General features: G+C 44.9%; 8 protein-coding genes across 10 annotated transcripts in view; 4 read left to right on the forward strand and 4 right to left on the reverse strand.

The window, feature by feature from the left end:
• The first annotated feature begins 7,058 nt into the window (after nt 1–7,058).
• slc38a2 (solute carrier family 38 member 2) lies at nt 7,059–15,519 on the forward strand. Its single transcript, XM_070853505.1, has 16 exons — nt 7,059–7,124; nt 8,319–8,447; nt 8,538–8,619; nt 8,720–8,835; nt 10,446–10,519; nt 10,612–10,704; nt 11,045–11,120; nt 12,563–12,645; nt 12,891–12,949; nt 13,179–13,334; nt 13,427–13,506; nt 13,635–13,735; nt 14,241–14,365; nt 14,460–14,604; nt 14,695–14,792; nt 15,108–15,519. The coding sequence occupies exons 2-16, from the start codon at nt 8,320–8,322 to the stop codon at nt 15,210–15,212; spliced, it is 1,521 nt and encodes a 506-aa protein (XP_070709606.1). The 5' UTR covers nt 7,059–7,124; nt 8,319; the 3' UTR covers nt 15,213–15,519.
• Nucleotides 15,520–20,224: 4,705 nt separating this feature from the next.
• Nucleotides 20,225–32,208, reverse strand: scaf11 (SR-related CTD-associated factor 11). 3 transcript variants are annotated; one of them, XM_070853499.1, is made up of 15 exons: nt 32,038–32,208; nt 29,283–29,328; nt 28,973–29,118; nt 27,904–27,987; nt 27,523–27,602; nt 27,349–27,428; nt 27,224–27,261; nt 27,064–27,137; nt 25,890–26,015; nt 25,693–25,793; nt 22,416–24,680; nt 21,777–22,099; nt 21,513–21,686; nt 21,301–21,420; nt 20,225–20,513 (listed from the first exon to the last, which is right to left on the reverse strand). In XM_070853499.1, exons 2-15 carry the CDS (start codon nt 29,299–29,301, stop codon nt 20,418–20,420), a joined length of 3,726 nt encoding a protein of 1,241 aa, XP_070709600.1. In that variant the 5' UTR covers nt 29,302–29,328; nt 32,038–32,208; the 3' UTR covers nt 20,225–20,417. The 3 variants fall into 3 exon arrangements, with proteins under 3 accessions (XP_070709600.1, XP_070709601.1, XP_070709602.1); XM_070853500.1 differs by lacking the exon at nt 32,038–32,208 and adding an exon at nt 29,433–29,520; XM_070853501.1 differs by lacking the exon at nt 21,513–21,686.
• Nucleotides 32,209–35,943: 3,735 nt separating this feature from the next.
• arid2 (AT-rich interactive domain 2) lies at nt 35,944–72,185 on the reverse strand. The gene is made up of 21 exons (XM_070853629.1): nt 72,038–72,185; nt 71,821–71,914; nt 70,790–70,887; nt 58,248–58,381; nt 53,956–54,174; nt 53,571–53,638; nt 53,087–53,156; nt 52,385–52,635; nt 50,698–50,794; nt 49,724–49,933; nt 49,209–49,373; nt 46,866–46,944; nt 46,614–46,748; nt 45,667–45,881; nt 42,194–44,628; nt 39,800–39,948; nt 39,581–39,719; nt 39,405–39,490; nt 38,388–38,511; nt 36,548–36,639; nt 35,944–36,452 (listed from the first exon to the last, which is right to left on the reverse strand). Exons 1-21 carry the CDS (start codon nt 72,127–72,129, stop codon nt 36,341–36,343), a joined length of 5,064 nt encoding a protein of 1,687 aa, XP_070709730.1. The 5' UTR covers nt 72,130–72,185; the 3' UTR covers nt 35,944–36,340.
• A 19,327-nt stretch (nt 72,186–91,512) lies between these two features.
• On the forward strand, nt 91,513–109,180 carry gas2l3 (growth arrest-specific 2 like 3). The gene is made up of 9 exons (XM_070853713.1): nt 91,513–91,652; nt 93,567–93,622; nt 100,574–100,772; nt 102,062–102,180; nt 102,469–102,610; nt 103,910–103,973; nt 104,297–104,438; nt 105,520–105,624; nt 106,734–109,180. The coding sequence occupies exons 2-9, from the start codon at nt 93,599–93,601 to the stop codon at nt 108,078–108,080; spliced, it is 2,142 nt and encodes a 713-aa protein (XP_070709814.1). The 5' UTR covers nt 91,513–91,652; nt 93,567–93,598; the 3' UTR covers nt 108,081–109,180.
• Nucleotides 109,181–110,694: 1,514 nt separating this feature from the next.
• tm7sf3 (transmembrane 7 superfamily member 3) lies at nt 110,695–124,157 on the reverse strand. The gene is made up of 12 exons (XM_070854176.1): nt 123,900–124,157; nt 120,900–121,054; nt 118,866–119,016; nt 118,420–118,540; nt 116,927–117,098; nt 116,212–116,389; nt 116,019–116,105; nt 114,880–114,960; nt 114,400–114,552; nt 113,276–113,376; nt 112,856–113,018; nt 110,695–112,764 (listed from the first exon to the last, which is right to left on the reverse strand). Exons 1-12 carry the CDS (start codon nt 123,964–123,966, stop codon nt 112,511–112,513), a joined length of 1,683 nt encoding a protein of 560 aa, XP_070710277.1. The 5' UTR covers nt 123,967–124,157; the 3' UTR covers nt 110,695–112,510.
• A 1,014-nt stretch (nt 124,158–125,171) lies between these two features.
• fgfr1op2 (FGFR1 oncogene partner 2) lies at nt 125,172–128,317 on the reverse strand. The gene is given in 7 exon segments (XM_070853814.1): nt 125,172–125,597; nt 126,184–126,297; nt 126,400–126,542; nt 126,821–126,938; nt 127,077–127,213; nt 128,056–128,086; nt 128,088–128,317. Coding segments are annotated over 7 exon segments (723 nt in total). The 5' UTR covers nt 128,130–128,317; the 3' UTR covers nt 125,172–125,459.
• A 97-nt stretch (nt 128,318–128,414) lies between these two features.
• Nucleotides 128,415–131,418, forward strand: med21 (mediator complex subunit 21). Its single transcript, XM_070854032.1, has 4 exons — nt 128,415–128,457; nt 128,815–128,929; nt 129,868–129,968; nt 130,786–131,418. Exons 1-4 carry the CDS (start codon nt 128,416–128,418, stop codon nt 130,963–130,965), a joined length of 438 nt encoding a protein of 145 aa, XP_070710133.1. The 5' UTR covers nt 128,415; the 3' UTR covers nt 130,966–131,418.
• Nucleotides 131,419–134,193: 2,775 nt separating this feature from the next.
• LOC139221779 (serine/threonine-protein kinase 38-like) overlaps nt 134,194–141,960 on the forward strand; it is a 14,031-nt gene continuing 6,264 nt past the window's right edge. The window contains exons 1-3 of the mRNA XM_070853715.1: nt 134,194–134,492; nt 140,203–140,342; nt 141,937–141,960. The exon at nt 141,937–141,960 is cut by the window's right edge and continues 28 nt beyond it. Coding sequence (XP_070709816.1) covers nt 140,209–140,342; nt 141,937–141,960 — 158 coding nt within the window. The 5' untranslated portion in view covers nt 134,194–134,492; nt 140,203–140,208. The remainder of the gene's footprint in view (nt 134,493–140,202; nt 140,343–141,936) is intronic.

The following is a 141,960-nucleotide window of genomic DNA, read 5'->3' on the forward strand; positions in this document are numbered from 1 at the left end:
GCCAGCAGCCTCCTTTGTGTCGCCAGCGTCAAATGGCGGTTGCATTCACGCACCCAAAACCCATCAAAAAAAGACGCACACACACACACACACACACACACACACACACACTTAGACATATGCAAACACACCTACAAAGTAAGGAATGTAAGAGGATACTGACAAGAACAAAAGTCATGTTGAACAAAGTGTGAGCTTGGAAACACAGATATTTTATATTTTAGTAAAATCACCACTGATAAGGACCAAAATGCTCCTAACTGTTGGATCCACACGAACAAATGTATGTAAATTCATCTCATTATGAACCAGGACATCATCTGGACTCCATCATTGTCTCCATCTCAGTTGTGCTGACTCCTCTGTATTGTTGGAAACAACCCAGCTGTCTCTCTCACGTTTGACCCCTACAGATCTTTGCCTTAATGTTTTGTTCACACCGAGATCCAGAGGAGAAAAACCCAACGACCTTTATTATTTTGCTCATAAAGCGTTTACTGATCGTGAGATCTCCTCCTTTAGAAAGGAAAAAGTTGGTCCATCCATGCTGTAATAAAGATCCTCCTTAGAGGTTAGCATTTCCAAGAACACTCAGTGGGGATGGGGTGAGCAAGGTTGAGGAGCAAGAAAATCCCCGGTGCAAAGTCAGGGAAAATGAAAAGTTAATAAGTATAGGCTGGGGGGAGAGGGGCGGGTGGGGAGCGGTGGTGTTAGCGATCTGGTTCGGACGCAGGAGGGGGGCTTGGTGGGAGACTGGCACAGTTGAATATGATGTCCTGAGAGGTATTTATTTGGTCGGTGGGCAGTGGATTTACAGGAGAAAAATCAGCTTCCAAGGAGGTTGTTAGCTTTGCGGTCGAGGTGATCGAGTTCAGTCATCTTTAGGTGAGCGTCACGTCCAGAGAGACGGGATTAATATATATGTAAACGTCAAATGCATCCACAGAGGGACAGAAAAATGGATATTCTGGCTTTTAAAGCTAAGTAACATGTCAGTTTACCAATTTCCACATTCGTTCAGCATCATGTTTCTGACCACAACATCAATACTCACAGTCCTTTTAGCTCTGGTTTGGTCTCCACTAAAAAAGGAAAATGTCACTGTTGATATCCCACTAAGTTCACCAGGTAGCTACAAACCACGTCTGTTTGCTGTTTGGTGCCGAGCAGTAAGCAGTAAGCGTGTAGTGGGTCAGACTTCACCAAACCAAAACAATGAGCTGAAAGATGCTAACATGCTCCGTAGATGTCGACCCCCCCTCGTTCCCAGAGCGCCATACACCACCATTTTGTCACCCCCTTGTTCCCAATATTGGAATAATAATAATAATGGATTAATCAGTTTGTAAAATACTGACACCCATAACTGTCATGTATTGCTGCCGGCGTCGTGGAAACAATAAACCTTGTGGTAAATGTTCTGAAAGTATCACAGATTGGTTAGGTTTAGGCAGTGAAACTACTCGGTTGGGTTCAAGGAAAGGATAATGGTTTATTAGAAGGTAAATAAAACTTACCCAGGACGCCAAAGGTGGTGACAAAGCTCAGGTATGTGATGTTAGATAATGTGGATTCAACACTACAAGCATCAACCTTTTTACATGACACACTGTTAGTAAAAGATATTAATCACTGCAGCTTTAACTAAAGAAATGCATCATGAACAAAAGAATATCTTTACTGCATGAAAGGCTGTTGTGTTGTGCAACAATCATCTCATTCATCCTTATCTTCCAGCTCCCACTGATGAAAATACAAAGAGGAGAAGCCAGCAGGACCGATGCAACAGAAACCCTGAAGGCCGTCCACAGCATCGTCAGCATCATCAGGGACTTCTTTTAAAACCTTCTACTCCTCTGTATTTCAAAATATTCAATTAACCTTATCCTGCAAGTCCAAACTGGCCTGAGCCTCAAACATTTCACATTTTTCTCACCCTGTTCTCAAAGGTCTAAACTTTCTCTGTAGCCTTCTGGATATAAAATATTACAACTGCTCTACATGCTCTCCTGTCCTTGAAAACTACAGGCTCCCACAGAAACACTGCAAACGTGTTCAGTTTGCTGTCTTTGGCTCGTAATTATTCACATTTCCTGAATATGCAACTGAATGCTTAAAGGATTAGGTCCTTTTAGAGGCCCTGTTAGATGAGATACCGCTTCCATGTCTCTGTGCTAGCTAAATATGAACTTAGCAGGAGATTAGCTTAGCATAAAGACGTAAAGAAGCAAGAGAAGCTAGCTAACCTGGCTCTGTCTAAAAGAGCAATCACAGATCAACATATACCTCATTAGTTTCATCTGTGCTAAAGAAAAATCAGTGTAAAAGTCCTTTTATGTGTCCGATCTTTGTGCTAAGCTAAGCTAATGTCTCCACGCTAACTTTTATGTTCATTGATTCTCACTGATTATGATTCTCGCCAAAGAAAACATCTCTCCCAAAATGTCAAACTCTTCATTTTTAAAAAAAACAAACAAACAAAGGAGTCATTGTGTGATCGGCGTGTTAGGTAACCTGATGTCTCTTCCAAAATAAATGTACTAGTTTAACTTGGAAGAGACGTCAGGTTGTCACTTGTTATGCAACCATCACTTCAGCTGAGCTCTCAAAGCATGAGGAAGTACTCTCTGTTACATATATCATCAGTCTCTCCGCTGTGAGAAACCTTTTGTGCTCGCTGTTGTTTCCTTGACTTGGTTCTGGTGACATTTTCTGAGAGGAAACTGCGATTCAAAGAATATTAAGATATTAATTTTAAGATCAGATGTTTTTCCGTGTTTAAAAAGACAAAAAAGACGCAGCTCTCGCTTTTAATTTCCTTGATAGTGTTTCAAAATGTTTTGTTTTTAATGAAGCCTCTTTGGTTTTCTTTTTACCGATAGTGTAACAGGATGTGTCTTAATTGCCAAAAACAAAGCTGCCAGTCCTGTGATTGATTGGCGATCAGTCCAGAGTGTCCAACCCCCCGGTGACCTTTGAGCATAAGCATTATAGATTAATGGATGGATGGAAAATGGACAGGCACTGACACCTATTCTGCACTAGGCTGCAAACCGGATATCATTTTAGTGGTCTTGAGCCGGACGGTAAAATTAGATGCAACATCACCATGGCAACACATCATTATGCATGTTTTGTCGGACTCGTATCGTACGAACTGGATACCGAAGGCAAAGATGGCACCCGTACAACTGTGGTGACGCCATTCAGCAAAAAAAAAAAAAACGTTTCTGGGGTTTGGAGAAGTTTTACAAAGGTTAAACCCCCATTGCTGGAAAATAAACAATACAAAGAGTAATAATTTGCCATGTTTGTGGCTGCCAATAGTTTTACAGACGTCTCTTTTCTTAGTCGAGGTCGATGTGGGAAAAGCTTTTTACGCTGCAGTGGATTTTTTTTGTTGCAATACCGCCAGTGGCCACCGGGACAAATTGGAAGCAACACTGAGCAACATCCACTATCCACTTCCTATAATATATATATATATATATATACACACACACACACACTCTCCCGTATGAATGAGTGTGCTGAGCGGTGTTGTTGTGGGCCGGCAGACAGAGCCGTCTCATTAACGCCACAGCACAAGAGCCTCAGTACAGACGGCGTTACAGTGAAAGCCTTGTTTCTGTAACTTCTCAGAATTGGCTCTCAATGTACTTGTGAGCCGCCACATGACAAAGTCAGTAGTATTTGTTGCAGCATCAGCAGCAGCAGCAGAGTTTTTCTAAACGGGCTGCAAGTATAGGAGTCCACATCTCGCTCCACTGCGCCATACGTGCCTTTTCGTCCGTCTACATGTGTGGATCGGGGGGAACCGAGGCGCCCGGCGTTCAGTCCACGTCCACCTCCCGCTGCACCCCTTTTGCCCCATGCTCCAGTTTCCTGATCCGTCTTAGATCTGCAGGGTCGAGCTAAAGCCTCAAACAAAGGCTCGTACACAGAGAGCCGCACACAAGCGTACTCATGTGTGACTGAGGGCCGAGGAATGCACAATGTGTGTGTTTGTGTGTGTGTGACAGAGAGATTATGAGGAATAGTGAGCGAGAGAATCAACACAAGTGTCCTTTCACTCATGAATGTGTCGCCTTTTGAATTATTCATTTCTTTGCGCCACATTTGTGGATATCTGTGTGTGTGTGTGTGTGTGTGTTCTTGTACTTGCTACATAGTGAGGACCAGGACATGCATTTCAGTGAGGACTTTTTTGGGGAAGTGAGGACATTTTGGCTGCTTTAAGGTTAAGACTTTGTTTTTAAGGTTGAGGTTAGCATTAGGTTTAGGGTGAGGCATTTAGTTGTGATAGATAATGATCCGGTATGGGACTGGGGAATGTAGTATGCCATTTATGGTCCTCGCAGAGATGGTATGTGAACATGTGTGTGTGTGTGTGTGTGTGTGTGTGTTTCCCCAACTGGGTTACAGGTCACATCGAAGCAACAATACCTGCATTCACCTGCACACCGAGGGGACAACGTGGACGTGTGCTTGTGAACGTAATGAGGTGACGCAGCTCCAGTTCTGGTTCTGCGTCTTCATCAGCGACGAAGACTGAATGGACAAAATGTCTGACTTCACGTGCATCGTGACAACATGACAACGGAGCAGCTCGGGGAAAGTACAAGTACAAGCTGGATTACTAGAAGTGGTAGTCGTACGATTGGTAGTAGAAGCTGTAGCTGTTGAAGCAGTTTTAGTAGAAGAAAGGTTACTAGAAGTACCACAAATAGTACTACAAGTGAGTTAAACACACAGAAGAAGGAGTAATAGTACTAGTAATGGTAGTAATAGTACTAGTAATGGTAGTACAAGTACTAGACAATTGGTATACAAGACAGTGGTACTAGTAGTAATATGTTGCTGTTGTGGTAGTAAGTTGCAGTGGTACTAGCAGTAACTTATAGTTGCTATAAGTTGTAATAGTAATGGTAGTAGTACACTGAAGTAGTAGTAGTAGTAGTAAACTGTAGTAGTAGTAGTAGTAGTAGTAGTAGTAGTATTAGTTGTAAACTGTAGTAGTAGTAGTATTAGTAGTAAGCTGTAGTAGTAGTAGTATTAGTAGTAGAATTATTAGTAGTAAACTGTAGTAGTAGTAGTAGTAGTAGTATTAGTTGTAAACTGTAGTAGTAGTAGGAGTAGTAGTAGTAGTAAACTGTAGTAGTAGTAGGAGTAGTAGTAGTAGTAGTAGTAAGCTGTAGTAGTAGTAGTATTATTAGTAGTAAACTGTAGTAGTAGTAGTAGTAGTAAGCTGTAGTAGTAGTAGTAGTAGTATTAGTAGTATTAGTAGCAGTTGCGTCAGATATCCATCAGATCAGAGGAAACAAAGGTCAGAACATAAACCAGCTCCCAGTCATCCATCATTAATAATCAACTGGAGGCCAGATTTCACACACACACACACACACACACACACACACACACACAGCTGACCCGGCTGCAGAGCCAAGTGTCCTGATGAGGCTCAGGATGGCCGCTGTCACATGACGGCGTTTGTGTGTAATCTCCTTGAGACGGGGAGGTCTGCTTTGAAGCTCCCCTCACACACTGATGTGGAGCGACACACATCCAGGACACCTGAGGTCCACACCGGCCTCACAAGGGCTCCACGGGCTCCACGGCGGAGCTCTGCCAGGGAGCACACACCCCCACCTGCCTCAGGGGAGACACACCGCAGGCTTCATCAGGCACCGTCCGGCTCAGAGTAACACACTAGTGGACAGAAAACACCCAGAATGCACATTTAGGTGTTTATTTTCCTCCTCTTTGTCTATTTGCATCTGTAGATGTCTCATAACTTCCTATATTCAAAGGCTGTTTTCTCAAAATGAGCTTTGTCTGTCACTCTGAGCCAGAAGCCTCTCTTTATTCTGAGGGTTTTTACACAGGGGTTTGGTCACATCTCGCTCACAGCCTGACTCAGACCCACAAAACAAGGCGAAAATAGCTTTTTTTATGGGTGTGTCTGTATTTTCTGATTTGTAGTGATGTAGAAAAAGATTCCCTTTGTAAAAACCTTTGGTTTTAATATGTCAACAACTTTGAACTTGGCTTTATCCAACGTTCAGATCTCAGTTGTGGAACTGAATTGAAATTAGAGTACATTTAATTAGTAGCACCTCATTTGCGTATTTACACACAAAATCTCAGATAACTTGCAATACAAAAAATAATCATCTTAATGTAAATGATAAATCGGGAAGGCTTTCATGGTCAACAACCTTGAACTTGGCTTCATCCAAAGTTCAGATCTCAGTTCTGGAACTGAATTGAAATTGGCGTAAATTTAATTAGTATCGCCTCATTTGCGTATTTACACACAAAATCTCAGAAAACTTGCAATACAAAAAATGATTATCTTAATGTAAATAACAAATCGGGGAGGCTTTCGTTGTGATTTCTATTAAGTTTAATTTTGCACCCTAGAAAATCCATAAACGATGCACAGACGAACGTGTCAGGTGTGTGTGTGTGTGTGTGTGGTGTCATGTGGTGACTTTCCCCGTAATAATCACAGATGAATCCTGACAGGTAGGTCTGTCAGCCCCCTCTCTGCCCTCTCGCAGTGTTTCTGTGGTGCTGGTGCTCGGTGGAGCTCCTGGGCATCACCTCGGAGGGCTCCAGCGCTCTCTGGGTCATCGCTCTGTTTGTATACAAAGACCCACGTCACGGCCGCTTTGCCTACTAAAGTTTCCACCGCTTCTTTCCATCCAAACCCGACAGGCTCCTCCTCTCTCACCCCGGGCTGATGCAATGCTCTTCTTTATAAAGGGTGAGTCCCCACCCCTCCTCCAGCAGAACAGGGTCTCCTCTCCGAGCGCAGCGCATCTCTGGGAATTTTACATTAAGAAATAAAAATAATCTCAAATCGGTTTTATTTTTTCTTCTTCTTCTTCCTTTTTTTCGCTCCGTTTGGTTCATTCTCAGAGGTTTTGTCACCTGAAGTGTCTTCTGCCTCAGACCCCGTGTAGCGCACAGGCCTCATCCATTCATTCGTCAGTTTATCCATTTTAGCTCCAAACGCGCTCCTCGGATCAGTCGGCTTCCGTCAACACGTCCGGACTCTTTTCTCTTTCTTCATTTTTGCCTGAGAGGATTTTAGGGGCGTCCTGCCGCATCTCCACCAGGTAAGAGCACCGGCATCAGTCCGCCAAGCACCTTCCGGATGTAGGCGGCGAGGTGTGTGACAGCTGCGTCTGAGCCTTTTCATGGTTTAGTGAGGTCTGGTTTGGCTTATGTGGACAGAAAAACCTCTTTAAATGATTTTATTTGTATCTACAGTCTCATTTCTTCAGTCCTGCGGCCCATCTGTGGGTAATAAAGCTATTCCCTGCCACATTAGAGGCGCAGTTCTGTCTCCAAGGAGGCAGAAATGTGCTCTCCGTGAGGCCAGAGGCGTTATTTCCCACCCAGGTCAGCCCTGGTGCGAAGGAACAAACACTGAGACAGACAGACAGATAGATAAATAAATAAATAAATAACTGGGCGGTGTGACAGTGATGCTGCAGTGCCGGGCTCGTGTCTGGATGTGGCACTAGTTTAATTGCAGGGATCATTACGCACACAAGCAGAGAGGAAAGGAAGAAGTGTGAACCCTCCTGTGTGTGTGTGTGTGTGTGTGTGTGTGTGTGTGTGTGGAGAGAGAGAGAGACAAATGAAAGCTGTGTGTGTGAATCAGCCTCTGCGCAAAATGGAGAGCCATGCCCATAAAGGGACAACACGTGCCTTTGTTTCCATCGGAGCCGGTCGGTCTTAGAAACAATGTCATTAAGCGGACGTGTGTTTGCGGGTCTGTGCGGGTCTGTGCGGGTCTCCAGCTCGGCCAGGACCGGGGCAGTCACATTAGGTTCAAGTGTCAGGTGTCCACATGAGGCTGGTCTTTAATGTCGCCTCATCCTGCTACAAAATGTGGAGATTAAAGAGAAAAAGAACCCTGACACACCCTGCGTGCTCTCCGCTTTTCGGCTGACTTCCAGGCGGATTGTGCGGCGGGTGACTGCGGGTTTTTTTTTTTTTTTTGTCATTCAGATTCATTCTGAGGTGATGTCGGGTGGACGGATGCCGGTCTGGTATTTTTCCACTGCTGGTGCGTCACCCCCCTCCCCTCTCCTCCCTCCCTCCCTCCCTCCTCCTTCCACAGAAAAGTCACGTGATCCGAGATTCAGATTCAGATGAGGAGCGCTGCGGTGCGCGCCCCCGGCTCACTATAATATTGATTATTCTAAAGGGAAGCGTGAGCGCGCACAGCTAGAAATAACAACAGAAAAGAAAAGAACGACTAACAGAGAATTAATCTGTTTTCTTTCCTTCCTGCTCCACAGTATGAAACAACCCGCTGCCAAAACTGAGATGAGCCGGTTCAACATCTCCCCTGAGGAGGACAGCAGCAGCACCAACAGCATGGAGTACACCTACCAGGACTGCCCCAAGAAGGTCCCCCTGAGCGGCGGGTGAGGCCAAAATCACGTCTGAAAATGTTAAATATTAAAGAGGAAGCAGCTGTTGGTGTCTAAGTTCCTCCTCTGCTCTCCCTTTTACAGGCCCTTCACTGACATAGACGCAGAGAGTCAGAACTTCCTCCCTGAACACAACCTGGGCAAGAAGAAGTATGAGACCGAATACGTAAGAGCTCCTTCTCCTCCTGCATCACCTCCATCCTCTCCCATCCTGTTGGTTTGGTTTGTTTTCTTGTCCTAACTGAGCCCCGTCATTCCTCCCACAGCACCAGGGCAATGCCTCCTTCGGCATGTCCGTCTTCAACCTGGGCAACGCCATCATGGGCAGCGGCATCCTGGGTCTGTCCTACGCCATGGCCAACACCGGCATCGCCCTGTTCGTGTGAGTGTCTCGCCCGCATGCTCTTGTGGAGGAGGTTCAGCCGTTAGGGGGGTTAAAAAGTGGTGATTTGGTGGCAAAAACAAACCGAGAAGGAGCCGGAGAGGCCGATCAGTGCCACTCAGAGCTGGTTTGGTTGTGTAATCTGGATCCAGCAGGTGTTGTCTTGTCTGTTGTGTCAAGGCTGCAGATCCTGATTTACTCAACTTCTGCAGTTTCTCCTGCCACTGGTGTGTGTGTTGGTGTGTGTGTGTGTGTTGGTGTGTGTGTGTTGGTGTGTGTGTGTGTGTGTGTGTGTGTGTGTGTGTGTGTGTGTTGGTGTGTGTGTGTCGACCCCGGGCTGCAGGTTGAAAGTTTACAAACGATCATGGCTCCAGCTGAAGTACTCGCTATCGTGTTTGCTGTAGATAAAGCTGTGGAGAGAGTGTTCGTTTTAGTGGGAAAGATGACAAGTTCTCTTCAGGGCAAATAATGGTTCCCATGTGAGCGCCCCCTGTTGGCCACCCAGTGAACTCTCCGCTCAAAGTGGCTTCTCTTGTCTTGTGGTTTCAACTCTCCTCACATGTTTCCTGAAGAGAAACCAAAGCCAGAGAGGTTTTCCCACCACACAGGCAGCACTGACCCCGCCGAAGAAACACCACACACGTGTCTTCTTCTTCCCGCTCGTAGTAGGTGACCGGGTGCTTCGGGTGCCACCAAATGGCGTCCGATCCGTTCATCTGTCAGTTTACAAACACGGGGAGTGGCAGGAGAAGCGGCTAAGCCGAGCTAATCCCACTGCATTTGGGTTATGTAAGCGGAGAGCCGTCAGAGATCATGAATGGAGCACAGAGGGGTTTGACTGTCAGCCAGCGGCCAATCGCATCTGCAGCTACTACTTACCTTGTGTGTTTGCATTGCGAAACGCTGTCTGGTGCTTTTCTCATCAGCAATTACCGCCCCGACAAACTCACTCCCCACAGGAGGTCATCCAAAGCACATATTTGTTGAGCCGCAGAGTACAAAGCGATAAGATAGAAACGCTCGTGATGTAAGAGGCGGCCATCAAATGGGTGATGCTGGGAGGAGGCAGCGGGGGGGCTCAAATGTCCTGGAGATTAATTTACACCTGGACTATTAATACAGTGCTGGCGCTGCAGCATCCCAAGGGTGCTAAAGAGGAGCCCGAACGGGAAAAACCTTTCGTCCTCTCCAGCCCTGCTGATGCTGCCCCGTCGCTCAGAGAACATGCAGACGGGTGCTGCCTTCAAGGTCTTTGCTGATCACGGCGACAAAATGTGAGAAAATCCATGTTTTTCGTCACATCTGACGATTTTCAAGTCAGCAGGGACAAAAAAAATCCCCAGATTGCTGACAGTGTTTTTGCAGAGCAGATAGTTTTGGGATGATCCTTCACTGAAGTGAACATCTCGACAATCGTAGATGTTTTTCTGCTCTGAAAAGAAGCAGAAATGAATGAAATCGTCTGTCCTGCTGGCAGATGTTTGTCATGTAAGGTGTAGTTTAGCTGCAGCAGAGGAGCGTCTGACCTTCACGCTGACCGTCGATGTGTTTGTTTATCACTGAACTGTCTTCTTTCTAATCCTAAAGACCCCTCTCTCATCTGTCTGCAGGATTCTCCTCGTGGCCGTCGCCATCTTCTCTTTGTATTCTGTCCACTTGCTGCTGAAGACGGCCAACGAAGGAGGTGAGTCCATCAGACGCTCGTCACGCATCCAAACGTCCCCACGGCTCCTCGACGTCTTTCTGAAAACTGACTAAACCTGTTGTTGTTCGCAGGCGCGCTGGTGTACGAGCAGCTGGGTTACAAAGCCTTCGGGATGCCGGGGAAACTGGCCGCCTCCTGCTCCATCACCATGCAGAACATCGGAGGTGAGAAACTTTCTTTTTATAGGTGCTCTTCTATATTTATCCACCGTGTGTTGATTCCACGTGCTGAAACACTGCCCCTGTGTGCCGACACTGGCTGCATGTGGAAAAGAGAAAAAAAGGGAAAACAGGAATTCTGGAAACCAGGAGAGTCGAGTAGCTTCCAGTAAAAACTTGAGTCATTCTGCAAGAATGTGCCAAACTTTGTTTCTCCCACTGGAACAGCTCAGCCCCTCTCCAAATGTTAGACATCACTACTTTGGGCGTGGAGTTCCCTTCATGGACACGACTCTGCTGATTTCACGGGGAAACAAACTAACTGCAGCTGTTCTTCTTTTCACAGCCATGTCAAGCTACCTCTTCATCGTCAAATACGAGCTGCCCATCGTCATCGAGTCCTTTATGGGAACCAGCAACGGGTGAGTCGCCAGATATGGTGTTTTGTGTCTGTGATGTGTCTTTAAAGGTGCATTTTCATTCTAACAAACGGCCACTAGCTTTTATTTTCAGCTTCCTAATGAGATTAATCTTTTATGGCTTTATGATAAAGGTGTTTCTAGATGTGCATATCACACTTTGATTCATTTTAAGTGGCAGAAATGGGAAACACGCATGTAAACATGCAGCATTTTGCAGCATTAAGAGGAGAAAATACACAGATAGAATAAAAAAACCATAGGTGGGTAGTTTGATAGGAACGAGAGTAAAACTAATAGAAGTATTGGTGGTTGTATCTTAATAAAAAATGGAGGGTAGTGATGCAGATGAGGCCGCGTTGCAGCCGTAACTATCAAGCAGATGTCAGGGGGTGTTTGCAGGATCGGGACTTAAAATACTGTGAGACTCTGGTGAAAGACGAACTGTGTTCTCGTGCAAAAAGTGGAAACATTTCCCACAGAAGGAGGATTGTTAAAAGAGGTGCAGGAGGGAGCGGGAGGCCCTCGAGGTGAAGTGGCACATCAAGCAAAATGGCTGCCGGTTGTTTTTCAAGTGTCTTAGAAGGGGAAGCACGCTGCACGTCTTTGTCCTCCTGCTGGAGTGGAGTGGTGGTGGTGGTGGTGGTGGTGGTGGTGGTGGTGGTGGTGGTGGAGGGGAGGCTGGGTGTCTGGACATTTTAGAGGGACGGGCAGTGCTCAGCGTGTCTCAGAGCGGCCCTTCAAAGAGCCCTTTTAGAAGATGCAGCCGGTGCCGCATCGTGACAGAGCGCGGGATGAGCTCACTGTGACCTCGCTCCTAGTTTAAAAAATTGATGTGGCTCGGCTCCTCAGTCGCTGCTTTGTTGAATCTATTTGTGCGAGCGATGCAGTCATCCTGCGCAGGCCGACGCTCCCCGACTGGACGGGACGTGTCGGAGCAGCAGCTGAGAGCCTCCAACGGGCCCAAAGCTGCACGTTAAATCAGAGAATCCTGCCAGAAGAGTGGATTTAACGGGATGTTTCCTGCACAGTGTTGCACGTTTAGTCTTAATTAGTTCGCTCTTCATGCAGTTTGTCTTCAGCTGGGAGGAAGATGACTGAATATGTGATCAAAGCTGCAGCAGTTATACATAATGCATAACCTGAACTAAGCCTGAAACAAAGACAAAATCTAGACGAGTATCCTGAAGACGATGACGAGAAATGATAATAAACTTCTCATATTTTTCTGAGGTTACATTAAAAGACTATTTAATTATTCAGAATTTACACACTGCAGCTCACAAACATTGCAAAATGCAGCTATTGTCAGAGTTTTTTGCGAAACTAAACCAAACTTGATGTGTAAAATTGGTGAATTGCCCCTTTAATATGACACATAGGTGTTTTTTTGTGAATTAAAATTTGCATCACTAACATGTTGGTCTGTCTGGTCTGTGTTTCAGAGAGTGGTACACTAACGGTGACTACCTGGTGCTGCTGGTGACGCTGGTTATCATCCTGCCGCTGTCACTGCTCAGGAACTTGGGTGAGCAGTGTGTGTGTGTGTGTGTGTGTGTGTGTGTGTGTGTGTGTGTGTGTGTGTGTGTGTGGTAAAACCGGATGTATTTCCACGTATGGGCTGGTTAGAGGTCGGTGACGCACTTGCATGCGTTTGTGACTTCAAAAAAAGGTTCACAGCTCTGACTGAAGTGATGAAAGCAAAAGAAAAGATTCCACCACAGAAAAAAAAAAAACAGCGGCTCATGTTTGTGTTTGGTTTTTCCTGCTCAGGTTACCTCGGTTACACCAGCGGCCTGTCCCTGCTCTGCATGGTCTTCTTCCTGATCGTGGTGAGTAAGACACACTCACGCTCACATGTATGTTTCCTACACATCGTCTGTTTGTAAACGAGCCGAGCCGGCTGTGCCAGATGGACAGCAGAGGAGCAGGAAGTCAAAACAATGAAGCATAACAAAATAAAATAGTGAGGCTGAAATCTGGCTGCAGCTTTGGTGTCTTTTAAGTCCCAAAGCGTTTCAGCTGATTTCGCCCTAAAGTCGTTGTCGTCTCGTCCGTCAGGTGATCATCAAGAAGTTCCAGATCCCGTGCCCGCTGCCTCTGGACGTCAACGCTACAATCAGCAAACTGAACACCTCCTTGTCCAGCGTGAACATCTCCGCCGTGGACTACAGCGAGGACGCTTGCACGCCAAAATACTTTGTTCTGAACTCTCAGGTAAGACCGTTAGAGATGTGCGAGGTGAAGCAAACATCGGATGTATAACTTGGGTGTGACTTCTGAACGTGTTGGTCTTTTTTTTTTTCTAGACCGTCTACGCTTTTCCCATCCTGACCTTCGCCTTCGTGTGCCACCCCGCCATCCTGCCCATGTACGAGGAGCTCAAAGAGTGAGTGCACGCCGTCTTCATTTCATCACGCTCCCCCCAAACTGCACCTGCTTTCTACAGCGTTTGAGCTTTTATTTTTTAAAAACTGCTCGTCTAAGTGAAACTTCCTTCTCCTCCCGCCCAAACAGTCGTTCCCGCAGAAAGATGCAGGGAGTTGCCAATGTGTCCTTCCTGGCCATGTTCATCATGTACCTGCTGGCCGCCCTCTTCGGATATCTGACCTTCAACGGTGAGTTATATACAGATAGATAGAGTGTGGTGGTAGGCAGCTGAGGCACGTCGCTGATTTCAGCAAAGTTCCTTTAGGCGAAGGCACCAAAAGACGACTGTAAAGCAACTAAGAGTTAATCATCCAGCGTTAAAGAGAGAAGCCTCCAGTTCCAAATTAAACAGTGAGCTTCTCTCCTGGAACAGGCCTGTTACGCAAGGCTGTGTTTGTCGTGGCAGGAACATTTGAGCGCTTGCAGAACTGTTCCAGTTACATCAAACTGGTTGTACAAGAACATGATAGCCAGCCCTGCCATGACGGGGCAAAACCCGGTGTGAGGTGTTGCATAGTTTTGACTCGTTGACAGTAAGAGATTGAGAAATCATCGTGACGTTGCACTTGCTTTGTGGAGTTTGTCAGCTTTAGGACGGACTAAATTCTCCCCGACATCGCTGAACGTGTCAGTGTCGTGTTTGTGGTTCGAGTTTTAAGCGCTTGAGGTCTAAAAAGGGGTTTTTCTTCACAGTGCACGTCGGGCCTGAGCTGCTGCAAACCTACTCCAAGGTCCACCAGAGCGATGTGATCCTGCTGATCGTCCGCCTGGCCGTGCTGACCGCCGTCACCCTCACCGTCCCCGTGGTGCTTTTCCCCGTAAGTGTGGAAAAAAAAGATGGATCTAATCTTGATTATCACTTGATTCTTACCTCATTCGTGTTGGATAACCTGCGTTTCCGTCCCTGCGTAGATTCGTACCTCCGTCAACCAGCTCCTGTGCGCCTCCAAGGACTTCAGCTGGATCCGCCACACCGTCATCACCGTGGTCCTGCTGGCCGGCACCAACTGTCTGGTGATCTTCGTCCCCACCATCAGGGACATTTTTGGCTTCATCGGTGGGTATCTGTGAGCGTTCACACGTCTATAAAGAGCATCTCAAACATGAAATGTGACGTAAAAATGCCGTATTTCTTCTCCTCACGCAGGCGCCTCTGCTGCCGCCATGCTCATCTTCATCCTGCCCTCGGCCTTCTACATCAAACTGGTCAAGAAGGAGTCCATGAAGTCCGTGCAAAAGATCGGGGTAAGCAGCTACTTCTTAGCGAGAATTAGCAGAATTCCCCAAAAAACACAATCAGATAGTCGTCTGTAAAAGACTATTTTAGAGGCAACAGTTTGGGATAAAAGACAGGAAGTACTTTCATATTTGTCTGTGCAACATGAAGCTGTAGCTAACAGCACGTTAGCTTAGCAAAACTCCCATTTGTAGCTTACACGATGGACTATTACTCATGCTAAGCTAAGCTAAGCTAACCAGCTCACCTTCTGGTCTGAGTCCTTCGAGCTCTTCCTAAAAGTCGATCACGTCGGCTAATTGTGAAATCCTTCTCCGCTCCAGGCCTCCGCCTTCCTGGTGTGCGGCATCCTGGTCATGACCGGCAGCATGAGCCTCATCATCCTGGACTGGATCCACAACGCCTCGACCAGCTCCGACGGACACTAAAAGCTCCACCTCTCCTGCGAGGAGGAGGAGGAAGAGGAGGAGGAGGAAGAGGAGGAAGAGGAGGCTCTCTGCGCAAACCAACGAAGATCAAAACTTATCGTAAAAGAAGAGAAACACAAGAACTCACTTGATGCTCAGCTTTGACTCTCTGAGCGACAAACCCAATGCCATTCCAAGAGAATGTATCCGAACTTTGTACAGTTTGCTGTTCTAGGCCACAAAGATGGTGTTTGACTCGTTTTGTTCTCTTTTTATTGCAACTTTATTTGTTTTTTTTTTTTTGCATTTGTTGCTCGTTTTTATTTTTTGTTTCGATGTTCTTTTGTAGTTACGGTACGGCTGAAAACAAATATTTGAAGGTGCCTCAAACGGTCGGAAGAGTTACGGCGTCTCTGACAAAGAGGCAACCGACTTGAAAGTTTATCCTCCTCAAGGACGATTAAGTTCCTTCCAACATTTGTTGTCGTTTATTTTATTTTTTCCTTTTATACTTTGCCAAAAAACGTATTTGTAAAGCATCTTTGTATATTGAAAAGCACTTACTGTTCAGCACACTCGTGGAGGAAAAAAACAAACAACAACAACCCAGATTTGTCCGTTTTCACCGGCGGTTCAGTATTCGTACTAAGGTTTTGTGACCTTGCTTCTAGTCTCAGCTTTCATTGTAAACATAGTATAAGTGAACAGAACCTGCCTTTTCAAACCCAACACTGGGAGCTGCAGAGCTCCTCACAAGAGGACTCTACCAAAACTGTATTTAGTCTTTATAACCTGCTGAGGATCTTGTTGGAACAGCGTGTGCAGCGACGACACTACTGCTTGGAGACCTGGACGGCCCCCGAGCCTCCGGTTCCACCTCCCCCGTTCAAAGGGGGGATGGAGGGAAACTTAAAAATGTTTTTCTTTATGGGAGAATACTTTGAATTTGACCACATGCAGTGGTTGTAATATACCTGTTAAACTTGCAAAAAAAAAAAACAAACTAAAACTATAGAAGTCGGACGTGCTCCGAAACGCCGCCGCCGACGACAACGACAAAGAAAGCCGAGGAGAACGTCTGTCACGATATCGTAAATGTGTTTTTACGTACGGTTGTGCAGTTTTTCTGTTTTGTTACACATTGAAGAACTTGATTGCTCGACGTGGACTCGTTCCCCCCCCGTCGAGTCGTGACCCGCTCGTCTGACGGTGCACTGTGCTTCCAACACTAACTTAACACGTCACCAAACCGTTATTGTCCAACATGTATTTATGGAAGACCATGAAATCAATGTAATTTAATCTATTTTACTATATTTATAAAATATTGTATGTATATATATATATGTATATATATCTATTGAGTTCAACTGTATATACGCTTTGTTTTATTTCAGCTTTTTCTTTTTTTTTTTTTACAACAATGCATTGGAGCTGTTGAACAAAACTGATAAAAACCCCAAGCTGGTGAATTTGTGAAACCGAATTGACTCCGAGCTTCAACTGGAGCTTCAACTGTTCATCTCGTCTTCGTTAAAACTGACTGATTTGTCCTGCTGTGTCGACTCTGTGAAAGCCGTGTTACATGTGGAAGCCACTGATTGAGTGGCAGCAGTCTTTTTTTATTTCCTTTCTTCGCCCCCCCTCCTTGGACACGAACCTGGATCTGCTAAATGTTCTTTACGTACCCTCTTGGTCCGAGCGTACGTCAGCCATCTCTTGACTTCAGGAGCAAAGAGGGCTTTGTCCACCAGTGTTACACTCTTGTTTCAATGAAACACTATGTAAATAATGTCCAATTAAAATCAAAGATAAATCTATGCTGTGGCCTCTTGGTGTTCTTTGTGTCCTGCGTCAGCTTGTTTGTCTGAGAAGAGTTTATGAATGTGGTTTATGAGGACACTGTTTGTCTCTGTAATGTTTGTAGAGCTGTGAGAGATAAAAACAGACCTGCAAGATCCTTTTTGTTTAACCAGAAACAGTTACGGTATCGTGCTGCTCAAATGCACCAGACTCCATTGACAAAAACAGTGATTTTACACCACTAGAGCACAGGAGCTGCTGGTCTTCCGCCACCTCCATCAGTTAGTTTGTTTGTGTTATTGTGCGTTAAACAGATATTGTGTCGGATACAAACCATCCCGTTAACACACCGAAGTCACACAGTGACACAAACAATCTTGCTGATCAAGGAAGCGACAGACCAGCAACCCCCATGTAAAATTACTGGTTTTGTCAATGGAGGTTTCTTCATGTTAAAGTTTTTCCATTGCCATCGTTTCCTGGTTCCTGCTCACGAGGGGATTCTTGAATCTTACGTCTTGTGATAATTCTTGTTATGAATTCTATTAGTAAAGTTTGTTTGATTTAAAATATGTAAAACAAAAGTTATCCTTCAGTAGCTAGAAGCAGAATTTGTATTTAAACTTGGAATAAAACACAAAAATAACAAATATTTCCCATTAATTAATTAATTAATTACCGTCTTGATGATATTTCTTCCTGATCACATTTAAAATGCTTTAACGATGAAATAGTGTTTTTTTTTTTTTAGCAAACAGGAACCTTTAAGAATTACAGCCAACCTAAACAGAGACTAAGATTATAAATTATAACAAACTTAAGCATTTAACTGTAAGTGATGTGATGCTGTGATTGTGTTCAATATAATATAAAACACATCATCTTGTCCTTTTTCTTCAAATGTATGAGACAAATATGATGCAGCTCCTCTGAGCCTGCCACAAATAGAGGCACCGTTTGTAATCCTGGGGTTAAAAATACTCCCAGAGTGCAGATTACCAGTGAATCTCATCGATCCTGACTGCAGAGCGGATTTAAGACGAAGCCTTTTCCTCTGAAATGAACATTTTCCTCTGGACGATGCTGCCTCCTGGTGGCTGAAGAAGGTGACTTCATTCCTAATCTGCACACAGGTGAGTTAAATATTTACACAGCTGTGATCAGATGGATTATCAACTGGATTATCAGCCTGATATAACACACAGTGTACTTTTACTGTGGAGGTCAACTACTCTCTGCTCTCTTCTTCTTCTTCTGTAACTGTTCTTTAAATCTTTAAACAGCTGACAGAACTTTCTCTCCACCAGGTCGCTCATGTAGTCGATCTGGAGCTTTTGACTATATTGCATGATCCTCATCCAGAGGTTTACTTCTCTGTGTTGGGAGTTTCTGTCCGAACATTTTTAATGACTTCTTCTCCACATCAAAATTAAACTTAAAAAGCTTAAAAATACATTCTTGGACGCCAAAACAAAAATCTCCATGAATAATAATAATAATAATCTCTAAATAATAAATTTAGATCTTATAATTCCTGTTAATTTGGCTCCATTGGACTCCCAAACTCTCACATTAGCTTTGTTGGGCAGGAGAAACGACACCTTTATCAAGGGGCCTTTTTTCAAATACTAATTTTATTATTTACATCTTATTTTCTTACTGACGTGACAAAAATGTCTTCAGTGCAAAAAATCCCTAACAAAGATTCAGCCACTTTCAGCCTACCTGAGGTCTAACAAACCAGATTAACTCGTGTGACCTGTAATCTTCACTGTGAACAGTCCGGTCTGTGACGCACGGCCACGAAGGACAGCGGATATCGGTCGAAAGCAGAAGCCGAGCAACTTCCCCGTTTTGGTTCAGTTAAAAGCTGTAAAAAAAAACAAAAACAAACAAAAACAAAAACACGACCTGCTCGGCTGCAAACAGCCGGAGACATTTTCCACCTCTCAAGAGGTGGTGGAGACCAAAAACGGAGCTAAAAAGAGAGAGAATATTGGACTTAAATTCAGCAGGTGGCTCCAAATGAACAACGATGTTCCTCCATAGCTGCAGGACGTATAAATAAGAGACTGTTTGGTGAATTATCCACCACGTCAACGCTGCATTTACCGATTATTGGGCGACCAAAACAAACAAATCTGTCACTACAGGTGTTTTTTTTTTGGAGGGTTTTCTCCTGACATCTGGGAGATCTTTCTTTAAAACCACTCACGTCATAAAAGAAGTGGATGTCGCCACCATTGACGTCACCCATTGGGAGTTTGGCTTTATGAGCGTCACCATCTTGACCTCCTCTGATTGGTTAGCGAGCAGGAAGCCCCGCCCTAAAGCCCCTCCCCTCCTCTTCCAGGTGTATCTTCCTCTAAATGGGGCCATAATTTACTAAACGAACATCCTGCTGTGCTGAAGAAGACTGTAAACTAGAGACTGATAAATCATTGTCCTCATAGACGTCCATCCAATCAGACAGCCAGCCACTGCTTCAAAAAACAAACAAAACAAAAAAACAGGTGATTTCTGGGAAGTGGTAGTTTGCAGAAACACCACAGCGACAAAGACGGAGACAGAGATGAAACGCCTCCATGTTTAAAATCCAAAATGGGAGGCGCTTCCTTCCTCTGACAAACACACAGCAGATCAGGAAGCAGCTAATTTATTTCACTACTCTCTGGATACTTTGCAACGTTCATGTTCACCCATTGACATTTATTACACATTCAGGCAGGGGGGTGGCATTGATCGTGACCCGCCCCACTCCTCCTCCTCCTCCTCCTCCTCCTCCTCCTCCTCCTCCGTTGGGACCTTGTGCCTCACGTTACACACTCGCTGCTGATTGGACGTCCCCATCCTCAACCAATCAGGGCCCTGATTACAATCACGCTCATCAGTTTCCAGCCCGTCGGGGGGCCACAGAGATTAATAAAGGCAATGCACCGTTTTTCTTAAACTAGGATTTCATCGGAAATATCATACAATATTTTAAAAAAAGAACATTGACAATATTCAGTTAATAAGCTATGCCGTCAGGATGCCGACCCCCCCAGGAGAGGCTCTCCACTACATGAACTGTCCACCGAGCGTTGCATCTTTAGTATCGACCCCCTTTCCCTCCCTCCCCCCCCAAAAAAGCCCCGACACTACCCTGCGCTCCTTACAGTAGTTCCCAAGTCACATGATCTATGCAAAATAAAGGGCTCTTGCATTACAATTTCTGATTGGGTAATTCTTTTTCTAACAAAATATGAAAATCTATAGAAAAAAATCTTCATCATTCAATAAAAGGTAGAGATATCAAAACAGAAAAACGCCGGCTCTCCGTTGTCTTTCAGTTTGGAGGCCAGATTCCAGCTAGAGGAAATTGCACTTGAGCAGCTGAATGGGTCTGTGAAGGCATCGCCACGCCAGCGGCAGGGTGGGGTTTCATTTCTTGCGGGCGTGCTTGTATTTGTCCACGTAGGCCTTCACCAGGTTGGCCACCTTACTGGAGTTCACCTCCCCACTCTTGCTGTGACACACCTGAGGGGGAAAAACACACACAGACGAGTCAAACATTTAGACAAATACGATTATGAAGCAGTCAAAGATTGCTCCAATATTTCCCCTCAGACCTGCTGTTCGAATCCACCAGACTCCATTGACAAAAACAGTGATTTTACACCACTAGAGCACAGGAGCTGCTGGTCTACCGCCGCCTCCATCAGTTAGTTTGTTTGTGTTATTGTGCGTTAAACGGATATTGTGTCGGATACAAACCATCCCGTTAACACACCGAAGTCACACAATGACACAAACAAACTTGCTGATCAAGGAAGCAACAGACCAGCAACTCCCATGTAAAATTACTAGTTTTGTCAATGGAGGTTTCTTCACGTTAGAGGGAGAGTTTTTCTTTGCCATTGGCGTTTGCCAATAACCAGTTAAGAACAACAATTAATCAGTTTAATGCTCAAATATTCATTACTTATAGCAGAAATTTGAATTAAGTTTGGATTAAAGTAGCTAAGGAGGCGTCCTTCCAGGCACCAGTAAAAATTATATACATCAAAACAAGACGACAGGAAACTATTAGATAATTTAACGGATATTTGAATATTCCAGCTCTAATCTACGGCAAACATTAGCTGCCAACTGGTCACTAAACGCCTCTCAAAACAGAAAATAAATAAAATAAATAAATGTAACTGCAGCAGCACCCCGTCAGGGTTTGGATTTCTCTCCACATTAAAGCAGAATCATACAAGAGCGTAAGTGTGAGGACGAGATTAAAGTAAAGTCTGAAGGAAGTAAAAGTCTACAAGTTTACCTTCTCCACCGCTTTCCGGACAATCTCCTTGTACTCCTCCTTGCTGATCTCCTTCCTTTGGTAAAAGGGTTTGATGGCTGTCTTCACTTCGTTTATCGCTTTCTCTTGGATCTGTTGTTTCTGAAGCACAAAGAGGAAAGTGGATGAAAACCAAACAACAGAAACAAACGGGACGCAGACGCCGAGCGGTCTGCGGCGGAGCAGCAGGTTACCTTTTCCTTCTTGGAGCTGTCGGCCTGAGCCTTGCTGTGCTGGCCAGGCTGAGTGGTGGAGGATGGCAGCACGTGGCTGGGCGCCAGCTGGCCCTGGGTCGCCACGGCAACACCAGCTTTGGTCGGGGTGGGAAGAAGTGCGGGTTTCCCGTAGCCCACCACCGTGCTCGCCATCTAGGGCAGACCGGGGGGGGGGGAAAGGATTGTGGGACGGCTGCTACGTTTGCAGGTCATTTGTGTGTGTGTCAGTTCACCGGTCATTACCTGAGTCATGTGGCCGTCAGGATGAACTGCCGCCGTCTGGCTGCCTTGCTGCATGGGTGGAGGCGGCGGGGGAGGGGGCGGGAGGCCCTGAGCGCCGACGGCGGGGACCTGAAGCAGCGGCACGGCGGGGTGCAGGTGCACGGGGACCTGAGGAGGCATGGCGTACGGCGCGGCGGGCTGCAGGCTGACCGGCAGCGCTCCTCGCTGGCCCTGCATGGGGTAGTGATGTTGAAGAACGCCGAGCTGAGGAGGAATCACGTTCATCACGGGCACCGGGGCGTTACCCGGCACTGCCGGCGGAGGAGGCTCGCTTTTGGTGGCGTCTGCAGAACAAGAAAAACAATAAGAAGAACTTGTAAATTAAAGCTAAATGTATTTTGGTTGATTTAAAGTCCTGTGATGACGGCGTTACTGACCGACACGATAAATAACTTCTTAAAATCTCTTTTTTTAAACAGATGCCTGTTTTGTGCCTGTTCAGTCGAGCTTCTGCCGCCAACAGCAGCATTAAGATTAATCTAATTAACGATAATCCCAAAACACTGTGACTACTTCAGAGGCACTTTGGGCTGATTTGTTCTCACAGTAGCAGAAGTTGTAAATTAATAAATGCACAGAGGAGGTGAGGAGGGTTCTGACCTGCCGCCGCCGCCGCCGTTGCCGGCTGCTCCTCCTCTTGTCGGTTCCAGCCTCCTGGTCCTCCCCTCTCCCTCTTGGAGTAATAATCCTGAACGTCTGCGGGCAGCGTCCTCCTGACCGCCCAGCTGGAGGCCGATGACCATCCTGAGCGGTCGACCATACAGTCCCCCGAGTCCGACTCTTTCCTCCGCCCGCCGCCCCGGTTTTCGTTGAAGCGGCTGTACGCGTCGTTCCCTGAATTGTTGCCTGTACCTGAGAAGTTGTTTCTGGGCCAGCGGTTGTCGGACGTTTCCTCCTGCTGGCTGTAGAAGCTGCGGTTGCCGCCGCCGCCTCGCCCTGCGCCCCGGCCACGTTCAAATCCTCCACGGCCCCCGCGGCCCCGGGACTCCCCTCTGCTTCCGCCGCTGTTGCCTTCCCAGCGCGAACCGCCGCTGAAGCCCGAGTCCCGGTTCCTGCCGTCGGTTTCACCGCGAGTCTTTTCTGTGACCCAGTCGGGATTGTCCGACCAGCCCTGGCGATCGGGGGAACTTTCAGCAGGAACACCGTTTTCAAAGCGCCCAGCGCCTCCGTGATACCTCCGTCCCTCCCCGCCAGAGCCGCTGCCCTGCCCGGACCTCCAGCCGCCCTTACGCTCCTTCCTCTGCGGAGACCGCTCGCCAGAAGCCGACCGCGCGGGGCTGGGTCCTCGTCTGTAGGATCTTGTTCTGGATCGTGATCTAGAGCGAGACCGGGATCTGGATCTGGATCTAGAGCGACTCCTGGATCGCCGCCGCCTCCTCTCACGACTTCGCTCCCTCCTAGAATAGTCCCTGTCGCCGTCTCGGTCCCGGTCCCTGTCTCTTTCTCTGCTGCGAGCTCGGGACGAGCGGCTAGAGGGCGGGCTGCCGTCACGCTCTCTGGACCGCGAGCGCGAACGCCTGGACGATTCTCGCTTGGATTCCCTCTTCGGCGACCAGGTGGAGGTCGGGGAGTGGAAGCGAGAGCGCCGCTGCCTGCCATTCTTCCTCTCTGGGCTGCGCTCTCTCTCCCGTTGGTCTTTGCCGCCGTCGTCCTTGGTGACGGGCCCCGTGTCGGCAGGGCGCTCTGCAGCTGGAGGGGCCGCGCTCTCCTTCAGCAGCTCGCCGGTGGGATCGTTAGCGTGCTCGCTGGCGGGCGAACTGCAGTCCATGGGGACGACTTTAGTGTCGTCCTTGGATGGACTGTCAGCCCTGGGCCCCTCGTCTGAGCTGTCAACTCCTGAAGGCTCTTCGGATCCCAGCGTTTTTGCATCGGCGCCCTCAGAAGCGTTGGATTCTGGGACGGCAAAATCATCGTCCAGCTGCTCAGCAGACGGGGAGGCCGGTTGTGGAGAATTCTCGTGTGATTCAACCTTCGCTTCCTTCGATTGAAATTCTTCGTTGTTAAATTCTTCCGACTCGGCACAAATGTCCATGTCGTCGTCCTGCTCGTCGCGGCGAGGAGACGGCACGCTCTGCGGAGGAGTGTTGTGGGAGTCAGACGGTGACGGCGAAGACCTTCTGTCCGAGTCCTTCTCTCCGGAGGGGACGGGGCTGACCGGCTCTTCCTCCTCTTCCTCTTCTTCTTCCCTCTGGTCCCCCTCAGAGGCTGAACCGGGGCTGTTAGGAGCCGCGTCTGAGGGGCAGGACGGGTCGTCGCCGCCCTCGTCTGGTTTCTGTTCTTCTTCGTTAGTCTGCTCCTCAGTCTCCTCGCTGTCCTGCCCCGCATCGTTACTCAGAGCTTCAGCTCCTCCTCTCTCGTCAGCAGAGTTGAAACCGTCCTGGTCTTCATCGAGGCTCCCGTCAGCGTCGGACTGCTGCTGCTGCTCCGAGTTGTTCAAATCCTGCTCCTCATCAGCTCTGACTTCCTCCTCTTCCTCCTTGACGTCCTCCTCCTCTTCCTCCTCCTCCTCACTCGCTGCCGGGCTGCTGGCGACTTCTGGGGATTGTTTTTTTCTCGCCGTGGCTTTCCTTTTCCCGCTGGCCTTTCGGTTTGTTACCTGCTTCCCCTTCCTCTTGGCCGGCGCCTGAGAGGCCCGGCCCGGCCTGGCGGGCTGACCCGTAGACGAGTCCGAGTCCGACGAGCTGGACTGCGGCGGCGGTGACGGTTCGGGCGCCGGAGCCTCTTCCTGGGTTTTACTGTTGCGTCCGGATCGCCTGGCCGGTCGGGACTCGGCCTCTTTGGTGGGAGCTTTGGAGGTTGAAGCTCGACCGCCTCTCTTCTCTCCTCCTTTGGGACATGTGATGGCGCAGACGACGCCCTGAAACACTGCGGGGGAGAAACGACGTGAGCGAAACCCAACAATCTTAACTTATACCTGATTTACAGATCAATACCTTTATCTTCTGTGTTCGACAGAAAGGTAGCGCCTGCACACCGGCTCCATGCCAGTTTATGTTCACATCCAAGACACGTTTGACAGTTTGACGTAGGAATTTTAATAATTAACAGCTAAAATATTGTTTATATAAAGTATAAACACAATAATGTAAATGAATTAATAAAGTAATAAAGTGTTAATTGGTTCGTTTTGCAATAACGGCGGCTGCTCGCTGTCTGTGATCACGCTTATTACACAGCTTCTTACTGAAGAAATCAATAATTTACCATAAAATTCTGTCTTAAAAATTGTTTTATTGATACAAAGGTTATTTTACTGCTCCTGCCATCAGTGCTGCGTCCACAGGAACGGCCTCTGATACAGAAATAACAGACTAAAACATCAGGGAATAACATCATACCTCCAGTAGACTAAAGCCACAGAGCAAAAACAGAGCTGTGACTTTAAATACAACAACGATAAACGTCCCGCATGTGGAAACATAAACCTCTTCTCATGGAAAAAACCAAAACATTTTCTGTATTATCTTATTAATTCTTTAACGGGTCTTTAACATATTTTAATCTTGTCGGTCGGCTATCACTCAGAAAAAAATATCTTAAATTAGGGTTTTTCTAAATGTGAGAGAAAACTGATCAGAAATAAACATTTGAGGCATGAAGGAAGTGTGCAGGCGCCACCCTCTCTTTCACTGACAAGAATATAATTATGTATAATTTATAGTACACATACTATAAATATAAATGTAAATGTTTAGCTGCCAACAGAACTAACACTGATTATTTATTATTTATGGTTTAGGAAAAGCATAATTTATACCGAACTCCACATTTAAAAACAGAAAGTCTACAAAAGATTTGTATTCTGGGTAATAAATCTGTAATCTTGTTTATTTATTTATTTAGAACCAAAATCACAACAAAAAGCCGTCAGACTCACCAAAATGGCCGGCGCCCGACAGTGAACTGGGGGTGAAGGGAGACGAGTAGAGTCCAAATGGAAACGGGTTGTGGTTCCAACCAGAGGGATGAAAATCCTGCCTGTTAAACCAACGACATGAAAAACACAAAGATCATCATTAAACATCCCCAACGAGCCCTGAGTGTGCCGCTACTGGTCGGTGAGGATCTGGTCACCTCGAGGTGCCGCTGGCGGGGATGGAGGCGGCAGGAGAAAGCCACGGACAGTCCTGCGTCTGGGGTTTGCACTGTTTGAGCCCGGCGTGACACCGTACGTCCTCCGCCATCCACACAGGCTCTGAACTGCAGGAGGAGGAACACAAGACGACACAAGATTAATTTAATTCTACGGCTAAAGTTTGAGTCCCTCGTCCCTCCTGAACAAGATGCAGCAGATTTAAATTAAAGGTCCCACATTCTGCTCGTCGTCAGGCTCACACTTGTATTTGGAGCCGGCACCAACGAGGAAGAAACAACGGCAGACAGCGGTCGGCCTGCTGAGGGGCTGGAGGAGGTCACATGACCAGCAGATCCACTTATGACATCAGAAAGGGAGCAAAGACTAAACAGCGTGTTTTCACACATTTACTGAAAAGGTAGCAGGTGGAACTAGTTTTAACTTTTTTTAAAATGACCCACTGCTCTCTGTAAACTCTCTGATTCTCTGTGACGAGGTAAAAGCCGAGCAAAGAGTGAGACAGAGTTTTTTTAGGGCGCTAAATAGTCTTAGATTCACCTGTCTGTGTAGCAGGGACGTGCGTTTCAAGCAAAAATAATGTTCGATATTTATTTAACGAGACTGCTGAAACACTTATTTGTGGCAGAATTACATATTTGAGTTAGTTTGGATTAAAGCATTGAATTGATTTGATTTGATCGCTGTCCTCTACATCCTCCCTCCACCCGGACCAAGAGACCGAGAGAGAGCCAGTCAGATCTGAGCTAAGCTAACGCAGCTAGCACCTCAGGCTGCTACTAGCTAAAGCCGGGTAGCGATCTGGATCAATCTGCTGCTCCTGACGGGAGAACTACGAGGCGCCGGTACAAACTGAGGGAAATATAAGTTTTAAAACAAGACGATAAACATCGAAAACACTATTCGATGTTTTTATGATCAACAAATACTCAAAAATTTGTTGTTATTGATCGGCAGAATTCCCAAATATGAAGAATCCTTTATATAGAAGAGACTGTGGATATTTTCCTTGTTCTCTTGTTGTTGCAAACTACTAAAGAACCCGTAAAAGTGGCGTCACCACGAGAGAAAAGCATCACTACAGATGATCCTCACACCAGAGCATCAAATGTCAGACTTTTAACATAATAATGAATCATCTAAAGTGAGACTTACACGTCCTGAGTGGACGCCGTCGTCAGGGAGACGCAGGGAGACGGCGACCAAGTGCAGCAGTCTGTTCCTCTCACCTGCAAACACACAAAAAAACAAAACACTTTACGCCTCCATTACAACCAAACACCGAAAAACAGGTGAACAAGAGGTGGAAACGTACCTTTTTCCTGCTCAGGGAGGAGGGGTCGTCGTCGTTACCTGGAAAAGACGTTTACAGACAGTGAGACGCCGGCTGACAAAAATACGAGCAGCTCGTGCGTAAATAAGCGAGATGAGCGCGCGTACATTTCCTCACAAGTCCTTTTGTTTTGCCGTCTGCCGTCCTCTCCACCTTCTGCCGCCTCGATCTTCTTGCAGGTTTATTCCTTAAAAAGAAAACAAACACCGACACTGTTGCAGAAGTACTGATGCACCACGTTCCCCTCATCACGCAGAATTAATAAGACCTCCGACACTCACTTGAGACAGACTTTTTGTTCGGGGTTTCTACAGCAGCAGCTCTCAGCTTCAGGTGGAGTCGCTCGTTTCCTCACAGGAACCTTTAAAAACAACAGTGACAGAAGCCCGTTTTTGATTTTGGTGAGAAAATGTACAAAAGTTTGGCGACAAAAAAAAGGTCAGACGGCGCTTTGAGTGTTTTACTGACAGCTAACGCGGCTGCTACAAACTTTAACTGCAAGCCGGCATCAAAACCACATTTTCAGGTACGTTTTAAGCTTTTTTAAAAGTGCAAACCTGTCAGCTAAAGATATTGTTTCTGTCTACAACCAGCCTGCAGACACATCCGCTTTATATTTTCAGCTAAACTTCAACAACTTCACGGCTTCACAGCAGACTGACCTGCACACAGCTGAGATTCCCGTCCCATCTGTAAACATTGGTGAAAGGTCTCCGGTCCACCGGGCAGGAAGGAGCCATCTGCAACTTCAGGGTGAATTCAACAAAACAGCATTAAGACTCTCTCAAAAAAAATAAAACAGAGGCACACGGCTTAAAGTGTATTTTCAAACATGAGCTTCACTTTTATATTATTTGGGTTTGAAATGACTCGTAGGTACAAAAACCTGCTGCCAGATGTTGAGAACAACAAACAAGCTACAATGGCTGCAGTTTAATCCTCAATTACGCCAGATCAAAGGTCATCCTCTTAAAGAGCCTGTTTGATCCACTGACAGGCTCAGAGTGTTATTCTAAGTGTGTGACAGCATCATGGAAAGGATCCCTACAGAGAGAGACCTGGAAGATCCTTTTGGTTTAACCACAAACAGCCGTTATATCGCTCTCTGCACACACACCAGACTACATTCATAAAAACAGGGATTTTACACAAGACCTGCTGTTCCATTGTTCTTCATCAGTTAGTTTATTTGTGTTATTGGTGTTTCAAATGGTTAGTTAGGATCCAACACAATGTTTGTCTAACATGCAATAACACAGATAAACTAAAAGATCGAAGCAGCAGTTGACCAGCAGCTCCTGTGCTCTGCGAGGTAAAATCACTGTTTTTGTCAATGGAGTCTGGTGTGCCTGAATAGCGTGATACAACAAGTGTTTGTGGTTAAACCAAAAGGATCTTCCAGGTCTCTCTCTGGGGATCCTTTCTGTAATGTTGTTGTGCATAAGGTTTTTGTACCTACCCGTCATTTAGACACCAAAATATGCAACAACAAGGCCTAAAAAAGTTTATCTTCTTAATACTGAACAGACTTTTACACTCTGAAACACTACATTTCAACAATGTTTCATCAGTAAAGACCTAAAAGAGCCTCCCACATTGATTTCATCCTAAAACAGAAACTTCAGACGATCACACCTGATTAGTTTCTACTTTTTAACCCAACATTGTTCCAACACCTGAACACAACCTCCCAACAGCGTTAGCGTAAACCACGTGAACATTGAGCGTCACCTCGGCCCACGTGAGGAGGCATCTGAGGCAGAAGACGTGGCAGCAGCTGTCGGGCATGGCCAGCTCGCCTCCAGCCAGGACGCCCAGGCAGATAGGACACTTCTCCGCCTCCTCGCCGTCCGCCCCGTCAGGCGGGCCCTGGCCGCCTAAACACACACAGGGGCGAGGACACACACATTAGCATATAGCAATTAGCATTATGCTACAAAATCCCTGGAGCTACGTCACATTGCATCGTCTTCATCAAATAAAGTACAGTAATGTAAAGTGGTGTGTGTGTGTGTGTGTGTGTGTGTGTGTGAGGTCTCACCGCTTCCAGCTCCGGTCATGTCCGCCCTGGGCTGTCCTGCTCACCGCTGCAGCACACAAGAGACGGAGAAGGAAAGCTCGTTATCACTGCGGCACGGCGCCAAAGAAGACACCGTAAAAAGTCGGGTCTGTCACCATCACAGCTACTTACTAAGAAGTTTTGGATCCAATTAGGAGTAGGGTAACATGTGTGATGTGATATTTCTCTGCGGTTTTGTATCGGCGGTGTTTCTGTCCATGATAATCCTAAAAACAAAACTCTGCCACTGACATGCACTTTAATTTCTGAGTCACAAAATTAAATCTACTGCTGAGAAAACTGAATTAGCTTGTGTCTGAAAGGTGCTATATAAAGACATTTGCATGTTAAAGTGCTTCACAGGGACATAAAACACATTAAATTGCATGTAAAAGATAATAAAAGCACAAGAACATAAAAAGTTGAAGCTTAAGCTAAAAGCTTGTGGATAATATAGTTATTATTGTACAGCCACAGTGAACACTGATGTTTTAAGGCCTGATTTAAACGTGCTGACAGTTTTAGCAGAGTTCAGGTGTTCAGGAAGCTTCTTCCACAGGTGGGAGCGCTGAGCAGACCTGCAGCAGGTGAGCTCAGGGGTCTGGACGCCTCGGACCTGAGAAGTAAGTCAGTTATATATATTTATTGGCCACTTATTGTAAGCAAGTAACAGGATTTTAAAGCCAGTGGAGGGATTTAAGAACCGGTGTGATGTGCTCCATTCTGGACACGCTGCAGTTTTCTAATTGATTTTTTAATTAAGACCCGTGAAGACACTAATGCAATAATCCAGCCTGCAGAAGTTAGACGTGTGAATACGTTTTTCTGTAATACCAAGTAATAATATAGTCCTGGTTCAGTCGGAGTCATTTCAGTCGCCTGTTTGGGGAAATCAGTTTTTCACCACAGCGACGACTGACGACAGCAGGTGGAACCGTTTCCAGCCGCCGGCTGTTCGTCGAACTCATTCGAGTCGTCATCACGCGAATGTGAACATCACTGGCACGAGGAAATAAACAGAAGGGGTGTGAACGCAGCTTATCGCCACCAAATCAGATGGGCCGAACAAAAACAAAACAGGCGGCGACTCACAGCTCCTGTACGCAGTTTCCTCCCATCAACAAGCTGCAGAACAGCCACAGGAGATACTTTCTGAGTGCTGCACCTTAATGGATATTTAATTTATGACAAATTTACTGCTGAATGAATCTGTTTCATTAGCAGGCTGCAGTCTGGTTGACAAACTTATTTAAAAACAGAAAGAGCCACAGTTTAATTTTAGAAAGGCACATTTATTGTTTGAGTTTCTTTTGTCCACGCTGTGACAAAAACACATCCAACTGGTATCTTCATGTGCCGTTACACCGCTATTATATGTTATATGTGACGGGCTAATCAGTCGGTTTCTGTTGTTGTGGGGATTATTCATAGATTACACAGATATTCAGACAACCAGGTCACATTATTTCAGTCGGATTCTCTCTGATGCCTTCAAGCCGACGTTAAAAAGGAGCCCTTAATATGAACTAATCAATAATCTGTGTCCTTTATCCCCTTCTGCCTTTAATTATGCTGCTGAACAGCACTTTATTATTATTTACTGCTTATTATTGTTGCTCTTATCTGCATACTTTAGTGTATTTTTATTGGAACGTGTCCCTCCGACTGGCCAATGTCCTTAATGTGCTTTCCTTGATTTAATTATTGCTCGTCTGTTATATAAGGATGTGTGAGGGAGTGCTAGAATAAAGAAAGTGTGAATCTGTAGATTAACAAACACAGGCAGCATAAAATCATCACAACACACACATTTAACAGACATAATGTTGAACTGTTGTTGGCTGAAGTCCTGATTTTAAACTTGTGATTACGCTGCTTTAACTCTGGAGGTGAAAATGAAATATTTTCCCATTTCTGAAGCCAAAACACACACACACACACACACACACACACACACACACCAGGTGTGTCTTGTGTTGTTCAGGCTTTTATTTATTTTATTTTCTAAGTCATGTTGATCAAACCTCCAGTAGGCCACAGGACCTCTGCAGCTGACTGACAGCAGCTTTAAAGCCTCTGGTAGCGGATCCACTGCACAGCCTGGCTCTCACTAAGACCATCTAAATGTGTGTCAGAGTGTTACCTGTCCAGCAGAGTCACACCTGGGCCTTTAACCCTTCATTTGGAACACAAACCAAGCCAAACACGGGCCACTACTCACTAGCTTGGTGCGCTAACTGTCACAACAGCTTACATTTAACACTTTAGCCTGGACCCTGAACGCCTCACGGTAACTCGCACTAAATGGGGCTTGACTGCTGTTGCTAATTTAGCTAAATACCCGTTGAGTTGGCAGGCAGATGCTGCTGTTTTGAGCCCACACGGCCTGGTTACCGGACACACACACAGTTAGCACCAACTTGGTCAACCAGTGCCAACACGACGGCGGTTGTTGTTGCTGCTGCTTAGCCCGGCAGCCATTGCTAGCTAAAAACACGGCTACCGAGCAGCTAGCTGCTTGTTGTTAGCACCGCGGTAAACACGGCTAAAATAGTGCGTTAATATTAGCCACGGTGGTTGCACTGAAGGTCACAAGTTAGCTGCAAGCTAGCTAGCTGGCAGCAGGAGAATTTAGCCTGAAGCTAACTAGCCGCTTCAAACAACAGCACCTGCTTACGTCGCTGTTAGCTTGCTAGCGGTTAGCTTGAGCTAGCTAGCGGCGAGTGTCGCAACTCACCTTTTAAGTGCTGCTCAGGCTGGTTAGCGCCTAGTCGACTGGTCTGAGCGTCCAAACTCCCGCTACGAGGCGCCGATGGGTCGCACAACAGTGTAGTTTTTGGCTAAACCTGGAGCGCAGCTTTCAGAAAGTCTCAGCCACATGTCTCGCCTCCTGGCTGGGAGTTGCTGCCGCTGGCGCCCCCTGCCGGAACCGCCGAGCACTGCAGGGCAGAGAGGATTTATCCCCCCCTTCCCTCCCTCCCTGGGGGGCTTTTACACCACTAACAGGGTGCAACAGGTGGCAAAAACTGCCTTCAGCTTCCTCTTTGTGCAACCACACACTCATATATAGCTCATGTAAATACACACACACTCATTTATATAAATATAAATGCACTCATCCACTCTTTGAAGATGGTGAGAAACCTGAATAAATGAGAGGAGACGCTTCTGCAGAGCTGCACTTCATGTTACAGTTAAGTTAACATCAAGTCGTGCACTGTGGCGTGCATAAAAATACTCAGCAGGCCTCTTTAAATCTGATTTAGGGTCCGAGAGGCTGCCTGAGCTCAAACAGGGACGTGTGCTTCAGTAAACAGGGTCAGAAAATGTGGTTGGCAGACATTTGATGCAAGCACACGTCAGATAAGTGTGAGCTCCACACACTTTAACACACCTGGCAAGGCAGGTATTGATGTTTTTTATTCTATAAGAGCTTCAATAATCACCTCTATATCAGGTAAAGATGGGCACAAAAACAAAAGCGCACTCTTCCTCCCTGTCAGCGTTAACTAAACGTGACACCACGCAGGCCTGTGATGGAGGCTGAAGTCCTGATGTAAGATTAAACACAGCGTGTTTTGGGAGCTGTGGGAAGTGGAGCGCTCAGCAAAGTCATTAACAATTCAATTACGTCTGAGGGGGAACGAGCCAAAGGAAAATGTCCAGTGGTTAAAGAGAACAAAAGGATGAGGTTGCCGGCAAATGGAGCTTGTTAGGTTGCATCAGGCAGGCGAGGATGTTTGAAGCCGCGGCTGCCAACCACCAGCAGTGAGTGCTGAATATCAAAAACACTGGCATCTGTTCAGACGCCTCTTATTTAGCACACAAGCCGGAGAGAGCAGGGATGAATCCAGGAACACTCACACACAGTTGGTGTTTTTCAACGCAGCAGTTCCCAAACTGTATCTGTTGATGAACTCAAAGGGAGTTTTTAAACTTTTTTAAAAGGTATTTTGGGTTCAAAATAACTAGCTGGTACATAAATGAGAGGAATCCCTGCGGAAAAAGACCTGCAAGATCATTTTTGTTCACTCAGAAACAGCCGTTATATCACTCTCTGCAAACACACCAGACTTCACTGACAAAAATACTGATTTTACACGGGAGCTGTTTGTCTAACCGCTGCCTCGATCAGTTAGTTTGTTTGTGTTATTGCGTGACTTTGGGGTTTTAAAGCATTAGGTTGGGTCCAACATAATACTTGTGTAACAAACAAGAACACAAATAAACTAACCAGGGGAGGCAGCAGGAGATCAGCAAAACCTGCACTCTGCAGTAAAATTCACGTTTTTGTCAATGGAGTCTGGTCAGAGCAAATATCACAATCCGACATCCAAAAGGATCTTCCAGGTCTCTCTCTGTAGGGATCCTTTCCATAATGCTGTCACACACTTTGAATAATAATCTGAGCCTGTCAGAGCCTTTTCATTTCATGCTATTGAGACCCACCAGACTCCATTGACAAAAACAGCAATTTTACCTCTCAGTGCATGGGAGTTCCTGGTCGACTGTAGCCTCTATCAGTTAGTTTGGATTCAACACAATATTTATTTAACGCAAATAAACTAACTCTTTGAGACAACTAAGTCAAACAATAACACAAATGAACAAAACGATCAAGACAGCAGTAGACCAACAACTCCTGAGTAAAATTGCCATTTTTGTCAATGAAGTCTGGTGTATTTGAACAGAGCATCATAGCAGCTGTTTGTGGTTAAACTAAAAGGATCTTCCAGGTCTCTCTCTGTAGGGATCCTCTCCATGATGCTGTCAGATACTGGACATTACAACTGTTCATCCATCCATTTGACTTGACTGCGTAGACGTCGCTGCTCGCTTTGGTCAATGTCCTTCACTCGGGGTTCGTACCACTTTATTTGAATAAAATCTAAGCACTTACAAGGTACCTAAACTAATTTCCGGACTCTCGCAGCCTTCATCACCACATCTACACTGTTAGTATAAACACAACTGCAAAAAATAAAGTTCACATACTTCCTTCATACCCACAGCAGTCACTCTAAGAAGCGTTTCTTTTACCAGCTGTTCATTTTGAGCTCAATTGTATGTTTTGATCAAAATTATTTAATGCAGATACAAAAGTAATAGTCAGGCGTCGGGTTTACACCAGAAGCTACGCCTCTTCAGCACGAGAGATGCCAGGAGACAAACAAACAAATGAGACATTTGGGACGGTTTCATTTTCAAATATTGACAGATTCTTGCTCTGCGTGAGCGCTCGTGTTGATTTAACACCAGATTACATTGAAAAATCACCCATTTTTAAAAGCAGCAATTTCAATTTCAAGAATATTCCAACACACTTAAAGTTAAGCATTGTATGAATGACGTGTGCACGGTGACAACACGTGTTCAGGAGCTCCCTCACTTTGATGAAACTGAACAAAAACAATAAATAAATAAAATAAAAGAAGAAACAAGCCTAAAACCAAAGCAAAATGTTCAGTGTTTTATTTAAAAACTATAAACAGTCACCAAAGTAAATAAAGCCAATCTCTAACAGACTGTTAGGTCTATGTATAGTCACACATCCTACTGACACCGCAGAAATGAGGATGGTTGGGTCGCCCCGGTCAGATGCTAATACGACAGGCAGTCATAAATGTTACACAACACACGGTAGAGAGGACAGTCTGAGGACGTGAGCCGGAATGTGGCATGGTATTAAGAATGAAAAAATAGTACAATAAAACTCCACACTATATTAAGATAGAAAAAAGTAGTGAAGAAAATATCATACCTGCACGTAAAGCAAAGAACACAGGAGAAAACCTGTATAAAAACTCCATGTATTTAAACCAATTTACAAATACAAAAAAATTTTGGTACGCGCACTGTGCCCGTACAATGACAAAACGCTTACAGTGGATATATGTTACTGTGTGTGTGTGTGTGTGTGTGTGTGTGTTGAAGGGGAGGGGAGGAGGGTGTGTGAGGGAACAGGAAGGAGGGGGGAGAGAATACCTTCAATATTTTTTTTTTTTCTTCTACAAAATGACATGAGATATATTATTCCATACTCTTTCAGCCAGCAAAATGAGTTCTACAAGGTATTATAATACAAAAAATGTCACAGTTCCACAAAAAACTGTTTTTTCCCCTCCCTAAGCTTTACAGCATCAGTACCTTTGCAGAATTATTTACAGGTTTTTAAGTACATTCATCCACTGCTGAGTATAGAATCACATTAGATACAAGTGACCAGGGATCATAAAAAAAGCAAAAAAAAAAACAAAAAACAAACAAACAAAAAAAAAAACATACTACTTTATTCAATCCTACCAAAGTAATGCTTCTATTACTCCACAGAGCAAGTTCTCCAGTGGCTGCATCGGCATGAAAGAGGATCTTCTTTATATATATTCACAACATATTTACAAGATTCTTTTTCATTAATTGTAATGGTATTCATTTCAATAATAAATAAGTGAAAATATATTGACTCAAGTAAGAAAAACCAAGCTACCAAGTTTCTAAAGAACAAAAACAAAAAAAAAGTTTTTTCTCCGCGCCAGTTGCCAGCCGAGTCGTCCTCCAACCTCCAGCCGAACCGTGTGGGACACCTTTTCGCTTGTAGCCCCGCCCACACACTGCCCCCTCCCCCCCTGCTGCTCCCACCTGTACTCGACCGCCGCTCACGCCAACGCACACGTTAAGTTCACGGGACGAAGAGAAGAATTAAAAAAAAAAAAAAAAAAAAAAAAAAATCATAATAAAAACAACAAAATGTGCTCATGTTTGGGGTTTCGTCGGTGGAGTCCCTCAGGGAAGCAGTCTTAAAGAGCTCCCCCTGGTGGGCAGCTGGTGGAAGACCCCCGTGGCAGTTTTTTTTTTTTTTTTTTTTTGTCTTTTTTCTGTTTTTGAGTGTGTGTGTGTGGTTGGGGAGGAGCGAAGGGAGGTGGAGGTGAAGGGGGAAGAAGGGGGTCACCGGTGGCTTCCTCCTCTCGTCTCAGGAGGCGGGTCGTGGTGGGGGAGGGAGGGAGGGAGGGAGGGAGGTCGTCGAGGTTGTCCTTTTGGCGTTAAGCCTGGAGCGAGCGCGTCAGTTCGTAAAGGCATTTGGCGAGCGTGGTGGAAACCTCCATGTTACTTAGCGCGAGCACGGAGAGGTGCGTCTCATGCCTCTTTACCAACCTGACAGACAAACAGGAGGGAAAAGAAAACACACTCAGGAAACATTTAATCTCAGAAGCATTAATCTGTCTGGTCAGAGGGGGGGGGGCACTTACATGCGACCACAGTCAGAGTGCTTGGCGATGTTCTTTAACGTTAAGGCAGCAGTTAGTCGTATGTGTTTGGTCACTGGTCCCTCCTTCTCATCCTGGGGGGGGAAACAACAACAACAAAAGATGTTCAGACTCTTTTTAAACATGACGGAGCTTGTTCGGACTTTTTTCGGACAGTGGGGGCACGTCGGTTTTCACAAAATTTAACTTTATGTGTTATGTTTGACCAAAGATGTCACATAAATATTCAGCCCATCAAATGATTCACTCCATATAAAGAGAAACAGATCAACAGGCTTTAAATCCCACAAATAACGATGCTCTCCTGGTCTACTTTGACAGGACAGGAAGTCAGGCAAACAAACAGTTTTCAAAATAAAAGCCCCCGTTCAGACTGTAATGGTGTATTCCTCCTCCACAGTCAGAGGGTTTTTAACAACGTGGACGACCAGAGGTTCGTCTTGGATGTGGAGAAAGTAGGAAATACATCCAAGAAACACATTTAAAGCCTGTTTGATCCTGTTAGCAGAACAAGAGACACAGAAAATGACCAAAGATGTGAACTAGTCAGTCGGGAAATGTTTCTGAAACACTCCTGGTGGTTTTTACAGCCTCAGCCCGAAGGTGACGGGGGGTCGGAGGGTTTTCAGCAGACAGGTGCTGTCGGCTGAGATGTAACTCAGGCCTGACTTTTGGCAGAAGTTGTTCTCTCAGCAGCTTTTCTGTAGGAGGTGGGTATCAGTGAGAGCCACATGGTCTGGACTGGCTCCACCTTCTTAACCTCCAAACACCTGAACCGTCCACACGGAGAGCGTGCAGCCTGCTGAGTTTATACTCGTCTGCTAAATAACTTTCAATCATACGTTTGCTAAATTTAACTTTATCACCGTGTTGGTCCTGGCTACAAACACTACACCGCCCTGGTGTGATGGTGGCATCAGCGCCGTGAGGAGCCACACAGGTGAAACCACATCAGGGAAGTAAATATTAGAATAACGTACTGATTCCAGTAACACACATAATCCCACTTAAACAACATGTGATCACTCCTAACTTGACTCGCTGCACAATATATTATTTGTATTTGTATTTTTGTGAGAGTTTCTGTCTTTAGTTACCTGCTGAGGAGCTACAGGTGTAAATTAGCATTCTCGCTAACTCCAGCACGTTTACATCTAGTGTTTTTAGACCGGTGTTTTTTTTCCCCATCAAATAAACAAATTAAATAAATAACATCTTTGTTTTTAGCGTCTGTCGGGTGTTAAAAAGCTCCTGAAGTTCAGTCCAGGAACTATTTCACTGGATAAAACCTGAAAACTAAACAAGCAGACAAACGGAGAGACGGAGTGAATCCTCCGTGGTCACCTGACCCGACTTTAGACACTGTAATGTTACACAGGACAGATGCTAACGTTAGCCCTGCTAGCCTCCGAGGCTAAAAACAAACACCGGCTATGTCACCTAGTGGTAAAATACGGCAGTACAGGACCCGTCTTAATATCTGCAGATCACATACAAACAAGGATTCTTTGCAGGAGCACCATTTGCTGAATGATCGTGTAAATGTATTAAACATTTTTCAGCCCAGTGAAGCCTTGAAATGACCAAATTACCCCCCCACACATTTCCAGTCAGTCCTAACTCTGTGTTTGAACTATGAAGAGGGAAACAGTAGGATTTAAAGGCCTCAGAGCAGCTTATGACCACCTCAGCCAACCAACAGCTTTATAAGTCATACAAAAGCCTGTGTGTGTGTGTGTGTGTGTGTGTGTGTGTGTGTGTGTGTGTGTGTGTGTGTGTGTGTTACAGGAAACGTGGTGATGGTCAGCCCTGTTCTACTCACAGTGAAGTCCCTGAAGACCAGGTTTCGAGAGCCTCTGCGTAGGGCCATGAGAGCTGCGCTCGGATGATTCACGATTGCTTTCGGTGCTCGAGGTGCCGGAGTACTGCCTGCTGCTGGCGGAGTCCTTCACAACACACACACACACACACACAAGACGTCAATGTCACTTGTCAAACACTAACATCTGCTCACAATGTTGGGCAAAATGACTTTCATCCAACATTTAAACTTCATTGTATTACATCAATCTTAAAAGATAATCTAAAAAAAAAAAAAATCTGGCATTTTATATATTCTGGGGCAGAAATGACTGATGGGTACAAAAAGTTTGGAAACTGGACCTGTAGAAGTTTTTGTTTTTACCACTGACAGGCTCAGAGTGTTATTCTAAGTGTGTGACAGCATCATGGAAAGGATCCCTACAGAGAGAGACCTGGAAGATCCTTTTGGTTTAACCAGTAACAGCTGCTATATTACTCAGTTTAAAACAACCAGACTCCATTGACAAAAATGGTAATTTTACTCAGGAGTTGTTGGTCTACTGCTGCCTCAGTTAGTTTGCTTCTGTGACTGTGTGACTTTGGGGTTTTACAGAATTAGTGCACAATATTTGTCTAACATGCAATAACACAAATAAACTAAAAGATCAAGGCAGCGGTAGACCAGCAGCTCCTGTGTTCTGCGCGGTAAATATACTGTTTTAGTGAATGTAGTCTGGTGTGTGTGCAGAGAGCGATATAACGGATGTTTGTGGTTAAACCAAAAGGATCTTCCAGGTCTCTCTCTGTAGGGATCCTTTCCATGATGCTGTCACACACTTAGAATAACACTCTGAGCCTGTCAGTGGATCAAACAAGCTCTTTCAGAGGCCGTCATCAGGTGCAGTTGCCCCAAAGGATCACATTACAGCCTACATGACTACATGTTTTTGGACCTACCACCACAATCGACCAGTCAGTGCTTTAGAGAATGAGTTCAATCATGAATCAAGATGAATAAAGAAAGGTGTATATGTACTGGGAAGAAGTCTGATTGGGACTTTGCGCCTGCTGCTCCTCGAGTTTGAGTCCAGCCAGCAAAGCTTCACGGGAACAGTGTTTATCCTGGGAAAGAAAGAGCGGACAAGTTAGAGACATCATCCTCCCACAGCCGTTATGATCTTCTGTCGAGGGAGAGGGTGGAGGGAGTCTCACCTGTAGATGCGTGATGAAGGACAGTCTCTGCCGGGGAAAAGGTTCGCACCCCTCCCACTGACACTGGCCTCCATACACTCCTTTCCCGCCGTGTTGCGTGGCCGCGTGGTAAAACACCTGAGACGGCGTTTCGAACCACCTGCGGAGGAAACGAAGGAGAAGGGGTCAGCGGCAGCTCGATAGGCGGCTCAGGAGGGAAGACGACCGGGGGACACGTACCGTTTACAGGACTGCCACAGACACTTGAAGTTCTGCCCCGCTTTCCTGCTTTGCTCCGGCGGAGCGGCGGGAGTTTGCTGTGCTGGGAGACGAGGGCTTCCCACCGGTGCAGGCTGGGATACCGGGGGCGGGGACGGGGTGACGGTAGGCTGTGGAAGAACCAGAGTCACATAAATATTCAGCCCATCAAATGATTCACTCCATATAAAGAGAAACAGATCAACAGGCTTTAAATCCCACAAATAACGACGCTCTCCTGGTCTACTTTGACAGGGCAGGAAGTCAGGCAAACAGTTTTCAAAATAAAAGCCCCTGTTCAGACTGTAATGGTGTATTCCTCCACAGTCAGAGGGTTTTTAACAACGTGGACGACCAGAGGTTCGTCTTGGATGTGGAGAAACAGTCAAAGTAGGAAATACATCCAAGAAACACATTTAAAGCCTGTTTGATCCTGTTAGCAGAACAAGAGACACAGAAAATGACCAAAGATGTGAACTAATCAGTCGGGAAACGTTTCTGAAACACTCCTGGTGGTTTTTAAAGCCTCAGCCCGAAGGTGACGGGGGGTCGGAGGGTTTTCAGCAGACAGGTGTTGTCGGCTGAGATGTAACTCAGGCCTGACTTTTGGCAGAAGTTGTTCTCTCAGCAGCTTTTCTGTAGGAGGTGGGTATCAGTGAGAGCCACATGGTCTGGACTGGCTCCACCTTCTTAACCTCCAAACACCTGAACTGTCCACACGGAGAGCGTGCAGCCTGCTGAGTTTATACTCGTCTGCTAAATAAGTTTCAATCATACGTTGTGACTCTAAGAGCAGAAACAGAATCCACAGATTCTTTCATGATCACAATGTTTTACATGAAACAGCTGAACTTTTTCTGACTTTGCCGTCTCCTGCACACATAAACAAGTCCTTTCCTCTAAAAGCACAACGCTTCTAACTCCAGCTTTATTGTCAGATTCCAGTTTGTGGCCACACGCTGAAACACTTCACATCATCCCGTCGCTTCACTTCAGCCACACGATTGTTTGTTTCACCATCAAATACTGGAACGGTATTTAAAAAGCATTTAAATTGGGTATTGGGCAATTTTATTGGGTATTTTGGCGCTTTTGTTTGCCATTTTGGATTATAATTAAAAAAACTAAACTAAACACTGACACTAGGAGTGTCAAGAGCCTAGAGATTAGACTACTGGATTAAAATTAGCCTCCTTCGCTAGTCGGCACCAGAAATACTCGTCTGTTAAAGTAATTATTCATATTTAACGTAAAACACTGATTAACTGTTCCATGTCACCACGTTCAGCTGCAGATGTTAGCACTGTTAGACACTCTGTTTCCCACTTTTAGACTAAATCTACATTGCTGTTTAATCAACAGGGACATCGGTCACTAGGAACAACCCCTACTGGAGGAGCTGCTCGGTACATTTCAGGCATCAGCGATGTAACTTTTGGAATAAATGCTTTGCTTGTTATGTGATCTTATTAATCAGCCGTCCAGCTTACAGGGAGACGCTCTTCTTAGTGAGACATCCTCCTTTTTGGCTGAATGACTCTGAAATACTTAAGTTTTAAGAAGAGAACTCTTTTATTGCAGATTTTCTCTGCTGAGGCAGAAAGAAAGCAGAATATTTTGTTCTTTTGTTGTTTAAGGCCGAGCTGTAAAATAACCTGTAACTTTCAACGAGGCAACTGTAATTCTGCTGTCTTATAAACCAGTGAGGGTCACATTGTATGCATGACATCACAATAACCAGCCATGTTCTTGGAATTAGCCTGGTCCCAAATACCAGATGTCCAGCAGTCCGCTGAGTCCGAACACAACGCGGAAAACTACGTCTAAAGTCACACACAACTTGTTTAAACAAACTTTTTTTGGTGAAAAAGGACTAAAAAACAAATAAATCAGTGTTTCCTGCAGAAATCGCTTAAACTTTAAATCTTTACATTAATCTGAGATTCTTTCTGAAAACTGATTATGACCACAGTGCACACAGAGAGGGAGCGGGGCAACTCTACAACTTTAACCAATTTTAGATGATTTAAAAAGAACAGCGGCTGGACACCACAGATAAATGAGTACGTGGGAAAGAGTCTACTTCAGCCCTTCAGCTGCTGTGTTTCAGTTTATGCCAAAAGCAGGGTTGAAAAATAAAAAACAAACAAAGCCTGAGCATATGTTTAGCTGCTCCCAACCTGCATTAAACACTTAAAGTGCTCTGGCGAATGTGAATTTGATGAAACCGGCCACAGCAAAGCGAACACTCACCCTGGTGTGACTGCGGCAGACATGCAAGACACATTTAGCGGCAGGTCGGATATCAAGTCACACGACTGGAAGCCGCCGTGGCTAAAAGCGGTTTACTGTGAGACTAACCCTACAGTGACTCACCGTCGAGCCAGCTGCCAGTGTGGGCGAGCAGTTCCTCTGCTGAGTGGCGTTCTCTATTGCTACTTTGGCTACTGTGCTTGGGTCTGTTCCTGCTGGCACCGCCACCATGGTGGCGCTGCTGCCGGCGTTGTTGGGGTCACTGATGGTGATGATCCGCACTCCTACTTTATTGGGGATGCCCGAGGACGCTGCCGCGGCGCCGCGGTCCTCGTTCTCAGCCGGTCTCTTGAGGCCTCGAGCGTCTGAGGCCACTCCGTTGGCGGGAGAGGCAGCAGGACTCTGGGAGGTAAGAGTGACAGTGGAGGGGAAGGTGGAGTTGGGGAGCAGTTGCTGTCTGAGCACAGGCACCGCGTGGCCCAGCCCCAAAGGTCCATTGGTTAATTCCGAGGGAGGCCGGCTGCCTGCTGCCTGGGGTCCGTTGGCCAGGCGCTCTGCCTGCTGGGCTTTGGCAGTGTCCTGCTGGGGGGGAGGAGGACTAGGGAGAAGGGGGTCTGACCCGTGACTCTTCTCAGAGGGTCCCACCTCCCCGTTCCCCAAGTACTGTTTGGAAGCAATGTGATTTGGAATGTTTTTGTTAAAGTTGCCACCACCGTCACACCGATCAAAGTCACACACCCCGTTGACCAGAGTCTTTTTGGGGTCGGGGTTGCCCTCCAGAGGGGCGCTCAGGCCGGGCGAGAGGGCCTGCTTCCCATTAGCGGGGTGACTCTCCGTGGCCGGGCCGTTGAGTGCCCCCTGGCTGTTCCCTGAGTGGTATGGAGGTAGATTAGACTCCATGCACTTCCGACCGTTTAGCAGCTTGGCACCTGCCGCGACGTCCCCGTTACTGGTTTTGCCGTTGGAGTCTCCCTCTGCCAAGGAGGAGTTCTCCATCACCTCGATCTTTCGCTCATGGATGTGCAGCCCCGTGGCGTCCTTGGCCTCCTCCTCCTTTTGACAAATGATCTTGTCTCCTCTGAGGGGGGCTGGCAGTGGTGGTGGCGGCGGCGGCGGCGGTGGCGTAGCTGCAGGGGCGTGGTGGGGCGCTGTTCCAGTAGAGAATGGAGGGGGACTGACCCCCGGAGCCACAGCACCCTGGCTGACAGCGGCTACAGCAGCAGTAGAGGTGGTGAAGCCAGTGTTTGGGACCACGGTGAATGTGACCTGTCCAGCTGCTGAGGGGCCCTGGATGATGGTAGCTGCCCCCGAGCTACTTGTGGAAATTAGCTGGCCTGGCAAGAGCTGGACCGTCTGGAGGGCGGGGGCTCCTGTAGCAGGAAGCTGACCAGGAACCAGCTGGACATTGAGCTGCTGGGGTTGAGGAGAGGGATTCTGGGTGCTGTAGCTTGTTTGGTAGATGACCTGTGGACTGGGGGCTATCGTGCTGTTGGGAGGGGGCACCTGTGGAGCGGGTAGGATTAGCTTTCCTCCCGGAGTTGAAGGCCCTCGCTTTGGAAGCAGTAGCTGTTTGATCAAGCTGGACTCAGTGGAGGTAGGCTGAGAGGGGGGAGTTTGGGAAATGATTTGGAGCGGTGGCTGCTGCTGATGCTGCTGCTGATGCCGCTTCATGGACAGTGTGTGGCTGACAGTTTGACTGGACTGGACCTGGGTACTGGAGTGAGAAGCAGGAGGCGGGCAGGGGCTGGAAGCAGCTCCAGGCTGCCCTGCTATCTGGATAGTCTGGGCACCGGGAATGGCGGAGGGGTTGGCAAGAACGATCTGGTGTATGGCAGGGGTGTAGGCCGGGCTCTGCTGGGGGTTGGGACTGACTATGACGACGCTCTGCGCCTGCTGCTGAGGCTGAGGCTGCTGGTTGGGTGTGGCTATCAAGGCTGCTGGTCCACCTGACTGGTTTGGCGCTGGTTTGGGGGCGATGTTCTGAAATGTGACGCGTGACCCCTGGGAATTGGGCACACCCGCGATACCCAGTGCCTGACCACCCCCCACCTGGATGGAAGAAGAGGGTGTCGATGTCGCAGCAACGCACTGAGGCTCGCCCTGGGGAGCTCCACCCTGAGGCCCACACAGGGGAGGGGTTTGAGGCAGAGGTGGGTGCTGGGCGATCGGAGGGCAGACACCTTGTACCCTGGCGGTGAGGATGTGGCCCTGTGGTACCTGCTGAAATAGCGTGACGGGCGTCCCCGTAGGGAGCATGGGAGAGTGTAGCTGAGCCGCAGGTGGAGTGGCGGGGTTCTGGGGGCTGTGGTTCAGGGCGGCCGGTGCCGACGTCGGAATCTGGATCGCTGGACCGGGTCGGACCTGCTGCAGCGCTGCCGCCAGAGGGTTTGGTGGTAACTGCACAGGGGGCACCGGGTGACGGGAAACAGTCGGGTGGCTTGCATGGGGAGGTTCCTGTGCAGTCAAGGCCATGGGTGGGGTGGCACCGCCGGCGCTGAGGCTGGGGGCCAGGGCCCGGACAAACGGGGGTCCAAGAGCGAGATGCCCGGGAGGTAAGCCTGGTCACACAGGAACACACAGACAGACAGACAGAGCGGTTACAGAGAGCTTTTTAATCCTTTCATACATAATTTACTGTGGACAAGCACTGATGTGGAGACGTGTATGATTACAGTCATTAAAATATCATTTAAGGTGTTAAAAGCTGCTGCCAGGATCAAAGAATTCATTCTGCTAATGTGCAGCTATGAACAGTTTGTGGCTTTAATCTGTATTAACAGATATCTGCATGTGAATATAAAATCTGTAGCTAAGGGGCGTTGTGGTTTCATGGTGCAGGCTGGATACGGTCTTACAGCAGAAACATGATCGACACAGGAGCCAAAACCTCAGAGACCGACTTGTGTTAAAATCAGGAACAGGCTGCAGACTCACTGCTGCACCGGTGACTCTTTATTAATGACAAGAGGGTAAACTGATTCACAGCGTCCACTTAATCAGCCCTAAATGAGCCACACCCCCACTGGTCGATCAATACAGGCCATAACGAGCATGACGATGACGTGATGTCTTATAATAAATGTAATCTAATATATTTGAAATGCAGCAAAGAGCAAATTCCATTCGAACAACTGAGTAAACAACACAGTCAAGTGCTGCCGTGCATCATTTCAATATAAAACACACACAGCAAGTGTTCTGTTTCACGTCACACAGCTCGGCTGCCTGTTCTTCACTTCCCCCATTAGCTGCTCCACGTTACTTCGTTCCCTGCAAACATTTCCTCAATATGTTTGCCTTTGTAATTAGTTCAGCCATGTTGGTCTCAGCGGTACCGGCTCTGCTGTCTCTGCAGCTTCTCTGCTCCTCCGTAGCTCTTTAGCTCCTGACCTTGTCTGTCTGGTTAACTTACTGGCTCTAGTGTAAAGCTCGTCAGAAGTGACCCAGAGGGAGACGCACGTAGGCTCAGCATCGTGGGTGGCTAAGAAAAACCTGATGCATGTGACTTTGTAGTTTTATGTGTAGCATTTTTAATCTTCTAGCGGCTGCTTTGGGTGTGAACCTTCCCCGCGAGGAGGATGAAGCGGTGGCTCTACCTGTAGGCGGGGCCTGAGGGTCTCCAGGAGCCTCGTGTCGGGCTGCCGGAGCTGGAGGAGCTGCTGCCGGACTCTGCTGCTGCTGAGGCTGCTGGTAGTACAGCTGTACGGGCAGCGGGATCGACCTTCGCCTCAGCCCCACCAGGAGGATCTGAACCTGACCGTTGGCCTTGGGCTCCTCTTGCCGCCGCATCGTGTGGTTGGGAAACACAGTCCTGTGGGGGCGGGAGGAGACAGTTTCACTGAGCCTGGCCAACATATCAGAGAAACATTTTTCCACCAAACTTCTTCTCTAGAATCCTGAATGGGACGCAGGTTTTCACAGGTGCCTCTTCACTAAACACCTGTGTGCAGCTTTTATTCAGGACGTAATAAGCACATTTCTCATATTTTCTACAGAAAACGTGGAGATAATGCTCTTCTTAAACATGTGCTGGTACCTTGCTAACGTTTACATGCACAATAATATAATAATATTCCTTTTGGATACTCTAAGATGAGGAATGTGCTGATATGCTTCTTTATATCTACACAGCACATTCAGAATATATGTCTCAGAGTTTGGGAGTTATTTTTGCCCTAAAAGGAAAAAAGACTTGAGTATCAACAGGTTTTTGGATCTGCCCAAATGTCGCAGTGCAGCCGTTTTCACAAAGGTGGCTGAAGGAAAGGAAAACAAAACAAAAATCCTGTTTTGATGCACAGATTGCACGGCTGCATGTAAACAGGAATATTAGTGGACTATTTATTTTCAGAGGCAACGCAAACAGCTTAGCAGGAATATTGTCTTCTTCAGACCAGCATGTAAACATAGTTCACTATTAAAGCTGCTCCATGAAGGCAAAGGGCTCCGTAGCAAATGGAGCAAATCAGTAAATAAGCTCGGCCGGGGCTCAGACATTAATCAGAGCATAAGTGCCTCAGATGGGGGGGGTGACGGGACTAACCGCAGACACTTGAGGAAGCCGGTGGAGTTCAGGATGTTGCTTCGTCCCATTTTACTGCACGTAGCCAGGTACTCGGAGTACATTTCTGATCGAGACACAGAGCCCTCGAGGTTGGTCTCAAAGTGTGCGTTGAGCCTGTCGGAGAAGCAGAGCGCAGGTGAAGTACAGGCAGGAGGGGGGGCAAGACAAATAAACTGTGGTTTTCCTCAGTGACAGTCAGAATTCACTACTATAGGGTTTAAGTCTTCTTACCACTGCAGTGTAAATTTCTCCCCATCTAGTTCGACGATGCCAGGCGGCGTCTGAGTGGACTGAACTGTGACCCTCGTTACTGAAAAGAAAAGACAGAGAAAAGAAACGGGTTTAACGAAGGTTAAAGCTGCCGTTTAAATGTAAAGCCTGAAGAGTAAAAGAGGAGCACAGCGATTCAGTGGACTCCTTGTTCACGGCCGTCCCCAGGCCGTCCACTAGGTGTCAGCAAACTAGCAGCTTTGGAACGACCACAGGAACGACTCCTCCAAGGTGAGGCGGGGCGCCTCGACACCCACCAGGGGTCACCTGTTAACTCACGCTCATAGTGCTGAGAGCAGTTAGGAAGGCTGCTTCTACACCTGCGTGAGTCCGTCTCAGCCCAACGTGACACAAGCAGCTGGAGGACGACACACACACACACACACTGCAGGAAGAGGTGCACGAACCTACAACTACATTAAACTAATGTTTATTTTCACGGTTGACTTGAATCAGCTCAGAGAAATATCATCAATAACTGCTCAGGGCCTTTTGTTGCTTTTTAACTTGAATCATTTTTATTTTCTACATCAGATGTTGTATTTTGAGCATCTGCAGCTTGTTTGAACATGTTTTTGTTAATATGGAACGTTTCTCCATCGGCCATCCTCATTATTTAGAGAAGAAGAACAAAGAGCCGAGTAAACCGCTGATCTTTGTGGTGAAATCTGACAATTTAACAGATTGTTCACCGTATAAACTCCATTCAAAAGCAAACATGATGTGATTACCAGGCAGGTATTTGTGCTACCAGCCCAGTTTTATCAGTCCTCACTCAGCAACAGGTGAGTTTCCAGCTGGCAGGAAGTGGTTCTTCATGTGTTACTCACATTCATTCAGCTCTAAGTGACATACAGCTTGTTTTTTGGATTATTTAAGGCTTTATTAGTCAGGACGGTTTGAGAGTGAAAGAGGGAAGACGCAGCAACAGACGGTGTGTATCTTTAAGCAGACGTGATATTAAATGTCTCTACAGACGGTGTTCAGACTTCTGTTGTGTTTTGCTGATTGGTCTGAACTGGCCGAGGCTTTAGTTTCTTGTTGGGTTTTATCGCGGTGAAGCTGCTCGGTGGTATTTCTGGTTCAGCTCGTGTGGCTCACATGTGCAGTTTATAGCAGTGGGATTCCTCTGCTACCTTCATTCTTTTGTTTTATTGGCCGAGAAACCAGAAATACAGTCAAACATTTAAAAAAAAAAAAAAACACGCAGACCAAAACATGCAGCAGCAACTCGTCTGGATCTGCCTGGAGGAGCCTCCAGACTTTTACTACGTTTTTAAATGTCTGAACGGGGATCAGCTCATCTGACTGCAGATCTGCCCTCTGGACGCCACGATCCACAAACCTCACGTGGGTTTGTTGTCGCCGTGTGCCACCTTAAGGCTGTCGGTATCATTTACATGGTCTTTGTAGCTTGATTTGCTTCTGTGAGCAAAGTCTGAATAAACAACATTTCTTGGTTCTACAAGAACGCCATGCTAGTAAACCTACTAATTTAAAGTAAACCCACTAACTCAAAGGAAACCTACTAACTCAAAGTAAACCTACTAACTCAAAGCAAACCTACTAACTCAAAGCAAACCTACTAACTCAGTAGCTTCATCCTAGAGGCCGATAAATAAAACCTCTGCCGATGTGTGTACCTGCAGTGATACACGTCTGTCACTCTGCTGCGTTTAGTCGTCAGACTTCAGACGAACTTCACAGCCGAAGGCGGTTTGAACGGCTGCCAGGTGATTAGAGGGAACAAACTCCTCACTTTTCTTAGCGTGTGCTGCCATGTTGACATTTTACCTACTTGTGTCTGAACAGAAGTGTCAGGAGTAACTCTCATGTTACTGTGGACGTCAGGGCTGAGGGGCTGAGTTTCCCTTTGTTACCACCATTACTATGTTCAAGTGAAAATCATTTTTCACTTTCAAACATTACAGAAACCATCAAATATTAATTAATTCAGAAAATCAACGCATCACTCCAAGTGGAATATATATTTTTTAACATCTATTTTTCTTTTAAAGATGATTTTTGGCATTTTTAAAGCTTTATTTGAAAAGGACCACGGCGCTGATGATGTGCAGCACACAGGCTGGATTCAAACCCGGTGAGGACGAAGCCTTAAGGTGCTCCTGTTTTTATCTTACAGTGTCTGTTTGTGGGGGCAGATAACGCTGCTTCACACTTCCAACACCTGTTTTATTTACTTAAACTAAGAGTAAACATGACGATTGACTTTTCTCTTTCGATCTGCATGGAGAGTAGATCAGTAGAGTGGGTTTCTGAGCGGAGAGGGTTAGAAACACTCACCAGGCGCCGACGCTCCCTGCGCGGCTGCAGGTATTTGCTCCACCAGCTGTGGTCGAACCTCAGCCGCCTGGTCGGCGTTGGCCTGATGCTCGATCAGCCGCACCGCCGTCAGGGCGTCGGGTCCAAACGTGTGGAGGTCGACCGACACTAACCGCACCAGCAGGTCTAACCGGGGAGGAGGAGGAGAGACGGAAACACAGGAGGTTCAGCACAGAGCGGCAATCACAACTCAGCCAGGTCAAAGAGGATGTTTGTTTCCTACTGTGGGAACGCAACCCAAACCAGACCATTAAAGACTTCATGGGTAGAAGAAAAGAGACATTGTCATTTGAGCCAGTTATTCATGAATGGAAAGAGAAGCGTGATAAAACTTGGCAGACAAACATGTCATCAAAAACTCTACTAAGCCCGTGTTATTAGATTTCAAGCCCTAGATTCACTCATTAAGGGAGATGAACCGGAACCAGAACGCATGTTAAAAGAAAAACCCAAACACAGTCGTAGAGGATTCATACCTATGCTGTGGTCGACCGAGGCGATCTTGCTGCAGGGAACCTCTCCGAGCTGAGCCAGCAGGTACAGCACCTCCAAAGAGGCCATGAGGAGCATGAGGTCAGGCAGGGTGAGGAGCATCATTACCTCCCTATACGAGTCCTGGTCCACGTACTCGCAGATCAGCACGCCGTTATCCTCTGCCTTGCTGAGGTTGCCCAGGATTTCCATGGCTGAAGGACACACAGCAGAGAAGTCAAATAGTTGGAGGTTATTCTGCCTCCTTCGCTTTAAAGGATAACTCCGTATCTTTAAACCTGAGCTCTATTATTACATATTCTGGGTTCAAAATGACTCGTAGGTTAAAAAAAAAATCTTTAATTGGTGGATGTAACACAATCCTTCAGGGCAAATTGTGCCTGATCAAAGCACGTCTCCTAAAAGAGCTTGTTTTTGGCACTGACTGAAAGGCTTGGGTTGTTTTTCAAAGTATCTGACAACATTACAGAAAGGATCCCTACAGAGATCCGTTTTTTGTTTAACCAGAAGCAGATGTAGCGTGTAATCCAAACCCACCAGACTCCATTGACAAAAATTGTGAATTTTACCCTGCAGAACACGGGAGATGCTGGTCTACTGCTGCGTCTATAAGTTAGTTTGTCTGTGTTAGTGTGTGTTACACAAATGCTGTGTTGGAGACGAACTAACCCTTTAAAACACCAATAGTCGCCCAATAACAAAAACAAACTAACTGATCGAGCCAGCAGTAGACCAGCAACTCCTGTGTAAAATGACTGTTTTTGTCAATGGAGTCTGGTGGCTTTGAACTGAACGATGCAACAGCTGTTACTGATTAAACAAAAAGGATCTTACAGGTCTGTCTCTGCCAGAGGAGGTGAGCTACTGGACTTTTGTACCCAAGAGTCATTCTGAACCTAAGACATTTAAAAACATTCATACAGGACACAGACACGAGGAGTCCAGCCAGAAAACTCACCTCTCATTTTGAGAAACCTGTCCCTGGACATCAAGCATTTGGTGATGGTGTGAAAGATCAGATGTGTCGTCCGAAAGTCAACAGGATCCAGCTGGAGCTGCAAGAAGTTCCACAAGATTTATTCAACTAGAAACAATGGTGAATATCAGAACCTCTTTCTCACATTTAAAACACCAAGCACGACTTGGATTTGTGTTCTCTAGTCTACTACTGTACAATATGTACTAGAGTAGATATCTAGAGTGGATATCGTACAGTATCATATCTGCTGAATGTGTTTAGGAGCTGAAACCCAACCATCCAATTAATGGCATCACAGGCTGAGCTGATTGTATCACCCTCTGCACACAGTTAAACATCTAAAAATAGACGTGCGCTCATCTACATGCATCTCATACCAATAAATGGGAAATCTAAATTAAAATCAAGTCCATGTTGATGTATTCACAGCCACCATTTCACCAGCATCACTTACTGTAGCTCTTCGTCGGACTATGTCTGTGTGTGAAATGTCATAATTCACCTTGACCAAATTAATATGTAAAACTTGTTCTGAAAACCAGACGGCAGGGATGTGACACAGCTCGCCATCTGGCAGCCGTTGTCCTCATTTCTTAGGAAGCCCTCGCCACAGCTGACTGTGTTTATAAACACGCCACTGGTCTGTTCCCAGCGCTGAAGTCGCGCTCAAGGACTGATTTTCCTCTTCGCCGGCAGCTTTCTGATACCAGCGACAAAAGCCAAAGATCAGAGGCAAACCGGTGGCTCCGTGACGATGCGTCAGCTGTTCAAAGACGCAATCAGAGAGCTCGCCGCCGCCTGAAAGATATCAAACAGGCTAAATATCTGGTCGTGTCAGGGAGCTATTTAACGAGCTATTGGCAGTTAGAGCAGAGAGAGCGTGGGAGCATCGGGGCAGCAGCCAGAAACGCACCGCTTTGTCCCTTTTCGCCGCGAATCATGGCACAAACAACTTGGGGCGCTCTTGTCTCGCACAGATCCAGACAGAAAAGTCTCCTGTCCGGCTCCTGGATTCACATCGTTCCTGCTGAGAGGATTCCTAACGTGTGAGCTCCTGTCGCTGATCAGTCAGACACGAGACAGGAAGCTGTAGCGTGAGCGGTCCGGCTCTCAGCGCTGTTACTGCAGAACTCCTAACATAGCTAGTAAAAGCGAGGTGGACCACATATGGGCTGTTAAGGTGGCAGGAAAACCTTTGATACTCAGCTGAACACACCGTTTAATCCATTCTTTATACTTTACTTTTAGGAAAAACTGGGGGGGACAAACACCGTCCTCCAAACTCCTCAAATGCTGAGCATCACTTTGATGCCTGGTGCACAAAAGTTAACAGACCTGCCGTGCCTAGTTACTGTTGCTGAGCCATGAGTGGACAATCGTTGTGCAGGGAAGGGGTTTGGCGAGAAGTCAATGAAATCTCCTCAGCGCTGAATAGTTTACTCCACACTTTACACAGTTTGTTCTCCTCGTCAGGCTGCAGTTCAGACCAGAGACGACGGCTAAAGACAGTTTACGGTGTCACAGTAACCTACATTAGGAAACAAACCTTCCTCAGACACGTCACTCTGCGCTGACCCACATCCATACCATCAGTTTTTTCTTTTAAATGCTTGTTGTATTTGGCAAAATGTTTTGTTTCCCGACCCACAGTGAGAGCCCGACCAACCTCGGCAGCCACGTTGCCCAGCGTGTCCAGTCCGAGCTGTCGGAGTGAGATGAGGTTACAGTGGGCACAGAGCAAAAGGAAGCGCAGGCACGTTCGGTTGGCCGCCAGCAGCTTGACGTTGGCCTCCTCGAAGGAGAGGTTTCGCAGGATAACGGCAATCTGCAGCACCCGCTGGGCCTCCATGTCGCTGATGCCCTGGGTCCGCGGCGGGTGGAAGAGGCTGTGCCAGCGCTCCTCGCACGACGTACCGTCTGCAAACAGAGCAACAGGTCAGAGCTCCAGGCGAGAGAGAGGTGAGCACAACGAGCGCAAGAAGAGAAAAATCACCACACTGAAGTCTGAATATATATGAACTGAAAATAGTGTATTGATTTGCTTCCTGAACCAACACCTTTATTTGGGTTCTTCTTATTTGTCTTTTTGTACAGTTTCTTTACTACTAGAGCAGGTGTAATATTTCTGGTGCATCAGTCTAAATATATTCAGCAAATGTGAGTTTCTAGCACCAGTGAGGGAGCGAGGGCTTAAAAACCCGCCCCACTTCTCCTTTACATGATAAAACCTGAAAAGGGAGTCGCTGTAAACAAAGTCTGCACACCTGAGCGTGCTGCAGCATTTTAGGTGTAAATAAACGCGCCCTGGGAGCTCGCTGGAGTGGACCCTTTATTGCTTTCTGTGGCTTTTGGCGCCGAGTGTGTTTACCTTGTGCTGGGCTGCTCTTGTCCCAGATCAGCTCCCTGACTTCGGTGTCCTCCACCACCTCTTTCCAGAACTGTGGAGGAACGGCAGCCGTTAGCAGCACATCTGAGCAGGTACGAGCCACAGGAGGTTAAACTGAAACTTCCCATGCCAAGAATCAAACCTGGTGGAGTCCCCCCTCGACCAGGAGAACTTGCACTGTGCTATTAAGACCCTGGATGAGACGGATCCAACCCTTTTGGATCAGATATCAAATGTCTACTGAAGGAGGCGTAGCTACGACACAGCGCCGTCGTGACGGAGAATAAATTAAATACTTCTTTACTACATAAACTGAATTGACCTTAATTCTGCGTCAGACCAAACTGCTCTATTTGGCACCGATCCTCATGCTGTGAGGTCTATCTATCTATAACAGCCATGTGTAGAAGTACTTATTTAGCAGACAAAACAAGTCACACAAATAAAGATTTCTTTTTTACTTTACCCTGACAAAGTCCCGAGAGGTTTTTTCCTTCCAGTCCGTCCCGAAGACCCCGGAGAAGCTGCCTAGCGCTACAGAGGCACAGAGGGAGGGTCAGAGCAGAGCATCAGCTTCAGTTCACTAGTGTTTGTCTCAACTGCCTTCCTCATTAACGCCCCCCCCCCATTGATAAATGACATTTAGGAGGTGCTGAGAACAGAGAACCTTTGATCCTACAACAAAGAGGTGAAGAAAAGGCTGCACAATTAAAATTACAGGTATTATAACTAATCAAACTGTCAGCTTATAGCAGAAATGTTCAATCTTTCACTTATTAAATGTGGAAAAATCAAGTGTGTAAAGTTACAGATGGAAGAAGGTTTGTACAGAGCACAGTCTGGGGACGTACAGTCGTCGAAGACGCCGGCGTGGGCCAGCAGCAACGTGACCAGTTTGGGGTCCTTGTCCAGCTGCATGGCGTGCTTGCTCTCGTTGGAAAGCAGAGTGCAAACGTTAACAGCAAAGTCCACTTCGTTGGGTAGGCCCGAGAGGAGGGAGAGCACCAGTTTGTTGTAGTCGCACGGCGGAACGAAATCCGAAGACAGTCCATAACTTTGGCGGAGATAGTCTGTGAAAAAAGAAGAGATATCTTTAACTCTGTGTTTGCTGCAGGTCTCCATACGATGGCAGACACCCGCTGACTGGAACGTGTCCAGCAGCAGCAGGACCGTTTTACTTACTATATGATAAAAATCTATATAACCCGGCTGGAGAACAGGCCCTCAAGAAACGTCTCATAACAGGGAAAATACACACAACACTCAGTGTTTAAAGCCAAGAGAAGCATTACAACGCTGACGACCAGAGCAAGAGGAAACACAAATGGCTTTAAGGTACACAGAGTCACGCTAATGATGTGAAATATAAACCGCTGTCATGGCGTTTGGCCCAAAACGTTTGTATCTGGAGGAGCCAGAGAGGAAACAAAGCAGGAGATGAACGGCAGCAAGGTTTTTATGTGAACACAGCGACGGAGGAAGACGCTGGCTCAACTCGGATTTATTTCTCCTTTAAGCAGAGTTTAAGCAAACCAAATGGGGCATCAACTTAGTCTGAAGAGCTTGGAACTGGTCTTGACTGAGCGACATGAATGTTCTCCAACTTTTAATTGTGTTTGTTTGTGGCTCAGTCAACCTCCACGATGGGCTTTTTATAATTAAAAGGCTTCTAATCTTAAATAGTGGGGGCCCTGCTGAATGTTAGTCAGCCGCTCTTAGCGACAGATGATCCAGGATGTGTGAGTGCGGTCATTTTGTCAACAAAGACCCCGTTTCCTCTCATCCCGGGGTTTGATTTTCTGCTATCAATCACTTTGCGTGCATGAGTGTCATTTTTCCACACAGTGAATATTTCAATTTGGTGCAGGATCTTTGTAGACCGCCGCCTCTGGAAACCAATCATAAAGCAGAGAGGAGTCCTGCTGAGTGAATTTGATTTCCATGCTGAAAAGGTTTGTGCCGGCGATGTAATTCAGCCGAGCTGCTATTATAGCAGCGACAGCTCCATTCAGGATGTGCCTGTGTGTGTTCGTCCTGCAGCACCTGCAGCGAGCCGCCACAGTGCAGAGGTGCAGAGGACGGATGTACCGCACCGACAGACGGGGGCTTTATGAGCTGAATTAAAGGCCGTCAACCAAAACACGAGCAGCTCTTCGAATGTGGGAACGAGATGCTTCTCCTTTATAATATTCAGAATAATCAACTGAGCCTCTTTGGGCTGCTGGGTGAATAAAAGCAGCCGCGTCACATTGGTTTTTTTCATTACTTTAATGTTTTCTAGACGCGATACACACAGCTCCAGCCCCAGTAAGTTCACCACTGACTGTAAATGAACTGCCCGACACCTAACGACAGGCACAGTCGGTTTAAAGCTTTATTGCTGAAAACAGGCTGCCTGTCTGAGAGCGAAAAAACCAAAACAATGAGCTGAAAGACGCTGTAAGCTGTCACATACAAGTTGTATTTGTAAAAGAAAAAATACATTGATTCTAGCAGCTTTAAGCCAGGTACCGATTAATACTGAGAGTTCATTAAAAAAAACGTATTAAATGTGTTTGTACAAAGTATGCAAACAAAATAAAGCAGCAGTACAGTGTTAATTAACACCAGTTCGATGAACCTATGAGATCTGTGCTCCTCTCCACAGTCCAGTGCTGAAAACAGGTCATCTGGCTGCAGCGTGAGAGAGCGCCGCCGGCTGGACCGCCACAGAGCGGTGAGAGGCGCTACCTTAGCGTGTTAGAAATGTACATATAAAGCTTCTCTTATGGAAGAAAAACGTGTGTTGGTCTTTTTTTTTAAAGTTGGTCACATGTATTCGTTCATTCATTATAACAGTGTGTTTGTTCTGCTGGACGTGTCTGCAAAGAAAAGGTCCACGCATGAGGCATCATCACTCAGAGCAGCCGAAAACTTACTATAACAAGCTTTCAGAGAACTGCAGAGTCAGCTGTTTGGAGAAAAATCACTGCGATCTTTATTGTCTGACTCATCTGGGTAGCGAGTGAGAAAAGCCGAGATGCAGCAGACAAAGTTCACCACTGTTCACCGAGCGGCCTCGGTCACGTTTCGGAGACAATTAGCGGGCGGTGGGCCGGCTGCTGGAGAGAAAGAGCCTGCAACTAAAAGGCCGGAGGCTCGAATCTAAACTGAGGTGGAGGGAAAAACCAACAAGAGCCTCCTCCTTCCCTTCGATAACTGCTGCCAGGACAGTCAATTAGCTGAGAGAGCGCTCAGCAGTCAGCGCTGCAGCACTGTGAGGCTAATGGGCAGCGTGTGTGTGAGCGGGCTGAGACAACACAGGCAGGAGCGTGGCCTTGGCCGAGTGCACAGAAACATTCAGTTTGACATATGATGTGGTTACTCAGAGGCCGCTCTTTCACCGTGACAGCGGCGGCACGCTCGGCTTTAACAGATTATTAGTCAGCGCTTAGGTGTGCGAGTGTGTGGGCAACGAAGACGAAATTAAAAATAATAATAATAAAAGGCATCACCGCCGACTGCAGACGAACGCTCCGCAGCCTTGATTCAAACACGGCAGCTCTTTGAATTAAATGAGTCACAGTGTAATAAAAGTGATGAATGTGATGTGCGGGAAGCAGAAGCAGGAGAGTGAGCCGGTCAGACGGCAGAAAGTCTCTTGTTCGACGCGTCACAGGTAAAAACATTTCTGCTAAACTCCGAGCTTCGCAGTAATTGTGCTCATGGTGTGAAGGAAAAGCAGGCGTTGCTGAGCCACAGTTAAAGAAAACAGCCAGATGAGACGATGGGGATGTTCAATAGTCGGTGTGACAGTTCAAGAGCACCTGCGTCAACAGATTTTGAATAAAAATCACCATGGAGATCATGTGCTTAAAACACCAGGTAAAAACAGACAAAAAAAAAGGACTTTCACTGTTGCTGTTCTCTCACCGAACAAAAAGCAACGTATCCCTGCAGTTTGACACCAATTCACATCCTATTTTTCAGAGTATTCCTGCGCACGCTCGGCACTAGATCTTCCTGAATTATGTGCAGGAATGCAGAAGTTCTACAGGTGAGAAAAGTTGTGTGATAACTCAACAATGATTTACCGTATTTACCGGACTATAAGCCGCTTCTTTTTTCCCACGCTTTGAACCCTGCGGCTTTTACAACGATGCAGCTAATCTATAGATTTTTCTTCGCTAACGTTTCAGTGACGGTTTCAGTGCACAGGAGGAGGATGAGTAAAAACATTAATGACTTTTCTGTTTTGTTCGATCAGCCGTTTTACAGGCACCGTTTGGAAACAATTAAGGTATGTAAATAAACATTTACAAAATCTTTCTGTGTAAATATCTCATTTCACAACGTATATATCTGCGGCTTATAGTCTGGTGCGGCTAATATATGTACAAATATTTTTCTCTTTTAAAATTTAGTGGGTGCGGCTTATATTCCGATGCTCTCTATAGTCCGGTATATATGGTATATTTCATGTATCATGCACCATATGCACTCCTGTAGCTTTCGCCTGAAATAGAATAAAGTAAAATCAAAAATGAAGTAATGCTCCAGTGGGCTCCACCAGAAAGCAAAAAATAAAATGTACCAACAGATGACAAAAAATGTCACTTTACAAAGAAACTATTTCACCTGTACTAGTTTGAACTGTATGAATCAGAACAATCTGAGGTGGTGAAGCTTTAACTAGTTAAAGTAACAGTTAGATATTTTGGGAAAAGTGCATCCTGTGCAGTAAATATACTGTATACAGCCCGTTAGCTTAGCTTAGCCACCACCAAATAACAAAATCCACCTCTGTATTTCACTGATTAAGATAAAATACTTTCAGAAATTAATGGACACAAAAACCCAAGTGGTGAAACGCCAAATGGACATTTTACGTGTCCGACACTCGAGCTTTGAGCTTTGGATGTGCTGGAAGTCGCAACAAACGTCTCACACACGTCTCTGATGACGTGACGCTTTGCCGCGTGAGGATTAAGTGTTTGGCTCGGCCACGGGGTCACAGAGAAAGACACGGGAAGAAGTTCAGACAGAAAAATGAGAAACTGAACAAAAGAAACTGAATCCAGACGTGAGCGAGAAGGGGACAGGAGGGAAAAGAACAAGACAACGTCTGAATACTGAGACCACAGGAAGCAGAGTCTCTGCCTACCTGATACAACATGTTGCTGGTAGTTATAAGAGCTGGGAATTGCACCGATTGGAAGAGAGGCTTTGGGGTTCCCCGGCTGCGCTTCTTCATCATCCTCGCCGAAGTGGTGGACTTTCTCATACTTCTCCAAGTATCTGCGGAGGAAGATAAAAAAAAGAAGAGGAGGAAAATGAGCCGAGAGTTGCTTGGTGTGAATTCTGCTGTGAATTTGTGCTCTACTCTCTTTCCAAGACTTGAGTGGCTGCAGAGTTGTCGTTGTTTTTTTGTTGTTGTTTTAACTCGGGCACATTTATGTTGCAGCGTTCTGTCCCTGTGATACCGAGTACAAACTCCCAGATAGCCACTGGCAGCCTCAGTGTATTCTGAAATCTAAGTGGGAAAAGCTTCAATCGACTAAACATCAAGACGAACAAATGTCCCCCGTTAATAAGCGACATTTTATTCCACCGTCTCCTCCTCTAGTTTAGCACGACATCACGAAACAGAACGTCAAACTACTCCAGGATGGTTAGATTTAAAAAACAAAACAAAACACACAGCTTTAAAATGCAGATCAAAGTAACAGAGTGCAAACAGCCGTTATATCGCTCTCTGCACACACACACCAGACTACATTCACAAAAACAGCAATTTAAGCAGGAGTTGCTGGTCTATCACCGTCTTTGTCAGTTAGTTTGTCTGTGATGTTGTGTGACTTTGGTGTTTTTAAAAGGGTTAGTTTGGATCAAACTCGACATTTGTGCAACACACAATAACACAAAACCTAACCGGTTCAGGCAGCGACTAACCAGCAACTCCTGTGTTCTGCAAAGCAAAATTACTGTTTTTATCAGTAAAGTCTGGCGGACGACTACAATGGCTATTTCTGGTTAAACAAAAACAATCTTACAGGTCTGTCCAGCTATTTTAAACCCAAAATATGTTTAAAAGAAAATATGGCTCAGCTTTGAAAATACCAGACTTATCCTTCAAGTAAAGCCTCTATAAAGTCACTTAAATCTTGTGCTGTGCTTGAAAATGAGCATCAATATGCAAAACTCCTTAATTTGGATTTTTAGATAATTTGCAAATACAAATTATTCATAGCAGAGATGTTAAAGAGAGGAAATATTAGATTAAATAAGATTTGGAGGGAAAACGACCTTGTTGTTGATGCCACATAGGAAATCTGAGTTTCACAGCTTTAAGGTAAATCAAAAAAATACACACATACAACCAAAGGAGACTACTTGTCTGATGCAGAAGAAGTCATGACAATGGAGGTTGATTCATGTGAGCGTACAGAGCAGCCTGATGTGACCTCAGCACAGCGAGTCAAACGTCCCTCCTACACTGCTTATGATTCGATGGAAGTTTTGGAACAACAGGCCACTGTTTTCTCAAGCTTATCAGCTGGAGGGATTTAAATGACTACGGCGTAACCCGGTCGAGCCAGAAACGACAAACGGATGAAGGAGGAATCAACAGATTTGGAGGGAAAAGGACCTCCAGTGCTGTCCGGCTGGTCTGGGAGTCACCACGGCAACGAGCACTCACACTCACACGCGCTGGAGAAAAGTCAAAAAATAAAAACCACCGTCCTTTTATTGCTCCGCACACTCAGAGTCAGCTGCACGGCTCAAAAGTTTCTTTCTAAAATGCAGTTTGACAGCCACCGCGGTGAGCTTTCACCTGCTCTGCCGGCTCAGGGAGGCGTTTTCTAGCTGTGGTCATCACTCCTACCAAGCCCACGGTGCTTTCAAAGACTCGCACGTGTTAGGTGATCCACTTTAGAAAGCGAGGCTAAAAATTAACCCAGCGTGGAGCACCATCAGTCAGCAATGTGACTGAGCTGGAGAGCACCAGAAAATGACTCCACAAACTGTCAGCAGGCACAAAAACAAACATTTTGGCAAATTTTTTCCAGACTCCTACCTGCTGGAAATCTAACTGGTCCATATGGTGTTTAAATCATTATATATTCTACAATTATTCCTCACAGCAACATATTCAAGAGCATAAGTGACCCAAAAACTTGTAAACTTCATCAATAAACACCAGATTGAACAACACTTCAGGAAATCAGGAAGGCTAATCAAACCACCTTTAACACAAACACACAAATGGGGTAATCTAAATAAAACCACTTCTCATCCGAGCAGTGAAACAGCATCAAACATTCTTCTTGAGAAGTTTGCACTCGACTTGGGGGGGAAAAAACAAAATAAAACTCTCCGCGAGCATGCAGCTGCCAGTTTAGGCTTTCTCGGATTTGTTAAAACGCCTCATAATGATGCTGAGAAATCCGCCAGACAAACAAAAACACACGCACGCAGCGAAATACCTCGGCAGTCATAGCGTGGTGAACCCTGCCTGTGTGGCAGTGAGTCACCCAGCGAGAGAGCGAGCGCCTGTTTCTGAATGAGGCCCCGCTTGTTCATCGTGGCCAAGGTAATCCCCCGTCCGCTGGCTGCCGGGTGACACGCCGGACTATAAATACACTCAGCCTTCATTTGTAGAGAGAGAGAGAGAGAGAGGGGGAGTGAGAGTGAGAGTGAGAGCGGGAGAGATAGGGCCCCAGTCCCGCCTGCAGCGTCATCAACCGCCGTCTGGGCACAAGCAAGAATAAGAGACGGGAGGGGGCTCGCTGCAGATGCTCATGTGTGTGACACTTCCCCTTTTCCATACATGCGTGAGGAGGGGAGTGCCAGGCCCCTCCCACTTCAGCTTCAGCAGCACGTGACCACCAACCGTTTAGGGAAATGTGTGTTTCATCCCTGCTGATACTGAGGTGTGTTTTCCCTCCAAACCACTACAACAGGTGCAGAAGTGACCCGGCACGCCTCGAGATGAGGAAACAGAAAGCTGCAGACCAGCCGCCATTACTTACTGTGTTATTTACAGTCACCTGGACCACACACACACTCTCCTGCTTCCATCATTCTCATCTGCCATGCTGGCCAAATGCCCTCAGTGTGTTTGGGTGTGGGAGTTTATTGCCCCCTGCTGGACGGACACACACACGGATGGACACACACACACACGGACGGACACACACACACACACACACACACACACACACACACACACACACACGCACACACACGCACACACACGCACACACACGCACACAGGGATTTAATAGAGCCTGCTGTCCAACGCAGGCCCAGGGTGCTTTGCTTTGTCAATAATCGTGGGACTGTGTGCTGAGCCAAATCAGAAAATACTGTATGTGTTGGATTGTTTCCAGAACTGACCGTTCTTTGTGGTTGTGAAGTGACGGCATCCATATGAACAACATGGCTCGTGAACGCCAACTTAAAGGATCGTTAAACATGTTAAAACATATTTTGGGTGCAAAATCACTGGCAGGTACAAGAACTTTTGGAACTGGTCCGGTTGATCTGCTGAGAGCAAGTGACCATTTCTTCAGGGTAACTGCGCTCCATCAAATCACGTCCACTAAAAGTGCTTGTTTTTGCCGCTAACAGGCTCAGATTGTTATTTTAAGTGTCTGTATGGATCCTTTCTATAATGTTGTCAGAGATAGACCTGGAAGATCCTTTTAGTTTGACCAGAAACAGCTGTTCCGTTACAGAGTTTAAAGCCACCAGACTCCATTGACAAAAACAGTAATTTTACAGGGTAGTTGCTGTTCTACTGCTCTCTCTGTCAGTTTGTTTGCGTTATTGTGTGACTTTGGTGTTTTAAAGGGTTCATTCGGATCCAACACAATGCTTGTGTAGCACACCATAACACAAACAAACCAACCAATGGAGGCGGCAGTCAACGAGCAACTGTACTGTAAAAATTTTGTTTTTGTCAATGGAGTCTTGTGGCTGTGAGCTGAGTGCTATAAAAGCATTTTGCAATTAAACCAAAAGGATCTTCCAGGTCTCTCTCTGTAGGGATCCTTTCCATGATGTTGTCAGACACTTAGAATAACACTCTGAGCCTGTCAGTGGTAAAAACAAGCACTTTTAGTGGACCTACTGTGATCTGGAGCAATTGTCCCAAAGGATCCAGTTGCAGCCATTGTAGCTCCTTCCCCTCCTGTTCTCTGCTGCAGATAGAGGCAAAGTTTTTGCACCTACCAGTCATTTTTAACCCAAAACATGTAAAAGTAGGGCCCAGGTTTAAAAATATAACACAAGAAATAGACTAACCTCTTATTATTTGACTGCAATACTGACACACGGTGCTCTAATGGTATTCCTTTGACTCATTAAAGTGCAAAGGAGGAATCACGGAAAGGTCAGCACAAAAAAAAAAAACATCCCTAACTAAAACAACTCTCTTATAAGTGCAAGCATTTCCATTTCTGCTATCAGCCTGGTTAATCTCAATGGTTAGCTGCATTTCCTGTGTTCACATTGGGGGTGAGGTGATACTTGTCAGGAAAAGATGCACTGGGTGTCACACGCCTGAGGTCTGAAACAGGTTGGGAGCTTCCAGCGACTCACTCTGCTTATTATCTGGTCACCTTTACAACATCAGACAATCGGCCCAGTGAATGCACCTGCTATCAGTTATTTTGATTATTTTTCCACACTGCAATTACCTCCATTTTATATTTTTACTTTATGTTTATGTTTCTTGATTATGCACCAAGGTACCAAAGCATAATTCCTCTTGCACGGCAACAAACCTCAGTGTGTCTACATGTACCAACCAAGTGAGATAAAAGACTTTTAAGACTTCTTAATCTATTGTTTAACTTAGCTTCAGACCAATTTTGGAATTAAAAATACATATACTGACAGTTTAAAGGAATAATTGAGGCAGTGAAAGTAACTGGTTCAGCTAATAGATTTATTAATGTGTAAAAAATATATTTGTCCTTAATGATATTAATCACTACAAATAGAGTCTCAGATGTTTTTTTTACATTTTGAAGACCTTCCCAAACAGAATTTTTGTTATTTTATAATTTTATATTATATTATTTATATTTTCTAGATTATATGTTTAAGGCTTCTTACTAGTAAATGTGAATTTAAGACATTTTAAGGACCTGCAGCCGCCCTGAAACCTGATTCTTTTAGTTTAAACCTGCATAATGATCACAGCTTATTGTTCACAGTCCTAAAAAAACATGTGCTTTTAATTTTGCTTTAGTTCTTCATGTTTTTTTGCAGTAAAATGATCATTTCTTTGCCCGTATCACACAACTCTACTCTAGTTTTTCATAATATTGTTAGGAACAGTGTGGAGAAAATAACACTTGTGTTAGCCTATGAATGGAGCATCACTGGTGATAATGCCCACCTTAAAATCAGCCTGCAAGGTTCACCGAATTGTTAAGAGACGCACGCCTGGGCCGGCTCAGACCAAAACACTGGTTCCTTTTCCTCGGGAAAGACTAAATGCAGAGAACAAACTCTGATTGTGTTAAATATGCACTTAGGAAGTACAGCGATTCTACTCCTGCTGAAGAGCTGCAGCCTCCAGAACAGCCAGAGCAAACATTTTAACCACATCACCGGTCTAATGAAGGGTAACGCCAGATTCAAGGTCCACTGTCAAGTACAAGGCAGATCGGTCCATCTGCTAGTTAGCGAGGAGACTGAGAGAAGGAGATTAGGCTATCAGTGGTGGCCAACGCTGCTGGAGGGCAGGTCAAATTACAGACGAGCCAAAAACAAAGTCTCGAGAGCCTTCAGATGTTATCTGTGATAGCAAGTTTGCTCTGCCGCTCTCATTTTGTTTGAGGTCTCTTGTTATGCTGAATAAAAAGGCACGCAGGTCCACACGGCCTCGTCTTTATCCATAACCGCTCGTCATCCGAGCATCTCTCAAGTCTGAGCGGCAGCCCGGGTGAGGCGGGGGAATACAAACACGGCTAATGCGAGCCAGATCAAAGGCCACTCCGTCCAGATGTTTCAGACGAGCGCGCCGAGCCTGTCGACGAACGCGGGGAGGCAGAGCAGGAGAGCAACGAGCGTGATGGTACCCAGAATAATCTCATGACCAGGTGTGAAAGTGAGCCCCCGCCAAGCAGAGCGAGGCAGTGAAATGTGTCTGTGGTGTGAGGCTGGGCGACACTTCAGTGTTTTCTGTTTTCCGTGTAAAAATACCACGTTTCTTTTACTTAATTAGACGACTAAATCAGCTGGAAAATGATTTAAGTGTGTTATCTGAAAAGCACGACTTTTGACACGACATGCAACATTACCCGGGCAGTTTGGCACCATTAGCTCACAGCGTTACTTTAGCTCATAAATAGATGAGTGGATACATTTATAGATGGAGGGGGGAGCCAAATATTTAATGTCTGTGAGACATTTTCATTGGTCAATTTCAACTTTTTCTACAGGACAACCTAAATGAAGGAAATGCCTGTTGTTTGATATGCAGACAGGAGATCTTCACGACAGATGAGTCTATTTATTTGACTTATTTTCAGTATAAAAAACAATTAAATAAGTTGGATTACTGTTGATTATAATCCACTTGCAGCTGGCTGGTAAATAGAGGAAAAAAAAAGCACGTCATGCTCAGATTCACATGACAACTAAAATGCTGTCTAATCGCCGGGGTCGTGAGAATTTCGGGGCCTAAACGTGGGGTCACGGGCTGCTAACGGCTGAGAAACACACAGGCAGCTACCGAGGATTAATATTAAAACGAGAAACACTCAGATATCCACCGATATGAGTGAACCTGTGACTGATCTGTTCAGGTGGCAGATAGAAGTGTGGTGGAATAATTTTGCTGTACAGCAGCATGTTCGGCTCTGAAGAAGACAGATTGCTTGGCGGTGGTTGATTCAGCAGAAATAAGTAGAGTCAGGAGCTGGTTTCTTTCTCTATCATCACTGTGGACAGTAAAGCAGTCCTTGGCAGGAGAGCTAAAAGCCTAACTTGCTTATTATATAGCGTGGGTCGAAAGGTGAAATCGGATTTGTACTCTACTACTGCAACCAAACACTGATGAATCAAAATAGCGTGAATAGACAGACAGCTACATGTGCTCTAGAAATCAAGGCTGGGTGTGAAAATGCCAAAAGCCGTCTGAGTGTCTATTACTCGTCACTATACGACAGGGCAACGTTCACCTCAACTTCTTTCTTTTCTCTTTCTTTCTTTTCCACCCATGTGTGCAGACCTCAGCGAGACGATGTTTATGGCAGATTTGCGGCAGCACAGAGAATTAAGTGAGCGGTTCCTTGATGTCAGCGCCTCCTGGGCCTGATTTCCTCCCGGTGGGGATGCAGCGGAGAGGGCAAACAAAGGTTGAACCGGGCTATCTGTCACCTGACTTGGCTTCTGCGTTCAGCGTGCTGCAGTTGGGAAAAGGAGCAGCGGCAGAGGCCTCGTTTCTAAACATCGCTCGCTCGCTCCGGAGCTGCGGCGTGCACCAAGACCAGCCGGCTGGTGTGAAGTGAAAAAAAAAGAAAATCAGGACTCCTCTGCCAAGTGAGGGTTGAGAGCTTAGTGCAAACCACTCCCAAATCACATGAAACTACTAATGGAGCAGGAAAACCAGGGAGATGTGAAATAGGACTGACTGAGAATCATCCAAATCAGTGTAGCCGCAGGAAAACTGGAAGCAGCCGATAGTAACCTTAACCCAATAATCCACAGAGGAGGAACAAGAACGTACAGCGAGTAGAAAACAAACACGTCTCCTCAGACAATTTTCATGTTACGTTGCCCTGTAGCCTGGAATTCAAATGCATTAAATCTATGCAGTTAATCTAATCTAGACACAACACAACACTTGACCACTTCAAGGTGAAAGAAAGAACTTTTCTAGAATTAGTTAGACGATAAATTAACAATTGAAATAACTTGATTTGGTAAGTATAAAGTATTGAAACACCACTTATCTCCTCTGCAAGAGTTTAAAGGAAATCAATGCAGGACACACTCTGCAAATAAAGATGGACGACGCGTCTCTCTTTCTCCTAAAATAAAGGCCAAATATCGTGGAAACAGGTGCTGCTGACGCCCGAGTCTGCCGCGTTATCAAGGTCCCGCCCACACGCCAATCGTAGGTTAGGATGAGCTGTCAATCATGACATCACTGTGACTTCTTATACAGCTTTACATAACTAATTGTAGCCAAACTGATCAGGTAAGTTAACAGGTGAACATACATCAGCGTGGTTAGTGCTCAAACCATCTTAAGGGAAAATGTTTCTCATGTACTACGATTTATTTTCAGTATCATCTGTACTTCAGCCAGCCACCAGGGGGCGATCAATGTGTTATGGCTTCAATTTTTTTTTTTTTTGGGGGGGGGGGCTGTCATGTCATCCATCTTTATGTATTCTCATTAATGTGGCATCACAGCACACAGGAGCAAAAACAGCAGCACAGCCTCTAAAGTCTCCTGAAATAAGTCAGAGGGAACGAGAACATCAGAGTTGGAAGATACCTGAAAACACCATCAGAGTTTTGACTGAGTGTACGAGTTTTATTTTGTTTGCTGAGAAGAGGAGCACCTTCAACAGCTACAGATGTCAAATTACGTTAAACAAAATGCTTCCAAACCAGATCTGCCTACTTTCTAATTCATTTTGGCGTGAGATTCGTTATCAATGAAGTCGCTGCACTTTATGAGCACACCCTCTGTGACATCAGGGGGTCGGGGTCGTCGCTCCTCAACCCCCGAGGCCACGACAATGATCCTGGTCAATGATGAGAAATTAGATCATTCTTATTGATCTACGGCAGAGGTGCTTTCACATACTAAAGGGCATTTCATCTTCTGACACCTTGGCAGCTAAATTAAGATATTAGCCAATGAGCTGAGCTTAGCACCCATGCATGATGCACTAAAGGAGCATAATACAGTCTGCTGGACTTTAAGCAGCCGTCAAATTCATGCCAGACACATTAAAGAACAAATTTGAAATCAATGGATTGTTGATTGAGTTGAACATAGTGTCGTGTATGCACACACGGACAGAAAGTACATCAACAGGATCAATAAAACAGGACGACACACTCCCCTCCATTCAAAGTGGGAGACCAAAATAGTTCAGTTCAAACACCGGACCGTTCTGAACACTTGTGTACGGAGCGGTTCAGGAAGTGAATCCCATTCTGGGTTTGTATGGGAGCTTGGAGACTCTCCTTGAGGGTGAGGCTTTGTTGTAACAACCTGTAGCAGAGACCGACTGACACGGACAGACAAGCCGAGCACTGGTGCAGAGCATCAGGACAGACGGCGTGGACCGACCGTCCAACCACTGACTAAAAACAACTGGTGAGTCGTGAAAGCAGTGAAGATTTTGTTGCTGCTAACTGCTTTTTCAAGCATCCAATAACCAATAACAGACTGCTGAACTGAACCTCTCACGTCCCTGGCTCCGTTTCCAGAAAAGAAGAAATGGAGAGATTATTGGATCTGGGGAGATTTTTCTAAAAGGTAGCTGCGCCGTTGTTGAATCCACTTAGAGGAAAGACTGCATCATGATTAAAAAGTGGATGACATTTGGCACCACTACCAAAAATCAGCCCCAACTAGACGACCAGGTGACGAGACATTAAGTCAGAGAAGCTAAGGGGACTCCAACAGCAACCTTGAAATACCTACAAGGTTTTCTGGCCAACAGAGGGCAACATCTGCATCACACAACAATAATCAGTCACTGCGCACATCTGGCCTGTTTGGGAGGCGGCAAGAAAAAGGCTGTTTCTGAAAAAAGGTGGAAGTCCGTTTAAAAAGTCTGCAAAGAGACACCTTGATGATGCAGCAACAAACTGGCAGAAGGTTTTGTGATATGATGAAACATCAGCCAAAAAACAAACAACACTGTCCATCACCAAAACTAAACCATCCAGACTGAAGCACAGATGGAGTTAAATACAGGGAGACTCTGGGGAGGAGCCTGAGGATGTCCCCAAAAAGACCAAAGATGGGTCATAAATCCACTCTCAAACAGGACAATGACCTAAAGCAGAAGGCCGGAGCTACTATAAAGTCACTTGCAAAGAAAAAAAGTGGACGTTCTGGAGCAGCGCCGACTTAAATCCAATAGAAAATCTGAGGAATGACATGAAGGTCGCAGTCCGTCAGCGGAAACACTTGTGAAATGTGCAGACTACAACACAAGTAGAAAACTTTGAAGGGGGTGTACTCGTCTATCTGTAGTGTAATACAGTTAGAAAACCCTTTAATTTTCTTTTTACTCAAATCGAACTTTTCAAGGCCTTCAAAGGAAGCTCTGGCCAAGGCATATTTGCCATGTTCATTATTGTATTTCACGCTTGCCTTTGATAAAGCAGCCACGTTTGGCAACATCTTACTGTATGTCCCGCTGATCAATAACTCTCGTTGAAATCTGTGCATTTTTGCTTCAATCTTGCGAACAAGGCGAGCCAAAAAACAGAAAACAGAGCTGTGTTTCAAATGTGCCCTTAGTGTGTCAGTGTGATTTGATGCCAACGCTTTGATCCACTGTGTGAATCCTCCCCCCCCACCACCACCACCACCACCACCACCACCTCCTCCTCCACCCAAGTTGAAATGAAATCAGCGCCATTGGTAGGACTGATGTCAAAGCAGCGCTTCAACAAGTTGAAAACGAGCCGGAAAAATGTTTCTGGCAAGCGTCGCTCACTTATTACCGAGCGACATTCAGATATCAAATAGACAGCAGCAGGAACTGGCACTGAACTCCAGCGCTGCTTATTTCTCTGCTCTGAGTGGGAAGTGCTGACCAGAGAGAAGACTTGGTGAACACACACACACCGTCCTGTATCAGAGAAGCCACATGTTTGATCCCTGCAGAAATGTAGTAACCTTAGAGTAGCTCGTTGGAGACCAAAAGATGCCAAATTCAAGATATCCAACCAACAGCTACAAAGCAGACATCTACACAGTCCTGTAGTTGTCCGTGCGTTCACAAGAGAGTCTGTTATAGTGGTTACGAAGGGGCATTCAACTGGATAATCAAGACCAACACCTGATATTAGCAAACATCCACCCAGCTTAAGTGTCCTTGAGCGAGTCACTGAATGTGAACCAGCTGCAGGGAGGACACATCCGCTGTGTCGCTGCCTGCGACCTCCGACCTGCCTGGATGAGGCCAAACCGAAGATTTCCACCCACCGGTTGATTAGATTATGAGGAAAAACTGGACAGAGAACAACTAATTTCTGTAACGTAATCTGTCCGTCTGACTGACATCCACTGCCTCAGATAAACTCTACAAGGTACAGGTCATTATTACAGTGACTTTCATACCTCTTCTGACAAAAACAGAAGAAAAAAAAGATCATTCTTCATTGTTGCAATGGCTTCATATGATCTTCTGCATCATCTTACCAGCAGACTGATACCAAATTATATTCACAAACCACTTTGTGACAGAGGATAACAGACACATGAGTGTTAGCCCAACTGTGTCTTGCTAAAAAAGCACAGCAGCAGCTCAACTAATCAGATCATCAGTTGACTTTCTGTGGCAGGTAGTCAAAATTAAAGCCTGCCAGACTGACGCAAAACCAGATTTGTGAACGTGAGCGTTTTAATCAGACTTTGGAGGATAAAGTTCCTACATGAATCAGACCAGAGTAAACTCAGCACCTTTGCACTACAGTTACCTCGACTCCAGAAGAACAACTATCCCAGCAGATCATCATGAGGAGGAAAACAAAGAGCTTTTTAAGGTTATTTGGTCACTCACACTAAACATGATGCTCGTTAACAGTGGTCTCTCGCCACTGTGGTGCTCCACCTCCACTAACTCCAGCGGCAACACAAGCCCACAGCTGCCTGAGGAGTTTCTGCTCTGCAGCCAACGCTGACGGTGATCTGTGAACTTCTGAGGAGCTACAAGTCTCATCCTTTATGTACGGCCGGCAATCAGACCGCTGCTCAACTTCCATCAAAAAGCCAACCCGGTAAAAACCAAAAAAGAAATGCTGATAATCATCCACGGCTCACAACATCAACTGGTGACCTGCCGTTGCCCCTAAAGTCTCCGCAGAGGTGCAGGTGCTGGTGATGGTGCTGGTGGTGGTGGTGGTGGGAGCGCTCGTTGCATGAGGTTGCGGGAGAAGAAAAGAAGCAGAGAAAAAGCGGCAGCACCAAAAACCACAAACGCCAGCTGTTGGGGAGAGCTGCATTTACACCAGACTCCCATCACTGGCAGCTGACTGTGTTAAGACTTGGAAGGCTGGATGCCACACACACACACACACACACACACGTAACAGCAATCATTAAAACCAAACGCCCCTGTGGCTACACCATTTTAGGAATAACCATCATTAGTTTGTGCTCTCCAAAACTATCCTCCAAACTTCACAAAATACACAACACACATTCGACCTGACAGTTTTCCCATAAAAGACACATCAGGGTGTTTTTTTTTTTCTTCTTCTTTCTTTCACATGCAGAAGAGGCGAGCGAGCATGAATCCACCATGCCATGACAAATGTGCACACAACATAGACCTGGCTTTGCCTGCCGCAGCATTGTTGTAGTGCTGCTTCCTTGCAGAGAGGAGCGGAGAGGCTGGATCCTGCTGACTGCATCTCAGCACTTGTAAACACTTCCCACATGCTACCTGAGAGGAAGAGGGCTGCATTGGCCGGGCTACTTACCGAAGGTAGTACTGTTTTAAAGCAAATGCAGCGTTGGAACAACTCCTGGGAAAGTTAAACTCCTCTCCAAGTTCAATCCACTGGTTTTTGTCGGACACCTGAAGAGGGGAGATGAGCTGGTTAGGAGATAAACACACAGGGGAGAAGAAAAAGAGCGGCTACTACTGCAGCCATCTGCTCTGCCACAGGTTCCCCCCCAATGAGGCAATATCACAATCACTGATCAATAACTTTCTCAAACTGCAAAAATAGCTTTTAAAATCTACTAATTTAGATTAATCTAGCAGGAGGTGTAGCATAACGTGGATTAATTAGCTGCTAATGTTTGCTAGCCGAGCATATTTACATTTGACACATCAGTAAGTACAACTGCCTGACTCCCTTTAGGATACAACCGTTACTGTGGAGGCTAGTTAGCACCGCAGCTAACAAGCTAACATGACTTCCCCCCGTTTTCGGGGGGTTAAAACCAAACGAGGCTGAACTCCGGCAAACTGTCTAAACCCCAAAACGGGGGGCTGGAGCCGGCGGAGAGCCGTTTGGCGGCGGAGCAGGCTCCGGTACCGTTCACCGTGCTGCCTTCACGGGCCTGTGAGGCCTACATTTTGTGGCACAGCCATGAAGCCGAAGAAAGATGGCTATGGCGAGAAAGAAAAAGCAAGCTTCCCCCCCCATTTGCGTGGAAACTAGCCGGCAAAAGCGGTAGGTCCTCCGCGAGGTGTTCCCCCCTGAAGGCCGGGCTCCGTGCCGATAATCGATGTTAAACGTGCCCGCTAATTTTGAGTCGCTCCAGCTGCACTCTGACTCCGAGCGGTCGGACTCCCTCGATTCAAACCGCACAACAACACAAGCCACCACATTGCATTGAGATACACGGCAAACTAGCACAAGGCCAACACCGACCCCACTAACCGTTTTTCCCACGCTGGTCCCGGGGAAACCCACTCCCGAGTTGTGGAGCCGTCCGCCGGGGGAAAGCCAACGGACGGCGGAGCGTGGAGAAAAAAATCCCACTTTTAGTTCCCACTCACCTTAGCAAATCCACCTAAGGAGACGACTCTGATGTAGAGAGCATTCAGGTCCAGCTCTTTCCCACCCACGAAAGGAATCTTCTTGAACGGCGACCTGAGGGGGAACCACCGGGAATAAAAGCACAAATGTTATTTAAACACCCCCGGCGCACTCGCGGCCGCATGCAAAGCCGATTTAAAGTTGCATTTCTCGGGCATAAAGACGCCCCAATCTCACCCTCTGCTTTGGTGAAATTGCCGCAGCTCGTCCAGGAAAGCCTGTCCTTTCCTCCGCTGATCTAGTAGATTTTTCCCCGTCGAATTTGCCATTGTTTTTGCGAGCAAAAACGGTTAAACCCCACTTCAGTCGCTTCTTAAGACGCCAAGGATCCCATACTCCGCCGGCGCTCAGTCATTCGCGAAGCTGAGTGTTTAAAAAGTTAAAGAAATAGCTGATAGCAAGAAGAGCGGCAGCCCGCTAATAAAGACTGATGCACACAGAAAAGCAAACCCGATTCAAGCCCGGACTAAGTTCCGACCAACTGTCACAAATACGACCGATTCAGCGGCGGGTCGGCGGCGCCATGGCGGGACGTGCAGAATAAATGCTTTTGGTCGCGGTTGTATTCGTTTGGAGTGGTTTGACAGTGTGTTACGGACGCAGCTCCGAGGCTATCGCGCACACTGTGGAGCGGCAGAGGGATCCAGTTCTCAGACAAAAAGACGTGAAGGCCGCGGAGCCCCCGGCCTGCCATGCGTGCAGCGCCCCCTGCGGCCACCGGCGGCAGCGCAGCGGCCAGAGCGGAGCGGAGCGGAGCCGCTGGAACAATAGAGACTGTTTTGTTTTTTAGGGACCGTCTGACAAGTCGTCTCTGCGCGGAAAACGGGGTCAGCAGGCACCGGGAAGTGTCCCGTGGGGGGAGGGGATAGCACTAATTAACATAGCTCCCCTTGTTAGCCCAACCAGGCTGGGGTGATGGGGGCAACAAAAAAAAAAAAAACAACCCTGGGTTTTATTGGTAAAAGGTGATTTTTTTTTTTTTTTTTTTTGGAGTGTTTGTAACTGGATTTGACTCATGAGGAAACAAATGCAGCACAGAAGAATGATAGACAATAACCTGAAACTGTAGTAAATCTAAAGTAAAATATATAAATATAATATGTCTGAGAAGTTAACTTATTAAGATAAAGTAAATATACGACTAATATATATAAAATGTAAACATACTATAGTAAATCTGAAAAATAAAGTAAATATACGACTAATATATATAAAATGTAAACATAATATAGTAAATCTGACATGAAATATAAACAAAATATGTCTGAGAAGTTAACTTATTAAAATAAAGTAAATATACAACTAATATATATATAAAATGTAAACATAATATAGTAAATCTAAAGTAAAATATAAATAAAATCTGTCTGAGAAGTTAACTTATTAAAATAAAGTAAATATACAACTAATATATATAAAATGTAAACATAATATAGTAAATCTAAAGTAAAATATAAATAAAATCTGTCTGAGAAGTTAACTTATTAAAATAAAGTAAGTATACGACTAATATATCTAAAATGTAAACATAGTAACATACATAATCATTCAACATACTAAATCTGACGTGAAATATAAATAAAATATGTAACTTATACGACTAATATATCTGAAATGTAAACATACTATAGTAAATCTGAAAAGTAAAGTAAATATACGGCTAATATATATAAAATGTAAACATACTATAGTAAATCTGACATGAAATATGAATAAAATATGTCTGAGAAGTTAACTTATATGACTAACATATATGAAATGTAAACATACTATAGTAAATCTAAAGTAAAATATAAATATTAGAATAAAAGATAAACATATATCTCAAAAGTTAACCCTACTTAAGTAATGTTAATATAAACTAAAAATATCTGAAATGTAAACATACAATATGTCTGAAAAGTTAACTCACTTAAGTAAAGTAGATATATGACTAACATACTATAGTAAATCTAAAGTAAAAAAACTAAATATATACAAATATAAACCAGCTATAGCTCAAAAGTTAACCCTACTTCAGTAATGTAAATATAAAACTAAAATATCTCACATGTAAACATACTCTATCTGAAATATACGCTAAAAAATGTCTATATATAGATATATATACTGATGCTGATGAAGACATAAGGTATTTCCATTTGAAGAGAGAGAGAGAAAAACACTCACCCTGTGACAAGATGATAATTAATCAAATTAATTAAACATTATTAATCCAATATCGGGGGAATTCACTTGTCACAGCAGCTAAACAGCACAGAGAAAAAAGACATAAACATATTAAAACATAACTATAAACACAAACACACTATCTTCCATATATACAAATATGTAGATATACGCATGGACTGTTCATAAATGAATTGCACATGATGTGAATATGAATAACTAAGGTGGGTGTAGATCATTACGTTAAGAATAAGTCATATTATTAATGATATGATGCTATACAATAATATGTATTATAATAAAACTCATTGGTTATCATCTAATTTACCACAAGTTCTACATTACCTCTGTGATTAGAGCTAATTCTCTACTGTCAGAGAAAAACTACACCCACTGTGCGACAAGCTCGTAATTATTCACATACCAAATATACAAGCCAAGATTAAATGTAGTGATGATGTTGAATAACATATTAAAGTCTATCTTTAACAGCTGACCCGGAACTGGAGTTCAGAAAAAATCATAATAAAAAAGTGTCTGTGTTATAAGTTATATATAATAATATTCAAAATCACTTTACAGCATCAGATACGTTTACTGACATTGACTTCACTTGTGTGCAACATATTAAAGTGCAAGGACACACTTTTTATTTCCTAAAATCATTATCAGTTTGCATTAACATCCATGCACATGCACTAATGTCCCTTTCACTTATAACCATCATATTCACCCTAAATGTCCTTATTGTGATAGTTCCTCTCATAATTTTGACATTAAATAAGCTTGTGCTGATCTTTTTTTTTGCAAACCTAGTTAATTCTGAAGATACTCTGTGCAATAAATAGATTAATTATGACGCCAATTTAAAATGCACTCATGCACAAGACTCTGCAGATGCTGTTAAATCAGTTTTTAAGCACTTTATGGTGACAACACTGTTTTTTTCCCCCCACATGCTGCAGTTTGTTGGTGCAAACTTGCAGGCGCTGTGGTGAGCGGCCCCTGTCCCCTGCTGACCGCCTCAAAACGACTTTTATGTGACGGGATGGTTGAAAATTACTCCTGATCCCTTCTCCCTGCAACTGCCAGGCGGATATCTTCTTGATGGGGTTACATTCAACCATTACACGTACCCCTTTGCTCAATGAAAAACCTGTCACAAAATGGCGGAGACGTACGTTAGCAGACCCCATTTTGAGGAATTGACACCAGACAGCGGGAAAGTGCGCGTCTTTGCGTGTGGTTTTTCAAAAAGGTGGCTTTTTAATGACAAACAAACTGCGGCACACCCGAGCTCACCTCACGCCCGTTTGGACTCCCCATCCGCCGACCGAACTCCGGGCTAACCAGTCGGTCGTGGCGCTAGCTTGTTAGCTTAGCCGACATGAGCTAACTTAGCATAAAACGACCACGAAAGCTGCGCCGAGCAGTTTTCTGTTAGCGTTAATCCAATTATCCCGCTGACGTATCACGTTAGCATAAAAAATATTTAGTGGTGATGGTTAATATCAGCCAGGTTGTTTTGAATAACTCCATGTTGGTGGGTTGCTAGCTAGCTAGCTAGCCGTAGCTTCGTCCTTCATTAGCGCGTCAAGCCCCTCATTAACATAGCTAGCTAATGATGCTAACTAGGCTATCTCCGGATGACAGCAGCTCACCTACAAGCTCCGAGAGCGAAACGCGGGGCTACAGGTGTCACCTTTGGGGTTATCTGCTGTGAAACGGGACCAAAAAAGGCAGAGAGTGTTCACCAGAAGAGACATTTAAACTACCTTAGCGATAGCCGCTCAAGGCACGCTGGTGTTGGAGCTAGCATGCTAGTTAGCTTGCGAACGTGCGCACACTTGCAGTTAATATTTGACATGTTTTCGGTTTTAAACGGTCACTGTTGTTGTCAGTGGAAATGTCTTGTTGTTTCTCATTTAAAGGGATGAAACATGGTGTGTTTTAGTCCTCCATCCTCCCTCTACTAGCCCGGTGTGTGAGGCACAGCTAGCTAAAGGTTAAGCCCGTCTTTGTATTAGCAGGCAGAGCACCGTTTACACTGACAGGTTCATAACAATCACAATAACAGTTTATTATAGAAAAAGTCGCTCATTTTAAGTGTTTATCTAAGATTATTTTGAAAGTCACATCTTCTTAATTGCCTTTATAATCGTCACAGATTCACTGCTGTCCAAATGATGCTATTTCTTGGAGGATTTTAAGCAGATTTAATGATGATAAATGTCAGTTTTGCAGTAGTTGAAGTAGTGAGGCAGTGCTGTATCGTGAGTGCTCGGCTAGAAAATGGCCCACATCACTCTGATGCACAAAGGCATCTCCTATAGCAGCCTTTAGGTGCGTTTGAGGATTATTAAATTATTTCTGTTATGCATCAAAAATGCAGCCGTTCATATCATAAAGATAAAGATTTACATCCATTTCTTTGGTGCTCGACATACTAATGATGCACAGAAAGTGATTGTTGAAATAAACACAGGATTTGAAGTGAAAATGTCAAAGTCTGCAGTGGATGCACTTTAATTTCTAACGTCTCATCGTGTACCTGTTGGCGTTTGGCACCTCAGGTGCATAACAACACATTAAACTGGCTTATTCCAGCTAGTGAGCTCAAACTTTTTGACGTATTCTAAGGATTTTCTGGTTGGATTCACTGTGAATGATCAATGAGATTAAGATGGATTATGATGTCGCCTGCAGCAAAACACTCGGCTCCAAAAACACACGACATAATGAAGATACTGTACGTTCGACATGATGTTGCAGCAGCGCTGTACGGCGAAACCATTTAAATGTCATCAGCAGTTCTGTTTTTCTCATGTCAAATATTGGATTTCAAGTTTTTGGTGAACGCCTTAACTCACAGCTGTCTGGTCCTTTGCTGTGAACAGGCTAACTCCATGAAGGTGCACATCAGGAGAAATGTGAGCTCCAAATCTGTAACCAAAAGGCCGATTTTTGCCATTCAAACTGCGTATAAAAGGCTGTGCGGTGACTGTAAATGTGCACTTGGGAGCAGCACGGTCAGTTATGCCATCACACCGAGGTCTTCATGTGATGTGACAGCCCGGCCTCTTGTGGCATATGGTGCAAATGGGGCCAGTAAGCCCAAGCTGCCTCCAAGCACCCAGACAAAAGAGCCCCAGTAGGACGCTAACTGCTCTTAACGTCCTTACACCTCCCCGCTCCCTGTGGCCTCCACGCCTGAGGTCTGCCTCCCTCTGAAGTCATTCGGTGGGACATGGCTCCATCTCCTGGCGGCCAGGCGTGGTGTCTGAGTGACGGGGTGGATTCACCTCGCCGCGTTAGGAACATATTGTACTTGGAGGGATCAGTTGAGAGATTTTAAACTGGATACAGTCACAGTTGGAGCAGGGTGCATGCTGGGAGAGCAGGGGAGGGAGCAGTGGGGGGTAGTGAGTGATCCTAATACAGCCGGAAGTTATGCAGCCCTGTACATTTCAAAGTTTTTGTGTCTTTTTTAGCATTTTTAAGTGAGTCACTATATTATTACTTGTGCATACGATTAAATATTGATGTATATAATAAATATATTTTTTTACAGGGACCATAATAATGGAATATTAACCAGTGGACCAAGCTACAGGCCTTTATATAAATACATAAAACTCAACAAGAATATATTTAGAAGACAGTAGAGAATAATCACAGCACACAACAACAAGCACCAGATCATTCATGGCCGTATGGCCGACCCCCAGGTCATTACAATCAATGATTAAAAGCCAAACCTGCCACATCAATGGTTTTAAATGACTACATTTGGTAATAACACTGTACAACACTGATCCCTTCTTTCAGCTGTAGAGGTTTTTTAGTTTGTTTCTACGTTGCTGCATAAGAATAAACATCACATCCTTTTTGTTGCAGGAAAATTGCAGTATTTTTAAACCTGGGCCCCATTTGGACATATTTTGCTCTCAAAATGATCCAAGAGATCAAATGAGCTCCAGTGGCTGTAATGTGACCCTTTAGGCAGATCAAAGTAGGCCTACTATGATTATATATAATTACATATTACAACTATACATCAGATTGTTATTCAAAGTGTCTGAGGACATTACAGAAAGGATCCCTTCAGAGATAGACCTGGAAGATTGTTTCTGTTTAGCCAGAAACAGCCGTTATATGGTTCTGTTCAAAGCCACCAGACTCCACTGACAAAAATAGTGATTTTGCACAGGAGTTGCTGATCTACCGCTGCTAGTTTGTTTGTGTTATTGTGTGACTCTGGTGAGTTAGAGGGTGTTTGAATGCAGCACAATGTACGTTTAACACACAAGAACACAAACCAACTAACCAATCATGGCAGCAGTAGACCAGCAGCTCCCATGTTCTGTAAGGTATAATTACTGTTTTTGTCAGTGGAGTCTGGTGGCTTTGAATAGAACAATGCACTTGGTGTTTCTGGTTTAAAAAAAAAAGGATCTTCCAGGTTTATCTCAGTAGGGATCCTCTCTATAATGTTGTCAGACACAATCTGAGCCTGTCAGTAACTAAAACAAGCATTTCAGTGGACATATACAGTCACTCCAAACCCAAAACATCCTCATCTTAGTTGTTCTTTAACTCCACAGGGCAGTTTAAAAACATCATCTTTCCAGATATTGAATGTATTTACTTGGTAAAGTTACAGTTTTGCTCCTTGTTCCATCCTGTTAGACACAAATTATTATTTAAATCAGCGTATTGTTGTAGTGTCTGTGATCCTCCTGTGCACAGGCTCTGCACGGCCTTTCTATGGGACAAAGTAGTGTTTTAGTCCAAGGTTTGTCTTTCCAACAGTCCCACCATTTAAGAAGAAGCTGTCCTTCATGTGAAGTTATTCCTGCTCTGATATGTCCTCATGTGTCTGGATTGATGTGAGTGTTTCATCACTAGGTGGCAGTTGTGTCCAAAGGTTTAGAGCTGCTGTGTGATGATACTCAGTGTTATTCCTGTTCCTTCTCTTATTATAACACAGTACGAACACTTCTGCTGTTCGTGTCACCTGTCGTGTGGTCACATGGCGCGCTAGCTGCAGATTTTGGTTTCAGTGCTCTGTAATCGATCATAGAAAATTCCCAGAATGCACTGTGAAACTTTTAAAGATCATGACATGGAAGTGATGTTGCCCACAGCCATGTTTTCAGACATCTCTGTCTCTGAGTTTCCCGCTCATGACTGACCTGGATGTGGAAGCAACTGTCCACTGACAGCCAAGAGAGACTTCTGGGAACGACAGCATCCATAAAAGTCCAAATAAATGCCCCGGCAACACTAAATGTCTGCTGGAGGACAAAAAGACATTCGCAAGTAAATAAAAAATCACCCAAACAGTTGAGTGCTGAGGGGAAAAGTTGCTATGTGAGATACTAAGTCTTGATTTTTGGATAGTTTCTCATTAATTTAAGATACTTAGTCGTTAGTTTGAGAAAGTTTTTCAATATTTTGAGATACTGAGTCATTAATTTACAGGTTTTATTGTTTTTTCCCCTCACGTTGAGAGTTTCTTGCAGTTTAAATCAGATTTTATTTGCATGTTTGCTGCCAAGAAGAAAACAACTGAATGTAGGAAGGAGGACTCAGGCTTTTGCCCTTTTTGTTTGGTTTTGAAAGAAGACTCCTTCCTAAATGTGCTGTTAAAGGACGACCATTTATCTGACCACTGTTACTGATTAGCTGATCAGCTCAGTGAAGCTGAACTCTGTGTTTGCAGAAGAGAACCTGCACTTCACCAAACTGTGGCAACAGGACAAATGTTTCATCTGCATGCCAGCACGGACCAGGAACATCGCCCGAGTTCACATTCTCCCCAGTAAAGTTAATCATCATCTGCTGCATTTGTGTCGTCCACGTTTCCTACAAGTCGGCAGCAGAACGACATCCAGCTCTGGGGAGGCTGAAGGGTCGGCCGACAGCCAGGCCGGCCGGCAGCTGGACGCCTGTTTCCTGAAGTATTTATGACAAAGAAGGCTGAAGTGGGGGCTGCCGTGGCTTCAGCTCACAATGGCGAGGGTGCGGCTGAAACTCTACACAAACCTGTCCTCCCTCCCCCTCACGAGACGAGACAGTGATGCTCATGTGGTTCATATTCTACATGCTGTGGATCATCGGCACGTCTCTGCCAGGCAGGGCTGCCACTCTCTGTGATCAGCTGTCACACTGTCTCCCACTTATTACAGACCTAAAAACACAACCACCGTTCCACAATAAAAGCTTTTTCTCTCTCAGTGTTTTAGAAATGGGGCACCTTTCAGGTACTGTGGTCCTGAGTGCTCCAGCTGATTACTGTGTGTGTGTGTGTTTGTATGGTGGCACCTTGTAGTGAATGTTGGATGTATATTTATTATTTATCTATTATTACCCATGATGCACTGTGGAAATAACCGTGAGGTCCCTCTGAAGCTCTGCAGTAAGATGACACTCAGGTGAGGCCGTGGCCCCGCCCCCAGCGGACCGAGCGCTCTGATTGGCTGATTCGAACAGCGCTGCCCACAAACAGCAGCGTGGATCCTCCCGGGGACCGGAGCGCACAAACGCAGCATTTCCACGAGGAAAAAACGCCTCAAACCAACGCAAACTGACCGGAACTTTCTGCTCGGACACCCTGGACCCTTCAGAGCTGCTGGTAAGAGCGAAACTTTGACTTTATCTCAGAGAGAAACTGACGGGATGAGTTGATGTGAAAGTTTTTGGGTTTGTTTTTTTCCGCCTGTGCAGAAGTTTCCTCCTGTTTTCTCCCCAAAATCCATGAGGGAGCCTCGTGGGGGCAAAAACACGGAACATACCGTCATGTTTTTTCACACAAGAAGAAGTTTGAATAGCGGCTTTCTATATAATCTATAAAAAGTATAATTGAAGTTAATGTGATTCTTTGCCTAGAATCTCCCCCCTGAAGGCTGTGGGTACGTTTACAGCTTAATTGTTGAAGAAAAGCCTCATAGGAGTCACATTTAGCTGAAAAGGGGGCAATTAAAATCAATTTCCAGCTGCAGCAGCACTCTGCAACCAAGCTGACACTGACAGGTCTGTGCACGCTGGTGCTGGTGGGAATAAAGGTGATGATGGTGAATATCTAACCTGAGGGGAGGTGGTGCATTTGGGTTCTTTGGGAAAAGCAGGAGAGGTGAGGTGCGGGGTGGCTGCTGTTTTTGGATCAAAGCAACAAAAAGGGATGTGTGTTAATTAGAAGTTGTGGAAATGTGACAGTCGTGGTTTCCTGCTGGAGGAAAAAGGATGGAGGAAAGGCTCGGCAGGTGCTTCCTGCTCTGAGAGCTACACGGGGTGTGTTCTGCTGTTGTCCTCACAGCATCAGTCTTTACTGGGCCTTAGTGATTTTAGCCTGATCATCCCTTGACTTCACTCTTAGATGATGCTGTTGACGCAACTCTAACTCATGAGTGGATTTGAAGGAAGAGGGTGAGTGAGAGCAGGTGTCTCATCATCATCATCATCATCATCATCCAGCCTCGTGAAAACTTAACTGCAGCTTTCTATTGATCCCCAATCAGCTGCTGGGCAGGACCACCCTGCTGCTGGGACCCGCTCAGCTGGTTTTATAAAGCTGCACTCAGATTAGAGTCAATAATCAGTTCAGATGTGACGTCACGTGAAGCTGCAGCAGAGAACGTGTCCTGTTATTGTTCTTGTCCAACCACAGAGAGTCTACGGTCATAATGAACCCAGTCCAGAGAATCTTACACCCACCAAATAACACGCTAAAGCTGCACTAATCCAATATTCTTAGATGAACTTTCACATTAAAGTGACAAATGTAGAAGATTCTCTCTATAATACTTTTATTGGCACTGACAGATATTACTTCAGGCCAATTTTCAACACCTGAAGAGTAAATCTTATCAGCGTCCGTGAGCCAATGAGCATGCAGCATGCTTGTACCGGGATCTAACGATGCCTGTGATTGGCTGTCTAATGTGACATGATGTGAATAAGTGACTCACTGTAGAGTTTTTAGCTCTATTAGCTCTGGTAGCTCTATTAGCCCTGTTAGCTCTGGTTGCTCTGTTAGCCTTATTGGCTCTGGTAGCTCTATTAGCACTGTTAGCTCTGTTAGCTTTATTAGCCCTGTTAGCTCTGGTTGCTCTGTTAGCCTTATTGGCTCTGGTAGCTCTATTAGCACTGTTAGCCTTGTAGCATGTTGGTGTTTTTGAGGCTCTGTCTCAGTCGTCCGGTAATATTATATAATATTATGTTAACAGACATCTTAGAGTCGTGGAAAATGGGTAAATTATGATGTTGTAAAAGTTGCTTGTCCAGCAGTGCTGGTACTGAACATTTTTGAATGTTACTCGGCTCTAATTGCCACCAAACTGCTACTCATTTTGGTTTTTCCGGCCTGAACCAGATATTTCTCCCGAGGAGCTTGTGGAGGGCAAACCGGAGCTTTTTCAGATGACCAGAAACACGACTGTGTTCTCAGTGGGAACAATATACAGTTAGAATACACCAGTCGTGCTGTTGTCCTCTCAGACTGGTTACACAATACACAATAATCGCTGCTCTGCTCTCAATGAATGAACACACACATGACGAGCAGCCCCCGTTTCCAACTATCTTCATAATCACCATCTGCTTGATCTTTGGCATCAGGCCTCACAGTTTGGGCCCCGCCAAGGCTCCCACAAGAAGTTAAGAGTGACACACACACACACACACACACACACACACACACACACACACACACACACACCAGATGAGACAAAGAAGGCTTAATGAGTTAAACATGCACGTGGGCACATATGGGCTGCGATGCTGCGTGTGTGGACACAATGGAGATGATAATGAAATCTTGGATTACCCCTCATTTATTTAGGGTACAGCTTACAGGAGGAGGGGGGGGGGCATGGTTAAGTGTGTGTGTGTTAAAGGGGGTTTGTTATTCTGTATTTGGATACGTGTAGAAACAGTTGGACTGACATGCAACATTACTTATTGATGGTGGTTTGTGGTTCTCTCACATCATGCACATGTTGCTGAACCAGACTGTGTAGAAGATGCTGAACTCCGCTGGCTCCAAACAGGAGTCTGATTGGATGGAAGTCAATGAGGAAAATGAGCCGACTTCTCACTTGAACATTTTCCTGATGAGTTTATGGTCTCAGTTGCTAGTTTACAGTCTTCTTCAACACATTTACATTTAGTAAATGATGCTTTTAGCTTTTGGGGCGGGGTCGGACCTTGTGATTAACCAATCGGAGGCGGCCTTCGTGGCTCCAAAAACCAAGATGTCGACGCCTGTAAAGCGAAACCCGGGACTTTAAAACCAGTGGGTGACGTCACTGTGGCTTCATCCACTTCTTGTATACAGTCAACGTGTCCACCATCTTTCCTGGTGGACACATTTCTACAGCGTCACAGTATATAATAGTAACTACAACAATAAACCACCACAACAATAAACAAACCGCTAAAAGTAAGAATAAAATGATGCATAAAACAAAGAGGCTACGTAAGAAAATAACTCTTGAGAGACAAGAAATGCCTAAAAAGCAAAAAAATAAAAAAAAATCAGAGGTGGGCTTCGTGGAGCAAACGTCACTTCTGGCTCCAAAGAAATCCAAGATGGTGACGCCCTTAAAGCCAAACTCAAGGCTTCAAAACAGCGGCCCACAAACCAATGGGTGACGCCATGGTGGCTACGTCCACCTCTTTTATACAGTCTGTGGAGAAAACTAGTATTTTTACCCCTCAAGTCATTATGTGAGCGCAGATTTACAGGTTTAGGATTGTGTTTTATTAGAATTTCCATTTATTTCCATTCTGGTGTTGCTTTTGTTAGAAAACATCCTTAAATCAGTGTTGACTGAAGGGATCTAAGGGATCACAGGTTTCTCCCACCAGGTTTTATCACCAGTGAGGCTGATTAGGGTGAAGGGTACTCCACTTCTTAACCCCCCCCCCACGCTAACTGGGATTATTATGTGGCAAACAAACGTGGCTAATTAGGCTCAGCTCGGCGTCACCTCCCCTCTCCCTCCTTGACCTTTCGCTTCTCCTTGGCCTGACCTTCTCTGAGGAGGTGGGGGTTGGATTGGGGTGGGGGTGGGGGGGTGACGTGGCTGTTATCTGAGCTGACCCTGATGAACCCTGTCACACGGCGATGCCGGGGCTGTGTGTTTGAGCGCTGGAGGCTCCGGTTTGTGGTGGGGGGGGAAACAATCAATCCATCATCATCAGAGCTCCGAGACACAGAATAACATTATTATGTGGTGTGAGTTTGAAATGACACATTAGAAGTGAAGGTCCTCGTGTTTAATCACAGTGCTCGTCTGGCGGTGGACGTCTGGCATGTCGTGGCTGCAGAACAGAAGCGTTGTTTGAAGTCAAAAGACTCGTGCAACCGTCAAATGTTTCACGTCCCAGTTTATTAATTTAACGAACGCATGATGTGAAGTTCCTCTGTTCGTTATGGGATGACTTCAGTTACAGTTACAGTCACAGTTTCCCTGCTCCACCAACAGCTGAGGGAAGATCAACGGTCAAGTATTTCAAACCGTCGGCAGGCTGCACGTCTGTGTGGCGACTGGAGCAATGATGTCACTGCAGTGTGTGTGTGTGTGTGTGTGTGTGTGTGTGAGGTCAGCAGAAACACCTCAGGGTGGGCACCTTGCCAGCCCTGCTGCAGCTTAAAGGTGTGTGTGTGTGTGCTGTGAACTGACTCAGCCGACTGACTGCTGACATCATGTTGGGAGGGGATTTAAGAATGAGGAAGTTAAGCCAGAATGATTATTCATCATTATAATTATTCATTTTAGGGATTAAATATCTTTATTAGATTACTTACTTAATGTTATTTCTGAGTGAGGAAGCAAGAAAATCCACTTTTAAGTCACAAATATTGTTGTTATTTATTATTAAGTCAGTATTCTGTGTCACAGTGTTGTAGTAAGAGGTATAATGTTCAGCAAGTATTGCAAAGTGAACTCCATCTGTTATTTTTGCAGTAATGATCCTAATTATCCTTTTTACTTATTGCACTTAAACAAACAGAGCACTGATTTCACCTCCATGTTGTGCTACATCGACTGGTCCTTTTTCTCCCAAACTGAATACAGAGTCTCTGTTATGGATCACGTGAGGTAACACTGGTGGTTTTAGTCTTCAGCTGTCTCTTCTATATGATTTGTTCCTGCTTAACATCCCTTGAAATGCTTCCAATCGATGCTGCTGATGCTGCTGCTGCTGATGATGATGATGATGCTGGTGTGTTTCTCAGAGCTCACTCTTCGCCTTCTGTTTCTGTTTTGTCTGTCTGCTCTCTGTTTGTTTGTTGCTGTTGGGTTCACATGCAGCTGCAGCACAGTTCAGCCAAAAGTGAAGCCAGAACATGTCGATCAGCTGCGACTGGGTGTTTGGGTCTGGAAGCTGATGTGCAGCTGAGCTTTGTTTGGGTGGAGAACACTTGAATATTTGATTTAATATTTACGGGGAGACTAACAACAACAACCGCTGGCTTTGTTTACTCCATCGATTATTGGATTTACTACGTTATGAGTGTTTAGTCAGACAACCTGATGGTTTGATATATTCTGTGTAAGGATACAGTCAGATTTTGGTTGACGGCTGTTTTGAAGCTTCAACTTTGGTTTTGTGGGCGCCGCCATCTTGTTTTTTTGATGCCAGAAGAGACTGTGTCCTGCTTTAGCGTCTATTTTCCTCTAAATGGGACCATAACTTACTAAATGAACGTCCTGCTGTGCTGAAGAAGACTGTAAACTACAGACTGAGAGCAGAAACTCATCAGGAAAATGTTTCCTGAGCTGATAAATCAGAGTGAATGGAAGTCTGTGAGGAAAATGAACAAACTTCTCACCGGACTTCTTTCTGGAAGCTACTTCTTTTATACAGTCTGAGTCAAACAGAGGATTCAATCTTGTGTGTTGGCAGACGGCCTCTAGTTTTACTGACCTGGAATCAGTTTGCTCCGCTGCCTCTGCCGGTCACCGCCATGGAAGGCCTGATCCTGAGTCAGCACTGAGGGGCTCTGAAGCCCTGGAGACGACCCGCTGGTGCGTAGCTGCGGATTAGCACCAACAAATCAAAATGGGATTGGCAGGTGGCTCCCACTCATTCAAGCCTTTAAGATGGACTTTACTCACAGCGCCTCACCTCTGAGCACAGAGCGCTCCACCACGACAAGAGGAAGGAGGCCAAGAAATGTTTTAATCCTGCTTGAAAAGGGGGAATTGTCCTTTTAACTGTGGAAAACCACGAGGAGCAGGCTTGTACAGGCCCGGGGGGGGGGGCCGCACTGAAGATGTCGTGCTCATTTTGACAACAAACCGTTGACGTTTATTTACTTTTTCATTCTCCTCAACTGAATGAATTTCCCTCTCGACACAGTGCAGCCGGGCCCCATCTGTAATGAAAGGGGGGGAGGCTGGGCTCTAAATGAAACGCTCCTCCGACAGGGTAATTAAGTCCAGACACAAAAGGCTCAGCAGGAAGGAGTTTAATAGAGAAGGAGTTGGTATTCTCCGGGGGGACGCTGGGTCCAGCAGAACCCCCTTTTTGGACGGCGGGGAAGGGGAAGAGCGCAGGAGGTTCACTGGCCTGCAGCCACTTCACACCACGGCTACTGAGGACACAAGATATTACTCATTTGTCTCTGTCTGCTCAAGCCATCAAATGAAATGGCTAAAAATAGGGCCCCTTTCAGAGAGACTGTGCCCAGCAGAATCTAAGCTGAGAAGCTTTAAGGTGTAAAATATGTGATGAAATGGAAGCAGAAGGCCGGAGCATGTTAGAAACAGACGTATGAGCTCCCGTCAAAGCAAACCTGAGGGCTGAAGTGTTTCTACCTGCGTGGATCTGCCCCAGTTGTAGGCAGGAAGTCACCGCAGGGAGGGAATAATGGAGGATGCACATTGTCAGACCTTGTGTTTCCTTGAAGGAACTCGAGGCGTTAAAGATATTCCTTTTATTAGTCCCACGATAGAGACATTTACATGTTGTACAACCAGAACATGACTGAAGTGACTGTGTGAGAAAAGAGAACAGGAGTAAGACCTGGCTGCTCCCTGAGTCAGCATGTGTCGTGCTGACGGAGCTTCATGTGCCACATTTAGATTACAGGTTTTAAAGTCAACAGGTACCAGCCTGATGTTGGTCAGTGAGAGTCCTCCTCCTCCTCCTCCTCCTCCTCCATGTTTGACCGTAATCACTTTACCTCGTTAGGCAGCTGGATTCACAAGATCACGCAAGAAAAGCTCAGCAAATACAGTTTCTACTGGCCGGCATGAAGCTCCCAGGAAGTGCAGCAGGCTTTGCAGCTGAACTGTGTGATAACAACCCAAAAATCCTGTTTTCCGTAGACTTGCATTGTGAAAGAGACTGTCTGTAAATCAGCAGATGCTTTTTTTCGAGAGTCAGATTATGATCTATTCAGTCTGATAACAGTCTTGAGGAGCTGCATGATTAAATCATTTTACCCCCATTCAACTTAGCGGAGGGCTAACAGGAAGTTAGCTGGCAATAATGAGGAAGATCCAGGTACTTTTACACTGTCAAACTTTTTTTGGCTTCATGCACCAATGAGAGACTTTGATCGGCATGAACAGAGCCTCCATCACTGTGTCCAGGTGTCTTTATACATCAGTGGTGGTTTCTTTTATCATAAAGAAGATAATAAGAAATAACTTTTATTTCAAAAAAACACAAGAGTCATCAAATCTCACACAAAAGCTGCACATAGCAACAAATGAACTGATCGAAATGAGGATAAACTGAAACGTAACAGCAGGTAAATAAAGAAAAGTCCGTTTCGAAGAGATGGCGTCATATTTTCCAAACATAGAACAATTTCTTCTTCTGAATGCCTCCAAAGCTCTGGGCTCATGTACAGATGAGGTGAACACACACAGCAGAACACGCTGTCTTTAACTCACGCTCTAATTAGGCTTCAACTTTAGGGGATTAAATAATGTAATAAAACATTACTTCTTCTGGAGTCCTCCAACCTCAAAGCCCCCTGGAGAGAAGACAGAACTGCACACTGCGGACTTTGGTGTTATATTTTATATATATATATTTGTTTTTTACCCATGAGCACTCTGCTTTTATTCCCCGGACACAAACACAAACACACAATGCCATGTTGTGGAAAATCAAAAGGACATCGCCGCCTGAACCTTCTACTTTTAACTCATTACATAATGTGTTCTCATTTCTTTTTTGCACTTATGCACGGGTGCTCATGCGCCGCCCGAGCGCCGCCGGCTGCATGCGTGTGCCACGTGTGTTATGTATGTGTGTGTGTGTGTGTTATGTGTGTGTGTGTAGTGATGACTGAGCGTGGAGGTGGAGGCGGATGCGCTCTGCTGTCTGGAATAGCCGCTGATCCTCTTAAATGATTACTGGCTGCGACCAGAGAGAGGCGACCTGCGTGGGGAACATGCGGACAGATGTCTCACCCCCCCCCCCACCCCTCAACAAAACACACACATACACAACATGTATGTTTACTTCAGGCCACACTAGATCCCTTTCCTTTAATAGACTCCAAGTCCATTATAGCGCTCGTTTGTAGGCAGACAAAAGCAAATTCCTTTAATTTATTCAGCACCTTTTCCTGGCAGGATGTGGATTATGTGCAGAGCGCTATAGGGAGAGAATAAGCCTCTTTAATGAGGGAAGTTGGCTAAATTAGTTATTTATATCGATACGTTCCTTCAAATCGGCCAGTTTGTAAGATTTAGTTGAAGATTCCTTCCATAGAATCTATTTCTGTGGGTGTAACAAGACAAACGGACATTGTGGAGCTTTAAATTCATTGTCTTCTTTCAGTTTCTCTTCAGTTCTTCAGTGGAAACGCAGAGAAATCACTATAGAATCTGGATATTACACAACCCCCTGAACTCCCGCATTTTCTGTTGGTGCACACATGTGTAACACTGCTGAGTAACATCTGGAAACGCCATCTGAAGTTTGATGCTTCAAAAGTGCATTCATTCTGGAAATAGCAGTTTTCCCCTGAGGGGGGGTGAAACCCACAACAAAGCTTTTATTCCACTCAAAACAAGAAATGCAGGTTAGTCAACCCAAACCTGATCAGGGTCTTCTGTGCCTCCTTTACTCCGTTAATCCCAATGTGGTTTTGGAAACACTGGAAAGGAGCTCACGTGCACCTGAACTCACCACCGCTCCGGTTATCTTAATGGAGAACTGGGATTCTTGGCCGAGCTGTGAATTTCCCACTCAATCGGGGCTGAAACAACATTGTTCATGTGAAGTACAGCTTGTTCACCGGGAGCTCGATTGGAAGTTGATCCGCAAAGAGGCTCAGCTGCATATTTTGGCCGCAAAGAAATCTAAGACCTTAATCTTAAAAACTGCAAAGTCTTCTGAGCGCAAAACGTCATGCTGACAGAAGCAGGGAGGTGATGGACGCCAGAACAGAGTGCCGGCATTGTCAGAGTGTTTTTTTTTTTTTTAATTCTCTCGGCAACCGTTGGAGAATGTGCGTGGTGGTGCTGAGCGTCGGCGGCGAGCCCTGCCCTTTGCAGCACGCCACTCCCAAGTTCACCACTACTATAAAACATGTTTTGTCTTCGCCTCCCTTTTTTCTTTTTGGCTTTTGGCTGTGACTCTCTCGGCCTCCTCGGCGCTTGACATTTGATTGTGTGTGGGTGCCTTTGGTCCCCGCGGGGAGTCGCGCTCTCAGGCTCCGCCGAGGCCCCAGATGCACACAACTGGAGTCCAGAGCCAAAGATCTGCCCTTTGTCCCGCGTTGTAGAGCGCAACCCTTCGCGAAACGCCCGCTCTCTGAAAAGAAGCAGAGCCATTCTGGGTTCTTTCCATCCTCAGATATCCTAAATGTCGTCGTGTGGTCTGTTTCTGCTCCGTCCGCCCCGAGGACACGGCTTTGAATGACTTCACTGACCCCTTTTGACTAATCAGGCTTTTCACTGCTGCTCTTTGGCCTCTCCGTCACTCAGTGACGAGTTATTCTCTTGAATTTCATGTCTGATCGACTTTAAAAAACAAATTCATTGAATATTTAACAGCACAATAAATCACTCAGAGCCTCGGAGCATGTTGTGGTTTAATTTGTTAATTTTAAGTGGTTTGATCTACTTTACAAAGTAAACCATGAAGGGAAGAGTTTGTGCAGCTGACAGCACGCGGAGGGCGCTTTGACTTCAGGCTAATTCAGGGATTTGCTTGTTGTTATGTTAAGTCTTAAGTATTTTCCACAATTTTAAGTCGTCAGGTTTTATCTCGTTAGCCAGAGCCAGAAATACAGCCATGCTAACAGAGCTAACAGTGCTAACAGTGCTAGGGAAGTAGCACAGACTGTATATAAGAAGTGGACGCTGCCGCTGTGACGTCACCCGCTGTTTTGAAGCCTTTACGGGCGTCGCCATCTTGGTTTCATGCAACAAGAAGTGATTCCACAAAGCCTTCTGACTGGTACATTGGTCACAACTTAGTCCCGCCCTAAAACACCATAACTTACTAAATGAACGTCCTGCTGACGGAGACCAGAAACGCACCAGGAAAATGTTCACTGAGCTGATGAATCAGGAGAGAAGTCAGCTCATTTTCTCATTGACTTCCATCCAATCAGACTTCTGTTTGGAGCCAGTGGAGTCGCCCCCTGCTGGACGTTAGAAAGTGACACTTAAACCTTTATTGGCTTCACTTTTCAGACCTGGAAGCTACGTTCACTTCTATATTCGGTCTGCGCCATAAAAGTTTTTACAGCCAGGGCTTTAAATGAGCGATGGAGCGATGGAGGGGAGGACGTATTGTTCAAACGGTGCACCTCCAGTCAAACACTGGTCGTTAGAGCAGAGGTGGCTGGAACATCTGTGGAAAACCAACATCTGTACATGTGTGCTGCTCTCTGCTGGCTGGGACTTTGTCCTCCCTGAGGCCGATCTGTCGCCAAACTCTCCACATGGACGCAGGGGTCACATGTCTCCCCATAACTCCACGACCGTTTAAGAAAACAACCGGAGAGTCGCCTGTTTCCGGCCCAAACTTTCTGCAGAGTTGCTGCTGTGGGAGGTTTGGGGGGAGGCAGGGGGGGTGGTGGTGGTGGGGGTGGTTGCTTTGGTGGGACTGGAGGGAGGTGGGGGATGAAGAGGAAGTGGAGGTAACCCCCCACCAGCACCACCTCACCTCCTCTGTCCCATCTCATTCCATTTCATCGCATCCTGGTTGGGGAGTTCCTGATTTGGCTGTTGGCTGAAGGTGTGTGTTTGTGTGTGTGTGTGTGTGTGTGTGTGCGATGGCAAGCTAACAAAACAATGGAGGCTTTGTGAGAGGGTCCCGCCGTGACAGGATTGTTGGAGGTGGGGAGAAGCAAGGGGGGCGATCAGGGCTTAGCGAAGCGTAGCCACTTCATTAGTCAGGGCTCTCCCTTTGCACCTCCTCCTCCTCCTCCTCCCATCCATCCTCCCTCCCTGTCATGCTCTCGCTGCCTCTCCCTCCCCGCTCACTCGTGGAACCACAGAGGCAGGAGCCGCTCTGGCTGGACGGCAGCAGCAGCAGCAGCAGCGAGCGCAGCGCCGGGGTTTGGCTCAGCGTCGGCGAGGACGAGCCTTTTGAGGCTGCTCGGAGTTGTTGGGTGCTGTTTTCTGGCTCTGAGGTAGGCTGTCTGGTGTTGTCATCCCTCCCGTCCCGTCCTCGGCTGCTCAGTTGCGTCTTCTCTCTCTTTCTCTCTCTTTAATGAGCTGCAGTTTTGGTGTCGGATGACTGGACGCAGCACTGATGAACATCTGAGGACGTGGTTTTAGTGTGTGGGTGTTTGTCATGACCTCCGTCTAAAAGCCCTCACATCCAGAAGTTTCACAAACCCATTCGGGTGTTAAGTTTTGGATTCCTGTGAGGTGATATTGGTGTGTTTGTCTGAGCCGGATGGGGGGAGGTGGTGGGGGACTATTGCCTCAGCTGTGCTGACCAAATTATCAGTGTTATTGGGATCTGCGTGCTCGTGATTGCTTTCTCCCCCCACCCACCGCCTCTCTTTGTCAAACACACCCTCGGGGACACTGGAGCGTCGGGGTAATCCTTCACATCCTGTGTGGGAAAGGCCAGAGAGGAGCCCTCGGACTATAACCCCCCCCTCCCCGTCACTTCCTCATGAGAAAGTCTGATCCACTAAAACTCACTGTGTGTCCAGCAAAAACAAACAACGTCCCGGCTGGGTTTTACCCAGAGGGCCGTCCTACCGCAGCATCCTGAGCGCCGGTTTTCAGCTTCTATCCTGTTAAACTGTTCATCAGCGTAAAATAACTGCATGGTGTCAACTTTCCCACATGACCCCCCAGGACAGGCTGCAGAACTGGGATTAGTTATTCCACAGTGAAATGATGATAAATGCTGACTGACTTCTGTGCTGATAACTGAATCACAACGACAGTGAGGGCTAATGAAAGAGCCGCATGTCTTGAATTAGATTGAAAAGGCTGAATGGACCTGATGAGATAATCGTCCTGAGTGAAGCTTAAACGCCTGCAGGTCATTCACAGGGTTTCCTCACCTCGCCGTGGCGTCCCGATAAACCAAACTCAGAGGAGCCACGGTCACCAGTGACGCCAAAACCAAACTCCAGCGTAGCTGCTGAGAAGTTTTAACTGATGGTGCACATGGAAAGAAAAGTATTATGTAATTGATTTGTCACTAAAATCAAAGCGATATAGATTATCAATCGTGTGCGACCGGATGTTTCTACATGTTAAGATGACGTTTTAAAGTGGAAACTTATTTTTCTCCCTTAAGATGCATTTTATAAAGTTTAGCAACCGATAAAACTACGAGGCCAAATTCTGTAGAAGATTTTTGCAGAATCACTTTGCAGCATTAAAATGTAGACGAGGAACCTGAACAAGTAGTTTTGTGTCTACAGCAAATAAAGAACTGAGCTCTAAATACTTTTTTCATGAAGGTAAAAACTATTGATGAGCAGTTTTATCCAGTTTACAGTATCGATCACCTTTTTTAAATCCTCATCCATCGTTCTGGTCGTCATATAAAGCAGCCCGAGTTCACTTGAAATGAAAACGTTCTTTCTTTTTAAAGGAATAGTTTGGTATTTTGGGGTCGGTGCTAATCAGCTTCCTCACTGAGGGTTAAAGGCAGATTAAGTGTAGACTGGAGGGTTACGTCTGCTCGGCAGGGAGAGGCTAAACCCGACTAAAGGACCAGTCTGTGGAGTTTCGTGGTGGAACTGTTTCTTGGTTTACGATCTGTTCAGGTTTCCGCTTGTTCTCCGGTACCTCCCTTTATTCTCTCTCCTCACTCTTTTGCATCCAATAGATGGTTTCAGTCGTCACAACCGACTCTAAGCTGCTTTCAAATGATCAAAACTTAGCACAGTTATACGTCGTTTTGTCGTCTCTTCTGCGGATGTCAGATTCAGCTGGTACCTTTTTTGTTTTTGAGGTCAACGTTGAAATAATGTAAACTGTGAGTGACGGTTTCAAGCACGTCTGAACAGCAGCGTTGGTCAAAGTGTGACGTCGTCTCTTCTTCACCCTCCGCTCTCTTTTTCTCTCCACAGAATGAAGAAGTGAATCGTCCGTGATCGCGGTCATGGCTGTCCAGACTGGCATCCAGGTAGGCTCATCACCTTCTAGACAGGATGAGGAGGATGAGGGGAAATGTGGTCCTTCAGTTTGTGGTGCAGCTCAGAGATCAAATAAGGATTTGGTGTGTAGTTAAATCTGTTGAATCTTGGCCGGACTGGTGACTTTGGTTGGTTTACAAACTTGGCTGCTCACTTCACTGTTTTGGATCTTAGTTATTTAACAAGTGTAGCTACACGTCTGCGCCAAGTTTTAAAATCTGCTCCGGACATCAGCTCCTGTTGTATCGGCCTCTTTAGGACGGTTTGTACCATCTTTGGCGCTCCAGCAGTTGGTCACAGAGACTATCTGAGTGCCAAATTGGGGGAAAAGTCCCCCCGACGATGCCAGAGTTATTCAGATTAGATAAAGAGCTGCAGACATCTGCCTCCCGCTCAACAGCTGCGGCGAGCCCACCTGTGTTACAGCATGCCGTCTTGTTGTTGTTCTGCATGTCTGGCGTTCCACTGCTGGGACCCTGAGGAGTTTCTCCGCACATTTTTTCGAGGGAGTGGGTGGAACGTGCAACACTTTTTCCTTTCCCCTCCCAGCGACGGAGCCTCAGCCATCCCAAAACCCAGAACAACAAACGTGTCTGGTTACAGATTTGTCACATGGCAGCACCTCTCCGAGACGGGGCCTCCCTCTGTCATCTGGTTCGGAAAGCCCTGGCTCTCCCCACCCGTCTTTGGACCGCGGATGCGAGCGAAAATATGCGTCCCTGTGCTGTGCTTTGAGGCATGTGGCAGGAAACCTCTCAGGGGGAGGCTGTCAGGAGCCTCCCTGAAGTTGTGGATGAGCCAGATTAGCCCCCAAACTGTGTTAATTAAACAGTTTATTTGTGGTAGGATGGTGCATTTTGTCTGCAGGGTGCTTTATGTCTCCCAAAAATGACTAAAACACGAGCAAAGGTGGCTGCACATATTAATAAATCGCCCCTCAAGGACATTTCCAGGTTTTAAATGTTCAAAACATGACTTTCTGCTTGTCGTATCTCTAAAATAAAGAGAGCAAATGCATTAAAGTAGCCTCACATTTATCTGCCACAGCATAGACTTGCTAATTCATGCCTGTTTGTAGAAGACAGCTATTGTGTGTTATCGCTGGCGCCCTGTGAGGATATTGATCCACATCAGGCTGGTGATGCTGCAGCAGAGGCTGTAACGCTGCAGCCGCGTCCAAAAAGCTCGGCTCGGAGCCTCGCTGCTCATGTAGAGCGCAGTCACATCCGATAAGCGGCCACACTCTGACTGCTCTCCTCACCCATGCAGAAAATGTATGCGCTCATGGAAGTATAAGCAGCATATGCGCACATCTATTTAATGCAACAGCGAGGCACATTGTAGAATATGATGTCTGCAGGTTTGGGTCTCATGTCCTGGATGTCTGAGCGAATCTCCGAAACTGTTTGTGATGGGCGTAAATTGTCGCTGTGGGGTTTAAAACTTGTTTTTAGCTTGACAGTGTTCCTGAGTTTATCTGATTGGGTTTCTCCACATGCAGTCTTTCAGTTCAGGTCGAAAACTACAGAGCAGAAACACTCAGATTGTGTCTGATAGCATTATGGAAAGGATCCCTACAGAGAGAGACCTGGAAGATCCTTTTGGTTTAACCACAAACAGCCGTTATATCGCTCTCTGCAAACACACCAGACTCTATTCACAAAAATGGTAATTTTGCCTTGCAGAATACAGGAGTTACTGGTCTATGCTGCCTTGGTCATTTAGTGTGTTTGTTATTGTGTATTACACAAATGTTATGTTGGATCTGAACTGACCCTATAAAGCTCCAAACAAACTGACTGATCAGCAGCAATAGACCTGCAACTCTCTGGTTCTGCGATTTGTAAAATTGCTATTTTTGTCAATGGAGTCTGGTGGCTTTGAACCAAACAATATAGCAGCTATTTCTGGTTAAACCAAAAGTGATCTTACAGGTCTGTCTCTGTAAGGATCCTTCCTGTAATGTTGTCAGACATTTCATATAACAATCTATCAACAACAAGCACTTTTAGTGGACGTACTTTGATCTGGTGCCTGTGGTTCCCATGATGCCCCACCACTGAACCCAAAAGGGAACAAATATGCGAGACTGGACTTGACGCACATAAACATAAAAAGAGAAAGTGGCAGAAACACCTGATGTTCAAAACTAAAAAGGTCACCTCACTTCAAAAGGGGATGAACTGACCCACACACACACACACACACACTCAGGTTACATAACACGGTCAGAGGGGCAGGCTGCCTGCAGCATACTGTATGTCGACATGCAGCTAATTGGAAAATAAGGCAGCGTAACGTACGGTTTAGAGGTTATGTAAAAGACGACTAAACGGTGAGATAATCCAGCCGGTCCTCGGGTCACCGGACCGCATGCAGGTTCACAGAGAGCATTCAGGCCTTAAAACAAACCTGTGTTGTAAACTAGATCTGCATTGCACGGCGTATAAAGGCTGATCTATTTTTCTTTCGCAACGTCCGTCCTCGTTTGGATGCGATAATCCTGCTAAGAAACTCGCGCCTGTAGGTTACTGTTAACGCTTGAGGGGTTTATCCGATGCTCTTAACCCGAGCCACTTATAGCAACATACACACGTCAGGTTTTCTCATGGCTGTGATTCCTTCTTTAAACAAGCTGTTCTCATGACTGAATCATATGTTCATGTCACATGTGTATGATGCATGAGAGTGAAAAACCTCTGTTTTTTCAATGGAGTTCTGTCAAATGTTCAGCTGCAGCTCACATTTTTAGTTAAATGACACCAAAATGCTTTTCCACTCCTATTTGAGGGATTGTTTCCCATGTTTGGAGTTCCTTTAGCTATTCCATTTTTTAAAAAACTTCCCGTGGCCTGGTTGTTGACCTCTTTAACCTTTCAGGATCACAACTTGTTTGGTTCGCCCAGGCTGAACTAACAAGGTCAGAAAAGCTAGCTGGGCTTTTGTTGGTTTTAGTGAGGAATTCTAGGAAAGTTTGCAGGGAAATTTGTGTGTTTTTAGTGTCCTGTGTGGATGTAAGATGATGTGTGTTTATGTACTTTTATTTTATAGCAGACTTTTACATGCACACGTGAGCCACAGCAACCCCCCTGTTAAATTACCATTTTTGTCAATGGAGTCTGGTGGCTTTAAAATACCAGTTATCCTTTTAATTTTCTGGTAAATCTTCTATTCTATCTTCTATAAGTGCAACACATAACTTTTTTACACCCGTCTCTTGTCATACAAACACTTGCTTCAAAGACACCAGACTCCATTGTCAAAAATGGTAATTTAACACGGGGGTTGCTTGTCTGCTGCTGGCTCGATCATTTAGTCTGTTTGTGTTATTGTGTGGCTGTGGTGTTTTTAAAGGGTTAGTTCAGATCCAACAGGATAGCTGCATAACACATGATAACACAAACAAACTAACTGATCGGTGCAGCAGTAGACCAGCAACTCCTGAGTTCTACTAGGTTAAATTACTGTTTTTGTTAATGGAGTCTGGTGGGTTTAAACAGCAATGTAACAGCCGTTTGTGGTTAAACAAAAAGCATCCTTCTGGTCTGTCTTTCTAGGAATCCTTTATGCAATATTGTCAGACACTTTGAATAACAATTCAATTCATTCGAAGTAAATGACGCTGATGCATTATGGGAAATGTAGTATCCAGTGTCTTTTGGAGTTTCGCTTTAAAGTCAGAATATCTCAGCCTCTGCAGCTAAATGTGACGTCTAAAACATTCTTCTCCTTCCGAATAATAATCTCAGATTCAGGTTAAGAGTTGAAGGCCACATTTTAAACGCTCCCAATTAATTTAGACTAATTTTCACAATGCCAAGCAGAAGAGTTGAGGCAAGCCATGAGATTTTTCTCCTCTTATCCCTAAATTTCCCCTCACGTCGTCCTGGTAAGAAAAGAGATTTCGTCCACATGGCTGGACATGGACACACTCTGCTCGGTCCAGTGCTTCGTTGAAGTTATGTCGTGCTACCCAGAATGCACACGCACAGACAGTCAGTAAGCTACATTACTGTATAAGAGCCTCTCTGTTCGACTGGCCAGAAGGTTTCCTGTTTGCAGGCCGACGAATCCGAGGCCTCAACAAGACTCGGCCTTGTTTTAAGCACAATAACCCGTTCACCACGGCGGAGGCAGAGTCCCGTTACTGCTTGACAACATGTGATCGACACGAAGATTAAAGCCTGCGTCTTAAACGGATGTCAACAAACTGGACTGACTGGGACAGAGGTGGTGGGGGGGGGGTCATCCAGAGTGACTTATGTAACGTCTGGGAAAAGTAAAACCAAGACAACATCACAGTTTTGTAAATGGAAATCACACGTTTGTTTGAGGAATTGAAGCTTGTGTGTGTGAAGTATTTGATATCTCACAGTTGCTTGATATTTTTATATCTTTATTTTTAAATGTACAACAATGTATTTGTATTTCAGTGACAGAGTTTTGATGCTGTGACGACCAACAGTTTGGTGTTTTTAACCCACAGTTTAAGTAGAAATATCCCAAATGTACTTTTGTTTATGATTTTGGCTCCATATTTTTCCTAAAAGTGTGTTGAACTTTGTAATAATTTAATTCATGCACGTAGAACCCAAGAGTCTACACTGGGATATTTTCCTCTGTATCAAAGGCTCGTCAGTGCAAAAGAGCTGAAGTATGAGCGAGGAGGGAGTGGTGTGTGACAGGAGAGATGGATATGTTGAGACATCGGCGTCCATTGCCGGGATCAGCAGCTCGCTCCAGGCACCGTGGCCCGGACTGTGAACCCATTTAACCAGTCAAGTGCGACGGTGTTAAATCATCTACGTTCCCTTTTTTGACTTTAAACTAGAGAATAAAACCCCACTGGCTGTAAAGGGCGTCTTTTTGAGTGGACTGATGGACGTTGCAAACCCAGAAACATGCTGTGTTCTGGCGGCTGGAGACGAAGCTGAGGTTGTGGTCTTAAACCTCGGCGGTTACCAGGCCGAGTTGGAGCGCGCTGCCGGCGAAGCAGAGAAATGGAGTGTGGTGTGACGGCATCCCTGACGCATCCTCTCTGCTTGGATGGGCCTCTAACATTCCTCTGATGCTCTCGCAGTGTGAGGCTGAATGCTAACTAGAGTATGATGATGCTGTAGAGGCTGCTAACCTATATCCAGAGTTAGGAAGCAAAATCCATGTGGTCGTGCAGCGTTGTGGTGAATAACGAGAGCAAAACTTGAATTTTGAAGCAGTTTTAAACATAAGAAAGTATTAAACATAAGAATATCTTGGTTATAAAAACATTAGCACCAGAGAAAGATAAGGAATGCTGAACAAATATTCTCATTTCTCACAGTTTAGATGACTGTGCTCAGACTCAGAGATGATAAAACGAAGAAAGTGAATCAGGAATCACTAAGGGAATCGATGATGTCATCGGTAATCTCATCAGTTTCCATCCCTAGTAAAGTGTAAATACAAAGTTTACGGATTATTTCTCGACTGCCCGAAGAGCCGGGCTTTCCCCTTTTTCCCCCAAAATGTTCGCACTATTCCCTTTTTTTTTTTTTTTTTTAAAGTTGGATATCTTAAAAACTGTGACTAACTGAGCGCAGCACTCAGATGAGATTAGGCAGATGTCTCAATAAGTGGGCAGCCACGCTAATCTGTTCCGACATCCTGCCGGGCTTTTCTGTTTGTGCTTCTAATCCTGTGAGTCAAACACGATGATGCACGCTGAACTCATCTTCTCATCCCATCTTTTATCATCAGATCCTGTTTTTCCTCGAGCGCCGCCTTGATTTTCGTTTCGTGTGTTTAACTTGTTCCGCTCATGGTAACGGTTTATCTGCAGGTTTCACACTAGAGATTTTCCACCCAGCAAAAAAATGTTTTTCCAGCTAGCTGCACTGTGGCATCAAAGCAAAGGCTGATTTAATTGCACACATTTTTTAACTGATTCATCAGGTAAAATTCCCAAAATCTGGAAAACCGCTTAGATTATCCCACAACTTAAAGGTGGTGATCCTCGTCACTTTTATAACTACCAATCTGATCTCAAAATTGTCATGATTAGCTGAAATCCTGGAGTGAAACAGCACACTACAGCCACATTATGTTTAGTTAATGATATTATTGAAGCCTCAGACACTCGCCTACACCGTGCTGCACTTTTTATAGAGCTACCTAAAGCATTCGATTCAGTTGATTATTATAATCTTACTGGAAAAATGTTGCGCGATTGGTTTAGACGAGAATCTCTTAAATGCTTTCATCTTCTCTCAGTAGTTTCTCATGGTTCCAGGTCAAGTCCTTGTGGCGTTAGCGTAGGTGTACCTCAAGGGTCCATCTTCTCTTCACCATATTTATTAATGATATCATCTCTGCCACTCCAAATTTTAATATACATTTTTATGCAGATGACACTATTTTATATACAGTTTGTTTTTGATAAGTTTCAGATCTCCCTCATTAAACAAAACTTCCTGGCAGAACAAAATGCAGGTATTCTCTAGTTCACCTTAGAGTATTCGGCCCACCGCCCATATCTGAACCCTTCGGGGCTCGTAGATTGAAATTGTGGATTATTATAAATACCGGGGGTATAGAAACAGATCATGTTTCTCCTTTTACTAGTAGAAAGGCCATTGTTCAGTCTCTTGCCTCTGGCTTCATTAGAGGCGATGCATTTCTCGCTCACCACTGCATCTTGATATGAAAAGGTGGGTTGTTCCTCTTTAACTGACAGGAGGAAGCAGCGCTGCATGTTTATTCATCAGACTCACTGGTTACACTTAAACGCAGCACTTACAGCGTCAGGTCTCAGGACATTTTAACACTGGCTGCACCTCTTGTTCACTCTACTACGCTGCAGACAAGTGGAATAACGAAGCATTCTCTCATTTAATTTAAACATTTAAACAGGTTATATTTATGTACTCACAGTCACACTCAAATCCATCTCGCCCCCCCCTCAGGTATGGTTCGGCGAGAGGTTCGGCGAGAAGTTCGACGCCCCGTTGCTGAGCCCCAGGAGCCCTCGCAGCCCGTTGGCGCAGCGGCACGGCCCCGGCCTCGCAGACGTCTTCCAGTACGACCAGTGGCTGGCCGTGCGACACGAGGCCACGCTGGTGCCCATGCAGGAGGATCTGGCCATCTGGCTCACAGGCATGCTGGGTAAATACTGGTTTAATTACTGATTTCGTCTTATGCTGTCTTTTTTTTTTTTTCAGCAGCTTTGACATCTTTCAGGGAAAACAGATGCTAGTTTTGGAGTTCTTTTTCTCTCCTTAATCTAATATATCTTACTGCAGTGCTGCTCCTTGTGTGTCCAAACCTCTGCACATGTGAATCGCTAACAGTTTCCCCCTTGAGGCGAAGGAAATACTCGAGCACAATTGACACAGGTCTCCCATGTAATTGGATTTGAATGCTGCTATTTCCATCCGGACAGAAACCACAGAAACAGGAGTGGAACAAAATCCCTCATTTCATCCGTCTCCACTATTATACTGACATCTATTGTCCGTCAGGACACAATGGAGCAGTGAGGAAACTGAAGCTGACTGGAAACCGACTCTATTGTTAACTGCTGAAACCGTGTTTTTCCCCCTCATGAGGAATGTGGGCAGGTACTAAACCCTCAACATGACTTATTCGCACGGCGACCACACTGACCTGTATCCCACATTTTTAGACTTTTTCTTTTTTAACTAGTTTGACCCGTCTGATAGCGTGAGGGGCCGGATGCTGCAGAAACAGGTGGCGTGTTTCACGTTTCAGGCCTTCAGACTCGGCTTGTTGTGTGTGTGGAGAGGAAAAGAAACTTTAGTGGAGCAATCTTTGTCACTTATGGCTATTGGAGTTTGTTGCCGATGTAAATTCAGTTCTCACGGCCTTTTGTTAAGCTGGTGATTTACAATAAGGGGTCACGGGAGCGCCGTAAGTCCTGGAGTTTGTCTGGGAGCTTTTTGTGAGAAGAATTTATAATCTGGGCTGTAATTGTGTTTATTGGGCGACGTGGGAAAAGTTCCTTCATGTGGCCTGTGTCTATGTGGCCGCCATATTGGGGAGGTCAAGATCGGCTAGTAAACATGCTTAACTCACTTAATTCTTGTTAATTGGGACTTTTCAGAAGGTTAATGTTTGTTAATGGCACCTCCAGTCATTGAATTTAATTCCAACATATAACCAGCAACATGTTCAGTTTCTAACGTTTCTAACAAACCAAATTTCATTCAAATCGGCTCAGAGTTAAGTGGGTTACAATCTGTTTTGTAGTGAAGTCTGCATCTCTGAATGCACATACAAACTGATCTTGACCTCCCCAATATGGCCGACACACAGACGCACCCAGCAGCAGCCAATGAGGTATCTTACGTTTATATTTCTGTGCTCTTGCAGATGAGAAAAAAGCACTTTGCACTGTTTTTTTACTCTGCATCTCTTCTCTGTCTTTTCTCCAGGGGCGGAGGTGAGAGCAGAGTTTTTCATGGAGGAGCTGAATAACGGCGTGAAGCTCTGCCAGCTAATCGGTGTTCTGCAGACCAAGATCGCCCAGAGCTGCCCCTCCGCGCTCTGCAAGGTGAGTCAGACTGAGGAGATGGAAATAGCTCGGCCGGCCGATCGTCCAAAGGGCAGCTTTCATGCTGGCACGTGGAGGGTGTTTGGGGAGAGCTGAGCAGGTGACGGCGTTTTCAGTTTTCTGTGAACTCCTCACGTGGAACATTTGAACTCTGCAACATTTCAGTGCAGTTAAAATGGAACGGCGGCCTTTGGAAACTCAGCACATCACAGAAATTGTCAAATTTCAGTCCCTTTATTTGTTTTTACTGATCTTCTTGCATTATGATGATGATTATTTGTGTTACAGCTGTTCCCCACGAGGAAGGTCGCATGTAAGCGTGACGCCTCTCCAGGTTCCTTCTTTGCTCGCGATAACACCGCCAACTTCCTGGCCTGGTGTCGCCACGTCGGCGTGGAGGAGACCTACCTGTTCGAGTCAGAGGGCCTCGGTAAGAGCTGCAGCAGATTCTGGAGGAAATGCTCCGGTTTTTATTGCCGTTCATGCACAATGTTTCTCTGCACAATAGAAGCAGATGTGGAATCCATAACATTAAATTTGACATAATACCAGTCCAATGAAAAATGGCTGTGGATTGAATTTCAGTCAAAAAATGCCAAATTAAGCAAGAGCTTAATGAAGAGCTCCTTCTGGTGCTCTGGTAAAGATTTAGGTAGTCTGTCACAATCCTAGGTACAAAAACTTTGGTCCAGTAGATCAACTTTTTTCAAACTCACCAGACCCCATTGATAAAACAGTCATTTTACTTCATAGGACACAGGAGTTGTCGGTTTACTGCTGCTTCAGCTCTGGTGTTTTAAAGGTTTAGTTCTGATGCAACATAATATTTATGTAACACAAATAAACTAACAGTCACATAACAACATAAACAAACTAACTGATTGAGACACCAGTGGACCAGCAACTCCCGTCTAAAATCACTACTTTTGTCAATGAAGTCTGGTGGCTTTAAAAGATTTTAAAATACTGGAGTTATCCTTTAATTTTCTGGTAAATATTTTATTCCAGGGGACTGAAACAACTTTCTTCCACCTGTCTTACAGCAGCCAAGTCATGCTTTTGAATATAAAACTGGAAAACACTGCTGCTGTTTTTCCTCTTGAGCTTTTATTTCATTAGCGAACGTCAGTTTCAGTTTCAGTCAGTTTTTTTGAGACCAAGTTCTTTGTAAGACCAAACAAATACTCCAGGAGCTCTTTTGTGCTTCAGGTAACATATTTACTCATGTTATTGATTAAACGCTCACTTTTGGAGCTTGGAGTTGTTCTGAAGATGCGAAACAGGCCGCGGCTGTAAGCGCCTAATAACTTTGCAGAGCTCTGGTGTTTAAGCCTAATTCTTAAAGGTTTAATAGGATCTGTAGCGGAGAGCAATCACCCTGAGTACTCGGTACGGGGGATCTCTTCATCACAGGTAATGGCTCTCCAAAAAAACGGATTGGAGCGATTTAGAAAGAAACGTCTGCTCCTCGGAGAGCGGGAGGAGATTATCTCCTTCAGGATATCTTCGTTTAATTGAGTGACTTTAAAGTTCTTCTCCGCATGAATCAGCCGGCAGCCCCTCAGGAGAACGACTAACTTAATCTCATGTGCTCATAATGTCACGTTTCTGTGTGTGTGTGTGTGTGTGTGTGTGTGTGTGTGTCTGTGTGTCTGTGTGTGTGTGTCTGTGTGTCTGTGTGTGTGTGTGTGTGTGTAATAACTGCTAAATGTTGTGATTTCTGCCTCAGTGCTTCATAAGGAGCCTCGGCAGGTCTGCCTGTGTCTGCTGGAGATCGGCCGCATCGTCTCCAAGTAAGTAGGAGGAGTAACAGTAGTACTAATATACAACACACACACACACACGTACATACATGCGCACACACACACACACACACACACACACGTACATACATGCATACACACACACACACACGTACATACATGCATACACACACACACACACGTACATACATGCGCACTCACACTCACACTCACACTCACACTCACACACACACACACACACACACACACACACACACGCTCAGACGAGGAAGCAGCAGCTTTAGGTCACTGACAGCTTCAGGTTGTGTTTTAGAGCCTCAGCTGCAGGTTAAACGGCGCCGTGTGCTCCTCAGGTACGGCGTGGAGCCTCCTGTGCTGGTGAAGCTGGAGAAGGAGATCGAGCTGGAGGAGACGCTGCTGATGACGGAGGAGCCGCCTCCGGCTGTCAAAACCTTCAGCGTGTGCTGCCAGCACGGCGGCCTCTACCAGCCCGGGGTGAGTGGTGACCGATGGTGAAAAATACGTTTGGGAAACTCTAGACCAAGAAACCATCAGGACCCAGCTCACTAGACACAGGCCTCTTTAGAATTAGTGCATTCATTAACATTTCAGACCAGTTTTACTGCCAACACCTGATATTATCTGGCACAGGTAAAGTTAACGCATGATGCTAGCTCAAAACGTCATTACTGTTGACCAAGAAGCTGCACAGGCTAACAGTTTAGCTAGCTAGCTAAGGTAATGTTAACGCAGGACATGTGAGGCCTTTAGGAACATTTTCCTCAAAATGAAATTAAGAAAAACTCTACACCACTAAAATACCAATATATTAACTTTCATGGCAGCTGACATTTCTGAAAAGGTCAACAACACGTCAGAAATCGTGAATATCCAACATAAACATGTTAAACGCTTTTACAAATGAGACCAAATGATTAGAGCATGTATTTAGGGCAGAATGACGACATTATTTAATAGAAACGCCTCCAAGCTCCCTCACGTGGCTCCAAAGTGCAGAAATGAATCATAAATAATAATAAAAAAAGACTCTGGGAGTGTGTTTGAAGGACCACAGCTGATCACGTTAGCGGCGCACACAGCAGCTACATGTGCGACCCAGTTGAAGCCGAGCCAAGATGGCGGCAAGCGGCGGCGGCAGCGGCTGCTCGTGCCGCTTCACTGGCGCCCTGACGGAGCCGGCGGTCCTCACAACACTGTACATTTGTTGTTTGTGTGCGTCAGTGTGACTCCGACGGGGTGTGGGTTTATTCCCCCGGTGGGTAAAACGAGGCTGTGACTCTGCCAGAGTTGGGGGGGTTTATACCCAGAGGAGACAGCGGGGGTAAAAATAGCCGCACTCATCGAGGTGGAAGGCAGTTTAAAGTCATCCGACTAATATCTGGATGCATCTTCCTTCACACATTCAGCAGTCTGTGAGCTGCAGTGGCAGGAAACGCTGTCTTTGAGTTCTGTGGCTCGAACTGTCTAACTGGAAATGTTGGGTCACTAAATAAGCACGTCATTTACAAAGAGGATCCAAGATGGCCGCCTTACGGTGCCCTGTTGTCCCCCGCAGGAGCACGGCATGGACGACCCGCCCTGCAACTGCTCCAACAGAGTCTCCATTGAGTACCTGTCTGAGGGACGCTACAGGCTGGGAGACAAGACCCTCTTTATTCGGGTGAGTGCTCTGAACACACACACACACATTCAGAAGTTAAATATTATAGCTAAATATAAAGATAAATATTTTCTCAAATGACTGGAAGGAACAAAAAGTTCTGGGATTGGTTCAATAGATGGTCTTAGCCTTCAGAGCTGTAATGTGATCCTTGGGGGCAATTGCGCTAAATCAAAGCAGACAGGTTCAGAGTGTTATTCTAAGTGTCTGACAGCATTATGGAAAGGATCCCTGCAGAGAGAGACCTGGAAGATCCTTTTGGTTTAACCAGAAATACCTGTTATATCGCACTATTCAAACGTACCAAACTCCATTGAAAAAAACATTAATTTTACCAAGCAGAATATGGGAGTAGCTGGCCTACTGCTGCCTTGATTTGTTAGTTTGTTTATGGTATTATTTGGTGTTTTAAAGAGTTAGTTTGTGTTATTTTGTGACTTTGTTTGGATCCAACAAAATATTTGTCCAACAAACTAGGTGACTTTGACAGCAGGAGACCACCAACGCCTATGTAAAATTGCTGTTTTTTTTCAATGGAGTCTGGTGGTTTAGAAGAGTGCGATATAACGGCTTTTTCTGGTCAAACAAAAAGGATCTTCCAACAATTGGAGCCTGTCAGTGGCAAAAACAAACACTTTTAGTGGATGTACTTTAATCTGGCACAATTGCCCTGAAGGATTATGTTGCAGCCAATCTTCGGCTGCCAGCGGAAGAAATCTAGTGGACCAATTCAAAACGTTTCAGTCATTTCAAACCCAAAGTATAGAGCCAGTGTTTAAAAAATATTGGAGTTTTCCTTTAATATCCTATTAAAAACACAAGGTTGGATAAACCAACACAGGCTGGTGTGTGTGTGTGTGTGTCAGTCAGTGTGTGTGTCTGTGTGTGTGTGTGTCTGTGTGTGTGTGTCTGTGTGTGTGTTCCATCTTCACTACATCCCTGGAGGCTGTGTTGGGACACGTGGAAGCTCGTTACCCAGCAGTGACGGCGGTTACATCACAGTCGGGCTGCTGTCCGTGGCGTCGCTCCGCAGCTGCTATTTTGGGACGAATGTGTCACAGTTGATTTATTGATTGATTGATTTGTTTATTTCTCGTGTCCCTCCACAGATGCTGCACGGTAAACACGTGATGGTGCGTGTCGGCGGCGGCTGGGACACTCTCCGTGGCTTCCTCATGAAATACGACCCTCTGCGCGTCCTGCAGTTCACCACTCTGGAGCAGAAGATCCTGGCCTTTCAGAAAGGCCCCCCCGCCCTCGGAGGTCACCACGGCAACGCGGCCCCGCCCCCTCCGCCCGACATGGACCCCCTCGCCGCCGTCAACGACCTCATCTCCTCCTCGTCATCCTCTTCCTCCTCCACCTCCTCGTCCTCCTCGTCCTCCGGCTCGACCTGTAAGCCGCCGCCCGGCACCGCCGCTGGTCAGACGTGTCGGTCTTACGCCGCCTCCCCCGCCTGCACGCCCACGCTGCCCAGAAAAGGTGCAGCTGCAGCAGTAAAGAAGAACCTGCAGGGGGCGCCACCTTCCCCCAGGAAGCCCACCCAGCTGCCCCTGCCCGTCCCCGCCAAAGGCTCCTCCTCTCTGCCCGCCACGCCCGTGGGAGGCTCCTCCAGACAGCCTCCCAGCCCGGGCTGTCATGGCGCCCATCGCAGAGCCGTGACTCCATCCTCCGCTTCGCCCCCCTCCCCTGCAGATTCAAGCCCCGCCTCCAAACTCAAGCTTCGACCGTCGCCACGTGGCCCCGCCCCTCAGCCCAGGAGCCCCGTCTGCCCTGAGCCGTCCTCCAAATACCCCAAACCCTCCAGCCCCTGCACGTCCCCCACCGCCTCCTCCGTGCTGCCTCGGCCCGTCACCGCACCAGTGCGGGCCGCCCTCAGAGACGCTCGGCCCCCGACGGGCGCCGGCCAGCGCTCTCGCCTTGCACAGCGCCGCCCCGGCTCCCCAGCCTCACGCCTCCGTCTAGAGGCGGCGAGGCGGGTACGGACGACCACGAGAGCTGCGGTGACGCCAACGGCTCCCCAAACCCGGACGCCCACCCCCAGCTCACGGACAGCCTCCCCGGTGCTGCCGAAACCCGCCGGCCCCCTGCAGAAGGGCAAAGAGGTCACCGCCAAAGCCAAGGGGCCGGCGAAGGTGGTGGCGGCGGCGTCTGTTGCCCCTCCTGCTGCCACCGGGCGGGTCCCCGGGGGCAGCAGCAACACAGGCCCTTCCTCCGTCAGCAGGGCCAATCAGAAAGCACCAGCCGCAGCGCAGAAGGCCGGGCGGAAGCCAGCGACCACGAGCAACCCCGCCGACGGGAAGTCGACGGTAAAACCTGAAGCGACCCCGGGACAGAAAACCAACCTCAACGTGAAAACCGGCAGGACGGAGCCCGGCAAAAAGATCCCACAATGCAAGAGCAAAAGCGAGGACCCTTATTTTGAAATGAACGGCAGGAGGCGGCAGAAGACGTAACGGGGACGGGTGTCCGAGGAGTTCGCCGAAGCCAGCGGGCTGGTCGCACGCCACTTCCTGTCAGGAAGCAGCTCAGTGACGCTGATCCTCATCGGAAAACTTTTCTTTTCTCTCTGCGTCTCCATCTTTATTCTCGTCTGTTGGTTTTTTGTATGTTATTTAACAGCCTTTTATTTTTTTTTATTTTTTAAATCCAAAAGGGTCAAAGATGTGTTTTTGTCTTTGTGGTGATTTAATATTTTTATTTTTAGACGTCGGCTCCATGAACACAACTAACTCCATGTTTACATTTGCACCTCGGTTACACTTATTTTTTATTTTTTAAAAGAACAAAAGGTCAAAGTAGGAACGGCACCATTTAGTCAGACGCACTTACGCAGGAAAAACAAAACACTTTTACGGTCAAACTGGTGATCATCCAGGTGAGGGGGGGGGGTGTTTGTGTCGAGGGCGCCGGACAAAGCGTCATCGGAAACGGAGCTTTTCCCGCCGCGTGCCTTCACCGGAAACCTTTTGTTTCAGAGGGGCAGTAGAATGTATCAGCTGATCGGGGCGGGAGGGTTTTAGTGGTTTTTACTGGTGGAAATTGCACATTGTGTGTGTGTGTGTGTCTGTGTGTGTGTGTCTGTGTGTGTGTGTCTGTGTGTGAGTGTGTGTGTGTGTGTCTGTCTGTGTGTGTCTGTGTGGACTCTCGACTTTGGTCTCTCTGAGAAAAACGTGAGTCTCAGATGAACTACTGATCAAACGAGGCCCCTTCAGCGGCCAAAACCATTTTAGGACAGAATCTATGTGTTTTATATGTTTTCTGATTTCTGTGTATTAAAACTCTAGTTTTCTATGTGCTGTGTGTGTGTGTGTGTGTGTGTGTGTGTGTACATTATAAATATATATATTATCAGTGAGGCTTTTTTCTTGTTTGGCACTTTACAGAAACTGTTTGTCAGAATTTGAATGTTTGATTCTGTCTCTTGTTCCGGCTCCTTTTTGTCCTTTTGATTAATAAAGTGTTTTAACGATCACATCAGCTGCCGTTTTATTATCTGATAACACAGCAGGACACGTCGGGATGTTTGGCACGGAGCCGTGGACCGTAGGAGCCGACCGGTTTAGAGGGACCGGCCGGTGTTGTGTTCAGGCGTACTGTCATAATGTGGTAAATGAGTGCTTCACTGTACTTGTCCTAAAGTAGATTCTTTCAGTGTAGAAAACACAAATGTGTTCATCCATGTAATCAGAACCTGTCTCACATTTATCCCATCATCTTCTTCTATACTTTTATATATATATATATATATTTATGTATTTACATTAAAAAGGTCCCACATTCTGCTTCACACTTTTGTTTTTGCTCCCATTTTTCATGAGCTGAACTCAAAAGATCTAAAACATTTTCTATAAACAAAAAAAATAAAAATAAATCTGTGTTAGTGAGCACTTTGCTGAGATGATCCACCTCACAGGTCAGGTGTGGCATATCAAGGTGCTGATTAGACACCATGATTATCTCACAGGTGAGCCTCAGGCTGGACACAATAAAAGGCCACCCACTTTACTGTGGGGGGGTCAGAAAACCAGCCGGTGCCTGGTGTGAACACCATTTGTCTCAGGCAGGTTATTTATCGTTGTTTATATTTTTGTTCAGTGTAGTTTGAGGTCCTACTAATGATCAGATGCTTTCATCCTCCGTCTGAGCGCCCAGTTTTAGGAAACAATCTGCTGCTTCGTTCTCGTCTTCATGTTGGCCGTCACAACATCTTGTGTTTTCTAAATCCTCAGACTTTTTGGGATTATTTCCACCTTTTCTGTAAAATAAATGTTAATAGAGGTTTTCGGTGTGCTCTCAGACTCTTGGCCTCTTCTGTGCATCACAAGCAGCCATTATTCCTTCATCCATCCTCAGCAGACACAATAAGTAAAACCACCTGAGCTGTGGGGACCTCTTTGTGCCTGCGCTGCCCCCTAGTGGCTCCACACAAACACTGCTTTGGGTTTGGGTCATTTTAAAATGCATCTCTAATTTATTTATTTATCAATTAAGTAAAAACATGACGAAAGAAAAAGAACAACAGCTTGCTGAGGACATGTACTAATTGCAAAGAAAAAAAAACTGTACATGTAAACATATATATATTTCATATTTTTTATTCCCTTTCTTTGTATGTGTGAACTGTATCTTGTATGTGTGAATCAGAACTGCTGCTGACTTGAAATTTCCCCATTGTGGGATAAATAAAGGAATATCTTATCTTATCTTATCTTATAACAAAGATTTTTAAAACATAAAAATAGAAAAAGCATCATCACAAAACTTTCTCGTAAGTTTGAGCCAAGAAAAACAATTTAAAATCATTGAAGGAAGCAAAGGAGGGTTTACCACTTCTCCTGTTGCTGCAGTGAAGAAGAAAAACGACAATATTAATCATTTCATCAAGACTAAAACATGAGTCTTTTAATTTTTGGCCAATTTTTAATGTCTAACCAAAATGTTTTGGACTCTGGACATGACAGAAATCATCTGTTTGTGTGTCTTCATGATCAAAAACAGAAACATTTATATTCTTCTCTGCGTGCAGAGATGGTTCAAAGTGAAGGAAGAACAGACGGCAGGTTTTTACCTCAAAGTATTTATTAAATATCAAAACATGTTAATTACACTTGACCTCATTCTTCAGAGCTGTGTGCACACGTTTTGGATTTTATCTAAAAAAGGAAAAAAGTTCGACATTTACGGACGGTTTCAGTGGCGTCAGTGCATCGTGGTGTGAAGCCGTCAGATTCACAGGTTAACATGTAATCAATCACCGCCGTGACAGACAATTAAATATATTAAAATCCAGTGTGCAAATTACAAAACACAGAGGGGAGCAGACAGTGAAGGCACACAAATGGTCTTTTCTTATTTTTTCATGAAGGTTAAAACTGTGCAACACTGTTTATTTACTGTCAGTTTCTGCTTTGTTGCTTGATCGTGACCCCTTCATGAGTCTAAAACATAAAATCATCTTTTAAAAAAAGGCTTGAACTTGTAGGTACACAGTACTTTCAGGTAAACTCTGGCCTGAGTGTCTAGTTTAAGACCAAACTACAAAAACATGAAGTTCTGAATGGCCGCTGTAGCTAATGTAGCTATCAGTTTGTTGTTGTTGTTATGTATTAAATTATAACTCCTGTATTTACACGTTTGACTGGAAAGTACAACAACATGTTGGAACTGGTCCAGTTTGACCTGCAAGATCCTTTTTTATTAACCAGAAACAGCTGCTGTGTCGCTCTCTTCGCACACACCAGACTCCATTGACAAAAACAGCAATTTTACACAGTAGTTGCTGGTCTCGTGTCGTCTCGATCAGTTAGTTTGTTTGTGTTATTATGTGACTCTGGTGTTTGTTTGTGTTATTGTGTGTTACCCAAATGTTGTGTTGGACCCGAACTAACCCTTTCAAACTAACCAATCGAGGCAGCGGTAGAGCAGCCACTCCCAAGTTCTGTGAGGTAAAATTACTGTTTTTTTCAACAGGGCCTGGTGAGTTTGAATTGCGTGATATAAAAAGGTATTTCTGGTTAAACCAAAAGGATCTTCCAGGTCTATCTCTGCAGGGATCCTTCCTATAAATGTGATCTACCGGACCAATTCCAAAACTTGTTGGTGCACCAGTCAAACCTGAGTTATCCTTTAATAGATCCTTAACATCCTCAAACTTTGTAAATTAATAGTTTGTGGCTTTAGTGCAAAAAATGAAGATGAAGAAGCAACAGACACCATGAAGCAACAACAGCTACATTTTAGTTATTAAAAAACACATTCAAAGGCATTTCTTTAGTTCTTGGTCATTTTCAGTGATTGTTAAAATGTCACTTAAGTGTTCAATAAAATTGGCGTTCAGAAAAAAAAAGGCAGTCTTTGTATAAAAACTTTTTGTTCAGAGTTTCAGTGGTAAAATCCTTTACGTTTCTACTGAGACGGTCTTTACAGCACCAGTTGTGAAAGGATCCTTTCAGTTTAACCACAAACGGTCGTTATATCGCTCGGTTCAAACCCACCAGACTCCATTGACAAAATCAGTCATTTTACCTGGCAGGACACAGGAGCTGCTGGTCTACTGCTGTTTTAATCGGTTGGATTGTTTGCGTTATTGTGCGTTACAAAAATGCTGTGGTGAATCTGAAGTAACCCTTTAAACAACCAAAGTCACATGATAACACAAACAAACCAATTGATTGACACAGCTGTAGACCAGCAACTACAGTTTAAAATAACTGTTTTTGTCAATGGAGTCTGGTGGCGTTGAACCAAGCAATATAACGACCGTTTCTGGTTCTTCCAGGTGCCAAAATCTCTCCGGCCTCTTTTGTAATTTGGCGGTCTGAGCCCCCATGAGACCAAAAAAATAAATAAAAACATCCCAGGGATTCCTCACGTCGTCCGAGGCTCACAGCAGCAGAGGTGTGTGTTCTCCGGCCGTCTCCGTCCGCTTGGTGAGCTGCCGCGCTCGGGCCAGGATCCGGCTGGGCAGCGGGGGGAAGTGGTGGCTCGGGTCGAGGACGTTGGTCTTGCGGCGCTCGCGCTCCTGCAGCCACATGAGATACGGGCTGGGCGGGAAGAAGGGGCGGGAGCGCTCACGGTAGAGCTGCAGGGTGACGCCGCAGGCGCCGAGCACCACCCACACCGTGATCATGACGTAGTCTGCGTGGAAAGGGAGGAGGAAGAGAGAAGAAACCAAACATTAAGAGTCTGACAAGCACGACCGGGATTCTGATTCCCGCCGTGAACTCACCGATGGCTTGGAACGGCACGTCGGTGAACACGGCGCTGAAGTTGTTGTTGAGGAAGCGCTTGAGGATGTTGAGCGCGATGTAAGAGAGGCTGGTGTAAACGTAGGCGTTGACGGCCAGAACGACAGCGTAAGCGCCGACTACGCCACACGTGATGATGTTTCCCTGACAACAACGACACACAGAGTCAGGGTTTTAGTTTGCACGATCATAATAAACATCATTTTTATGTTTGGAACCAAAATAGCTCCAAATATCCGAAGTGATCGGTGCGTTTCTTCTCACCTTAAGTGTCTTTTTGTTGCTAAAACTAACTTGTATGTAATTACACCACGTGTCGTTCTTATTCCTGCCACTAGATGTCACCAAAGGAAAAGAGTTTTAGCGCCACACATGCAGCAGAGAGCTGTTACGTCTGTTACCTCTCTGGGCCAACGCACGAAGAAGAGCGGGACAGTGATCATGATGCAGCAGAACGTCACCCAGAAAACGGCCTCCGAGTTCCTGAACACGTCGAGGTCACCTGGACAGAGACACGCAGAGACGCATGAGCATAACAGCACTAAGAGGAACTTTTTCATTTAAAAAACACCTGAAAGTGCCATTTCCTACAATTTAGAGCCTTCAATGACCCACCGAAAGCTTCTACTGCACCATGAAAATATTAGTTTTCCATTGTGTTCTACTAGTTTCGGCAGCGATTAAATGTTTAAATGCAGATATTTCATTGTTTGCAAAGCTACTTAACTCATCTAGATACATTCTGACTCAAAACAAAGCTTTTGTGGTGTTTGTGATCTGATTCAGCATCACGTGCATTTCAGTTTCTAATCCACAATAAGCTTTGAAGGTTTTCTTAGACCCTAAAAAAGTGACTCTAAATCATAAAAGGGTGACCCTAAACCCTAAAAAAGTGACTCTAAACCCTAAAAAGGTGACCTTAAACCCTAAAAGTGACTCTAGACCGTAAAAAACTAACTTTAAACCCTATAAAGGTGACCCTAAACCCTAAAAAGTGACTCTAAAGCCTAAAAAACTAACTTTAAACCCTAAAAAGGTGACCCTAAACCCTAAAAACTAACTTTAAACCCTAAAAAGGTGACCCTAAACCCTAAAAACTAACTTTAAACCCTAAAAAGGTGACCCTAAACCCTAAAATGTGACTCTAAACCCTAAAAATGTGACTCTAAACCCTAAAAAGGTGACCCTAAACCCTAAAATGTGACTCTAAACCCTAAAAATGTGACTCTAAACCCTAAAAAGGTGACCCTAAACCCTAAAAAACTAACTTTAAACCCTAAAAAGGCTCCCCACACACAGAGAGTGTATGAGGGGTTAGAGAGTGTATGAGGGGTTAGAGAGTGTATGAGGGGTTAGAGAGTGTATGAGGGGGGTTAGCCACAACCAACCACACAGACCCTCTTTTAAATGATCGTGTCTCACAGTGGTGAAGCTGTTAGTTCGGACTGAGCCTGAACGCCCCACTGCGACTCCGGAGTTCATAATGAGAAAAAACGGCTTCGGTGATTCCACAGTTTTTTCCTACCGAGGGGAGTGAAGAGGACGGTCGAGGCGACGAGGAAGCCGAGCATCAGTCCGACCACGACGATGCAGGCCATGACCGAGCCGAAGCGCCACCAGCTCATCACGAGGAGGACGCCGCCAACCACGCCGATCACCGCCGACACGGCCAGACAGACTGCAGGGAGAGAGTTAATGTTAATGTGCAATGTTTCTTCTTCTGGTGACGTCGTTTCAACCACATCTAGAACCACTGGGCACAAAACTGAACTGGTCGGCTCCGACAGTTTCAGATCCTTTTCTGATTTATTCCAGGAAGAGGAAGGAGCATATTTCTAAGTTTTATTTCCTGATTCAGTTCTTTCTCCTTCTGCAGGATTTTATAGAAACTCAGGCAGCACTGATTTAGTTATTTTTACACATGTAGCCGACCATTTTTCTGCACACAGTGGCTTTAATCAGCGGACAGAGAGATTTAGAGGTGATCAAAGTGGAGCAAACTCACTGTCGTAGTCCAGCCGCGTGGTCCGCGTGATCAACACGAAGAAGAAAAACGCTGCAAAGCTGAATCCCATACAGAACAGCTCTGCAGGACGGAGAGACACAAACAGGGAGAGGATCACACTTCAGCTCCTAAAATGAAACCACGTGCTGCAGCATCGAGGCCTTTTCCTTCAGAGGGAGACGGAGCATCACCACCTCTTGGCTCTGCCACCTCTCAGATTTATCGCCATCACTGGCCGATCGCAGTCACGGGTTCAGCTCAGGACAAATATGTTTCTGGATCACATGCCAGAGAGACGAGGGGCAGGAAACCAGCACACACACACACACACACACACACACACACAGCTAGTCGACTTTCTGATATCATTTCTGCAAGTCGTAGGATTTCAACATTTGGACCGACTACTTTATTCTGTTGACACTGAGCTGAACTCTGACGTGTTTCAGTGTTGAGTCAAAACAGGGAGAATTTGTGTTTTTCTCAGACTTCAGAATAAAGAGCTTGATTGTTTGGCTTCAGATGCACTTTTAGTTATTATAGATTCCACCACAGAAGATGTGAACTCCCTCTGGTTTAACTCAGTCTGTTTTGTGGCCAGTAGGCACAAAAAAATGCTTGTTTTTGCTACAGACAGGCTCAGATTCCTGTCGCTGTTTACACGATTAAAAGCCACCAGACTCCATTGATAAAAACAGTGATTTTACACATGAGTTGCTGGTTTTCCGCCGTCTCAGTCGGTTAGTTTGTTTCTGTTACTGTGCAGCTTTGGAGTTTTAGAGGATTATTTCAGACCAAACTCAATATTTGTGAAACACACAATAACACAATCAAAGTGACGGACAGAGGCAGCAGTAGAGCAGCAACTACCTTGTTCTGCCAGGTAAAATTGCTGTTTTTGTCAATGGAGTCTGGTGGGTTTGATCATCAGCTGTTTATGGTTTAACAAAAAGGATCTTATAGGTCTATCTCTGTAGGGATCCTTTCTGTGATGTTGTTCATAAAGATTTTCTATCTTGCAGTCAAAATATGTAAAAAAATAAAGCCCAGTTATCCTTTAATGCCATGCAGGGGAAGGTTAATGATCATACATCATACATAATCTACATAATCACATAAATAACAGTCAAACTACTCACCACATTTGAAGAACCGGTGCCCAAAGAAGCAGACAAACAGGCCTGCCAGGCCGGTGATGGTGAAGAAAATCTTTGTAGATATTTTTCCTGAAAATTAGAGAAAAAAAAAAACAAAAAACAACCAAAGATGAATAAAAATCATTAAATGTGTTCAAAGTTTTTAATCTTGCATTTGTTGGATTGTGGAGCTCACCGAGTGTTTGACAGCCGTCCACAGTGGAGGTAAAGCTGCAGGCGTAGGTGTGGACGGGCACGTAGGAGGCCGACGTGTTCAGCAGCGGGTCTCTGACGATGACCGTGTAGATGACGCCCTGACCGGGGATGGAGTTGAACGCCGCCGTGGTCAAATCTGATGATAGAAGCGTCATGACCTGCAGGGAGACGGAGCGATGGAGCACATGTTTGTCATTACCTGTAAGATCCTTTTTGAATAACCAGAAACAGCCATAGTATGGTGCTATTTAAACCCACCAGACTCCATTGACAAAAACAGTAATTTTACACGAGTGTTGCTGGTTTACCGTCGTCTCTACAGGTTGGCTTGTTTGTGTTATTGTGAGACTATGGTGACGTAAGAGGTCAGTTCAGATCCAACACAATATTTGTGTGACACACAATAACACAAACAAAGGCAGCTGCAGAGCAGCAACGCCCATCTTCTGCAGGGTAAAATTAGTGTTTTTGTCAATGGAGTCTGGTGGGTTTAAATAGCACCATACTATGGCTGTTTGAGCCTGTCAGTGGCTAAAACAAGCACTTGTTCACTGCCTGTGGCGATACACTGGACCAATTCCAAACATTATTGTACAAAATAGTTGAATTTCGAATCCAAAATATGTAAAAACTAAATATGTATCCTCTTTATAGATTATTTATCTTATATAAATGATCACGTTCTTGGCACCCACCCGTTTTGCATTCTGCATCACGCCCTGGACGTCGGCCACGGCCTGGATGCCGCTGAACAGGCTGCGCTCCGACAGGTCGTTCTCAGGCAGGAAGTACTGGTAGACGTCATACTGCAGCCGCCAGCGCGTGCCGGTTCCTGTGGACTGGTCGCAGGCCGGAGGAGCGCCCCCCCTGATGGAGAGCGAGACGACATACAGATAACAGCCCTGGCTTTGACTCGGTGATATTCATGTTTAAATGTCACTTTACCGGCACGCTGGGACGAACAGAGAGAGTGGGTGAAGGTGAGAGAACGAGTGTGAAGACACTAAAACTGAAACCTGACAATAGTTGGTACTTATGTGAGACCAGTCTCTGTGGCTCTGTGGTTTATCTGTGGTGTTAAACCGGCAAGATTTAGCTGTGACAGCAGCTTCACATGGACTTTATATAACTTTCCGATACCGAGTACTGCTGTGAGAACTTAATAACACCATCATACTTTAACTTTAATCATCACTCTACTGCCGCAGGAGGAAATATTATGAATCGTGACTCTTTAACACAAACACACGCTCGTTGAGCATTTTCAAAATCACCATCTTGGTTTAACGGCCGCTGCCATCTTGATTTTGGAGCCAGAAGTGACTATGACCCCCCCCCCGCCCCGTCGTCTATTTTCCTCTAAATGAGACACATAATTTACCAAATGAGTTGAAGAAGACTGTAAACTAGCGACCGAGAGCATAAACTCATCAGGAAAACGTTCACTGATCTATTAAATCAAGAGATTCTTTCTCATTTGAAATTAGCTTCAGAGGAAGAAGCACTTCATATGTTCACTGTGTCCAGCGTCGTGCTGCTCAGTCGATAGAATGATTTGTTTCTTGCCTCTAGTGAAGTTGACTTATTTCCCAATCACCCTTCACCCGACATCATAATGCATCACACCAGTCAGACGAGTCCAACAAGTCCAACAAGAGGTCAAGTCAACAAAGCCCCCCCACTATCTGCTCAAACCAACTTTGGCAACGAGCTGAAAACTACATTTCTCACATTTCTACTGCTGCGGGGTGGAATATCCAAATAGTCCACAAAAAAAGAGTGACAACTGATGATTCACCCAGTGGAGAATAATTACTATTCATGGAAAAACCCAAGTGAAACCTGCGAGCACACACACAGAAACGTCTTCTTCCTCAAAGGCATCAACTCTTCAGATAAACAAAACCCTGGCTGGCGGTTGGTATAACAGGAAACCATTGAATGAGTGAACGAGACCTCTGGTTATCTGCCTCAAGACGGCCTTGACACATTCTTGAGTAAATGAGATGAGTGTTATCAGGCAGCAGGAGGAGGAGGAGGAGGAGGAGGGGCTGTATGTGTGTGTGAGTGTGACAGAGAGCACAAGATCAATTCAAAGCAAATAAACAGCGAGGTGGTTTAGCTGCAGGTTCTGTCAGATGAGCTGTGGCGGCCTACGGCTGAACAGGCTGAACAGGAAGCGCCTTACCTCTCGTATCCCACGTTTGCTGGTGCAAAGCGGATCGTGGTCTCGTAAAGGTTGTAGCGGACGTAGACGTTTGGGTCGATGTCCAGGTTGAACTCTGTGTTGCAAGCTCCAGGGAGCGGGTCTGAGAAAGAGCAGATCAGATCACGTTAGGCCAACGGAAGACAAATAAAAACACTTTTCTAAAAACACTTGACTTGCAAGGGTGTTTCAAAACACCAGGAAGACGTATGAGCAACCGTGCACAATCCTCAAGCTTCCTCAAGTCAAAACTACTATCTGCAGTGAGGTTTCTCAGCCTGTGGTCAAAGTTACCGAGCTTTGGTTTTGCAGCGGCTGCAACTTCCTTGTTTTCTGACTTTTTTACGCAACTGCTCAGGTTGTGTGAATCAAATCAGAAACAGCACTGACCAGCACGATCGGCCAGAGTAGTGTGAAAGGAGGCGTACCCGTGCTGGAGTACGGGAGGATGACCCCGGTGCCCGCCACGGTGTCACCGTCCGGAGACGACAGGAACAAGATGAGGGACACTTGGCCCGGCTGGAGAGCAGACAGGAGCCCCAAGTCCGCCGCCGTCAGAGACAAGTCCAGGTCGGGCATCTGGACCAGAACACAAACAAAGATTCGCTCATTAGCTTGTTTAAACTGCAGGAACCCGTCTGAGAGGCTGCATTCAGACACAGCAGGTATAATGTCTGCACAGTTCACCATCATAGTTTAGCGTCTTGCTAACATTTGCTAACTGGCACTAAACTCAAATGCTAATAAAACGGCAAAAACTCTCAACTCTCTCAATAAGAACTTGTCTGTTTCATGGATTCCTGTGTTAGTGACCTACAGCGTCACTTGTTGAGGCTTATAACTCATATTGGCAGTGATATTTCCAAATGTGCCCCACATTAGTGCACTGAAACCTATGTGCAAAACATGTGGTTTGCATTTTGTCATAGCAAACATCTGAGCCGGATTCTTTACCAGGAAATGGAGGCCAAATGGTGCCAGTAAGAAACAGATCTGTGGTATTGTGACAGGACATCACATACCGGATTTCTCACATATATGTTGGCATGTTTAGCGCCGATTTGTTGTTGTGTGACGAGGCCGGCAGCAGCAAAGTCCATCTCTATGCTCGTACAATAACTCCATTGTGTGACGCTCGTCGTGTTCAGAGAGCGCTGGAGTGGGTAGAGATCCATTCGATGTGGTTTCCACTGAAGTTATCTAACGCGCCACTGAAGGAGGGCAATTTCAAGCCACTATAATCAACAGCAAACACACACAACTGTGATTCAACCGAGCATAATGTGTGTTTAGCTTATGAAAGCGTTTCTAATTTTCATTTTGGTGAGTTTCATACGCCACAAATTCATCCCGTCATCCATCCAACAACTCACACCTGCAGGCAAATTTAGAGTCACCAATTACCCTGCATGTCTTTGGGCTGTGGGAGGAAGCCAAAGAAACACAGGAAGGTCAAACAAAGTGGATTTGAACCTGGAACCTAACAGATATATAATGTACATAAAAAGGATCTTGTGGTTTCCTACTTGGAGAAAGTGAGGGCTGGAAAAATAAATAAATAAACAGAGAAAAACACACTTCCTCTTTTCTCCTCTGTGAATTTCCTGTGCAGATGGGGTCACTGTGGTGCTGGGGGTCTGCTCCCTGTCATGTTTGGATGTTCCTTTGCGTCACTTATTTTTCACCACTGAGAAACTCCCACGGATTTGTTTTCCTTTCGCTCGTCCGCCATGTTTTTTTCCATCGCTAGGACTGAAATGGAGCCGAGCTAAATTTGGCTGCGAGCCCGTCTGAGCAGCGTGGGCCCAAACCGAGCCGTCTCCGGAGACTCCTGGGACCGACGCCAGGAGGTTTTCCCTCCGAGCCGCCCAGTCTGCCACTCATGACCAGTGGACTGTACATCAGCTGACTGCTGCTTCTCTCAGCGGGTCAGACGGCCTCGCGTACAAAGCCCCATTCATTAATCAGCGGTGGAGCTTCCTGCATGCTCGTACAGCACGAAGCATACCTTTAATTTCACAGTTTAGTTTGCATTTTTTACTGTATCTTGCTCACATTACTGTATTTCTCTTTTTTGTAGTAACATCCTCTTGTTTTAAAGGGGTACATCCTTCCTACTATTGCTTATTTCTTCTTCCCCTGCTTCTGTTGCTGCTGTAACATGCAATAAAGTCTTATCTTATTTTTACTCACTTAAAAACTGAGCATTAGTTCACTTAATTTGTCTCCGACGATGCTTTAGATATACATCTGAAGATAAAGCCAGGTTAAAGTTAGCTTAGCTTAGCATAACGTCTGAAAACGGGGGCTAACAGCTGTCCGAAGGAGACAAATCCACACACCAGTGCTGAAGCTCACTTATATCTGGTTGGGTGTTTGGGATCAGCACATCAGCCCCGTTATCGGCCGTGAAACCAGAGCCCCTCGTCCCAAACCCGTGAGGCGGGCCAGCGCTTTCTCACCCTGCTGTAGGAGAGCGTGGCGTTGAGGTGCTGCGTGTGGAACTGCAGAGTGACGAACGCGACCTCCGGGGGGATCCTGGACGCCACGGCCTGCACCGTCTCGTTCTGGGAGACGCTCACGTTCTGGAAGGTCCCCGGCAGGAAAACCACCCGGTCTGTGACGGAGAGGGAAGAGACACAGTTAGCATTCATTGATCACCAGTGTCACAGGAAACTGAGTTCATAGCAAAGCAAAGCGTCGATAAAACCCTGCACCACAGTCTAGATAGATAGCAACTATTTACCGCTAGAAAATCATCAACAAGACAGAGAGCTGGTTAATTAGTTTACTGACTAAAACATCACAATACAAACTAACAAAAAAGCCCAACTTAACATCATCAAACATACAGTACCACCTTAAAAAAAAAAAAAGAAATCACTTCAGGTAAAAGGTGCTCTGGTGGTCTCCATCATATCTGAGCATGTAATTAAAGCCCATTAAACGCACCAGCAAACTGACGTACAGATGTTTGCACATGGGGAATTCAAGGTTTAACAGTAAAACCAGCCAACTTAGACGACTTCCTTCATGTTTACAATTCGCTCTCTCTCTTGTGATCTTCCCAAGAGCACAGTCGGACCATTATCCGGCCTGCGGTTGTGCATAAAATTAAGTTAAAGACATTAAGTTTGTTTTCCTGCTCCAGTTAATCAGAGTCACTGCAGAGAAGAAGAAGAAGAAGGACGACTGGCTGTGACGGACAGACGGCTAAACACAGGAAACGGCGTGTTCCCCCGCAGAGCTCACAGCTTTGACAGCTGAAGCTGAGCCAAGTGGGCAAACTAAAAGCAGGTCAGCGGCACAGCGAGGCCGAATGAAGCCGTACTCTGTGCTCTGTGCTGAGGGAGGAGGTAACTAATACTGAAACACTGTTAACTGCCCTCATCGTTTGTTTTACAGCTTGACAGTAGAAATATCTTCAACATCCAAACAGCAGGAAGCTTAAACTGTTTCACCAGCGTGACGTCTGCTGAATAAAACATGTCAGCTGTTCGTTTAAGAAGTTAAAACCCTGAAAACACTTATATTAATACAAATGTTATTCTACAGGGAGATTTTACTGCCTTAGTTTCTGACGTCTGATGGTTTTAAAAAAGTTTTTAAAGTCCCCACCAGTCAGACCTAAATGTCTTCACTGCTTACAACAATCAACCACCGCTTTTTATAATTATTTATGTAAAGTTATCAACAATGTTTGTGTAGTTTCATGTTTCCCCCTCAAGTCTTTTTTTTAAATCTCTGGTAAACCAACTTCAATGCTTTTCTGTTGACCAATTAAATTTTCAAAAAATCTAAAAAGAACAGTTAAATAAAATAAATTTTAAAATATATTTCAACAAAGTTTTAAAAGATTATCAGCTCTTATCAGATTCATCAGTTCAGCTTTTATCTGAAAACCTTTGGACTCACCAGTATCAGTTACCTTTGTCTTTGTCTGACTGTTTTTTTTTCTACTTTTCCTTTTTAAAACAGTAATAATTAACTTAATACATCAGTTGCGGCTAAATCAACTCCTCAGTGACCTCTAACCGAACATGCACACACAGATTCGCTGTGTATTAATGCCGTGACTGCTTCAAACCGCTTTTACTGATCACTCTGATTGAGTTCAGTGAGCCTCAAAGCTTGAGAACCACCTGATTGAGAGCTGTTTTTGTCCTGGTTGGCTTTATTTGCACTGTGCACACTTAAAATCACACACACTCAGCTCGACATATGACCTTTTCTAATGCTTTGCACTGCATTTTAGCATCCGTCCCACTTGGATCGTGCTGCTTGATCTGTTTGTGTCTCATACTGCGAGGAACAACGTCAGGTACGAAAACTAGAGCTCGGCGGTAAAGTGGCTGCAGGTCACACGTGCTGTCTGATCCACACGGAGTGTTTGCAGGTCAGACTTCAGCTCAGCTCACCTGCTGCCTCGAATTCTCTGGCACGTGAATAAGAAGGGAAATCTGAGCCACAGAGGGCTTGTGTGAGGTACAAACCATAATCCAGGATATAATGCATTTACTCATCGTGCTTTTGTCCACCTATGGGACGCTGTGGACTACAAACTGCACGATCAATCTATTCAAATCTCTTTTTACTGTTCAGAATTTCTTGCATATCCCTCTTGAATTGTTGTGTGTGGAGCCTTTAAGAGCAGATTAACTACACTACACAGATTTCCTCAGTTTCACTGAGGAGTTTAGTGTCCCGTGAGGAGCTAAATGTTATTTCAGAGGCGTTTCCTCACTGAAAATCAGAAGCAGAAACACAAAAAAATACCTTAATATGAACATTTAACAGCCTTTTAGCTGTAATCTGTGGTTTCCACATGTTGTCAAGCGACTTTTACTAACTATAAATAATATTCAGCTATCTAGGAAAAGGTTTATTTACTCATCACAGTAAATACTCTCACTCCTCATGCTTTCACTACCACATTTTCTCCCACCGCAACCATTTGCGTTCATTCAAATGTCTCAAAATGTGAACATGTACCAATTTTTAATCCTACTCTTAATTTATTATTATTCTTTGCTTCATGTTCAAGTGTCAGCAGCTCATGTGATGCTACTGCTGCTCTGTTGTAACACATGACAGCAGGACACACTTAATGATTTAAAAACTATGATTTTCTATTAACCTCCTTATAAATAAACATCAAAACAATGTTATAAACATTTTTACTTGCATACATACAAGTATAAAATGGACCAAAACCTCCTATTAGAATGAATTCAGTTCACCACATGTGGTTTAAGACACAAACTATTAATAAAACACATATAAACTAAAACATTTAACTGCTAGCTAACTGTTAGCTAAAGCTACACAACAATGACAGCTTCAGTGACAGTGAACAAAGACTAAAACTAACACCTACACCAACATTTATCGGTTTTAAACATTTTAAAAGCCAAATAAGGTTGCTTGCAGTAAAATTAAACATCTCTAGGAGGTAAACTCACTTTCTACTTGAGCTTGAACTTCATGCAGCAGCAGCAGCAGCAGCGGGCACCAGATCCAGCGGGACATCTTCCTCTTTAAAGCTTTATTTGACGGCTAAAACGCTTCAAAACGCCGCTCAGTGAGCTCATTGGTAACTTCAGTTTAGGTGAAAAACCCTCCGGGAGCAAACGCGACATATTTGACAGGACGGAGCGGTTTAGAGGGACCTCGGTCCTCCTCTTCCTCCTCCTCTTCTTCTTCTTCTTCTTCTTCGCTCTCTGGCGCGCTGACTGCTGAACGATGCTTCCGCGAGAATCCCCCGAGTTACCGCGATACTTCACTCAAAAGATCGTCTTTATAGGGAAAAAAGATGATGATTCGCTCCACAGCAACAATAAATATGATCACAAAATATTTGACATTTTCTAACAGCGTCTTGCTTCGTTTAGATCTCCCCTTTAATGTCCATTCACTTTTGGTAAACTTTAATTTACATCCTGCTTTTAAAGAGATGTTTGTGGATCTTTGAAATAGTGGCAGAGTGAGAGCTCTTCGCTAACATAGACTCTCAGTCCAGTAATTTAGACCAACAAGCAGGTTTATGTGCACAAAATCATCAGCAGTAAAAAAGCCTGTTGTTCGTGATTTGTGACATTTATGCCAACAATTACTTTATCCAAGTTCTACTAAAAGGCAGTAAAATAAAATCAGTGTTTTACTGTTTAATTGTGAAAAGGGATATTTTGCTCTTTTTCCAGAAGAACTGTTTGCACTTCCTTTTTTTCCTTGGACATGTGAGGGTCATGACCTGAGGGCTCCTAAAGCCGACTAACTCTTCAATATCTACCTCAAGAAGAAAATGAAATAGTTTATAGGAAATGCTCAAGTTTGTTACCATATGGCAGCTTGCTGAAAATATTGATTTGATGGTATTTTCAATGATTGTACATATGGCAGCAATTTACCAACTACCCAGTTTTCAATATTCTTCAGCATTTTATGTGAAAGCATCACTTTTATCATGTGCAAATAATACTTCATGCAGTAGCGGATCAAAATAAACACCATAATGTGGGATGAAAGCGTTCCAACGCTACTTCCTGGGTTTTGGATGATGTTTCTATTCCTGATTTTAAGCTGCTGGTGGAAAGATGCAAGAACAACATGAAGAGTGAAAATGAGAAGTTGAGTAACCGCTCAGGCCACACAAGCAGAACAAGAAACACGGTGATCTGCTGAGTTCAACATCTGAAAGCAAAATAAAATCTGTATCAACCCAGCAGAGACAGAGATTTCATTTATACAGATTTATTTTAACTAAAGCCATTCTTCTACTCATACACACATTAAAACCTTGCAGGCAGGCACCGCAGACTCAAGCATGCTGGCAAAATTAGCAAACATAACAAAGGTACCAAAAAAACAAAGAGACAGACGTGTGTGCACACTGCTTGTGTCTGACGCAGCTCTGGAAGCAGCTCTGGAGCAAAGAGGAAGGATCCGCGGGGGCCAAGGGTGAAGAGGTGTGCAGCAACAGACTGTACACAGTAGAGGCAGCAGTAGAGGAGGGCTCACTCCAACTAACTCTTCCGTAAGCTGACGTCAGCGCTGGTCAGCAGCGGCGACAGCGACGTGCTCTCCGATACGTCGTCTCTCTTCAGAACCAGAAAAGCCTCGCGGCTGATTCCCAGCAGCTCTCGGAGTCCGTTGTTCTCCAGCTGGAGCGCAGAAACACACACGTACACCAGTTTTTAAAATCATAATATTATTAATCATGATATTACAGATGTTGGTATGTAACATATCGGGCATTTATCTCGTGCCTGGTATATTTTTAAACAGCAGGATTTTCATACATGCTGATGTTACTACAGTTACATTCAGTAAATCCAGAAGGATTTGAACCTGTGCTGCCTGTTGACTGGAAAATGTCCAGTATATATGATCAAGTAATCATTTTCCCTTTATGCCAAATGGGATTAATATCTTTAGTTCAACAGGTGACTGATTTGAGCTAAACCACAGACACTGACAGGAACTGCTTTTTTATGTTTAATGTGTAATTTGTTTTCAATTCCAATCTGTTGTTTTTTATTATTTGCCTGTTTTTTTTATGCTCATGTCTGACAGGCTGAAGACAAATTCCCACCCTGGTGGACAATAACGATGTGTTCTATACTATTCTAATATCATATTAATGTTCACAATATTGGACACGGTTCAAATAATATTTTGCTTTTATTTTGTGAGGTCTCTACACCTTAACTACATTTGTACCACTCGCAGCTGAACGTTGTCTCGTACCTCTAGTTGTTTAATCCTCTCCTCGTCTTCACACGTCCGCCCCTCGTCCACCTCTATCGCCTTCCTCATCACGGAGGCCATCTCGTTGATCTTGTCTATGTGTGCTTGCATTTCCTGCCAAGATGGAAAACAAATACAACATTACAAAGGTGCTTCATGCCTTTAATTTGCTCCTCACAAAAGGAGCAGACAAACTTTTTTCAGTGCCTCACTGACCGTGGTGTGCTGCTCCTTCAGCTGGGTCACGATGGCCGGGTCGTCCCTCTTGCTGGCCATGAGGAGCCTGAACACCTGCTCCCTGTATTTGGTCATGATGAGCTCTAACGCAGACTGGTGTTCCTCCAACGACGTCCGGAGCTCTGTGGGAACAGAGAACACAGGCTCGGTTTGTGTGTTTGAGTCGACACTGCAGAAAACCTCTGCAAGAACATCAGCCAGCTTCATGTTACTCTGCTGTGATTAGCAACCCCACCAAAATACACTATTAGCTGTGTGCCCAGCAGGAGTCCGCTCCAAAAACTGCACGATGGACTACACAAATATTCCTTTGTCATGTTTTTCTCAAACGCAAACCACCAAGCAGACATCCAAAAGTAAAATGAACACTTGAAAAAGGACGACACATTAAACTGCCTACCTTTGTTTTCCTGCTGGAGCTCCCTGATCTGACGGTTTTCCTGTTGGATTCCCAGGACCAGACTAGAACGGGGACGATGTCGTGCAACCTGGTTTAACGAGTCAATCTCCTCCTGGTACTGCAAACAAGACAAAACCAAACAAACGCCACTTAAACATTTAAAAGATTTCAGTCTCAAGTGTTAGAAAAACAGCGTCACCATACTTTTTTTAACAGTTTCATATTTAATTCCCGCCAAAGTCATGTGACACTGTACCTGCTTCATGGACTCCACTCGCTTGTTGAGCGATGTCGTCTGTTCAATTAACATCTCTGCAGCATTGTCATGGTTACGAAGCCTCTCTACTAACGACTTGGCGTCTGCCAGGACCTTCTCTAAGGTGCAGTTCATACCTGAGGAAGATTTAAAGACAACAGAATACTAGCTTTGATAGGGAACAGTGTGTTTATGATAACACTGATAATTAGTGATGGGAGACATGTCAGTGTATTAAATACCAGGTTAGCTCATGGTGATGTGTAAAATCTAAAAAAATGTGTTGGAAAAGCAGAGCTAACGTGTTCTGTCTCTGTGAACGCTTCTACCTGATGACTGATTGCAGGTAAATATGTTGTGTGAAGGAAACAATTGCATGAATATAATACATTTAAAGCACATTGGGCCTCATCTGGCTACTCATTATCCCACTTATTGCCCTCAGGCAAAGACACTGAAGCTCCCTAAGTGTACATGTTTAGATAATGTCCAATCAGAGTCACCAAAGTGAATTGAGCTGACATTTATTGACAATAAAGTGAGAAGTCGTCTCTTATCAGAGAACTGACCACACCTGCATGTACGTGTCTCCATGCTAATCCTTCCCTCGTCATGGATGACAGCTGCTGTGTCAGCTAAATCGCTCAAGCTAACATTAGCCTGTTGAAATAGTATATTCGCTCCCTGTTGCACCTAATTTGCATAAGCAACAGCAAAATTAAAGGCCATTACACGCTCACTGTGTTTGGTTCAGTTAACAGAACAGACTAGCAGTGATATTACACTTTGAGCAATACAAACATTAGGCGAGCAAAGTCTTTGCTAACTTGTTAGCAGGCTTAATAACTAAAGCTGTCATACAAATCCACTTAGCTGAGGCTCAAAACACAATCACGCTCATGTAACTGGTCAAAGCATACAAAATATCTCTTCTTAATCAGCGTTAGGAAAGTAAATAAGAACAAACTGTTGTAGTTACCTGGAGAGCTCAAAGTGCAAGACATTGGAATTTAGCTAGTCCGTTACTTCCTGTTGATGTTTAGTAGCTAACATTAGCTACCGGCTAATTAGCCCCCATCCAGGAGCAACAAGTTGAGGTCCTTCCGGATGCGGCGCTATTCCTTTGTAAAACACGCGGTGATGAGCGCTGATTGATTCAAACACTATTTATTTGCTGTTAAATCGGTGTTAAGATGATTTCAGTGCTGACAGCTAACCCTCAACGATGTCATGCAAGCGAACGCCTCCAAAATACAGCACAATCACGCGAGATTCTACGAGACTCCATATATCGGTTCTCGCGAGAATTCCCACGGGATTTTGTTAATGTATAGAAAATATGGCGGACAGGCTAACACAACTTCAAGACGCTGTCAATTCGGTACGGTAATTATTGAGTTTTGTAAAACGATAACTGAGCGATAATAACTGCATTTTGTCTGTTTTATCGTGTAAAGAAGGAGGTCATTGCAAAGCAGGATCCAAATTCTTTCAATAACTTGTTAGCGTTGCTAGTTAGCAAGTTAGCTAACAACCAGGGCCCTGTAAAACGAACAAGTTTAGCTTGAGGTTGCAGTAGAAACATTTTCTACAATATTTCAGCTAAAACATTGAAAGCTCAAAGTGGCTGATAGTTGTGAGGCCGTAGTAGCAGACGGGTGAATATCCGGCCAACGGCTAGCCTCCTGCTTGAGTGAATTGATGATCTAAATGGTGTTGTAATGGTGTTTGTGTGCAGCTGGCAGATCAGTTCTGCAATGCCATCGGCGTCCTGCAGCAGTGTGCGCCCCCTGCCTCCTTCAGTAACATCCAGACGGCTATCAACAAAGACCAGCCGGCAAACCCAACCGAAGGTGGTTTATTTGTTCTTATTTAAGACCTGTAATCCCTCATCTGCTGTCATTTACTCCTCTGTCTTCTTATTTAACACATCTCACCTCTCAGCACTCAGCACCAGTCCAGGACTGACCTTTTCAGATTGATGGGGTATTACCACACATGACTAATCCATAGTTACACATGGTACACAAATCACATTTTACAAACAATAAACAATACTCCTCAGTGATATAGATACTCTAATAATGAATAAGTAAGTGAAACAAAGTGCTTGTCCATCTACTATGTTTGAATTATGGTGGTTTTATATTTCACTCAACAATCCTTTGTCTTCTTCCCACATATATTTCTCTCCCTTTTTAATATTATCTGTTAGAGCTGCACCGATTAATTAATTCTTTGTCTTACAGTCACCAACGCTTGTGATAATTGGTTAGCATTTCTCTGATTCCAGCTTCTTAGGTGTGAATATTTTCTGGCTTCTCTCCTCCTTTATGACAGTAAAGTGAAAATCTTTGGGTTGTGGACAAAATAAGACATCTGAGGACGTTATGTTTGGGAAACACTTTGGGGGAAAAACACTGATGCATGATGGTGCAAACAACTAACTGAAAATAATTGTCTTATTTCTCTGCTATTGACTCACAAGACAAAGAAACATTTGTTTAACATCAGGACTCAAAACTCTTTAATCTCCAATATTTGTGCAAAGCCTGAAATGCCTAATTTTAACTGTTATGTTTTCAGTGTTAGGAATATGCTTGAATTTGAAGATACTCAAAAATATTTTTGTTGTTGTGGGCCAAAATGTGTTGATTTCTGTGTAATTTTACAGTGTAATTTGCAATATCAATTCAGACATGATGACAAGAGAGAATCTTTAGCCCTGGTACCTTGAAAGTGCTTGAATATTATCCTTAGAAAGCCGTTTGAACCCTGTATCTCCCCCTAGAATACGCCCAGCTGTTTGCAGCGCTGATCGCCAGAACAGCCAAAGATGTGGACGTCCTAATCGACTCTCTGCCCAGCGAGGAGTCCACCGCAGCGCTGCAGGTCAGCACGTCCACATTCACCTCTCGGACATTTCAGTCACAGGTTTCATGCCTGAATGTGGACCAGCGCACACAGAAGCTCAGTTAGTGTTTCAGTCAGCAGGGGGCGCCAGCCGGACACCCGTACAGCTGCTAGGTACTCTGACAGCAGAGCGAAGTCTGTGGGATTAAAACAAACATCCACGTGGTTATAGTTTGTTCTCAGGCTGCTCTTCTAGTTAGTTTTTATAAGAACCCTTCCTAGAGGCTGCTAATATATTCTAGGATAAATATTTTTTAATTTCTGCAACATACATAATAATCAGATTTAATCTGAAATTCAGCAAATAATCAGAGGAATATTTAGTACATGTGAAGTTTTAAGTTAAGTTAACGTCCTATTTTGTCTCCAGAGGAAAGAAAGAGGGAAGATTGCTGCTATTTCTGTGTTGATTCCTTTCCTGGAAATAGCCGATTATATTAGAGGAACGCAAACGATCCCTGCAGGCTAGCTGGTTAGAAAATAATGCAACTGATACGAGTGCATCACCGATGTATATCTGGAGTGACCAGAGTAGGACTTACTGGATTTAAAGTTACACCAGCTAAACTCTTCATCCACAGAACCCCAAACATGTCATTTTAAGTATCGGTGAACAGTGAGAAGGATGACGCTGACTGAATTGAATCAAAAGTCCACAGTTCTGATATGAGAGGCTAGTTTGCACCACAGCTTTATCTTCATTATGTAGTAACACAGTCACTAGATGCACAGAAACACAGAGTTCACCTCCACCCGTCATCGTAAATGAATCTGACCGGCTGTGACCTCTCGCCAGGCGGCCAGTCTACGGCAGCTGGAGGAGGAGAACCACGACGCAGCAGCTCGCCTGGAGGAGGTGGTTTACCGCGGCGACATGCTGCTGGAGAAGATCCAGAGCGCCCTGGCCGACATCGCCCAGTCGCAGCTCCGCACCCGCAACGGAGCGCCGAGCCAGCCCTCGCCGGCCGAGTCCTGACGGGCGGCGGCAAGCGCGAGGAAATTCTGGACAATTTTCAGCCATTAAAATCTGTTTTTCACTCGTTATTTATACCCTCAAGCAGCCTGAAAACACTCAAAAACTTTCTGAATCTGTCTGTAAAGAAAACGTGAGATGCCACAAGTCGGAGAAGCATCATTTGCCGGGTTGACTAAAGCGTTAAGGTCGTGTGAACGTGCCAGTGTTTACATGCCAGCTTGAAAAGAGCAGAAGAAGTCTGCACACACTCACTGGTTTGTTTGTGCTCATGTGTTTTTTTATGTTTTATGTACATGTTGTATATTGATTACGTCTGTGTTTGTAGATATTTATGAATGAAATGATTGAAATTCTAATTTTTGGAGTATCCACACTCCCTCGGCTCAATGCAACCCCACGCCTGATCAGTCTTGTTCTTTTTTTTAAATAAAGTTTCCGCAAACTCTTCAGTGATTCACCGTTTAAACTATTTGTATCTTTACGTCGACTAATTTTCAGCTTCACATTATTGTCTCCTTACGTTCCTGCTAATTGTTTGCCCGTAAAATTTTACCAGCAAACATTTACAAGAAGGGTTTTTATCTCCAGAACACAGAGGACGCTTACTGTCTAAGTTAGTGCTCACAGGCAGTGCAGCCCTGTCTCATTATATCTATTAGGAAAATGAATAATGATTGTCCAAAGTGCACAGAGCTCGTTTATATCCTAGTGTTTGTGCAGCTCTGGTTCATTATTGCACAGCCATGGTCCCAAACTGATAGTTTGTTTATATCGCTGCAACAGCTCCATTTACTCATCAGAGAATCACACACACGATGATAAATCATGACTTAGTGGAAAATGAGCTCTCGGTTCTTCCGCTGGCATGTTTTTAGGAACTGAGCTCTGCTTTTGGAGCATCATGATGTATTAGAGGATTTCTCAAGGTGGATAAAAATAGCAGAGGGTGGGGGGGGGGGGACCTGACAGGCTCCCGAGGTCAAAATAGGGAAGAAAGCTGCTGATGACTTAAAGATGTACTTATTTGGGAAGCAGATAAGTTCATGGTTCAGTATGACAAATGTGGAAATTCTACAAAGCAAGAAATAGTCGAAACAAGTTCTTTGGGGGGTCTTTTCTAATTAACTTTGCTAACTCTTACTTGAAGTGTCTGACAACATTACAGAAAGGGTCCTTACAGATACAGACCTGTAAAACCTTTTTTATTTACCAAAATAGCTGTTGTTAAGGCTGGGTTCAAAGCCACCAGACTCCATTGACAAAAACAGTAATTTTATATAGGAGTTGCTGTTTTACCACCATCTCAATCAGGGAGTTTCTTGTTGTTTGTGTATTGTATTATTGTGTGTTTCTGGTATTTTAAAGAGTTAGTTAGGTCCCAATACAATAATTATATAACAAAATAACACAAACAAACTAACTAATGGATGCAGCAGTAGACCAGACACACTCGTGTTCTGAGATGTAAAATTGCTGTTTTTTTCAGTGGAGTCTGGTTGGTTGAATAACACGACAATGTCTGTCTCTTGGAATAACAGCATCTTTAGTGGATATATTTTGATCAAACATTTTAACAGTCTTGTTTTCAAGGTGTGAAAAACCCAAATGAGTTTTATCTTCACAACCACTCATGTAAACCAGCAAGCCTTAAATAATCCTGGTCAAAAACATACAATCAAAGTTAATATGAACAGCTGGTAAACTAAACAAAGGGGCAAATACATTGTACAAGTTTATTTTTCACTATTGCAACTGTTTTAAATCTGATAAAATAGCATCTCTGCCTCCTCTGACAATCTACTAAACAACCCGAATGGGAAAAATCAATATCTGAGAGCCACCATATCTGTAGTTGCAACTCCTCCACGCTGTCATTTGGTCTTGATTTTGTCATGAAGATGCGGCTCAGTGATCCGAGTCTGCGTCAGACTGAACTTTGCGAAGCTCAGGCTGCAGGCCGGATAGTTTATAGCCCAAATCTAAATATAGGTGCTGTGTCACAGCTCAGTGGGCCCCATTGATGTGAGGAATATAAAAACAGCCTTGTCTGCTGGACACCACACCCAGACGTGTGAGCAGGGAGCACCCAGCCCCGTGTGAGTTGACATCATGGCTCCAACAGTAAAAACACTCAGCCCGTCCAAATAAGGAGATTTACGGCAGCTGCCAACCTGCGCTGCTTCTCTCTCTGTTTTTTTCCCCTGCAAACGTTTGTTGTTGGTGTTTGTTGCCGTTTTGTTATGAGCATTTTTCAGTGGTAATTCTTTATTGTTCTGTGAGTATATTTGTAAGCACCCTTCCTGGGATTATTTGAGGAAACGCGTCAATTTCCTTTGGAATTTCTAGATTGCAGCGTTGAAATGTAGACAAATAATCCACCGTGTTTAGCTCAAACAATAACCAGGGGGGTTTTTTCTCCTTACTTTTGGCCAAACAAGCTGCAGCCATCTTCTACTGTTACACCAAAGACCTCAGACCCCTAAGATATATAGCTGTGTCTGTCCATCTGTGGCCCTCTTTACCATGACTTCACTTCTATCTTATACTATCTGCTCTGTTATCTCCTATAAATGGCACTAGACACATGTAGTCTTTTAAAATGTCTATTAGATTACAGTTTTGTGGTCATAATTACATAGGAATTATATTCTAATATAAAACATCCATGCATATTTTTGTCTGTAAATGTCTCTTGGTGAACTATAGCAATTAAAAAACTGTAATTTGTGGTTTTGATCCCAATGTGACCTTTTATTGACCTTAGATACCCTCATGTTCATTTGGACTTTGCTCCTTATGTGTGAGGGAATTTATCATTTCACAGTTGTTGTTTGTGTGGTATGATTCTTAAAAAAGTATCATAATAATAATAGTTCTTTTTTGTAAAGCTTTGCACTAAACATAACCAATTTAATTATATAACTGGGCTCTCAACTACTGTTTAATAGCTGCAAATGCTTGCTAGCCAAATCAACCTGCGTCCGGGAGCACCACCCTTGCGGGGCGGTCCTGGCCTTCTCATTGGCTGACGCGCATGTCACTCTCATGTATATTCCACATCTGATTGGTCAGGGGACACCAAGCGTCCATTTCTAAGTCGGTGATTGGCTCTCGCAAACGTCATTCAAGGATACGCCATTGCGTAGACGGAGCGTCCGATGAGCCCAACGGTCCCAGGAAGCGCCGCTGATTATTTGATATTTCACAGCGATAAAGACGGGGCAAACCGCGGAATTTCGAGGTCAGGGGGTACAAACGAAGACAGTAAAATGTTTTTAAATTATTTCAGCGTAGCTTGCTGTCAGAGTCCGACGACTTTTGCTATGATTTGGCGTTGATATCGGCGATGTTTAGCGTTAACGTTACAGTGCAGCCTGATAAGTTCCTCTAAAGGGTGGCCAATAACTGGAGCCTTCAACTGCCTAAATATTAGGCAGAAAATAGGGAAAAAAACACAGTAATATTTATTTCTTCTGAGTCGGGGGCTGGCGCCAAGCCAATAATTTACTCTGGAGCAGGACACGGAGGTAAGTAATGAAATATTTCCACTAAATTTGTCTTTATTTCTGTATTTGTGGCTGTCATGGAACCTGCCAGAAAGGCAACATAGCTGGCAAACAGCTAGCTAACACAACACAGCAGGCAAACATTGGTGCTAGCTAGCCTGATATTACCCAGACTTATTGGTTTCTGATCAATGAATGCTCTCCAGTATCAGCCGCTATGTGCCAGGCTGCAGTCGTGGAGGCAGAGGAGGGTTTGACAAGGTGGCACAAAAGTTTAGATTTAGGCGACTTAGCATCGTTGTTAGCCAGGTAAGACATGGATGTGTGTGAAGTTACAGGTACAAGGTGACAAAGCAGGACATGATATACACTGACAACACTGTGATGATGTTTAAATCATATTTCACATCACAGCTGAATGATCAATCAAGTTGCAAATGTGATATGAGTGCTGGATATAGTGGGAATGGTGTTTTTTTACATTTAATTTTCACTAAAAATTGTAAAAAATTATGATTTTTTTTGCTGCTCACACCTGGAGAGTATGATTAGTTGCACCACAGCGCTTCCTGTATGCTGTGTCTGTTCACCTATGTACTATGAATATGGACTTATGATGCATAAATTAATACACGCCATTAAATTCCCATTATTAGAAGGTTACAGTGACTTTTTTTGAACACAAAAATTATTCTTTTTGGTTGTTTTTTTGATGTTTTTTTTGGTTGTAGGCTTTAGTGTGTGTGAGTTTTTGTGAAGTGGACATTTGTGTGCGCCCCATTCCTCTCTCAGGCGTCATGACTGAGCCCTTTCATTCAGGACGGAAAGGGTTTCCTGTCCAGTCACTTACAGTACTTAAAGAGTGTGTGTGTGTGTGTGTGTGTGTGTGTCAACTCAATAATTTTACACCAAACTAACAAACCCAACATCTGGGGAGATACTTACACTCTGGATTTTATGCTGGGATTTTCTTTGATTTGAACATAGAAGGTAAAAATGTCACTACTCGTGTAAAGCTTTGGGCGTCTCGCTCTCTGTCAGGTGCATTAATGACTTTTTCAGTGTGCCAACAGGATTGTTGCCTTCCTGTTGCGTTGGTTATGCAGCTCTGTGCTCTCTGCCCATGCAGATGAAGTCAGTCTTTCTGGTTGAAGAAAGTCTGTGTGGACTGTTGATGAAGCAGTAATCACACTGTTTTCTTTCAGGACTTATCACTGCTGACTTATTAAGATATAAACCAAAACTAACCATATGGCTAGACACCGCTAAGTGTATGTAGGAAATGTTTGATCCTTAAACAGTTTGAGTAAGCTGGAGAAATACCACCTGAGTTTTAAAGCAAATGTTATTTATTGTGGCCAAATTCTTTGCTGTATTTGTACATTATACTGGTTAGATTTAGCCCCTGTCTCTTGTTTTAGGCGGCGTTCTCGTCTCCAAACACAGCGCTCATGTTTGTAATACCTTCCTTATAAGTAGCTGAGCGGCGTCGCCCTGTTTGTTTAGCTGTGAGCTCGATCTGGTTAACTTCAAGCCAAAACTGAATCCCTTCACACTGAGCCCGAGGCCTGAGCGGCTCAGCTGTGAGTGGACAGGTTTAATGATGCTTAATTTCCACCTTGGTGGGGAAAACAAGCACAAAACCCATCCAAGCTCGGGCTCATTATGTCCACTACTCTATTTCACCCCCGCACAGCAACTTTCAGACATAAAAAATAATAGTAATGTAAAATTATTAGCTTTACAAGATCATTTTTCATCTGAATTGCCATCTAGACGTTCTGTAAACATAATTAAAGCGGCTATATTCAGTAGCTTTATATCAACAATTGAAGGGACGCTCATGGTGACGAATTTTCACCTGACCTCACGGTTCCCCTGGAGCGTTTTAATGTCTTTCAGCTCACTGTTTTGGCTTCACTGCCCCCAACTTTCACTCTCTGCTCTCTTAATGTCGTTTTTGGCCTCAACAGACAGCTTTCTAGAAAGCAAAAAAGCTCTAAAAACCCACAGTGCGCTACTAAACGACGGGCAAACAAAGTTAAAGAGACAGATATTTCCTTCAGGAGTTGGTGGCGACCAAAAACGGAGTGTAAAGGAGAGTGAAGATTGTACTTGTATTCTTCAGGCGGCCATAAACACAACTCCAAATGAACGGTTTGAGAAAATGAAATTAAAATACAAATGTGGAGTCATAATAATGTGTTTCTGGATAGGTGTCTGTGTCTGTGAGAGAAATTTGGTGCTGAATCACATAAAAGTGTTGAAGGTCCGTACCCAGATCTAGTTCAGCATGTTTATATCGTCAGTAAAAGCATCACAGACGATTTTTGTAAGGATTAACGATCAACAGAGAAAATCTGCTATTCTCTTACAGCTAATTCATCACAGTGCTTCACTCTCCAGCATGCTCACACATCATCCACCAAGCATCCCTGCCTCAGTGACCTAAATTTGCAGTTTGTTGGCTAAAAACACCACCAGTCTATGGAAGGATTGTGCTGAGGCACCCACAGTATGTAAGGTACCTAGAGGGTCCTCACAGTAGCTGGTCTGTGTATCTTCTCAAAGGGCCTACATGGTGACACCACAAGAACTGTAACTCGTCTGCTTGTGCTGCTTTGTGTTTGTTCAAGATTGTAATTTTATTGGTGGTCATCAGCGGTGTTTTGTTTCCTCAGAGCGGCGAGCTCAGGTAAATCTGTGCAGACCTCAGTAACTCAACACCTTTTATTTGTTAGTATCCCAGTTTTCTGCCCAGCAGAAGCCTCCCAAACCAAGAGGTCCACAGCGACCAGTGATTCAGTGATTTTTCTCAGAAGTCAGGAAGTGACTTGTTGTTGTGGGATTGTTGGGGCTGGCACGGGAAAAGGACCAGTGACTAGACGAAACATGGGTCCTATCTCTGGGCTGCAGGGCTGTTTTTTCTCCATGTGAACTAATTAAGCTTTGTAGTAACTTTCTTATAGCGGACTGCTGAAATGTTTTGATGCACACATCCACCCTCTGCCTCTTTTCCTCTATTACACAATATGTGCAAAAATCTGCTCATGTTAATGTCCGATTAATTTAAAGACTCGTAGGTGTAAAAGCTTTAGGCCTTGGTCCCACAGCCAGCTGGGAACGAGCAGCAAATGAGCTATAATGGCTGTAATGTAATTCTTTAAGGTAAATGATCTTCGTACGTCCACTGTTTGTTGTTTGGCGCCGACAGCCTCAGATTGATATTCAAAGTGTCTGACAACATTTCAGAGAGGATCCCTACACAGATAGACCTGGAAGATCCTTTTGGTTTAACCAGAGGGAGCTGTTAAGTCTCTTGGTTCAAAGCCACCAGACTCCATGGACAAAAACACTGATTTTACAAGGGAGCTGCTAGTGCACTGCTGTCTCACTCAGTTAGTTAGTTTGTGTTATTGTGTGACTTTAGTGTTTTAACGGGTTATTTTGGATCCTGCACAATATTTCTGTGACACACAATAACACAAACAAACTAACTGATTGAGGCAGCAGCGAACCAGAAACTTCTGTGTTCTGAAAGGTAAAATTACTATTTTTGCCAATGGAGTCTGGTGTGGTTGAAGAGAGCTGTATAATGACTTAAACAAAAAGGCTCTTACAAGCTTATCTACATTCTCTAACATTGTTAGGCAGAGACTAGGTTTAAAAATACCAGAATTTTATATCATTATTCATGTTTGTCTGTTTTTTGTTTGTTTTTCCAAACGACCTGCCTGTGGCCTCCACCTCACTAGTATGTGTTTCTTCTCTTTGTGGTTTTCATTCCACCCACACGAGGGCTACACATTAAAGAGAGTCAGAGTCAAAGACATTTATTTCATAAAAGAAAGCATGGAAAAGGACTAAAGTACCGTTCCTATGTTTTTTTGTTTTTTATATATAGAACGATGAGCTTTGTCGGGTGATAAGCACATTTCCAGGATGATTTTCTGTCCTCCATCATTGTTTTCTCTCGTCAGGTTGATGTTATCCGACACGGTGTAAAAATGCAAAGGAATGCAGACTGAGGAAGATGTGACGGATTAGTTCCTGGAATGAAATCCTGCAGACCATAAGCTATCCAAGCACATGATTCCCTGTCCCAGTTTTAGGGTCGCAAGAATATTTTTGTACCAGCGACCTGAGTTGGGAGTCTCCTGTCAGTCTGTGGTCAAGGGATCCAGACTCGGGGAAATGTAGAAATGGATCTTTAACTTGTACGTTGTAGTGGAAAAAAGACAGATAATGTTCATTAGCCAGAAATATGACGTTACCCAGAACAACATGTCCTCGTAGTGGCTATGTGAGAGGTCGTTGGTGACTCCTACCTCACTGTCAGTGTGTGTTTTCTCTTTGACTTCAATAGATGGCTTCATGGATTTTATTCTTTTCAAACTCTAATTCAGCATTTTGACAGCTGTAACTTTTTTAGTAATGGGAAGATTTTCAAACCTGATGATAAGTAATGTGATTTGTTTTAAAGTAATATATCTGATGGAACACTGAGCCCTATTTTATTTTATTTTTTTTATATATTTTGGGTTTGAAAAGACTGATAGATACAAAAACTTGATCAAAGATAGGTTCACTAAAAGTGCTTGTTTTTGCCACTAACAGGCTCAGATTGTTATTCTTAGTGTCTGAAAACATTATGGAAAGGATCCCCACAGAGACAGACCTGGAAGATCCTTTTAAACAGCAGTTGTGTCACACTAATCAAAGCCACCAGACTTCATTGACAAAAAGAGTCATTTTACTCTGCAGGACATAGGAGTAGCACGTCTATTACTGCCTCTAAAATGAGCCTGTTTGTGTTATTGTGTGTTACACACATGTGGTCTTAGATTCAAACTAACCCTTTAAAACAAAATAACACAAACAAACTAACTAACTGAGACATCATTAGACCAGCACCTCTCGTGTAAAATTACTGTTTTTTTCAATGGAGTCTGGTGACTTTGAACTGAGCATTATAACTGCTGTTTCTGGTCAAACAAAAGGGATCTTACAGGTCTATCTCTGCAGGGATCCTCTCCGTAATGTTGTCAGACACTTCAAATAACACTAACAAGCTTGTCAGTGGCAAAAACGAGCACTTTTAGTGGATGTGCTTTAGCCATTACAGCCTTTTCGCTGCCTGTTCTTGGCTGCATGCTGAGGCGATTAATGGACCGGTTTCAAAAGGCTTGGTACCTACCAGTCATCAAACCCAAAATACATAAAAACAGGCCCCAGATGTACTGATGTTTACTCCCTAATGGTATTTTGTTCTCAGGATTGTTCATTATTTCATCCATTAAAATCTGTGCTGGGAAAAAGGTTTATTTTAAGTGCTGGTGTGACGTCCCACCAGACCAATAAAGAAAACTCCTCTCCTGTCTGCACTGAATTAAGTCTATTGATTTGTAAGAGGAAAACAAATGTCATCTCTTCTTCCATACGCATATGTTTGACAACCATTTCACAGCCGAGCTCTTCCAGAGGTTTCGTTTTTTTTAGAATTAACTTAGATTATTTACAATTGAACACTTTAGATACTACTTAAGGGTGAAGAGGAGGAGAGTGACTATAGAGCGAGCTGTCAGGTGCAATAAAATAATATAAATCACAGTATATTCTCATTCAAATCAGCTAAAGTCTGACCTTATAGCTTTATTGGACTCTAAATCCAGAAAAATGTTTCTTTTTGGTCTTTAAAGGAGCCTTTTGTTTCCTCCGTGTTGTCTTACAGGATAGTATGGCCATGACGGGAGGGACTGCAGCTGCCCTTCCCATGAGCAACCACACCCGAGAGAGGGTGACCGTGGCCAAGCTGACACTGGAAAACTTCTACAGCACTCTGCTCACGCAGCACGAGGAGCGCGAGATGAGGTAAACCCCCCCCTCAGTGGTTTTAGAGCCCACAGTACTCGCTGATATGAGACCAGCGGCGTTTTTCCTCCACATGGATACAAGCAGGGTTACTGCGGGTCTTTAAAAACTCCTTAAAATGTCTTAAATTCACAATAAATGTATTGTTGTTATTGTTTTTGCTATTCACGATCACAATTTTGCATTTAGCATCTATCTGGATGGCATGCAGGAGCTAGTTAGTTAGCTAACCTGCAGACTCTCTACTTTCTCTTGGTTTACATTCTCCATCACTTTAATGGCTGAACGAAGTCCCGTTGGGGGGGGGGGATTAATCTCTAGTATTTCCGAGTGAGTTTCATTCATGTTGTTGCACCTGTCAGCTTGAATATGAATATGAGGAACTCTAAATAATGTTTAGCTGGTGAATCTGTGTCCAAATTAGTGTTCTACCTCTATCGCCTCATTTCACTGTGTAATGATAAATATCATTACAGACAAATAGATTCTTTCACACCAATAAACATATTTAGACAAACGTTCTTTAACTCAACCCAACTTAATAATAATAATAATAACATAAAATCATTTTCAGCTCAGAATTTATGTTAACTCAGAAGAAGAAGCCGATATTTTCACATTTGATGTTTACTCTTATTGCAAAATTGACCTTAAATCTAATTAAACAGTGGTATCAAAAAGTCTTGGTCCAACTCACTGATACATGTTGACACCCTTTAGGAGTTACCTGGTGCGGTACGAGGCGTTAAAGTGCAGCCCGTTAGCTCGGTTACTCTCCGTATGTAAATGTAGCTGTTGTTTAAAGCATCAGGTGTCGCTCAGCTCGCTGCCGGACGAGGAAGCGGCACAGAGGTGTTTCAGCTCAGGTGTGAGCACAACAAAGAGCACCTTGTAATCTACCTCTGCTGTTCTCACGTTACTGCAGCAGAGCTGACGGCTGGTTCAGGTGTCACAGTTTGGTGCCTCTGTTTACATAAACTGACGGGGAGTCCAGATCTAACATGTTTTAGGTCGTCATTTACACTGATATAGAAACGTAGATGCCTTATTGGCTGCTGCTGTACATGTCCGCCACACTGGGGAGGTCAACATCCACCGGTAAACATACAGAGAGACGCACACTTCATTACAAAATCGTCTGTAACTCATTCAATTCTGAACTGATTTTCATTAAATGGTTTATTACAAATGGGAGAAATTGAACATGATGCTGGTTATGTGTTCAAATTAAATCCGGTTACTGGAGGTGGATCTAATCAGCTCTAAGCCAAAATATTAACTGTGATCTCAGAACAGGCAGCATCAAGTGTGGATTATTTAGAATTACAGCTTGTGGGAGCTTCTCCAAAAATGTAGGCTTCTCTATATTGATTATACTCTAATAAATCCTTTAAAATGCTTGTTGTTGTATTGATAATTGAATTAATTCAGCCCCCTGCTGGCCATTAGAAAGAATGCAGGTTTAAGGCTTGTCTGAGGTGAAACACCAATCAGCCCCTGAATGTTGGTGAAGACATCTGTATTTTTTCAGCATTTAGCAGCTCTTTGTTTACCTTCTTTAAAAGCACATTATTATTTTATTTTTTTCTCGTAGGCAGAAGAAGCTGGAGAAGGCCAT

This window comes from Pempheris klunzingeri, chromosome 22 (genome assembly GCF_042242105.1).
Source record: "Pempheris klunzingeri isolate RE-2024b chromosome 22, fPemKlu1.hap1, whole genome shotgun sequence".
NCBI lineage: Eukaryota > Metazoa > Chordata > Actinopteri > Acropomatiformes > Pempheridae > Pempheris > Pempheris klunzingeri.

Bases quoted from the DNA above. Each gene is read 5' to 3' on its own strand.
- slc38a2 (XM_070853505.1), top strand. From the start codon at position 8,320: ATGAAACAACCCGCTGCCAAAACTGAGATGAGCCGGTTCAACATCTCC. The intron at 10,520-10,611 runs GTGAGTCCATCA...TGTTGTTCGCAG, and splicing joins GAAGACGGCCAACGAAGGAG to GCGCGCTGGTGTACGAGCAG. The intron at 12,950-13,178 runs GTGAGTAAGACA...CTCGTCCGTCAG, and splicing joins TGGTCTTCTTCCTGATCGTG to GTGATCATCAAGAAGTTCCA.
- scaf11 (XM_070853499.1), bottom strand. The intron at 27,138-27,223 runs GTACGTTTCCAC...GTGTGTTTGCAG, and splicing joins CCTCCCTGAGCAGGAAAAAG to GTGAGAGGAACAGACTGCTG. The intron at 21,421-21,512 runs GTAACCTGCTGC...TTTGTGCTTCAG, and splicing joins ACAGCTCCAAGAAGGAAAAG to AAACAACAGATCCAAGAGAA.
- arid2 (XM_070853629.1), bottom strand. From the start codon at position 72,129: ATGGCAAATTCGACGGGGAAAAATCTACTAGATCAGCGGAGGAAAGGA. The intron at 49,934-50,697 runs GTGAGTTTTCTG...TGTGTCCTTCAG, and splicing joins CAGGTTTCTCAAAATGAGAG to CCATGGAAATCCTGGGCAAC. The intron at 46,749-46,865 runs GTAAGAAGACTT...CTTCTCCGACAG, and splicing joins GAGAAATTTACACTGCAGTG to GCTCAACGCACACTTTGAGA.
- gas2l3 (XM_070853713.1), top strand. From the start codon at position 93,599: ATGGCTGTCCAGACTGGCATCCAG. The intron at 93,623-100,573 runs GTAGGCTCATCA...CCCCCCCCTCAG, and splicing joins CTGTCCAGACTGGCATCCAG to GTATGGTTCGGCGAGAGGTT. The intron at 100,773-102,061 runs GTAAATACTGGT...TCTTTTCTCCAG, and splicing joins CTGGCTCACAGGCATGCTGG to GGGCGGAGGTGAGAGCAGAG.
- tm7sf3 (XM_070854176.1), bottom strand. From the start codon at position 123,966: ATGTCCCGCTGGATCTGGTGCCCGCTGCTGCTGCTGCTGCTGCATGAA. The intron at 121,055-123,899 runs GTGAGTTTACCT...TCTCCGTCACAG, and splicing joins AGTTCAAGCTCAAGTAGAAA to ACCGGGTGGTTTTCCTGCCG. The intron at 116,106-116,211 runs GTGAGCTCCACA...TCTAATTTTCAG, and splicing joins GGACGGCTGTCAAACACTCG to GAAAAATATCTACAAAGATT.
- med21 (XM_070854032.1), top strand. From the start codon at position 128,416: ATGGCGGACAGGCTAACACAACTTCAAGACGCTGTCAATTCG. The intron at 128,458-128,814 runs GTACGGTAATTA...GTTTGTGTGCAG, and splicing joins TTCAAGACGCTGTCAATTCG to CTGGCAGATCAGTTCTGCAA. The intron at 129,969-130,785 runs GTCAGCACGTCC...ACCTCTCGCCAG, and splicing joins AGTCCACCGCAGCGCTGCAG to GCGGCCAGTCTACGGCAGCT.